The sequence below is a fragment of the Cydia strobilella genome, chromosome 15, assembly GCF_947568885.1.
Source record: "Cydia strobilella chromosome 15, ilCydStro3.1, whole genome shotgun sequence".
Classification (NCBI taxonomy): domain Eukaryota; kingdom Metazoa; phylum Arthropoda; class Insecta; order Lepidoptera; family Tortricidae; genus Cydia; species Cydia strobilella.
The window spans coordinates 16,141,820-16,285,998 of record NC_086055.1 but is presented as its reverse complement, the minus strand read 5'-3'; the positions used below and the strand labels follow the sequence as shown (position 1 = coordinate 16,285,998).

The following is a 144,179-nucleotide window of genomic DNA, read 5'->3' as shown; positions in this document are numbered from 1 at the left end:
CTAATAGAACTGTTCTAAAGTTTAGGATATTAAAAAAAAACATCAGTCATACAGAGGTAGACATGTTTTTGTAATATGGTCTTTTATTAGATATAAGATAAGATAATAAGCAAATAAAGTAAATTCCACACCGGATTATAATGGTTTTTTACTTAATTTTCGGCTATTACCGGTAATAGTTGGTTTTAAAATAATTTATTTCCTATATTTTTGTTGTTTTCCTTAAAATTAATTAACTATTCTTAATATACAAAAAATAAAATATGTCATTCATACTTCCTAGACAAAACAATCACAGAAAGCTCTCTTAAATTAATACAATCCTGCATTTTCTTCTACTAAAAAAAATAATATATGTATAATATAAATAGATTTCAAATGTGTTATACAAGACATTTAGTATTCTCATTTAATTATAAATCTGGTTAACAGTCTAAAAAGCAAACAAAATTACTTTTATCAAAATAAGTAAAACAAATTAATTTTTGCTACCGGCGTAAATTTTTTGACCGATATGCTAATATTATTAGTGTGTTGTCATAAAAACCCATGGAATTAGAATAATTTCAACAATCCTACCACTGTCAAATCAATAAGCCCGCTCCAGACTACGCGGCGCGATGCCGCGAACGCGAGTGTGGAGTCGATTTCGCTGATTAGCGAACTAGACTCCACGCGTTCGCGGCTTCGCGCATGAGTGTGGAGGGACCTTTAGGGTTTTTATAAAAACACACTAATTATACAAGCCTAAAATTAAATATTATACTAATACCGACCGAGACATGGGTCTTAGGAAAGGAGCGGAATGGCCATAGCAAAAATTCAAACGTCAAAAGGGAGAGACCAAATGAATTTATCGACAATCGCTGACACAGCACGACAATAAGTGAATAGTGTTTTTAAAATTTTCTTTAACTTTTAGTAAGTACTATATAGTTAGGCGCCTTAAATATTTTAGGGACAAGTATTACAAAATAAAAATATCCCATTGAAATAAATATCCTGCTACAGACAAAGTGCCTACAATTTCATTGTTGAGAATTTTAACGAAATATCATATAATAAATTATATGAAACCCCTTAAAGGGGAAAATCGAAATCGTACTGAGAACTAGACGAAAAACATCGATATCTGCAAAATGAACCATAAAATATTGTTTCGATCAAATAAAATAATCACTTCCATCTTGTAAGTACCTTAATATTTCTCCTACTTACGATATAAAACTATGAAAACGGATTATGTCGCGTATATTGAATTTATACTACATCCCCATCATCATCATCATGGGATAAATTCAATATAATATATGCGATATAATCCGTTTTCATAGTTTTATTTCATGAGTAACTCTCGCGGTAACCGAAGACAATTAATACTTGTTTAATTAACGTGCTACGTAAATTATCGATAGTCGATTGAATATATTGTTCTCTCCCTTTGACATTAGGATTTCTGCAATGAAAATTCCGTTCCTCCTGGGTTAGTTAACCATTTTACATTTTAAGGCACAATATGTACATTGGCTCGTCGTATCTGGCAGACTAAAGGCCAGTTGCACCAACCACAAATGACTTCATGATCAACGCTACTCAGCAGTTTTACGGTGACAGATGGTTTGGTGCAACCGACTGTAAGGCTGCCTGTCCACTGGAGCAGCCGTGAGCAAGATAAAAATCACTAAAACAAAGTCGCTTTCCGCTGTCTGTCTGTCCCTAATGCTTATATTTTTAAAACTACGCAACGGATTTTGATGCGGTTTTCACCTATCAATAGAGTAATTCTTGAGGAAGGTTTCAGTATAATTTGTAAAGGTTTTATATAACCCGTGCGAAGCCGAGGCGCTAGTCCACCAATAAAATCTCCTTTTATTTTCGCTCCTTGCTCAAGTTACCGCTGACTGGCTCCAGTGGACCGGCTGCCTATGTACAGGCCCTATTTGGCCAGTGTAATAAAATTGATCTAAATATTTGAATATCCTTACAAATGCAGTCGCTACCTCTCACTTTAATTCTTGTTTACATAAGTATATTGTGAGATATAAAACCTAAATACCCATGTGTTATACAGGAATAGCGCTTTCGTTCCAAATCTTCATTTGACGGTAGGTACTGTTGACTACCATCTTATAGTAGAAAGAATACACTGTAACAAAAAAAAGAATAAGGAATATTACGCGGAACTCTGAGTAGGGGGCACCACTACCACAATCTGAGAGGGTCTATCGCGAAACAAGAAAATCGAAATTTCGTTATCTAACTATCTAACATCTCTGTCACTTTTGCATATTCGAGCGATAAAGAGGCAGATAGCGAAATTTCGGATTCGCTTTTCCCGCTAGGTCCTCTGTAAACAAACCGCCTTTATGCATCAATGTCATATTTTATTATCTCTGAACACTTTATGAAATAGGAGGCAAACGAGCAGACGGATCACCTGATGGAAAGCGATTACCGCCGCCCATGGACACCCGCAACACCAGAGGGGTTGTAAGTGCGTTGCCGGCCTTTAAGATGGGAATACGCTCTTTTCTTGAAGGTTTGAAGGTCATATCGGTCCGGAAATACCGCAGGCGGCAGTTCATTCCACAGTTTAGCTGTGCGAGGCAGGAAGTTTCTAGAGAAACGCACAGTTGAGGATGTATGTAAGTTACTCTATGGTTTACTGAAAAGGCTAGTGCTGCACTCTGGTGGCAGAACATTGCAGTAATATCCCTAATCTATCAGTGCCTAACCTAACCGAATGAGAAGGTTGGCGGTAAGTACTTTGTTATCATAATAAGAAGGAATATAAGCACGGGCAGGCTTTTGTTGGCGAAAAAATCATTTGAGAAAATGCAAACTATAGTGTTAATTACTGGAAAATTTTCGGATGATGCCTGAGCAAAGGACCATGAACAACTTTGAACGGAGCCTGGTATTTGTTTACATTTATACTGGTATGTTTCTCTCTGTCACTCACCAACGCCAGCACATATGGCCAACACGATCAGCACTATATTCAATGGTTCCCTCAGGTAAGGTTCCGCCTTCGGGCTGAACAGACATAAGACCAGCGCCACTAGGAACAGGCAGAGAATAAAGACCGAGTTGAAGAGTATCGTCAGTTGCAGGAAGCCGGGACGTTTCTGGAATAGACAATAAAATATAGGTTAAAAGACATACATATGTACTTATACATAATATGATTCATGAAGGCTATTATAGCCCTAATCTTCTTGTACCTTATTGTAAGGGCAATCGGTACTTCGCGTTACGAACACCTATACTATGCACATTGAACAATCCGTCTCGCCTACATTTTTCAAATTTAACCCCGTTTTCTACTGACAGAGGGTATACGACCCTGATTTTTGCTAAAAAAATACTTTAATTATGTTTTAAAATATAAAAAATATAAAATTCGTAAAATACATTGACAGTACATACAGAACGGAGGTATAAGATAAGGTATGTATTGTTTTGAGCAATCGTTGAACTCTAATGTTTTTCTAAACAAAAGAAAAATAAGTATACAGGTAATAACAAAACTGTAAATTTTAATTTACGCGAATTAGGATTTAAATTTGAATGGAATCCATTATACACTTATCTTACTGCACTTGAAAAGGCGTTTGAATGACTTATTTAACGAGAAGAATAGTACCTAATTTATTTAATTGTTATTTTAAAGCGTGGACAAGCGTTGTTTGTTAAGAGTGAACAAAACAAATGGCTTTTTGTCCATTGTTTTCTAAGATAATGTGAATTCACAGCCGATGAGACACGGTTTCAGGTGGGTTTGTCTTTAGTATTATTGCTACATAGATAAAAGTTTGTAACTTATATACCTTTATTTGTATTGTATTATACAATATAAAAGTATATATGAAAAAGAATTTCTTGAAGTGGCTTTCCATGAGATGGGTTTTTATGCTTCACCTTTCAGCCTGACCTTTCAATCAGGACAGGCTTAAATAGCCTTTTATAAATGCTGTAACTTACAAGTTACAGCCCCACTATGATGACGACGTTGCTGATGAGACACAGCGTGGAGAACATGACCGCACTCATGGATGAAGTTGTGCATTCTCCTCTCGTAGTGCAGCAGGTTCTATCCACTGTTATGTCCACTACGAAGATTGTAAGTATAACTTACAAGTAACAGCACCAGTAAGATCACGATGTTGCCGATGAGAGACAGCATGGAGAACATGACCGCACTCATGGCGATGAAGTTGTCCTTTCTCCTCTCGTATAACAGCAGGTTCCATCCACTGTTATTTCTACCACGAAGATTGTAGGTAAGTATAACTTACAAGTAACAACATCAGTAAGATCACGACGTTGCCGATGAGAGACAGCATGGAGAACATGACCGCACTCACGGATGAAGTTGTGCATTCTCCTCTCGTAGTGCAGCAGGTTCTATCCACTGTTATATCTACCACGAAGATTGTAGGTAAGTATAACTTACAAGTAACAACATCAGTAAGATCACGACGTTGCCGATGAGAGACAGCATGGAGAACATGACCGCACTCATGGATGAAGTTGTGCATTCTCCTTTCGTAGTGCAGCAGGTTCTATCCACTGTTATATCTACCACGAAGATTGTAAGTATAACTTACAAGTAACAGCATCAGTAAGATCACGACGTTGCCGATGAGAGACAGCATGAAGAACATGACCGCACTCATGGCGATGAAGTTGTCCTTTCTCCTCTCGTAGCGCAGCAGGTTCCATCCACTGTTATTTCTACCACGAAGATTGTAGGTAAGTATAACTTACAAGTAACAGCATCAGTAAGATCACGACGTTGCCGATGAGAGACAGCATGAAGAACATGACCGCACTCATGGCGATGAAGTTGTCCTTTCTCGTCTCTTAGCGCAGCAAGTTCCATCCACTGTTATTTCTACCACGAAGATTGTAGATAAGTATAACTTATAAGTAACAGCATTAGTGAGATCACGACGTTGCTGATGAGAGATAGCGTGGAGAACATAATCGCACTCATAGCAATGAAGTTGTCATTTCGTCTCTCGTAGTGCTGTAGGCTCCATCCATTGTTATGTCTACTACGAAGATTGTAAGTGTAACTTACAAGTAACAGCACCAGTAAGATCACGACGTTGCCGATGAGAGACAGCATGGAGAACATGACCGCACTCACGGATGAAGTTGTGCATTCTCCTCTCGTAGCGCAGCAGGTTCTATCCACTGTTATATCTACCACGAAGATTGTAAGTATAACTTACAAGTAACAGCACCAGTAAGATCACGACGTTGCCGATGAGAGACAGCATGGAGAACATGACCGCACTCATGGCGATGAAGTTGTCCTTTCTCCTCTCGTAGCGCAGCAGGTTCCATCCACTGTTATTTCTACCACGAAGATTGTAGGTAAGTATAACTTACAAGTAACAGAGCATCAGTAAGATCACGACGTTGCTGATGAGAGACAGCATGGAGAACATGACCGCACTTATGGCGATGAAGTTGTCCTTTCTCCTCTCGTAGCGCAGCAAGTTCCATCCACTGTTATTTCTACCACGAAGATTGTAGGTAAGTATAACTTACAAGTAACAGCATCAGTAAGATCACGACGTTGCCGATGAGAGACAGCATGAAGAACATGACCGCACTCATGGCGATGAAGTTGTCCTTTCTCCTCTCGTAGCGCAGCAGGTTCCATCCACTGTTATTTCTACCACGAAGATTGTAGGTAAGTATAACTTACAAGTAACAGCATCAGTAAGATCACGACGTTGCCGATGAGAGACAGCATGAAGAACATGACCGCACTCATGGCGATGAAGTTGTCCTTTCTCGTCTCTTAGCGCAGCAAGTTCCATCCACTGTTATTTCTACCACGAAGATTGTAGATAAGTATAACTTATAAGTAACAGCATTAGTGAGATCACGACGTTGCTGATGAGAGATAGCGTGGAGAACATAATCGCACTCATAGCAATGAAGTTGTCATTTCGTCTCTCGTAGTGCTGTAGGCTCCATCCATTGTTATGTCTACTACGAAGATTGTAAGTGTAACTTACAAGTAACAGCCCCAGTAAGATGACGACGTTGCTGATGAGGGATAAAGTGGAGAACATGACCGCACTCATGGCGATGAAGTTGTCCTCTGGTCTGTCGTAGTTGGGGAGATTCCACGCGCCTGCGGTGATGGTCGCCACGCAGATTAGCTGGAATAGTGAAATTGGTACTTATTTAACTAATATGTGTCGGGACGTGGGCGGAGGTCGGAGGATCTTGAGGGAGTCGGAGACAAACAAGCGTATGCTTCGTGTAGAGTATATTGGGAAAGTAAAATAAGTACATCTAAATTACCTAGCCTAAATTAATTATTTTTACCACGCGCCACCTATGGACTGTCTATGGAACTATGTACCCTTATTGGATGCGTATCGATTATCGATAAGCCATCTAGAGTTCGATTAAGTATAAAAAGGGTCAGATAGATGGGGCTGATGATAGCGTACATTGACAGTATACTGTATGAAAAAGAGAAAATCTAGACTTCATATATTTTTTTATGTTTTTGAACGTAGGTTTATAGTTTGAGGAGTACAATCTAAGATGTTTAATCTGGTTTAATCATTTGCTCGTGTTACACACCCGGAGACACCCGGTATATTGACTAGGCTAGGTAACTGTTATAGTATGAATTTTCTCAAATGATTTTTAGGCCTCAGACCCTAATCCGTTAAACAAAAGCCTTTTATGGAGAGGCGCCTTAGTCGCGTGCCGAGCGCGTGCCAAAGTAACCATGTCGTTAAAAAGCAACTATCGTGATAGCATTAAGGTTCAAAATATAACAGTTCATTCTGAAATAACGAGTTTGGGTAATGAAGGACGATCGGTTGCTTGTGTGTGGCTTCAGAATACAGAGCTGCTACATAAATTTGAACCATATAAATAGGACGGTAAAATTTCTTTTAAACGGGTTTGTTCCCGTTCAGTTAGTAGCGGTAGCATTGGTAACCGTTGCACAAAAGAAACAAAGGCTTTTGTTTAACAGATTAGGGTGTGAGGCGTAAAAATCATTTGAGAAAATTCATACTATACAGAAGGGATGTGTTTTTCTATGGCTTGTATTTATATGATTTCGCTTAAAACATACCCATATTTACTTGAATTTCGAAAAAATTACACTTGATATTAATATTGCATTTTCCTGATGAAAAATTATATAATTTTTGGGGAACTCAGATGTCCTGTTATAAACGGATATTAACTGGGAATTCCCTCGTCATATATAATTATGTTTTTGTAATTTTACAGTATGTGATACTTACGGAAGATAAAATTGCCAGTAGAAAACATCCTGTCCGTAATGAAAGGCACCAGCAGCATTTTTTCAGCTTTGGCAACATGGTGTACCTGAAAATTAAAAGGTTAAATGTTACCAAATTGCCACTTGAAGTTGTTTTTAGAGTTTCTCCACTTTTTCCCATTTTTAGGGTTCCGTACCCAAAGGGTAAAAACGGGACCTTACTAAGACTGCACTGTCCCAGATGATGTATTTCTGTTGTCGCTATAACAACAAATACTAAAAAGTACGGGACCCTCGGTGGGCGAGTCCGATTCGCACTTGGCCGGTTTTTTTACTAGTTTTGAACTCCTTGCTTCTCCAAAGGGCCGAATGGGCTCCAGGATCATCTATTTTCGGGAACAGAAGAAGCAATTTAGTATATTATTCTCAAGTAGGTAGTATAGTTGGCATTTTAACTGAAAATTGACCGAATTTCAACCCAATGACGGTTATTTCAATCAAACTCGTTGTCATGTTTACAACAAAATATTTTTTTAAACCCAAACATAATATTGATATGGCGTGTCAGGCGTGTGTAAACTGGTCTGTATAAATATAAATTTATACACACAGATTTCAAAATTATTTCCGTACTACGAGTATATGCCCGTGTCTGTCCTGTCCTGTGATAGTTGATCGATAGCACATCGCTAAGTATGTACAGTCGCCATCATATATATCGGAGCGGCCAAGGTGCTCACAAATATCTGAACACGACTCTATTGTCAAGGCGTTAGAGTGCGTGTTCAGATATTTTTGAGCACCTGGGCCGCTCCGATATATCTGATGGCGACTGTACTTATATTGTACCATCATCCATACCTACTATTAACAAATTAACATTAACTGACAATAACATGCTGCTTCAAACCGTAGCAGGATTTAAATGCTCCATCTTCTTCTTCTTTGTCCTCGCCTTATCCCGTTACGCGGGGTCGGCTTTCCTAATTTTGAGGCGCCACTTTGTTCGCTGATATGCGTCGTCACTGGACAGGCCCAACTCCTTTATGTCTCTCCGGACATTCGTCAGCCAGGTAGTTACTGGCCTGCCCCTTCCTCCCTTTGCTGCAGCCATGGAAAGGCACTTTTTCACAATGTGGTTTTCGGGTCTACGCATCACATGTCCGAACCAGTCTTAGTCTTAGTCTTAATCTGGATTCCTTTATCTTCTCGGTAACTGGTGCCACCTTGAAGGTGCCCCGAATATATTCATTTCGGACTCAATCTTTAAGGGTAACTCCTCCTGCCCAACGAAGCATACGCATTTCAGTAGTGTGTAGTTTCCATCCATCTACTTAATAATAAAACCTATGAGATCAGTTCATAAATATGCGATCATGCGTACGAAGAATTAAGTATGTCAGCGAACTCCGAATGAAAATATCTGCATGCTGATATAAATATTTCCTCATGTCCCATACATTAGGAATATTAAAAATACCAGCAAACTGACCTAAAAACGGGTATGGACTAATTCTCATTCGCTCTTCATGCGTTATCATATAGGGTGACTGCTGTAATTATTGGCCACTACATAATAATTGGCCTTTTCTAACAATAAAACTATGAAAACGGATTATATCGCGTATATTGAATTTATAATACATCCCGACGTTTCGAACCCTTTACAGCGTTCGTGGTCAACGGGTGACTGAGGAAAAATTACAAAGTGCAAAAATACCCACATACTGAAATAATGAATAATCATAGACTACAAACTTTAAGGCTGGTTGTACATGCCAAATCGGTTCATAAGGCTAGTTATACACTACAATTAAGATATATATATACGCGATAAAAAAAAACAACAAACAAACAAATCAGAAATAAACAAGCTGAAACCTTGGTTAATTTTAAAAATATCGTTACCGCTAACCATACAATATCGTCCCTCTTCTTCGCGTACCACTAATTAACCGGTTTCGAATAAACGAAATAGTGTAACGATTTTGGAACTATATTAACAGGAATACCGGCTCGGAACCGTGCAATAATAATTTATTTATTATTTATTTATTTTAAACTTTATTGCACAAGAACAAGTACAAAAGGCGGACTTAATGCCTTGAGGCATTCTCTACCAGTCAACCACTGGGCCAAACAGAAATTGTTAAGGTGGGTGCAGTGCGATGCGAAAAAAAAAAACTCTAAATATAAATTCTAATACTAACGCCAATATACAAACTAGTAATATTTATATACTATAATACCTTTATAAACTACATAAGTAAACAATATAAATACACATACAAATTTATCATATAATATACATAAATATATATTTGCATGTGCGGGGAAGGGGCGAGGGGGGGGGGGGGGTCCCACTAGACAGTATCTAGCAGGTGCTTGTAGAGAATTCGTTTGAAAGTCAGCTTGTTTGGGGCTTGTCTAATCGTTAGAGGGAGCGAATTCCAAAGACGGATTGCTTTTCTAACAAATCAGAAATAAACAAGCTGAAACCTTAATTTTAAAAATATCGTTCCCGCTATCCATACAATATCGTCCCTCTTCTTCGCGTACCACTAATTAACCGGTTCAACGAAATAGTGTAACGATTTTGGAACTATATTAACAGGAATACCGGCTCGGAACCGTGCAATAATAATAAACTTTACTCATAGTTGTGTGCCATGCGTAAAGTAATTAATCTTAGCTTCTACCTACGCTTTAGGAAGCACGCGACAGGAATAAAATTAGAATAGATCATAATTCATAATATCATAATATTCGAATTTAAACTGTTGTGAGTTGTGAGACATACTAATATTAAATCATTTTACGGTTTAGACTCACTTGTACTTGTAGCGGCAGTACGCAACACACGGTCGTCGTGAACGCTGCTCGCACTATTAGTGCTTGAGAAAGGAGACCTAGGCTCTCCGAAACATGTCGCGCGAGTGACTAAAACAAGTGAGTCTAAACCGTAAAATGATTTAATATCATAATATTCATAACAATCAAATGATGACTCGCTAGAACGGTCCGAGTCCGGGCCAAGGCACCGGACACTTTGTTTTCTATTATAGAATAGTTATAATAACGAGTGATCAGCCCGCGCAGCATGGTTTCCCCTATCACTAAGTCCGTCACTTTCGCACTCACATACTTGTTAGAACGTGACAGGCATGGTGATAAGCGTACCGTGCTATGACTCCAGGGCATCACGTGATGCTTTCAATAGAAAACAAAGTGTCGGGCACAGACAGGGCGCCTCGGTCCGGACTCCGGACCCAAAGCCGTTAAGGATGACTCACGATAGACCGGGCCGTGTCCGGGCCGGAGCTTCCGGCACTTCGTTTCCTATGGAAAGCACCACGTGATCACCTGTAATGTCATAGAAAAGTAAGCGCCGGAAGCTCCGGCCCGGACACGGCCCGGTCTAACGTGAGTCATCCTTTACAGCGAGAGTTATCTTTAAACAAAGCTTGTGCTTGTACTATGGCGAAGATACGATATACACAATTAAATAGATATAATAAGTCATTAATAAAATAGAAAGACAAATGAATGCACCCGGGATTCGAACCCAGGGCCTTCAGCTTCGTATGCCGTTCAGATGTATCTTTATCTTCTCTAAATCGTTTACTGCTACGCTCCGGACTGCGCAGTGCGCACTAGGGCTTCAAAATACCGGACCTTTTGCAATACCGTTATTAATACCGGTATTGGCAACTTATTCAATACCGAGATCCCGGGATCCCGGTATTGGGAGCCCTAGTGCGCACTACGTTATTTATGGCCAATTTTCCAGGTAATAGGTATGCAGCGAAAAAACTTCGTTGAGGCATAACAACAACTTCGTAATAAAAACTCTTTATTTACATACAAGATATATATAGTGGTACTACGTATACGAAATTAATAACTAGCTTAAATCTAAATAGGCCCTTGAGGCATTGTACCAAGGATGCTGGCAGCATTTCCTCGCTCTATCGCAATGCTGATACGTTGTGCGAGGAAGCCGCCAGCTCTACGGTCACCAGTTACGTAATTAGCTTTGAATGGGTTAAACATCTTGGTGTTAGTAGGTTAAGTAGGTTTAGCCAGCAATTTTTGAAAAATCGTAGCGCTTTTTTAGATCTAAAGGTTGCCAAAACATGTGTAAATCTACCTAATACCATCAATGAGCTTTCTAACAATTCTAACAACAATATATCAAAAAGAAATCGTTTAGGTCACGGGCAAAAACTTCATCTCTCTCTATACCTTTGGAACAACAACGTCACATCACCATCCAATATCGTAGTAACATGCATCGTTATTCCCGAACGATGTTTCGGCGCCGCCGAGTCGCATCTCGGCGTCCAAATGACGCCCGCGCCAGGCCAGGGTTCAAGTTGAAGCTCGGGAAAAACAATTGCCAACATTGTGGTGTCCTTGACTTTTCACGTGGATTTTTGTTTTAAATTTTAGACAGATCACAATTTTCAGAGCGCTGGTGGCCTAGCGGTATGAGCGTGCGACTAGCAATCGCGTCGCGGGTTCAAACCTCGGCTCGTAGCTCGTACCAATGAGTTTTTCGGAACTTATATACGAAATATCATACCAGTCGCTTTTCGGCGAAGGAAAACATCGTGAGGAAACCGGATTAATCCCAACAAGGCCTATCCCCTCTGGGTTGGAAGGTCAGATGGCAGTCGCTTTCGTAAAAACTAATGCCTACGCCAATTCTTGGGATTAGTTGCCAAGCGGACCCCAGACAAGACAACGCGAGGAAGATAATGATGAAAGATATCATGTTTATGTTCGTTACGTTCACCGATCCCTCGATCGTTATCCTCCCGATATAATATGGTGTCGTGGTTGGAAACAGGGTCGGTAAGGGCCTGCGCAAACCGGTAGATCACCGAGGAGGATTTACTCCGCGCAGCGCCGACAAGGTAAAATCCCCCGCGATACTGCGAGCGCCCACCAGCCTGGCGCACCATGGAGCACTTGTGGATGCCGCGGCATGCCGCCGCGTGTACATCAAAAGGGATTAGTGACTAGTGTGCACGAGTTCTCCCCCGTCCCGGCGCTACCCCGGCGCACTCGGGAGGCCTCGGCGCATACCAGGGGATGCCGCGGCATGTCGCCGCCTACCGCCGCGTGTACTCTATCAAAAGGGATTAGTGACTGTGTGCACGAGTTCTCCCCCGTCCCGGCGCTACCCCGGCGCACTCGGGAGGCCTCGGCGCATACCAGGGGATGCCGTAGCATGCCAGCACCTACCGCCGCGGTCTAACATGCTCCTCGATGCCGCAGGGTAACAATCCTTCGTGATGCTCCGAGGTTAGTCTCAGAGCATTCAAATTTATGAATGTAATTGAAATAGGAGAGAATATACATTAATAAAGTTAAAGTGATCTGCGCTGAGCTCCGCCGGTTTGCGCAGGCCAAAAAGTCATCATGTTAAACCTCTGGAGTAGCAGGCGTAGCCTACTACGGTGACTGCTTACCATCAGGCGGGCCTGCTTAGATTTGCTTGTTTTCCACTGTTGTGGTATTTAAACAAAAAATGTTTTGGCGTCGCCGTGACGACTCTCCTCGTCTGAATGACGCCTAGTCAGGGTTAAGTAAATCAGAAATCAGGGTGAGGGTTTAAGTTGAAGCGAGGAAAAAACAATTGCCAACCATTTGTCCTTGAGTTTGACGTTTGATTTTATAAAAAAAATTAAATGCTCCTAAGTCTTATACAACAAATTGTGTCAAAACATTTTCAATAATTCATCCAGAGAGGAAAATGACCTTTAAGAGGCCGGTGTCGATTTTAGTCGCAAAAATGTAAAATTGATAGATTTAGTCGGTGAAATTGTACACCTTTTGTTACCTAATTGAAATAACAAGTACTGGTTTCTATTAGCACGTCTTCTTATCTTGCTTTTTGTCAGATAAATTTTTTGAAAACACTAAATTAGTAATGTTTGTTTTTCTGATGGACGTTTAGGTAAACGCGCGTAAAGCACTGATTTTGTCGCTCTTATTTGTAAATTTCGTAAAGTTTGGACGGCTAAACATGGTAATTTTGTACTACACATATCCTGTACTTGACGTTTATCAGACTACATTTTTATTATTACGACTTTGAAGTAGTGTAAATAAAAGTTAGACGAAGTCAATTTTCTCCAGAAATTACTTCAAAACAAGTGACAATTTCTCTGAAAATCGACCTAATTTCAACGTAATTTTGATACTTAAACAATCTACAACATTTGCTGAAACTATTCTTATACATCAATTTGTATAATTTACCACCATAAATTTTTGATGAATTTTTAAAAACTGCCCCTTCTCTTTATATATTACCGGTGACGCACGCTCGCGACCTCATTATTAAAAGGCAAGATGAGAAGACGTGCTAATAGAAACCTTATTTAGATATTAAGTAACAAAACGTGTATAATTTCAACGACTAAATCTATCAATTTAAAAATTTTGCTCCAAAATCGACTACGGCCTCTTAAATCGTATTGAAAGTTTTCTTGGCCGATTGATTTTTTAGTATTGACCGGTCAAGTGCGGGGGTAAGGCTGTAGCTTAGCCACAGATAGGTACTTAGCTTACACTATATTTAGACATAATTACAGTTTGTAACACCGATCGATTACGTACCTACTTTTAACTACGTACCTACTTGATAAGACACGACACTTTCTTTAACACTATATTAGAAGGCAAAATAGAAGCGAGAAGAGGCAGCGGAAAACCACGAGCAAGCTACACACAACAACTGAAAGCGAAAGCAAATGTCGTGTCTTACAGGGACCTAAAGAACCTGGACAAGGACCGAGAAAAATCTCTTAAATTATGTGATGATTAGTTTAACTAGTTTAACTTCTTCAAAATATCTGAAGTATAAAGTCGCCATCAGATATATCGGAGCGATCAAGCTGCTCACAAATATCTGAACACGCCTCTATTGTCAAGGCGTTAGAGTGCGTGTTCAGATTATTTGAGCACCTCTGCCACTCCGATATGGCGACTGTACTGTAACTGTACCAACCAACAAGAGGGGGCTAATGCAAAATTGTAGTTTAGAATAAGAATAATTTAATTTATTCATGGCAAAATACATTTCATACAAACGTATTACAAAAAAAGTATATTTAAAACATATAGTATATAAGTAGTTTACCACGAAATGGCATGAAATGTTGATGCGTTTTTTTTTAATGATAGTGTCGTAGTAATACTGAGGGGCGTAAGAAAATAATGTATGTACTTATTTTATACCTACCTATTGTATTAATAGACGTATTTACTTGAATTAATAACGAACTATCCCATAACCACAATCATGCGAACAGCTAATACCTACCGCGTCTTCAAGGTTCTTATATTGATTAATGACTCGCCTATGAAATCAGCTGTGTTCAGCACTTGTGCAAATATTATTTATCCCCTTATGCTTTAATGTAGGATTGTATGAATTACGACATACAACAATGAGCCAAGACACGTAGCGACTATCGAGCCTATCCGCTATCACACTCGCTCAGGATACAGTTGCTACCTGTCAAGCACTTACGGTCAGCCTGTCAATGTGTCAGTTGTTCGGAACTGTCAAATTTTTCTTCTAACTGATAGGCCGATATCGTCCGGCGGACTGATAGTAAGTGGGCCCCTTTATTGGGTGGGTTGGGCTTTTTTATTGTATAATTGGGTGTTGAATATCTTTATTGATTACAATTGAGTATTGAATATTTATTATTACTTTATTAGTATTTATACTAACATCCTACATAACATCACATCTCATCACTGGCACAGTAAAAAATGGCGTTTTTTTTTTTAATCCATTCTTGCACTTTACTCTTAAATGACCGGCGGTTTATGGAGTTTTAAATAAATATACATAATACAAACTGGTTGTTTATTTTTGTAAGATTACGTAAACTCTTGTGACAATCGTCAAGGATAAATATTGTTGTTTTACAACTTTATAGTTTTATCTCGTGTTTCTATAGCACGTGTAATGTTGGAACGGTAAAAAAATCATAGGTGAGAAAAAACTTAACAATATAAGTAGGTACTTACATTACTTATATTTTATAAATGCCGCACTAGAAAAAATCAACAAGTTTCAGTTCTTTTGGGTTTGTTTATAAAAATAGTTTTTAGTTTTTCTTAAAATCTAAGATCTAAAGTGGGGGACTTACCGCTTTTGTAGCATCTAGGGCATCTATACTTCACTAACACGTAAATATAACTATAAAAATCCTCGTAAGTCTTCCACACATCATTGTAATATTTGTAATCCCAAAATGCATTACACTAAGGCACTTTATTTAGTTCTATTCTCATATACCATTATTTTACTTTAAAATATTTCTTTTAAACGTTTATTTACACCACTGAATCAGACGACACGTCCGTCCTCCACTCTATTTACATACAGTTTAATTATAACAATTTGTAGGCGTCTATTTTTGTCACAGACGTTTTCCAGAACACGTTACAATTGTCATTTTAAAACCGACAAAACTTGCACATCACTAGAAAAAAGAAATTTAAAAAAATAACGCGTCGTATTTCCCGATTTGAATTTCGAACGTGCACAGATTAGGCAGAAGAAGCGTCGGTAACGGCGTATAGTGACGGACTAGTGAGAACTTCCTCGCGCGCGGCCATGGCCTTGCCCGGGCTTCATTCGTTGAATTAGATTTTTTTATTGCTTCCGATTGTTGATTATGCCATGTTATTAATTATTTTTGATTACGCCGACTATTAGGTGGATAATAACAATGTTGTTGACGAATGTGGGTTTATTTTTTGACAGGATTTAACCTTACTTGCCGCATCCGGCCGGAAGGCAGAAAAAATATTTCCCCCTATTCTTTAAAACATAAGTACAGTCAATAGCAATAGTATCGGATACAAAACGCTTCAAAAGTGCCTCTAATATAGAATTGTTATAGAAAAATATAGGTATGTATTGTTGTAGGTCCTATCATGGTCCTATATCAAAGTTCACAAGCGACTGGCTAGTGTTTAACACAATGAGAACTCTAATGAAAACTAGTGATAAGAAAACCTTACTGATTATTTATTACTCATACTTCGAAAGCATATTACGTTACGGTGTTGAAGTTTGGGGCAATGCCAGTAAAATTAATTCCATCCTCCTAAAGAACCACACAATAAGAAGACCCACCAAAATATCTTCATGTAAAATGTTGCGAAGACGACCATATATCTCGCACTGTCAAAAAGTTATCAGATCTAATGTAGAGCCAAGCTTCTAACTCTACACGACCTAACTCTACTAGCACTTCAAAAACTCTAATACACCTTAAATGTGGCTTGGGTAAACTCCGCCTCCCAGATTCCTTATCTTAATAATGGAAAGGGTAAAAACAGGTAATAAGACAAATAATAGGTAGTAAGGACAGTTTATTACTTGTTGTTGTTTAGGCTGACCTTCGCTTCCCCATAGATAACCAATTAGGATGCATTTTGGATTCTTTATCTTAGTTTGCAAATGCCGACCGTCACAAGACAATGGACTGCAATAAACTTTATCTGAGCTATCCTTTTTTTCAACACCCACATTTTTAAGAGCCCTGCTATTGGTCACCCATTTTATGATCACCTGACCGTCTGTAAGACGTTTAAACGATTTTTGCCCTTAAGGTGGTTCACTGCCAATGTCCTCGATTGTACGAAATCGGTACTGAAATTAAATTCTTTGACTGTACCAGAAACGTTAACATTTATTGTATTGTCCACAGAAGTGAGCCTTTATGTGTTTCACCCTAATATCGAGCGATCCCCAGCGCGTTATGCTGCGGTAGGTGCGCAGGCGCAGCCACGGCCCCTATCTTCTCCAGGTAATAGTTTCGATGTGCGAGCGGGACGTCGTTATATACGTTCATGGCGCTGTCTCGCATCAGGGTGATAACTTGCAGCTAAGCCTTTAATATAGAGCGATCTCCGGCGCGTTATACTGCGGTGGATGCGCAGGCGCAGCCACGGCCCCTGTCATCTCCAGGTAGTAGTTTAGATGTGCGAGCGGGACGTCGTTATATACGTGCATAGCGCTGTCTCGCATCAGCGTAATAACCTGCAGCTAAGTTAAAATCGAGCGATCCCCGGCGCGTTATACTGCGGTAGGTGCGCCACGGCGCCCGTCATCTCCAAGTAGTAACTCCGTATCACGATTTGAAAGTAGATGTCAGCCACTGAAAATATAATTAGTAGGGTCAAAGCGGGAACAGTGGCTCAGTCGCCCAAATATCGCTCTATACTGTAGCACCCTCGCGTGTTAAAAAACCGGCCAAGTGCGAGTTGGACTCGCGCACCGAGGGTTACGTACTTTTTAGTATTTGTTGTTTAGCGGCAACAGAAATACATCATCTGTGAAAATTTCAACTGTCTAGCTATCACGGTTCATGAGATACAGCCTGGTGACAGACGGACAGACGGACAGCGGAGTCTTAGTAATAGGGTCGCGTTTTTACCCTTTGGGTACGGAACCCTAAAAACCATTGGTCATACATTCGATTGGAATTTGTCCTGATTGCTGTATTAGAAGGGAAGCAAATAGCCTCTCGTGTTGAAATTAGTTTGAGTGAGCCACTGTTCCCGCCTTGACCAGTAAAGTAACGTATGTGCAAAAAAATAATTACGAAGTATTGTATGTATGTATGTTCCAATAATTAGCAATAATAGAATACGAAAAAAGTAAGCCGCTTGCATTTGGTAGAAAAACATTGAGAGAAAACCGGACAAATCCCAACAAAGCATAGGTTATATAAAATTTAAAACCTTCGCGCTTTGAACACAAATATTAACAAAATATTTACCAGTACGGTTTTTACTCACTATTATTTTTTTTTAGTCGCTTGCACACGACGTACAACCGCCGCGGACACTCGTGCCTGAGGATGGATTCCCAAAGAATCCGAAACATGTCGCCAAAAGCGACTAAAAATAATAGTGAGTAAAAACCGTACTGATAAATATTTTGAAATATGTCTCACGATAGTTTAAGTGACAAATATTAACCCTTAAATGCATATTGTTGCCAAATATATACAAAGCATTGGACAGCTCACAGATTCAACAGAAAAAAGCTAAAAACATTTAAGTTAAAACATTTTTTCCAATAAAAAATAAAAAATCATGCATTTAAGGGTCAAATCACATTTATAATCGGGTCTACCGCGAAACGACGGTAAATAAAGGTAACAAAATAAATTCACGATAGACCCGATTATAAATGTGATATGACAAAGCATAGGTTATAGTTTCCTATATTAACAAAATATTTATCAGTACGGTTTTTACTCACTATTATTTTTTTTTAGTCGCTTGCACACGACGTACAACCGCCGCGGACACTCGTGCCTGAGGATGGATTCCCAAAGAATCCAAAACATGTCGCCAAAAGCGACTAAAAATAATAGTGAGTAAAAACCGTACTGATAAATATTTTGAAATATGTCTCACGATAGTTTAAGTGACAAATATTAACCCTTAAATGCATATTGTTGCCAAATATATACAAAGCATTGGACAGCTCACAGATTCAACAGAAAAAAGCTAAAAACATTTAAGTTAAAACATTTTTTCCAATAAAAAATAAAAAATCATGCATTTAAGGGTCAAATCACATTTATAATCGGGTCTACCGCGAAACGACGGTAAATAAAGGTAACAAAATAAATTCACGATAGACCCGATTATAAATGTGATATGACAAAGCATAGGTTATAGTTTCCTATTTGGGTTTATAGGCTTCACTTTAGTAAAAAGTTAAAAAAATCGTAAAATATTAAACTTTAGCATGCAATCGGGAAAGCGGTGATATGAATGTTACCAGTAAATTATGTGTAGTCTGGCAAACCAAATTTGTCAGTAGATTAGAACAAAGAAAACTAGATCCCTTTCTTTTGGGTGCTAGGAGGTACTAGCATAATGATTATTTCTGTCTATGTTTGAATTGAGAAACTCATAAAGTAAATCATAGAGAAATAAATAAGCTTTAATGAGTGCTCACTTCTAAGACAGTTCTAAGCAAGTTTATATACAACTATATAATTATTCATTAAGCAAGGAAACTGATGTATTGAATGAGAATTAATAATTTATCTATGACTACAGTGGAATAAAACAATTGTCCAACAGCGGCGAAACTCGAACTCGCAAACTTTGGAACATCAATCGTTGTAACCAACTTTCCTCACTTTGATTTGATCGTTTTTTAGGGTTCCGTACCTCAAAAGGAAAAAACGGAACCCTTATAGGATCACTCGTGCGTCTGTCTGTCTGTCTATCTGTCTGTCTGTTTGTCACAGCCTATTTTCTCAGAAACTACTGGACCAATTAAGTTGAAATTTGGTATACATATGTAAGTTTGTGACCCAAAGACGAAACAAATAAATTTTAAACATGGTGGCCACTTTTGGAGGGTAAATGTGAAAATTAAAAAATAAAGTTTTTTAAACTATATCATGTTACATATCAAATGAAAAAGCTCATTGTGAGAATCTCAAATATATTTTTTTATAATTTTAGAATAAACAATTTAGAAGTTATTCAAGAAAATAGGCAAAAAATTACCATTCCTACGCTTTTATCTCCGAAACTACTGGGTCTGAAATTTTGAAAAAAATACACAAAATATATTACAGAAAAACCTATTAGAAATGTGCAGGCAAGCGTGAGTCGGGCTTAATTACTTAGTTTATGATCCGACCCCTACGGGGTTTTTAAAGACATTTCACTCACGTTTCACAAAAAAAATACATTGTTTAAATTGTGTAATGTACGGAACCCTTGGAACGCGAGTCCGACTCGCACTTGGCCGGTTTTTTTTTTTTTTTTACATCTCTTTAAATTTAAAATTATACTAACCAGCGTACCAGAAGACTATGATCCACCGTAGCACGCCCTGCGACTGTGTAAAAAGTCCTATCAGACTCAGCGCAATCCACACCCAGTTCGCCACCCAGTAGATCATCACGTAGTTCCGCCGTTTCTGTAAACATATTTCAAATACTTATGTAAACAATCATTTCACAGGACCCGGGTATGTCCTAAAACAACGTCTAAAAGAGAGGTATGGGCACTGTGAATAACATCTCGCTTTTGTGTGGTAGGGCACAGGACAGCGGATGTCATTCCAGATCTAGAGCAGAGCCCAACTGGGGAGGTACCTCCACCTTACAGAAAACCGCAGCCAAATAACACTAGACCCTACTAATAGTGTTGTGTTCCTGCCGGTGAGTAAGGTTGCCAGAGCTCGAGGGAGAGGAGTGTTAGGGTCGGCAACGCGCATGTAACTCCTCTGGAGTTGCAGGCGTACATAGGCTATGGAGACTGCTTAACATCAGGCGGGCCGTATGCTTGTTTGCCACCGACGTAGTATAAAAAAAAACAAACAATAATTGACAAACATTCAGTTTACAAACCTTTGACAAAACTATAATTCCTAAATACGTCTGGTCTCATCGGAAGTCGGAAGATCAGCGCTGGATGCCTGCAGCAACATGGTGAGATGAGACCATTTCGAGGCACTTTCTCTTTTTTAGGGTTCCGTACCCAAAGGGTAAAAACTGGACCCTATTACTAAGACTCCTCTGTCCGTCTGTCCGTCTATCGGTCTGTCGGTCTGTCCGTCTGTCTGTCGCCAGGCTGTATCTCATCAACCGTGACAGCTAGACAGTTGAAATTTTCATAGAAGATGTATTTCTGATGCCGCTATAACAACAAATACTAAAAAGTACGGATCCTTCGAAGGGCGAGTCCGACTAGCACTTGTCCGATTTTTTTTTTGTTTTTCTGTTTTTGTATAAGTAATTTTCTATTTTGTTTACGAATAAATTATTTATATTTCTATTCTTTAACAAACTTACTTAACAAACTCATTTCACAATACATCTTGGAGTGAAAACATTAGCATTCATCAGAAGCGCCAGCACCAGCGTAGGATTAGGAGTAAAAACGTAGCATAGACTGAAAATGTATACAAATACATACCTTAAACAATCCAGTGATCAGCCCAACAGCCAGGAACAGGAATCCTATACTCATCAGTAGCGCCAGAACCAGCTGGGCTGTAGGTTCCTGAGCCATTTAACGTAGGAATTGGAGTAAAAACGTAGCATAGACAGACTGAAAATGTATACATACCTTAAACAATCCAGCGATCAGCCCAACAGCCAGGAACAGGAATCCTATACTCATCAGTAGCGCCAGAACCAGCTGGGCTGTAGGTTCCTGAGCCATTTAACGTAGGATTTGGAGTATAAACGTAGCATAGACCGACTGAAAATGTATACATACCTTAAACAATCCAGTGATCAGCCCAAGAGCCAGGAACAGGAATCCTATACTCATCAGTAGTGCCAGCACCAGCTGGGCTGTAGGTTTCTGAGCAATTTAACGGAGGAATTGGAGTAAAAACGTAGCATACACATACTGAAAATGTATACAAATACATACCTTAAACAATCCAGTGATCAGCCCAACAGCCAGGAACAGGAATCCTATACTCATCAGTAGCACCAGCATCAACTGGGCTGTAGGTTCCTGAGCCATTTAACGTAGGAATTGGAGTAAAAACGTAGCATAGACAGACTGAAAATGTATACATACCTTAAACAATCCAGCGATCAGCCCAAGAGCCAGGAACAGGAATCCTATACTCATCAGTAGTGCCAGCACCAGCTGGGCTGTAGGTTTCTGAGCAATTTAACGGAGGAATTGGAGTAAAAACGTAGCATAGACATACTGAAAATGTATACAAATACATACCTTAAACAATCCAGTGATCAGCCCAACAGCCAGGAACAGGAATCCTATACTCATCAGTAGCGCCAGCACCAACTGGGCTGTAGGTTCCTGAGCCATTTAACGTAGGAATTGGAGTAAAAACGTAGCATAGACAGACTGAAAATGTATACATACCTTAAACAATCCAGCGATCAGCCCAAGAGCCAGGAACAGGAATCCTATACTCATCAGTAGTGCCAGCACCAGCTGGGCTGTAGGTTTCTGAACAATTTAACGGAGGAATTGGAGTAAAAACGTAGCATAGACAGACTGAAAATGTATACATACCTTAAACAATCCAGCGATCAGCCCAACAGCCAGGAACAGGAATCCTATACTCTAGGTAGAGCTAGGATCAGCTGGGCTGTAGGTTTCTGAGCTATCTCTCCGTTAGCTCCGCCCGTGTGTTGGCCGCTCATTATTGATATTAAGCCTATTATTGCTGCAAGGAACAGCAACTAAAAAGTAAAAATATATGAAACATCTACTGAAGATTAAGAGAAGCATTTGAACTTTAAAGATCCTTGACTTGAGTAGATAATGAATCGCAATTTATGTCACTGGTATGATGCGCGCGGGCACTTTTTAAATTGAAATGCGTTTTCTGTTTCCATGTTTTATTTGTATTTAATTTTAGTTAACTCTGATTAATAATAATGACAATGTTCTACATGACATTAAAGCTCTCCAAGGGGCCTCTACGTGTTGGATCTATATCCCCACGCAAGCTTATCAAAAGACCGGGATTTAAGTATAGGCCCGTGAAATCCGAGAAGAATGACAATGAATTCGGCAGCTAAGGCTGGATTTGAACCAGCGCCTTCAGCTTTCGCGGTTGACGCCAAAAGCACTAATACTCGTACACCCGGCCACGGGAGACATAATATCTAATATATCTACATATCTTAACTATTTTCTTCCTGATTTTCTTTTCTTTAATATTTTGTTAGTCATAAAATTACTTCTGTATCAAACTATAAACATTGTATTTCTACTTTTTAACAACACAAATCAAAATAATAAATTAAAATTTGATTTATTCATAATTAGACACGTTTAGCAAAATTTAATGAAAATAATTTGACATTGTTACGTACCACTTTGAAAAATCCTATCATTAAGCTGGCTGCCCTCAGGTTCCGGAGACCGCAGCAGCTCTGCACCGTCGTCGACGGACATTTTGTGCATAGCCGTCCTATCTTTAGTCTGAAAAAATCGAGTGTGAAGTAAGAATAAAAGTCTGACAGGTAGCCGATCAGCGCGAACTAGCGATAAGAAAGTTTATTTGGCGTTATACTGGCGAGTGTATTCTTTAGAACAAGTATTGTGAATTGAAAAGTTTTACTGAATGGCTAAATTTGACATTCCTACGACTCAGACGGCTCAAGTGGCAGTTAATGGTAGGAAATACACTTGAGATGGGTCGCTTATCTCTCGCTCGGTCGAAATTTGATCGCAATATTTTCGTGGTAGGAAACAGCGACACAGTTCCGTTTAGGTCCTAAAATGAATCGCGTTAAGTGGTCGTGCTAATACCTGGGGCCCTATTCGAGATGCACAACTGTCAGTTTCGGCTTCAACATCAGTTCAACAGTGGAATGAATCATTTGTTCACCAACTGTGGAAAGTATCATTTGGTACAACCAAAACTCATTCATTGAAAAAATTATGCAACAAAAATCAACTTTGTTTTCTTACTACTATACGGTTTAAAATGGCTCTGAACTCGGCGTGGTTCGGTTTGGTTTCGTTGTCACCTAACTGTGTATTGCTAATGTCAAATTTACCTATTCGACAACACACGATTTTTTCCATTCAACTGAAGTTCAACACGAAACGTCACTTAACGCATGTCAAATACCGCTCCTGTATTCGGTCAGGCGCCTGCAGCAGTTAGAATCATACATAATCTTAACATCAAACATATACTTTGCCCTTACTTATATATTCAATTAAGATAAGATACCCCTATTATTTTCTAAATTACATATATCTATTACCTACTTAAAAAACGTTAACTTTAACGTCACTACTTGCAGATTCACAACTTTAACTACCTATAATTAATTAATCGAGCGAGTAGCATTTTACTTATTAGATTATAGTCAATTATTTATTGATAATTACATCATAACTATATAGTTATTATTGTTTGAATAATATTATTGTACATTAACCTATCGGGAAATCCCTTTATTACCTGTCTATTTTTATACGTTGTGCAATATCAACAGAAAAACCAACTGGGACCTATTTCCGCCAATAATGTGCGCATTTTTCCCTGATATTCAATCAAGTAGGTTACATAAATGTACCAATGATGACTATCTTACTATACACAAATAAATACCCTTATTAGGATTCGAAACCAAGACCTCTCGCTTCCTAGGCAGGATCTCCACCGACTAGGCTGGGACACAGAATAACTAATAGTACTACCGGCTGGGATTCACTGCAAGGTCTGGTCTGCAAGTCGTGTCTAGGTCGTATCACATCAGTAACAAATCCAGTTGACATTTAATCATCTAAATAGTTGAATACCCACACATGTGCCGTACTTGCTACCGCATGTGGGGTCATCGATAAAAATAACGACGTTGCCGGTAAATAATAGCCCTCATTCATAAGAAAAACACGTGTTACATGTTAATATTTTGTACTGTCTGCGCACGAACTCTGAGGAAAGGAATGGGACAGAAGTCCCAGGAGTCCCACTCTTCCCCACCAAAACAGTATGTTACATTAGTAAACTAGGCACTGCATTAATAAACTATTAAATATATTAAACCGGGTCACTCACGTTTATAAAGTCGATGATTGCTCGACATGTTTCGCTCCATAACGAGTAGCATGATAATAAACTTTTTGAATCGCTCTCGCAATAATGAATAAGCACAGGCAAGTTATATTTAGATAAGTATTATAATACACAGCATACAAATTTATATCAAAAATAACTTTTTTTTATCTAATTGCCTCGCTGCTACCGATTCCAAGTCTTTACAGGACATGCTCATCCAGCTTACCAATGAAAGTGAAAAAGTTGGCTTAGTGATGAACATCTCTAAAACGAAGGCTATGACTAATAGTAATAATAAAGAAACAATAAAAAAAAAAAACAAGAAATAGAATATGTAAAAGACTATATATACTTAGGCCAACTAATATCTCCACACAAACAACAAACACAAGAAATCCAAAGAAGAATTACAAACAGCTGGGCTAGATACTGGTCTCTTAAAGAAATTATGAAGTCAAATTCAATGCCAATCTCTGGGAAAAGAAAAATTTACAACTCATGTATACTCCCAGTACTAACATATGGTTGTGAAACCTGGGCCTTAACCAAAGAAAATGAGCACAAAGTCAAAGTCACTCAACAAAGTATGGAGAGGAGTATGCTGGGAATAAAACTAAGAGACCGATGCAGACTCACAGATATTAGGAAAACAACCAAAATAGAAGATGTTTCCCAGAGAATCAGAACTCTCAAATGGAAATGGACAGGGCACATGATGCGCTCACAAAAAGACAAATGGACAAAAGATGTCACGGAATGGTACCCAAGAGGAAAGAAAAGACCCCATACAAATGGGAAGATGACTTTCCTGAAGACTGGAGAAGACTCTCAAAAAACCGCGATGAGTGGCGCCACCAGGAGGAGGCCTATGTCAAAGACAGCCTGACAAAGAAGCAGAAAAAAAAGAGCATAAATAAATAAAATATAGATACATATACTAATATTAAAAACTATATTGTAAAAACTAAACTGAGTCAGGAATAAAGGCTATTTCAATTTCAATTTCAATTGCCTCGCTATATGAACGTATATGCCCCAGCAGAAGTAAGTAAGTAATGTTCTTTATTGCACCACATATAAAACAAAAACAGATTTAATTACATAAGGTATACAAAACTGAATGAGATTTGTAATGTAACATACGGTTTTTATGCATAAGTTTTTGCTTATTTTGCACAACTTCCTGCGACCTTCTTAAAAAAATGTTTGAAGTTTAAACGTTAACTTGGCGCCACGCAGCTCAAACGTAAACAACCGGCGTGTTTAAGCGTTTTTTTCAAAACAACTCCAAAAACATACTTTATAAATACTAAATACTCACAAAATATAATATGTTGCGAATAAATAACCGTTGATAGGTTCTGTGAGATGAATGCACGTCCTTCAACAGTTTGAATGTGCTTGTTGTTTGTTGTATCTTAGGGTGGTAAAGGATGACTCACGTTAGACCGGGCCGTGTCCGGGCCGGAGCTTCCGGCGCTTCGTTTTCTATGGAAAGCATCACGTGATCATGTCATAGAAAAGTAAGCGCCGGAAGCTCCGGCCCGGACACGGCCCGGTCTAACGTGAGTTATCCTTAACGGTACATAATATTATTAGTTTACCTGTTTTTGTTTTTAATTTGTTTGTAGTTTTGCAGTGACTATATATTTCATACTGTTATGCTGTACAACTATTTTGAAATAATAAAATAAATAAAAAATAAAAATATCGGTTCAAGAGCAAGACACAGTAACGTCAATTTATGTATTGTATATAAATGTATTGTAAGCACATCATATCAATCAATTATTCATAATGTAAAAAAACCGACAATCACAATATAAATTCCTAAGAATTTACCATGTGTAACTTTAAGTGCAATTGTATATAGTGAGATAAATAAATCATATCATATTTCCACCACAATTAACTTACCAGTTATAATATATATGGCACGAATTATAAGTTTTATAAAGTAACAGTTCAAGAGTAAAGTCAACTCAATTTGAAATAACTTAATATAGTAAAGCACCCACAAGACATGTTTGTTTGGGTTTCCACACAACACTAAAGGGTCGGCCGAGCATCTTGCCGGCGTCCGATCTTCCTTTTATTTTTGCGAAGACAGCTGCGAAGGGTGAACGCTGGTTTCAAGTCGGGTTCCGTAGTAAAGAGCTTTGTGATATTGTAAAGTTGGTATTTCGTATACTATGCTGCCAATAAAGGTGTTATTTACCTTCTTAATGGGTAGGTACCTACGTATATTAAATTAGGAGTTGAAAAGATTGCGCCAAAGAAGCGTTGATAGCCTAGCTGCAAGGGCGTGCGACTACACGAGCCTAAGTCACCTCGTTTGACCTACATACCGAAACAGTGTCCCGCCTCGTCTCCACCTCGGTACGAAGTTCACAAATGGTGTTGTCTGCTACCTCTAACTTAAACTGCACCTCTGCCAGACTCGTCTTCAGGAATGTAGGTAATGTCCTTCAGGAGCCTGATGACCGGCGGTAACCGGTCCAGCCCCGCTTCGCAACGAAGGCAGGCACTTAGTCTAGATCGGTCTCCTTCAACACTAATTATTTATGTCCTGGAGACTCTTCACACCCCCATCCCTCCGACGGGTTGACATCTGGTCAATTTTGCCGAGCGTCTGGAAGAGAAGCGCCTTGCCACTGCAAATATCGTCTTCAGTGTAACTTCATTTGCAGATCTACCTGATGCTGACTTCATCCATGGTGTCTATAGCATTCTGTATGAGTTGTTGCGAACCCATTGCGAAAAATACAGGGCAGCGACCTATTTACGACGCATCATTTACATAATATTTACCAAATGCTTTTCGAAGAAAAACATCGCGAGAAAACCGGACTAATCCCAGTAAGGCCTGGGGGAACCTCTGGGGAGGTCAAATGACAGTCGCTTTCGTAAAAACTAGTGCCTACGCCCTAATTCTTGGGATTAGTTACTAAGCAAAGATTAGTTACTTGGGGTTCTTCAAAAAAGGAGTGTACAGGTTTTTAAAGGGTCGGCAACGCGCGTTTAATACCTCCGGTGTTGCAGGCGTCCATAGGCTACGGTAACTGCTTACCATCAGGCGGGCCGTATGCTTGATTGCCACCGACGTGGTATAAGAAGAAGTAAGAATGTAAGCATGTGTCATAGATCTATGTTTAGAAACAATAAATTTGGGGTACCACAAGGAAGTATCCTTGGGCCGCTTCTTTTCTTAGTATACATCAATGACCTTGTAGATATAATTAATTACAAGTGCGTCTTATTCGCTGATGACATATCCATTGTAGTTACCAATGATTTTTCGATGGGCATTAACCACCACGAGTCGCAGGTTAATGAGACAGTAAATATTGTAGTCGAGTGGCTTGAACGTAACAACTTAAAGACTAACTTAGATAAAACAAATTTTATTAATTTTAATAATAATAATCAGCATTTAGATATACTTTATAATGGACATAAATTAAAAGAAAACGACATTACAAAATTTTTAGGAATATTTGTTGACCGTAATTTAAATTGGTATGACCAGATAAATAATGTGTGTAATAAGATTAATAGATTTGTATATGTCCTTCGTAGATTAAGAAAAACGACAGATCACAAAACAGTTATGGCCGCCTACTATGGATATGTTGAATCTGTACTAAGATATGGCTTGATTATCTGGGGCAATGGTGGTGACATTCAGAGAGCGTTTGTTGCCCAAAAAAGATGTATTCGTGCTATCTGTGGAGTTAGTCCTTTGGAATCATGTAAACCCTTATTTTTTAGATTGGGTATATTACCTCTTGCATGTTTATATATTGAAGAAGTGTCTAAATTTGTAAGAAAGCACAGAACACTTTTTAAGACTGCTAGTGATTTATTTCCACGGAACACAAGGAACTGTAACCGACTTGTGGTGGGCAAACAACAAAAAACAAGCCGATTTAAGAAGAATTGTACGGTGATGTGTGTAAACATATATAATAAAATACCACAACAGCTTAAAGAAGTGCCCGATAACCAATTTAATAAAAAAATACGTGAGTGGCTTTTAGAACGCAGATTTTATAAATTGAATGATTTTTTGCTATATTAATGTATATTATAATGCAATAAGGTTAGAAATATTTATAAATGGGCTCATAATATTATTCATTTTTTAATTAAGTTTAAATTTAATTGTATTTGTACATATGTAAATAATTGTGAATATTTTGCATGCTATAGATTATGGCTAATTAAGGAGTGTACATAAAAATACTTATTGTAATAACACCTGTAAACCAACCCTTATTATAGCAAAATAAATTGATTGATTGATTGATTGATAAAAAAAAAGCAGACCCCAGGCTCCAATGAGCATAGGAAAGACGCCAGGAAGATGATGAACAGTTAAAAAGATAGAAAATGAGTAGGTAATGCTCATGAAATACTACCTACTTCACTCCCTCACTCCGTCGGATGACTGATAATTCGTCAATCTTATTGCAAAATAAGGCCCAATTCCATGGATGTGGTTACTTAAGAATGTGTTACTGTTTGTACAACCAAGTAGACCGTACAACGGAACCCTAAATTGTATCATACGTTTATTTATGCAACCGGTTTTGATAGGTATTGTCAGAGCGGACGTGTACAATGCGCACGGGCAGACTTTGTTTTAAATAAGTTTAAGGCCTATTATCGCTTGCACCGCTTTATCAAGTTACAATAATAGGTAGGTATATCAATGTTATTAATTCCGTAGTGAGATTTATTTATATCCCCTATTTGCATTTATGTATTATCTAAAATTGCAAGATCCGTATACGTAACGCGTAAGTATATTATACTTTGTTTTCTATGTGTTCCCGTTCCGTATCCCTTCAAGTAATACGTAAGTAAGGTCTTTTTGCAATTTTTAACCCTCTCCCCCCTTCTTTTTTTAGGAAAAGTAAGCAAAGCTCTATTACGTAAACATTGTTTGCGATTGCTTAATTAATTTATGAGCAGTAGTTTATCAAGTCTATTACAGATAAGACAAGTGAGTAGTGGGCAGTTATTTAACCCGTTCAATATTTTTTTTTAATTATAAACTGATCGGCGATTGGCCCTAGTCACACCTGATGGAAAGTGAAGACAGGAATGAACTGAAATAATAATAATAACATTTTCATAGAAAATAATTTAATTTGTTCTTAGAGTGAAGACAGGGCCTAAGATGGAGCTCACCGGTTCAGTAACAGCCTATTCACTCTTGTTTTAAAGAGACCGAGGTCATATTGATCAGGGAATACAGATGGCGGGAGCGCATTCCATTCCTTAGACGTCCGTACCAAAAAGGAGGAGGCAAAACGTTTCGTCCGAACGAATGGAATGTGGACCACGAACGGGTGCATTCGCTCCCCGCGCCTGGATGTCCGATGATGGAAAGGGGAAGGTGGGATCAGGTCGTGCAGTTCCTGTGCGCACTCCCCGAAATGTATCCGATAGAACACCGATAGGCAAGAGACTCGACGGCGATGCTCAAGGCTCTGTATCCTTGACTTGACAGATGGGTCATCGCCAAAGAGTCTATGAGCAGGGGGGTGTCACTGCGCAGTTTAGGTATATTTGGCCGGCGCACCGCCCGGGCAGGTGTATGGCAGTGGGCTGCCGCTCGCGCAAAATTGAAAACACGCAATGGCTTCGAAACCTAAATCGCGATCTAATCTGTATAAAAGATAATGTTATGTTTACGGATGTCTGAATAAACGGAAGAACAAGGAAGCAGAATTTTTTTTTTTAATTCCGGACTACATGGACCGACATATTTTCAAAGGAATAATTACTTCTGTGGCATACCTACTTCCGTGAGAATCAGACATACTATCTCCGGCTAAAAATTTTATGTTTACAGAATCAACGTTTGTAATTCCTACATATTTATCTTAAAAATAATAAATCAGTAGGTATAGGTACAAAAACTTGTCAAGCGACAACCCCGTGCCGACACTCGCAGCTCGGTCATAAAACTGCGGCGCGCAAAGAAGATTCACGGTTCGTGCGCGGTTATAAGTTTCAATTTTGCTTGCAGGCGGCGAGTATAGGTATAATTTTGTACCTAAATCTGGCTTTTGTGAAGGAGTGAATTTTCTGTACGGTAGGACTATTAGTTATTCTGTGCTATGAGCCCGGCGCTCTACTGAGTACAATATGCGAGTAAATGTATGTTATTTGGGGGAAATCCCGAAGATATGTTTCGCTTTAGAGCATAGACAAAGACAACCAGGGTTGCCAATGTTATACGGGTGCATGTTGTAACCTAAACTACAAAAAAGACCTATTGTAACACATGTATGCAATAAACGATATGATATGATATGATATGCTCTAATCAAAATGGACAAAATTTTAAGAGTTTTGAGTGATTCACGGTTAGTTTCACTAGACTTATATTGACCGAAATATAGATATAGACCGTGATTACCTAGAATGAATGTACCTATAGAATGAGGGCAGACCGAGCGCGGTTTACCCAACTTTGACACCCACCCGCTATCTTCAGTCACTCGTGAACAAGATGCATGTAATTGCGTCGAAATATCGGGAGACAAAATTTTGTAAAAAGTCCGAAAAAGTTAATATGCCTTATCCTCCGTGTCATCAAAAATAACCAAAGCAAAGATACTTCCTATCTCGCATGCGAGTCGCATACAATTTTGTCCAGAGAGAGAATTCATTTATTATGTTATCATAATCTTTTTATCGGCTTAGCCACAAATTATTGTAGACAAATAAGAGCCAAATTCGCTTATGTAAGATTAAAAAAAATGTTTAAGTATCATTTAAGTTTTTATCGCTTTAAAACAAGCTGTGCAGTACGCAGTTTTTTTTTTAATTTTTCCCCATGCATTTTACCTTAGTCAAATTCCATTTAAATGTTGAATGTAATTTAACTAAGGTAAAATGCACGGGGAAAAATTAAAAAAAAAACAGCGTTCTGTACGGCTTGCTTTAAAGCGATAAAACCTAAATGATACTTGAACATTTTCCTCGCGTTCCAGTTGCCTTTCCCGACGCATGGAAGCTCGCTATAGTTAAGCCGATACCTAAGAGTGGAAAAGTTGAGGAATTAAAAGATTTACGGCCAATAAGTCTTCTACCCGTTCTTTCTAAAGTCTTAGAGCGAGTCGTTGAGAAACAATTTGAGACGTATCTAGAAGAGAACAGCCGCCTTCCTACAATACAGTCGGGGTTTCGTGTTGGGCATGGAACTTCCACGGCTTTGGCACATGTTAGTGACGATATTTTAGCAGCATCCGATGAAGGAAGAAGCTCTATACTTGTTCTGTTAGACTTCTCAAGAGCTTTCGATTGCCTGAACTCCCAACTACTTCTTGCAAAGTTATCATATTATGGTTTGTCAGATAATGCTCTAGAATGGTTTAAATCATTTCTAACTAAAAGGAAACAGCAAGTAATATCTGAGGACCAAAACGGAAACCCCATAGTGTCACAAATAAGGGAGCTGAACCGAGGTGTACCACAGGGTTCAATACTCAGCCCTCTTCTGTTTGTAACGTTTACGGCGGACATAGTAAAGGTTCTAAAACACAGCAAAGTCCATCTTTATGCAGACGACACGCAAATTTATAGGTCATTTTACGCCAAGGACTCAGAACTTGCTATCATTGAACTAAATAACGACCTAGAAGCTATTAATGAGTGGTCACATAAAAACACCCTCGTCTTGAATGCGGCCAAAACAAAATATCTAGTAATGGGCACTAAACAGCAAGTAAGCAGTGTTATTAGTCAGAATTTAAATATAGTAATAAACGACAAGGTACTTGAGAGAGTTACTGAGGCTAGAAATTTGGGTCTAGTTATTGATGAGCAGCAAAGATATATTGACCATATAAATATCAAAATAAAGAATGCCTTTTTTAAACTAAAGGTGCTGTATAATATACGCAAACATCTCGAATATAAGATAAGAGTCATCCTTACTGATTAACTCGTATTATCTCCCTTTAACTATTGTGACACAGTGTACGGACCAAGGCTGCACAAATATACTAAGCGCGCCATCCAGAGGGTTCAAAATGCCTGCATCCGATTTTGTATAAATGTCCCAAAAAGGGCTCACATATCTCCAATCCTGGCTGAGAAAGGGATACTTAACATGGAGTCACGAAGGGAACTTCACATAGCATGCCTGACACATAGAGTAGTGTATACTAAAAAACCGATTTACCTGTTTGAAAAACTATCCTTCCACAAAGAAAATCGATACCCCACACGAGAGACAATAAAGCTAAATTTAATGATGTTTAAGCATAATTATGCAGGGTTTAAGGGTAGCTTTAGGTACGCTGCTTCAAAAATATGGAACAATATACCACCACCGATTAGATATAAACGTTGTTTGATTACATTTAAAAAACACTGCAAACGCTTAATATTTAATAAACAACTGGAAACGGCAAATCTGCGTACCTAGGTAAAAATAAAATAAATAAAAATAGATGAGTAGTCTTAGAGATTTTCAGCACTTTGTTATTTATATAAATTGAAGTTTGAGATTTGGTTAAGTGAGAATTGTATTTGTGTTGTGTAGTTAAATACGGAGCTAATTTAATTTATTTTAATTGGTATCTTGGTCTGGGCTGAAAAACAGCGCTGCAGTGTCACTCACGCTGAGCTGATGCTGGCAGCATTATGCTGACGCCCAAACCATTTGTCACAGCAAATGTTTAGTTATTAAGTTACAGATATAAGGTTAAGGTTATAGATATAATGTTTATAGGTTAAGTAACTTTTTGATATTGTGTTTTCTGTATTCGCTGTTGTGGCAATAAATACATATTCATTCATTCATTCATTCATTCATTCATTCATTCACTGCTTACCTAACTATTTAGAAGCTTTAAAATGGGTGGGAAGCAAACATAATGGTTCATTAATTTCATTATACTATGAGAAGATATGCGCATACTACATTCAAAAATGCCTTTTTTACTGACTGCTCGAGGGTTTCTCAGATTATATGTCCGATTTACTACACTGGCAACACCAGTCAAACTCAAAAGGCCGGACATCATTGGACAAGGAAATGTCAATCGCATTAATGTTGCTGGTCCAAATCTGTAAAATTGTAACTTGTAACCCGTACCACAGAATAAATAATAGTACTACCGTACAGAAAGGAAACTTCCTACAAAACCGAAGTTTGATGCTGTCCCTTTCTAATATAAGGCACTATCCCTTTCGGTTATTTAGGGTTGTCAAAATTCAAGTCATTGTCTTATTTGTGGATGCAGGCGGACGTCACGTCAAGTTGTGCCAACCCTAATGCTGAGCCGTATGGAGCCCAGTTTGCCCGAAGTAGGGGGGGTTCCGCACCCCTGCCCGTACTTAAAATTATAAAATGGGGCCCAAATCCTGTGCAGCTACACTAAATACATCTTTGTAAAGCACAGAAAAGAAAATACTTTTTTACTATCTTTTTTATTTTTGTTTTACGTGTTGTAAACCTTCTGAAACAGCCATTCTCAAAGTGTGCTCCGCGGAGCCCCAGGGCTCCCGCAAAGCCTTTGTAGGGGCTCCGCAAGAAAAAACCGGCCAAGTGCGAGTCGGACTCGCGTCCCAAGGGACCGTACATTACACAATTTAAACAATGTATTTTTTATGTGAAACGTGAGTCTTAAAAAATACTTTAAAAAACCCGTAGGGGTCGGATCAAAAACTAAGTAATTAAGTCAGACTCACGCTTGACTGCACATTTCTAATAGGTTTTCCTGTAATCTATAGGTTAAGATCTATTTTGTGTATTTTTTTTCAACATTTTAGACCCAGTAGTTTCGGAGATAAAGAGCGGGGAATGGTCATTTTTTGCCTATTTTCTTGAATAACTTTTAAATTGTTTATCCTTAAATTATAAAAAAATATATATTTGAGAATCAAACAATGAGCTCTTTCATTTGATATGTAACATTATATAGTTTAAAAACTTTATTTTTTAATTTTCTCATTTACTCCCTAAAAGTGGCCCCCATGTTTAAAATTGATTTGTTTACGTTACATGTCCGTCTTTGGGTCACAAACTTACATATGTATACCAAATTTCAACTTAATTGGTTCAGTAGTTTCGGAGAAAATAGGCTGTGACAGACGGACAGACAGACAGACGCACGAGTAATTCTATAAGGGTTCCGTTTTTTTCCTTTTGAGGTACGGAACCCTAAAAACGAAAAACAATCAAAATCCAGCTCTTCTGTATATGGCTAATGGTGACGAACGATTTTTTTTTTATTTGGGGTTTCGTCAAATATTTCGCTTTTCAAAAGGGTTCCATCACCAAAAAAAGTTTGAGAACCGCTGTTCTAAACAGTAAGGTTTACGTTTCCTATTTACCTACAGTTTTTGCAATTTACATAGAGCCTAAGTATAGTAAGTATAGTAATTTATGACATAAGTTTAAAAGAAAACAAATGTTTGAATTCTATAAAAATAAATATATTAAGTCTCCTATTGTATAATACTTTACTAATCTCTCTAGTCTCTACTCTCTATACATATAATTGAAAATCTTAGTCAAAAAGTAAAATTATTTCCTGTAATGATAGTATTTTGACAACCCCTTGTGCTCATGGGCAATCGAAAAACATAACCTTTTGCTTAAAATTTCTTTTTCTAAATTAAGTATTAGCTAAAGCCCGCTCCAGACCACGCGGCGAGAAGCCGCGAACGCGAGTGTGGAGACGATTTCGCTGATTAGCAAACTAAACTCCTCACTCGCGTTCGCGCCTTCGCGGGTGGAGTGTGGAGGGCCCTTAACAAATTAAATGTATAACGCCTGCGACCAGTAACACACTGAGCGCGAGCGCGGCGGCTGTAGCCGCGGCGGCCGCGTGGGCCCCGATCTGCGCGGCGCGACACAGCGCGTGGAACACGTAGTGCTGCTCGTGCACGCTGTGAAACAGGTGCGCTTTTGGCCCTAAAAATGAGAAGGTTGTTAGCCAATGGATGAAATGTCTGCTTAAAAAAATCGGCTTGGGCCTCTGCCACAAGGCTTAGGCTCTAGCCCACCCACAAGGCTAGGAGGCCGCCAAAAACCCCTCAAAAAAGCCCCCTACAATCCACTCACGCTCCTTTACTGCAAAGACAAGAATCGCCCTAACTGCCTTACTCGTATACCAGGCAACATCAAACAAGAAGGAAACTATAACTCTAGCGTATATCGTCGTATCCCCACCCCCATGGCTGTTCTCATCCAGAATGATGCCAGCTATCTGCTTATTCATAAAATCGTCATTGTTCTCCGGTTCCCTTCGGACGACGTGTTGGCCTTTCGTCTTCCTCTTCAAAAGGAAAGGGGATCTAGTGAAGCCTACAGTTCATACTCACTTCGCTAAAATCGGAAACTTAAACTTGACATTGACACTTCGCGCCTATAAGCCGGTTCCAATAACAATACCCCCTTGATTTTATGCACGCAGCCTACTGACACCCCGACGAGACACCCGGACTTCAAAAGATTGGACAACATTAAACAAAAAGGAACCAAACCGTACCTCTAGCATATATCGTGGTATCGCCACCCCCATGGTTGTTCTCATCCAGAATGATGCCAGCTATCTGCTCATACATGAAGTCATCACTGTTGCCCGGTTCCCTCCGGACTACGTGTTGGTCTTCCACTTCGTAATGCAAGGCGCCCGGCCCGCCGGTGCCGTAGGAGAGTGTCGTGTAAGGTTTGCGGTCGTAGGGGGATACTTCGGAGTGGCCTGAAATCATAGACAGTATGGTCACCGTTGTCAGCAGTGACACTCTTAACTGACATACTTAAATGTCCTTGCAATAAACCTTACTAATCAGTTAACTCTCTTCTTAGATTCTTTTGGATACCTATTGATAGACAGAGTATGTTTGTCGTCAGCAGTGTGTCACCAGTAGAATATCAGTTTCATCTGTCTTATCAATCGCAACATTGTCGCATCGCATCCTTTACCTTTGGCAGTCTTGCCAAAGATTATTGAACATCATAAACATGATCGATCGGTTGATCCGTGCAAGTTTACTTAATGTTATGTACTTATGTTATGTTCTTATGTCGTCATATTGTATCTCTTTTTGTATTAGTCTGTGTAAACTATGTGTAATTTATTTTTCGCCATATTTTATGTCTCTTTTGCTTTCTTTTTGTCTGTTACCTTCCGTGATTCTCACCTGATGGTCTCATCGAAAGATCAGCGCTGGAAGTCGCCAGCAGCATGCTGAGATGGGGCCATTTCGTGACACTTTATTTTCACTATGTTCTTTTAATGTATGTCTATTGTCTGTGTGTTTGCGAATAAAACTATTCTATTCTATTCTATAAATGGCTACGGGCAGCATGTTGGCTTCGTACGGTACTACTTACCAAAGATATTGGATCCTCGAAGCGGATATCCGTTGATAGACAGGGTATGTGTATGATCCGCAGTAACCACAAGGAGCGTATCAGCTTCATCTGTCATAGAGGCGGCGACTCGGACGGCATCTTCCATGGCCGCTGCTTCGTCGATGGCGGTCTTTGCGCGCCCGCGGTGGTGCGCCATGTCTATGTTGCCGCCTTCTACCTGTGGAAGAATGATTGAGAGTTAATTAATGCAATGGAGAGAGAATGGAATAGGATCGTGTCGTGACGAGAGCGTACTTGGGACAAACAAATGAGAAATGCCCGGCTGGACGTCCAAGGTACCCCTAGAAAGACGTGACTGGCGAGAGCTATCGCAAAACCGAGAGGCGTGATCTGGTGTCGGAGGCCAAGACTCCCTTTGGGTCGTTGTGTCACCGTTGTAAGTACGAAACAGATAATAGTCTGTATCAGTAATTTCGTCGAAAATGACTCACTATAAGAGCATTTTCTCAGGCCTCTTGCGTCGCCAGTAATAATTTGTAAGATGACTCACCATAAGGAAGTACCCATTAGGGTTCCTCCGCAGCACCTTGATGGCAGCCTCCACCATCTCACTGATCGACGGCATGCCTTCGGGACCATGGATCCGCTCGAATTCATACGCCATATGTCCGTTGGCGAATATCCCTGTAAATGGGAGACAAAAATTGAATAGATAAGTGTGGATTTTGATGACATGTATTTTGTATTTGACAGAATCAAGCATTCATCTCTTCTAAAACAACCGTACCACTTTCCTCGGAGGAATCACTGAATCCTGAGTCACAGGCTTTGTCCTAGTTCAGGAAACAGAGGCTCAATCCAAATGAAACTGTTACAAACCTAATATAAGTTTTATTTTGTAATTTAGTCTAAGGCTTACATAATGTATTAGGTTTCAAGTAAATAAAGATTTATTTTTTCTATCTACCGTGTATTCATTATGTCAATCATCGAATCCTACGAGTACCTACGGCCGTTTATCGCGACGAATACCCATACCTACCCTGTATGAACAGAACTACCTATCTACGTTGAATTTGGGAATGCTATAATGTAAAATCAGTATTTACTGGCAATTTATTCAGCTTCAGATCCTTTTTATAGCGATGCATCGCCTGGTCAGATAATACTAGACATTAATATAGGTATAGGGATCATACAACAATATTAGGGTTGTCTCACTGTAATAATAACAACACCCCAATTTGACTCTAGCCCTCGTTGCCATAAGGTTCACATAGGGTCAGCCGGTCAGTTAATTATGTTCCCAATCACAGAATAAACAACAGTATCTCTTACAAAATAACTTTTTTTATATAGCCCTTTGTTCTGAAAATGTTGGTTTTTTGGTTGTAGTTTTGAGTGTTTATATGAAGTCTCTTAATTCAGTGTGCCTGTCGGCAAAGGCCTCCTCCAACTCCTTCCAGTATTTCCTCTCTCTTGCACCCTTGTCCAGAGTGGTCCCACTGGACGTATAATTTCGTCTTCCCATCGTGTTAATTGAGGGCCTTGCGCTCTTGACCCATCTCTAGGGTGCCACATTAGAATTCTTTGGCTCCACTTCTCAGTCTTGCATCTTATAGTGTGACCTGCCCATCTCCATTTTTGTATGTCTATGTGGGTGAGGATATCTGCTATTTTTGTTCTGGTTCTTATGTCAGAGCTGTCTCTATATGATAAAGATAAACAACAGTATCTCTTACAAAATCACTTACCCATCAAATAATCCGTATCGTCAAAGTTAACCCCGCTCAGCTCACTATTGTTCTGCACCACGCTGTACTTCAGGTCCCTCTGTTCCTTGTCCATTTTCCAGTCCCGGATGAGGTCTCGTCCGTCCGTACTGTAACAGCCCCATAAGTTGATGGGATCACCTTCAAGAGCCGAGGAGTTGGAGACCAGCATTTGACGGCCTCCACCCATTATTACCTGGAAAGATATATCAGCATGTATAAGCAATTAAGCACGAGTAAGATCATCAAAATATTGTGGGAAAGATTTGAAATATGAATTTAGCACCTCCTTATGTTTTCCTGTGCCCCTGACAAAGGTTCCTTTGGGTTCCCCGGGCCAGTTCCCCTCCTCAACCACCTGTCTGGCTATATCCTTGCAGACTTGCGACTCCTCAGGAATAGTGCCTTGGTATTCCCAATACCAATTGTGTGGGCGTAAATCACCCCTATCACTTTACAATTAAAGTTAAAACTTACATGTATAGATCTTTCCCCGGCCAATCCTCAATCAGTTGCCTGGCGATATTCTTGCAAGCCCGCGACTCCTGGGGGATAACCGCTTCGCATTCCTAGTGCCGATCAGCAGTTTGGACGTTTAGCGGAGCGGAGGTGTGGTGTATTACATTTTAAAACTCTCTTAGACTTGTCAACTGGGCTTGTATGTTCCTTAGGCTTTTAGTAAAACAAAAACTTACATGTAGATCCCTTCCCGGCCAGTCCTCAACCAGCTGCCTGGCGATATCCTTGCAGGCCCGCGACTCTTGGGGGATGACCGATTCGCACTCCCAGTGGCGATTAGAAGTGTGGGCGTAAAGAGGAGCGGGGGTCGCGTGGGTTACTCGCATAGTGGTCACGAAACCTAGATGGTCAAAATTATTATTGTCCGTGTATGATGTATGGTATCATATACTGATATTGAAAAAAAACGAGCAGCAAATTTGAGCAGCTTTATCTCAAGTCCTATGAGGTCTATGTACACCAAAAACTCATTTTGATGAAAATTTAGACTCATGTCAACATGTCGAGCGTTTTTCGGCTTTAAATACGTGTGACCCGTTCTTAATATATTTGATATGTCTGTGTCTCGCGGAAGTTTTATTATTAAAAGAGTGCCTAAAACTGTCCTTGGTGACTTTTGCCGTAACATTAGTATTTAGTAGGGAAAATCAGTACAGCAATGGAGTTTTCCAGCCACCATTTGTCCCAAGTTGGTTATTATCATCCATAAGAGGAGCTTCTTGCTTGTATTCTTTGCTTACAGACCAATTTGATTGTACCATTTCCTAAAGTTCCTTACCGTCGTATCTCCTTGAATCAGAGTAAAAATATCAGCATCGGTAGCTTTTCAGACACCACAGGTTGGGCCTACGGTCCAAGTTGTTTATTCAGTAAACCAATAATGAATCGTGCCTTTGATTTCTTTCCTAAAGTTTTTTACCTGCACTTTTCCCTGCTTCTAAAGCCACAGCAGCCAATGACTTCAGCTGCGCCTCAGGATCCAAAGACTTGGGGCAGTCATCAACTGTCACCGTGGCGTCCACGCCGACGGTGCGCTGGTTGACCTTCGTGCCGGTGAACATGGCGGTGGCCGATGACGCGGAGTCTGGGACCATCTTGTTGGCGGAGTATGTCTGGAAGGATAGAATTGAAATAGTTAATTCTTCATACACATTCAACTTTATGGATAGAATAGAATAGCAATAGCAATAGCATTATTGGCACACCTCAAAAAAAGATACTAAAAAGAAGAAAAAAATCAGTTGATTAAACGTAGAGGCAGACAACAGGCGGTCTTATCGCTAAAGACCGATCTCTTCCAGACAAACTTTGGGTAGTGGAAACAGATACTTATTCTAAACAAATGTATGATACCAAAATGGATGCTATGAATGATAATGATGTGTAGCAATGGCGCTGGTTTTCAGGTCATAATACGACAAGAATTATCATCCTTCTAGCGTTGTCCCGATATTTTGCCACGGCTTATTTGAGGAGCCTGTGGGTCCCCTTGCTAACCTTATCCATATAATGGGCACAGGCACTAGTATAGTCTCTACCCGTCACATGTTTTGGAAAGCCTAGATCTCAATTTTCATATACTGGCAGGTACTCAGACACATTGCCGTTTGTTGCTACACGGTCACCATCGCTCATCAGATATATCGGAACGGCTGAGGTACTCAATAATATCTAAGTACACTTTAATGTCTTGATAATATACGCTTTGTTCAGATATTTTTGAACACTTTGGCCATTAAATATAAATTAGAACGATATTTCAGAGTCAAAAGTAATTGCACAGAAAAATCATCATTATGATGTAATTCAACGATAATGTTACACTTTCTTTATCAGCTTTATCTTGTTAACACCTAGATAATTAATAATGTATATTTATCGTGATTTTAAGGTTATCTGTCTGGGTACCATATTCTAATATAAACAAACTATAAGCTGCCTACACGGCCTACACCCAAAGCAAATATATTATGTATATTTAAATCTTCTTGAGGCTGAGGTGTAGGATTAAAGCCGGCGTAGTTTTATTTGACGTTCATAGCACATTGTAATTATGCCTACTTGGAGAATAAACCATCTTTATCTTTCATAGTCTTAAATCTGTGCAGGTGCTTAATAGAATATAAACTTCTATTTAATGGCGTTATAATAATAATTATAATACTTATTTAAGATGATTCATTTTAGATGAAGTTTGCGATTTTGTAAGCTATTTTGAGACATAACTACATAAGTATTTAAGAAATTAGCGGACAGAAGTAAATTAATCAAAATAATACTCTTCATTAAGAGGGGTCGTAAAGCCAGGAAATTATAAGGAAATATGGCCATCGCCCAGGTTTTTACAAGCTTTTATTTGGTTAACCTGTCCAGTTGTCTGAATTTCTGTAATCGAATCTTGCAAGTTAAATTTGACCCACTTCCCGGTTTCCGAAGAAGTCGGGTGACGTGACAATGCAATATTATGGTACCATCGAGCTGATCTGATGATGGAGATAGGAAGGAGGAGGTGGCAATAGGAACTCTGTGTTAAAACAATCTGTGTTTGGGGTTTTTACAATTGTCTCAATGGGTATTAGTTGCCTGTGGTACCTAAGAAAAGTACAGTACAGTCAGCGATAAAAGCTACTCCAAAAATGTAATTTTAGCGAATTTTTTTTACCTTTTATCTCAATTACGCTAAAAATTCTCAGGTTATTCTTACCTTAAGCAGACCAACATGTGGGAACTCCTCAAAAGCCATTCTGTAGCCCTCCCCACCCTTGTATATCCTGGTGGCGGTGATGGTGTTAGGCCCCATGCCGTCCCCTATGAATAATATTACATTCTTGGCTCTGTTCTCATTTCTCTTCACTTTCAGCGCCTCTTCGAGCTCGGCATGTGCGAGGTCCTGCCAATACTTTTTATCTGAAATGTAATTTTCATTATTAACCAATTGACTCTTTAACATGATTGCAGCTCTAAGCAAAGCAAAAATTATTTGATTGTATAAGACATGGTATAATAATAACAAGGTACTCTCTTCCGAGACTCGCTAACCACGTGATTGACACGAGCCTACGTCATCATGCTGTTAACAGGTTCACGATGACGTAGGCTTGTGTCAGTCACGTGGTTCGCGAGTCTCGGAAGAGAGTACCAGGCGGAGTATATTATTATACCGTGGTATAAGATGTGTAGTTTAGGAATAAATCGACTGTCTTGTCTTGTCTTGTGATGAGTTTTACATCTAAAAGAGATGTCGCTGTGCTCGCTGTACGGTAGCTCAGCCTGTCTGTCTGTCTGTTATCCCTTCACGCTTAAACCGCAGAACCGATTTAGATGAAATTTTGTATGGAGATAGTTTGAGAAACCGAGGAAGGATATAGGATAGTTTTTATCAATCATCATTATCATCATCCCACGCAGAAGAAGCTGATTGTATAATTGTTTTACGACATTGCGTAAGTATAATTACACCCATATTAACCATTACAATTAATCCATTGAGGCAATAATCCAACGTATCTTTACAAACAAGGTTGCATTCGGATGGCGACTCGACTTCAGCAGATGTCAGCAGCGTTGCTGTCAGTGTTAAGGATGACTCACGTTAGACCGGGCTGTGACCGGGCCGGAGCTTCCGGCGCTTACTTTTCTATGACATGACAGGTGATCACGTGATGCTCTCCATAGAAAACGAAGCGCCGGAAACTCCGACCCGGTCACGACCCGGTCTAACGTGAGTCATCCTTTAGGCAGGGATCGGATACAGGTGATTTTTGTATGGGAACGAAACCGGTAATTTTTCGTTTTTTGTTAATTATATCATTTCTAATTGGGCAATCTAATAATACGAAGTAACGACCTAAAAACACATTTGGAGTATAAAATAACTCGAAATATATGGTTATTTTGATGTATTTGCAAAAAAACCGGTTTCGATCCGTGGCTGTTAGGAACTGCTGCAGCGTTGACGGGGAGATATCAGTTCCTTGCTTGTTGTCGATGCCGCAGTGGCGTAACTAAGGAAGGGGCAGAGGGGGCAAGTGCCACGGGCACCATCCAAGGGGGGGCGCCAAAATGGGAAACTTTTGTCCGTCGTCAGGGGGCGCAAATTTGGTGACTGACGCGGGCGCCATATCCTCTAGCTACGCCCCTGATTCCGCATTACTATCACAATTATTTAGGACGTTCAATCCGTCACCCATTTTATGAGAGATATAAAATTCGGATTCGCGCAATGCTGCTGCGGTCACCATCCGAATGTAACCTTTTGGCATAAGTACTACCAGCGACTCATGTAACTGTCTATTGTAGACCTTATTTGGTCGCAATAAAGTCTCCGAATGGTCCATTAAACGCGTCGATCAAGTATCAATTTTAATCCAATATTATCGGATATTTAATGAATTAATCACATTACCTTCTTTAGAAATTTCATTTCATAGTCGTTAATGTTTTTTAGGGTTCCGTACTCCTATTACTAAGACTCCGCTGTCCGTCTGTCCGTATGTCTGTCTGTCTGTCACCAGGCTGTATCTCATGAACCGTGATAGACAGCTGAATTTTTCACAGATGATGTGTTTCTGTTGCCGCTATAACAACAAATACTAAAAAGTACGGAACCCTCGGTGCGCGAGTCCGACTCGCACTTGGCCGGTTTTTTTGTTATTCACAAAATTGCTTCATGATAAATTTAGCAACAATAGGGTCATTCAGAGGGTTGATGCTTCCAAAACGAAGGCATGCAAGGCTTATGAACTGTTTCTGTATTTCCTTGAGAAAGGCGAAACACGTATGTACATATTAACCTTTTCCTTTTAGGTAAGTGATTCGTTATAATATTTATTGTTTTTTTTCTGCATCCTTTCATCAACATCAGATGAACACCCAACCCTGAACCTACTTAAATATTAAATCCAATCCAATTGAGGGGAGATTTAAATCCTCTCGAGGCAGAGGTGTAAGCCGGCGTAGCTTTATTTGTGTCGTTTTCAAGAAAAAGGTACCACTGTGTCGCTTGCCATAAGGACGCCCAGACAGGGTATTCGTATAAAGATACAAGCAAATTACGTCTTAATGTTAAGCGACAAAATGGTACTATTTGCTTGAAAACGTCACATTTGACGTTCATAAGGGCATTGTAATAGATATGCCTACTTAAATAATAAACTATCTTTATTCTTATCTTATCTAAATATGGCTAAAAATATATGCCTACAGCTTATGTAATTTAGAACACAAAGACTAAAATTCACCAGTCCTTGAACACATCGGTGTAATTTACAATTTCCGTCAGGCAAATAGTTAAAATAGATAAAGGAATGTTATGTTTAAACCAAACGCTAAAACCCAACTTTAAGACACTGATCCAAAATACTGATTTAAACTTTCACGATTTTTACTCATTATTATTCACAACGACAGGACTTAATCGCGTAAAATAAGTTTTAAATTTATCTCCGACGTTTCGAGGACGGCGTTGTCCCCGTGGTCTCGGAGAAGACTGGTTCAAGTTGACATCAACATCTTCGAACTACCCGCACTTGGTCTTGTTTATTAACTTAAACGTTTTGCGTTTTGCTGATCCAAAATTTCGCGAACTTCAGTAAAAAGGCCCATCCAGTACGTTCTGAATCTTTGTTTTTACCACAACTTATCAAAAATATATCCAGTGTAAATTATATACCTACTCGTACTTACGATAAATAAACAAATCCAAAAATAAATAAATAAATAAATATGATCGTATCGTATCGTAAAAGATACTAGTTTTTATGCCGATTACAAAACCCAACAGGAACTAATTTTATCAACTATATGCCCCGCGCATATTGAATTAGCTTAAATATATGTATCTTATTAGAAAGCTTATTACAACGTCACAGCGCTTAAATAAGCGGACACCTACTAATTAGGAAATGTAGGTGAAATAGCACGGGTACTTAGTATCTAACCTTTGTGTTGTACAGATTTCTAAGCATTTCTTTTTTACTACCCCACTTTCCTATCAAAACAAATTCAATGGCGTTGGCCGGTCGAAGTATTTAGCAGATTGCGCCAGTATAGCTTGCCCTTTTCTTTTCTTGATGGACTTGAGGGCGGTGTTGCCCGTAGCCAATGTCACGTAAAAGGGTAGGAACAAAATAAATGCTCTTAGAGCACGACGCTGTTCGGTGGTTGTTGTAGTTGTCTCGTAAAACCGATAGCTGGATTTTACAAGAAGCACGTGGACTACCGGCCGTTGACTCCAAAATGGTGGTTAAACACGCTTTGAGATTAATTCTCCATTCACTGCACACTACCACATTAGATTATTGTATAATAAAGCTATCGATATTACACTTTAAACAATATTAATGAGCAAAAAACAAAGGAATTAATCACGAGGCTGCTATCAAGATGGCGTTCGAACCGGAAGTCATAGCTTGCCCTGTCAATTCCTAGAATTGTGTCAAATTTTTGTTTTTTTGATGGAATTGTATGCCCTGGATGCCAGCCCTTTAAGCCAAATCTCATAGAAAAAGGGGCAACCTATGATGGCGCCATCCATGCAAACCTTTGATAGTTGCCAACCCCATTCCGTATTGCCTAAAAAAGATACAAATGACAGTAGGTACAACTCGCTTAAGTACCTATGTTTAGAAAACGGAGTTTTTAAAAAGTCGTAGCGCTTTTTTGTATCACATTACGGTTGGCATAAATTTAATTAGCAATCTTGAAGCCTTTCTCGACGGACGTACTCGACTCGACTGTTTCCTCCGGGGTTTTTGAAGCTTGAGCAATGATATTTTCAACACAGATTATTAATATTAATATCTGTGTCGGACTGTTCTGCTTTTTTGATATATTTATTTTGTAAGGAGCTAGAGCACTTTAAATATTCTCAAAAACGGCCTAATTTACTAGGCCGCAATGCGAATCATGGTATTCAAAACTAACATCAATTAGCTTAAAAAGCAAAACAGTCCAACACAGATAATTTCATTACCATTTAGATCTCAAAATTTCGTTACATTTGGTTAAGTTTTGGAGGAGGAAACAGTCAAGTACGAAACCTCGTTTGTTGAGATTTTTACGCAAGATTTTTCGCCTAACCTAACCTGGCGTTGTCCTAACGCACTAAAATAAAAACTCACTGGTGGTTAAACTCATTTCCTCAAAGGTTAACTGGAAGAGATCCCATACAGGGATAAGTTCGCCTTGTTGTGGTTCATTTTTTTCTGTGACTGTGTTTTTCGTTTTGTTATTTTTTATGTACTTACAATAAAGTATATACATACATACATACATACACTACTTTTAGTTTTAGGAGCCGCTTCCAAAAGCAAATCTTATCAGTAAATAAGAACAAAAAACACTATAAGTACTCATCATTTTCTTTTGGGTGCCACAGTACTAGTGTAAGACAAAGATAGTATGATTATCTCTGTCTATGATTGAAATGAGACCTGCCTTTGACAAACTATTCCTAAAATATTTAGATCACTGTTCCCGTATCCTCTTAATCGATTTGAATCCTGAGTTTTTGACTTTCGCCCGATAGAAAAAAATCACAAACAAATGTCTAAAATGCATTTTATAAATTTATTTTGCACAAAAGCTAACAACACGAAAATTGCTTCCAAAAAAAAGGTAATATCATGTTTGAAGGAACTTATTGATTACTTTTTTGTTTATTTAAACGTACACAAAAATAAAATTTAAATTTTAACATGATATACGCGCTCCCGGGCACGCACATCCATCTTGCTCGCGCTTTCGCTCAGTGAGAGTGAGAGAAAAACACGAACTTAAAGTTACGTTCGGATTGAGACTGCGCCAAAGAAAAAAAAACCTGTGTCGCTCTATTTTATTTGGCGGTGGGTGGCTAGAAATTTTGTAACATGTAATATGTACGTATACTTGGTCTAATTTCTTTGCGTTACAATTTCTAGCATAAAAAACTAGTACCAGACATAGATATGTTACTTGAATGTTTATGCCAAATTTCATTTTTTTTATTTTTATTTATTCAGGTAAATACACATAATATACAACTTAATTACAAAAGTACCATTAAACCAGTAAGGTTTGTCTCGGTACACCATCCGCAGTAGATTTGATACAATAATAAAATATAACAACAACATAAGAAAGTTCATAACATGCTCAATTTAAGTATTATTTCAGTATATCGTTTTAAAATGAGAGGGTAACTTCAATTTTATTGTAGGGCGGCGGATAGGTTCGTGTGACTCTTAAGAAGATTCTGAAGGAAAAGAAGGAACCATGGCGAAAACGCGCATCCTCAGCGGCAAAGCAATATACCTATTAACCATGAAAAAGGTTTGAAAAACATAAAAAAAAAACCGACTTCAAAAATGATAAAATATAACTAAGAAAAAAAACCGACTTCAATGGGGGATGCCGCTGAAAGGTTACTTATTGTTAATGGTGCACTCCAGAGAATGATAATACACAAGTTGAAAATAGACTTCCTTGTATATTACAGACGTTTAAAAATAGTTCCTCTATTGAAATAAAACGGGTACGGGTGTCACCCGTTGACCACGAACGCTGTAAAGGGTTCGAAACGTCGGGATGTATTATAAATTCAATATACGCGATATAATCCGTTTTCATAGTTTTATTTCATGAGTAACTATCGCGGTAACCGAAGACAATATTAGTTCCTCTATTGTAAAATTTACATATAAAAGCAGTATTTACACGGCTACACGATAGTTTACAATAATTATTAAACATTTAGTTAAACTTCATTCACTCTCACATGCAACATCTCCACAATAACAGGTGTTTGAAAATAGTATAGGTATTATTGTTATTGAGATGAGGAATATAGGCATTATTGGCTTGAATATTAATATTAAGGGGATCCCATGCCCCAATGACCTTCGATTTGAATCCCTTAGTTTTCTTGTTTTTTGTATCTTATCATATTAACAGCAACGGATTTTAGCAATATAGTATCCCATATTTACTTCTAAGTTCATTGTTTTCGAAATATTTGGCATCAAAGTTAAACAATTTTAGGCCAAAAAACTGGTTTTCTGGCCATAACTTTTGTGTTGATTAGTTTAAAATTAAAACCTTAGACAAATTTTTAGAGACGTCTAAGACGAACCCAAATATGTAGATTTCGTATAAGTAAGATCTTTCACAGCAATCGAGATACGAAAAAAGTGTTTTTTTAGACAATGTTTAAAACAATCATAAATAAATAAGTATTCATTTTTTTCACAATCCGGTAGACAAAAATGGAGATAAAAGATTGAAGAACTGATAGCCGCTTGTCTTATAATTCTATATGTAGTGCAAAAGTAGGAGATACGATTCAAAACTTGTCAAAAATCGATGAAAACCTCAGGTAGCCCCTTAAAAGGCCGACCTGGGGTCCGATTTTTGAATCTCGATCACTCGATTTCGTGTTCTCCCTTTAATAATATTTCCACTACAAGTATAGGTTCCGAATTTCTATCGCTCGTATTCAAGAAAAGCATTTCTTTTTACTGGTTTTACACAGATTTTCGAGTGACATAATCGAGCGCTCGAAATTAAACCCCCCCCCAAAATTAGACATTAACAATTTATCGTAAATTACAGGTCCAACGAGTTAATTCTCACTGCGAACCGTCGTTACTTACCGACCCAGAAATGTAGAAGAACATGTTAGTTTTAGGTGTCAATTGTCAAGTTAGCGAAATAGGCGCCTGCTGGGAGTTGCGCCTCCTAATTTTTAGCCCGTAAACTTAAACTTGACGGTAATTAAAAAAAATTGAAGAATAAGTGTAAAAACGTCATTGAAGGCATTGAGCCGCGCAAATGAGTAACTAATTCATAAAAAGTGTAAGATTTATACCATAACGGCTCATTAATATTCGCTCGCGAACATTACTTTACTATGTATATAGGTATCTAGAATCTAGATGTACCTGATCACCAGTTTCTTTGCCTCGAGGTGCCTCGAGTTTAATGACCTGTCATGAGACATTTATATTTTCTTTTTTATTTAGACGCTCGTTAACAATTTTAGCCATTTGTTACACAATGTTCTATTGCTTAACCAAACCGTCTTTCAATTATTTTGAAAGTAATATTTGTGGGCTCTTCATTATTTAAAGTAATGTTTACTATAGCCCCTTAAGCCCACATCTATAGAAAAAAGCCATTTCAAACAAAGTTTCGCACGGAACACTAAAAATAAGTTCTACCTTCAATACAACAAACATTGAAAACGCTTTTCAAACAACAATCGCACCAGAAACCGCAGGGTATAAACACTAATTGCTGTAAACGAGAGAAAACAGAAAATAAAAATCGACTCCAAAAAGCAAGGAATCCGAATTCAAAAAACTACACTATTTAAAAAGTTCCAATTCTCACCGGTCCGAAGTGAACGCGCGCCGAACACTAATAAAAACAAAATTAGAACGCGCATGTCTAGCCTTGGCCGCTGAATGAATGGTACTGATAAATTCAGTCAGCCGGTCCGTATTGTACGATGGCCATGTGACAATGGAATTCAATTTTGCAGCGCTGTATAATGTAGTACTGAGAGCGCTTGATAGCAAAATTACCGACGTTATGCTGCATTATGTATTTAAAGAAATTAAAAAAAATGCTATGATGATGATTTTTAGCACCTTAAACATGGTAACCTTATTACGTTCTGTGTGTAGTGAAATCGTCGAGTTACTATGGTATCCGAAGCTACATAAACTAATTTTAGACCTAGATATATCTAATCTGGGGCGTCGCTTGCGGGAGAGGGGTCTTGACCCGACCCCCGCTCCGGGTCGTTCCTGGCGCAGAGGCTGTCCATCGCGATAGCGGTTCAACGCGGAAACGCGGCAAGCGTGATGGGCACCTTTGCGTCGGGATCGATGGGGGGGGGGGGGGGGGGGGTTGTTCGACTAGTTTTTATGGGTTAGTTTAGATTTAGTTTTTTTTTATTGTAATCTTTATGTGTTGTAGGTATTGTATTGTAAATTAATAAATAGTATATCATTAAGTGCCAGTTGCACCATCCACACTTGACAGACTGATCAACGTCACCCGGCGCGCCGCGGCGGTTTACTATGAAACTTTCCATTCAATCAAATTTAGCGAACTCTTTAACGATGACAAACAGTTGGTGCAACCGACCCTTAGAGTAGTATTGCAATGTAATTATGATGACGTGTACATTTGTAATTTTGACCTAATAAATAATTAATCGATTTAAAACCCGTATACTATTGTAAGTACTAAGTTTCAGAGCAATCTAGATAGACGTTTTAAAATGAGAGCTTACTGAGCTTGCCAGGGACTTAAAGGCCCATAGATACAGACATACAAACTAAGACACATAAAATAAATATAATCTTAAAAACTAATAATCATTTTGGCGACACAACAGTCTTTTGCAGCGTCACCTGTTTTGGTTCCCACGTATTCGCCGAAATACCACACTCTCCGTCTGTCCGTCTGTCTGTCTGTCACCAGGCGGTATCTCATAAACCGTGTTAGCTAGACAGTTGAAAGTTTCACAAATAATGTATTTCTGTTGCCGCTATAACAACAAATACTAAAAAGTACGGACCTTCGGTGGGAGAGTCCGACTCGCACTTTTCCGGTTTGTTTAAGTAACTTAAGACGATAGGGTATTTATCTGTATTTAAAATAAATTATTTCACACCATGCAAGAAATAAAGCACCAGAAGATTAATATAAAAACGTAGACAGCAGTTATTTTAAGACACAATTTATATTTTAAAACCCGTATAAAACTATAAAGAATAGGTAATTTGATTGAGACCTGACACTCTTTGATAGAGAAAGATAGTCTTATTGCGATTCCTATAAGAGGAAAAAGAAAATAGTGACATGCTTTGTCCTTATCACCGACCGGGTGGCATCATAGGTAGGAGGCAATGGCGAAATATCGAAATTTATAAGACTGAAAGAGAAAAAATCCTATGCTGCCCAAATTTTCTACGAATATTCTTTCTCTTACCCCCGGTCGCTCGGTGGCGCGTCTATAACTACTTGTATATAATATGTCTATGTCAAATACCCTATTTATACCCTTGACTATCCCACCAACGCTTCTTAGAATTTGAGCTTTCTCATACTTTACTAAGCAATGACATTACCAGAGCTTGCGACTGCAATCGGAATAATGGTCGCGTGAGTATCGATTTGTGACAGCGGATGTGCGCAGAACACAGCCTCCCCGTTAAGGGGCCGCACCACCAAGAGAAATGTATTTATTATTATTATTAATTCTTTATTTCAGATAATTATTTTATCCATAGAATTGTTAGTTTGGCTTATGACTACGTTAGTTACTTACTACTACTAAATTATTTAATTATTTACACACAGTTCAATCCAGAATTTCAGGAAGGTACATGTATAATCCACCCTGTCTGCTGTGACCTTGAGTATACTGTTGTGACTGCTCCGAACCCGACACAACAGAGACGCTATTCGCTTACGCCTGACGGCATAGAAGTCGAATTCGGATTCGGCATAGGAGTCGGATTTAAGCTTAGACTCAAACATCAAACATTTATTCAGCAAATAGGCCACAGGGGCACTTTTATATGTCAATTTTTACAAACAATAAAATTAACCCAAAATTACAAAAAACAATTACATAAATATAAATGTCAAATTACACAAAAAAAGCTAACAAAAAATAAACAAACAACAGAAGTACTAAAATTGTTTAGAGATGTAAAAGTCTCTAGGTGTCAGAGATAAAATGTATATAATAATAAAAAAGATCATCAAATTATCCAGAGACTAAATTTAAAAGTGGAAAATTAATGCCTTGGGTGAGACTTGAACACCGCATCTGGATGACGTTTCTGCTTGTTAAAAATTAAATAAAAAATGTACTTACCGTAAAATGTAGCCACTGCTCCAAAATTTGCAAAACATACAAAATAAGAACTATTACGACGAACTTAGCCCACTAAAGAGATCTCTTGTACCGTAAAATGTGCCTACTCTGCTCCAAAATACGAAATTTAAAATTATTATATTATGGTACTTAAACTATCGTGAGACATATTTCCCAAAGAATCCGAAACATGTCGCCAAAAGCGACTAAAAATAAAAGTGAGTGAAACCGTACTGATCCAAATATTTTATTATATTGTGGTAGGTATGTTGATAATTGATATAATATGGCCATTTAAAGTAGGCCATCACTACTAAGTATTATGTTCAAACAGCACATAGACTGGTTAAGGGTCGCCATGTACGGATGGATGTTTTTAATAAATAAAATAGAATATTGATTACATTGTGTTTATTGGTCAAACACATCTTACAGACTGCCTCGATACATGATTGATACATAGCTTATATTATAAGTGCATAAGTAGGTAACTCTACACTTTGCAAACCGGTTTGCATTCCCTACTCTAAGCTAAAATCGGTCCCAACGTGACGTGAAAATATCTACAAAAATACAGTAAAACCCGCTTAAGAAAATTCTGAAGGGAACACGAAAAAAACGCATTCATATTGTGCGTAAGCGTTAAAACTTCGCGATTAAACAGATCTCGAAGCGAAGCGAAGCTAATTAAATTAGGTACAGTACCATACTTTTATTGAAAATAAAAAAAACACAACATACCTACACCTACTCCTTAAACCCATTTCCCTTATTTAACGACGCCCCCTTAACAGTTTCAGCAACAGTCAACCTCGCAGCGCGGACCCTGACAGCCGAGATGCTGCCGAGCTGGTGACCACCGGAGTCTGTCAGTGTTCAGTCAGTCAGTAGTCAGTCAGTTTAGCATGGCGAAGTGACTTATACGTGGAGTGGGCATACCATGGTATGAAAGTGGTTTTGATGTTTTAAGTATTTTTTTGTGGATTGTGATTGTGTCCCAGGTAGCAAAATGACGTCATTATGACGTCAGCGACGTCATAATGACGTAATAATGCCGTCATTATGACGTCGCTGACGTCATTTTACGTCATTTTGCTACCTACATTTTGCTACATTTTGTCATTTAACTGTCTTTAAAACGACAGGGCTTAGAGTAAATCTGATTGTGTACAAATTTAGTTTCAAACTCAAACTCAATTTTTTTTTTTCAAGTAGGCTTAAAAATAAGCGCTTTTGACAAGTCATACAGTCATACTCAAGAGAAAATAAAATATAACAAACATTCACTGAATTAAATAAAAATTTAAACAAATACAATTGGTAACAATTAATTGTTGTAGTTGTGTATTAGGCTAAGCCTATCTGCTCTACAGGAAAAAAAAAAAAAAATTTTTTTTTTAATTTAAACAGATTTTTTGATTTTTCTACCGTTGCTGCCATTATTTTACATCACTTCAGTTTTTGTGAGTTTTCAAAAACTAACGTTTCTGACAAAACACCTTTTAGATTTTTAGGGTTCCGCTTCCGTTCCCCAGCATAATATTTGAGAATGCAATGATTTCTTTTTATTTTTTTTTATAGCAGACTACTGCTACCTACTAAGGTATCTGTTAATTTTACAAAAAATATTAGGACAACCGGTCTGGCCTAGTGGGGAGACGGGAGTGACCCTGTCTATGAAGCCAATGGTCCTGGATTCGAATCCCGGTAAGGGCATTTATTTGTGTGATGAACACAGGTATTTGTTCCTGAGCCATGGATGTTTTCTATGTATTTAAGTATTTGTATATTATATATATCGTTGTCTGAGTACCCACAACACAAACCTTCTTAAGCTTACCGTGGGATTTAGTCAATTTGTGTAAGTAGGCCCCTAACTATTTCTTCAAATGTGTGTGTAGTTTATTTGTGTTACTGTTTTGAAAAATAAAAAATAACTAAAATTCGCCATGTTCGTTTTTGGTCAAAACGGAACACAATTCATTACAGAATTATATTTACGGAATAATGAATTAAGCTTATTAAGAGTACGTGGCCAAAAAAGCTCTGAACCTGCCGGAGAAAGAGAGAGGCCAGGGACGCCCGCCGTCAACATGGTGGACCAGCATGACCCAATTACTTAAGAGGAACAATTTACCCGATCCGACAACCCTCGACAGAATCTCGTGGCGCAAAATAATTAGGAGAGCCGACCCCACCTCAAGTGGGATGGAGCAAGGAAGAAGAAGAAGAGTTTTGAAAAATTAAAAATAACTAAAATTCGCCAGGATCGTTTTTGGTCAAAACGGAACACAATTCATTACAGAATTAAATTTACGGAATAATGAATTAAGCTTATTGTACGTCATAAAAAAATCTAACGTAATGTAACTCCCCAGGTAGCAAAATGACGTCAGCGACGTCATAATGACGGCATTATTACGTCATAATGACGTCGCTGACGTCATTATGACGTATAAATGCTACTGGCGTCGTAGGTATACCAAGGTATACCTACTTAAATTCCTTTTAAGTTTAATTTAGTTGTGGCCTGACGAAGCCTGCGTTTCGGATATATGGTCGCTAAACAAAAACTTTCGTATGTAAAATACCACCAACCAAATACAAATCATACCAAAGGCACCATATATGATAAATAAAGTCGACACATAATAATATATCTTCCATAACCGACGACCGACCGGGATGGCCTAGCGGGTAGTGACCCTGCCTGTGAAGCCGATGGTCCTGGGTTCAAATCCCGGTAAGGGCATTTATTTGTGTGATGAGCACAGATATTTGTTCCTGAGTCATGGATGTTTTCTATGTATTTAAGTATTTATATAATATATTATATATATCGTTGTCTGAGTACCCATAACACAAGCCTCCTTGGGCTTACAGTGGGACTTAGTCAATCTGTGTAAGAATGTCCTAAAAATTAATTTATTTAATTATTTTACAACCTTTAAGTACATTTGCATGTTACTCTTACCAAAGATAGATATAACTCCGTAATAGATGGATACAGTCTAAGGAAAAAACGTGCCTCGAAAATCACGAAAATTTGATTCTCGATCAGAGGGCGCCACTAGTTTTGGCCTAGTCTCGTATAGAGGGCGTTGACGGTTTTGTTTGTTATTTATAATTTTAACGCATATCAATGGAAGAACATGGGTCAAAATCATATAAAAATAATTAATGCAAATAAAAAAGTCATTTATCCATATTTAAATACATTTTAACGTATTTTTATAAATCTTCATTTTTAGTTTTAAAGTATGTCGATAGATGGCAGTGAATTTACAGCGGTTACAAAATTTACTATGACAGTACCGCTCTATCTAATTATATCCTCATTGCTCTTACGAAGTTACGAGTATATAAAGAATAAGAATAAACAGTCTCGTTTCTTTGTGGCTTTTCTAGTTCCCGAAACTATGTCGAAGGAACTTATTTTGATCCTGGATAGAAATGGGTTCTTCAAAAAAGGAGTGTACAGGTTTTTAAAGGGTCGGCAACGCGCGTGTAATATCTCTGGTGGTGCAGGCGTCCATAGGCTACGGTAACGGCTCACCATCAGGCGGGTCGTATGCTTGATTGCCACCGACGTGGTATAAAAAATAAATAATAATAATGGGATTGTAAATGTATGGCATAAAAAAATAACAAAATAGACGATATTGTAGCTGATTGTACATTTTTTCCAAAATCTGTACCTACCTATAATTGTTCATTAATAAGTTAGGGCCAGTCTTCTAGGACCATTTTCGCGTAGCAGCACGGGATCTGATAGCTGGTACCCATTTATAAAGTTAGGGCAGGTCTTCTAAGACCATTTTCGCGTAGCAGCACGTCACGGGATCTGGAAGCTGGTACCCATTTATAAAGTTAGGGCAGATCTTCTAAGACCATTTTCGCTGTTGTCTGACTCTGAGGGGTGATAATTATGGGTCGTACGGAACAACTCTTATTATGGCGCCGACTGGAAAGCGCAAAAACTAAAATTTGCTATCTCATAATTTTTGGCTAATCATATAATATTATCATGGAACAAGCAATTTTTTCTCGATTTCGGGGTTGATACCATTTACCCCTCAAAGTATACAACACAAACACCAAAACGACGATAAAGCCCATTTTAGACGCGTGTATGTAGTTTATCGCCGCGAATAACATCCGGATATGTTCCCTCGCGCACATTTATGTCGGAAAATGGCGTTGGCGGCAGTTTAACCGTAGCGATAAACATCTTAAATGCTGCCATCTTACACATCAGCAATCAGTATCTTTGGGGCTTATTCCAAATATTTCTGCAGCATTGTAGCAATAGCCTCCTGAGACCCGGAAGCAGTTTTTTGTTTTAGGATTTGGAACTCTTTAGTTACTCTATAAAAGATCAAAATTGATTGTGGTATTCCACTACAAAAAAATGTACGTGAGGTCTGGCAATGTCACGTGATGTAACTGTGATATTTCCTTGATAAAAGCTTTAAAATCGCGACAGCAATGTGACCACTGCAGCTAACTTATCATAAAAATTGACAGTAGCAGACGAGATATTTGTCGCTGTATCAGTAATTTAATGCAGTTGCCATCCAAATGTCACCTTAAGGGTTATACTATCAATATGAAATCTTAAACACGAACTAAGAACTATGAAGAGAAACCTAAGCCCCTTAAAGATTTTTCTTTGACTTCATCTTGATCTGCGTTAACCTTGATACAGGCAAGGATGGAGCTGCCGGTGCTGGACAAGTTCTGCTTCATCTTCCACCTGAGGACAGGATGCATCACCATGGGCATCATGAACTCTGTAAGTTTGCTTTCACACAGATTTCATTGACTCTTTGATATAAAATATGTAGTTTGTAACCTGAAAAAGGACAGGATACTTTCATTATCATCCCACTGCTGAGCATAATTTATGCCTCTCTTAGTACCCCACTTGTCCCGGGCCTGAGCTAATCTCATCCAGAAGTGACCAGCAATCTTCCGGATAAGATACTTTACAAAATTACAAGATTTGAAGCAAACAAATATACACAGTGAAACTAATTTGAAGCATTTGAACCACTTGCCGGTGTCTGTTTTTGTAATTTGGAGTACTTACTTCCGTAATTCCGATGACAATGCAATAATGTGAATAATCTACTAACAAAGAGTTGATTTGACGATGCAGTCGGAAGGTAAACAAAGGAACTCCTCAATGGAAAAACACATCAAGTTTAGACTCATTAGAAAGGTACATATTAGGAAATACTTGATAGACATGCAAATGAGAAAAAGTATATTCAGCAATTCAAGTCACAATTATTTTTGACAGTAACTAGTTTTCATTGTAAACCATTACCTTCCAGATCATAACCTTCGTGCTAGCCGTAATCCTGATCACCTTCGCGGTGGACATCAAGGCAGCATCAGAGTCCAAATCGGAAGATGCCGTATCTTCCGTGGTGTACACCATAGTTGTGCTCATGGTGGTGCTGCTGCTGGTCAAGTTCGTGCTGGATATGGTCTTCGTGTATGCTGTTTATAAGGTAAAGTAAACTTACTTTTAATTCACAATATCACCAGTGGCTGTTCTACCAATTGGACTTATCTACAATAAAACATTATTTTCACCGCAATGCCCAATTTAGCTTTTTATTTGTGATCCGGTAGAAACAAAATAAAAAGTAGACCAAAGTACCGAAGTTGGGACACTCAAGAATTCTCTTAAAATATTCTAGCTTGCCCAATGAGTAAAGTTACTATACTCGCTGCCACTATAATCATCTACCTACTCAGTAGAGTCGTTAGATGTAGTGTACCTAGTTACTTAATTAAGGAAAATGGGCAAAGGTCGACGAAGATAGGGGATGATCTCATCTAAGGGTCATTTTATGGGGCACGCTAATTTCATCCTCGCTCAACGACGCAACAAAAGTTACGGACGATACTGTAGCTTTTATACGAGATGGCCGATACAGATTTATCAACTTGTTACGGTTTTGTTCACATTTTGATGCGACCTTGAAGATCTGCTCCGCTGATTGGTGGTTGCGAAAGTCGTGCGTGAGATGTGCGCCAATCATCAAGACGGTTGGCAAGGTCGTATCAAAACCTGTTCAAGGCCATAACAAATAATTACATTAGAATCGACCTCCATGTTATATCACAGTCGTAAACGTGAAAGGATTGCTGTACAGCATTGCAGCAGGAAGCAGGGAATATAATTTGCAATTTTCATGATAAAATGAATGACGGGAGTTGTTGAAAGTTCCCTAAGACCATCTCGTTTGGTCTTGGTTTCGTCATTACGTAGTCACTCTTATGTTTTAAATACTACGTCCGGCCCTGCGCCACAGGCTTGGCTTCGGGTTAGAGCGATTTAAAATTCATAGAGGATATCACCAAACGGAGTAGCCATTAACAGGCGTTCCCCTCTGTCGAAAATAGTCGGCCAATGGTCATATACAATATATGGACTGACGTTTATCTGACATGGCTATTTTTACGTTATCATTTGACGTTCCCCTCCCCCGCAAAAATCGGCAGACTTTTTTGTACAGAAGATTATAGACAAGGAGCCTCCGTTTGGTTATATCCTCTAAGTTAAAATTCGAATTTTGTTAACATTTTGATATGTTGATACGATCTTGACACGATTCCCTGTATAGGTACCTGTCAATAATCTGTATCTGTTGGCAATAATCACGACAGTAATGCGGCGGCTAACGTCACTCATTTTAGGAAGAAAATTGTCAGATACAGCGGTGGCAAAAGCTGCAGTTGAAATTCGAACGTCACCTTTACGATCCATCGTATCATTATTATTCACAACGGCGGGACTTAATCGCGTAAAATAAGTTTTAAATTTACCTCCGACGTTTCGAGGACGGCGTTGTCCCCGTGGTCTTGGAGAAGACTGGCTTAAGATCATATCATATCATATGATATCAATAAGTATCAAACGACAACATTAGAGTTTTGAATGATTCACGGTTAGTTTCACTAGACTTATATTGACCGGGATAGTCAAAGTCAAAGTCAAAGTGTTTATTTGTAAAACATATTAGGTAAAACTGTTACAGTGGTGTATACAATTATAAAATTGGTCTCACTATGTTTTGTCTTTTGGCGTACAAAAACATGTTCTTAAAATAACTTAACTAACAAGATAAATCTTAAAAATTAAAACATTAAAACTATATAGACCGTAACAAAAGGTTATCACGGTCTTTATCCCGGTCAATATAAGTCTAGTGAAACGACAACATATTTCAAACTCTGAATACCGTTCTTCCTACATAAATTAGTTGGTGATCTAGTATCTTTTGGTTACAGGAAAAGAGCAATTTATTGAAGAAGTACTGCATCTTCTGGGTGGTGTTCCTGGTGTTGTTCATCATCGGCTTCCTCAAGAGTTTGTTTCACATGGGCGCAGGGCACGTCATCGCGCAGATCCTCTTCTTAGGTGAGATATTACTTTGTTATCACTTATCAGCCAGCAGGGTGGACGTTTAAACATGAAGAGGAGCTGTCTGATGAAGTACTGCATATGCTGGGTGGTGTTCCTGGTGCTAGGTGAGATATTACTTTGTTACCAGCCAGCAGGGTGGACGTTTAAACATGAAGAGGAGCGGTCTGATGAAGTACTGCATATTCTGGATGGTGTTCCTGGTGCTAGGTGAGATATTACTTTGTTACCAGCCAGCAGGGTGGACGTTTAAACATGAAGAGGAGCGGTCTGATGAAGTACTGCATATGCTAGGTGGTGTTCCTGGTGCTAGGTGAGATATTACTTTGTTACCAGCCAGCAGCGTGGACGTTAAAACATGAAGAGGAACGGTCTGATGAAGTACTGCATATGCTGGGTGGTGTTCCTGGTGCTAGGTGAGATATTACTTTGTTATCAGCCAGTAGGGTGGACGGTTAAACATGAAGAGGAGCGGTTTGATGAAGTACTGCATATGCTGGGTTGTGTTCCTGGTGCTAGGTGAGATATTACTTTGTTACCAGCCAGCAGGGTGGACGTTTAAACATGAAGAGGAGCGGTCTGATGTGGCTCTGATGAAGTACTGCATATTCTGGGTGGTGTTCCTGGTGCTAGGTGAGATATTACTTTGTTACCTGTGTATCAATGCGTGCGTTAACTATCGTGTAATTATCATCACGCGCTGATAATATTCTGCTGACCAGGGGTCGTAGCACGGTACGCTTATCACCATGCCTGTCACCTTCTAACAAGTATGTGAGTGCGAAAGTGACGGACTTACTGATAGGGCAATCATGCTGCGCGGGCAGCATATCGTTAATTGTCCGATCTACTTTTTCATACCAGCCAGCAGCGTGGACGTTTAAACATAAGGAGGAGTCATGATGAAGTACTGCATCCTTCTGGGTGGTGTTCCTAGTGCTGTTCATCATATGGGGCATTGTCTCGGCGTCTCGCGGCATTGTATTTAAATCGTATAAAAATGGCGTAAGCGCCATCGACAATAAGATCCCTTTTTATAGAAAATATCACATATTTTTTCCTATACTTAGGCAAACAAATTACTCGTATAGCATGAATTTTCTCAAATGATTTTTACGCCAAGACCCTAATCTGTTAAACAAAAGCCATTGTTTTTTGTGCGAGCGGTCAGCTTCCGTTTTGAGCGCGTGTCAAAGCAACAATGTCGTTTAAAAAACTGCTATATCGTATTGGTTTTAAGGTTCAAATCTATGTAATAATATGAGCGCTAGCCTTCATTGAGGTTGTCGCTCGTCCTACATTACCAAAACATAGGTGTACATAGACTTGAACCTTAAAACCACCACGATACAGTTGCTTTTTAAAGGACATTGTTGTTTGACGCGTGGCTTACACGGGAGCTAACCGCTCGCACAAAAGGAACAATGGCTTTTGTTCAACAGATTAGTCTTAGGCGTAAAAATCATTTGAGAAAATTCATACTACACTTACCTAAATAGTTAAAAATATAATATATAACGATGCGGTCTTTATTTTTTCAGCCGAAAATTTCTACTACATCGTCGTGATTCGTAGCTATCTCATTTCGATCCACGAAGACGGCATGCTGTAAGTATAGCCATCTCGTTCACACTTACCTCACAAAGATGTTGAAGTCGCGAGATGGCACGACCATGGACCAGGAGCCTGTTGAAACTGCGAGTGAAATAATGTAACTAATTGAAGCCTTTTCATTTGTCATGTGTTAGCTCTGTCTCTCTCGGACCATAGTAAATAGAATGAGACAGATGATATTTGTCGCGTGACAATTGAAGGCTTAAGTATGCTAAAGACAAGTTTATAATAAAGACATATGTAGAGGTAAGAGTAGTAAGTTGTATTTAAAGTAGTATCAATTCATTAAAGTTTAGCGGTCTTCCGGTACGGAACTCTCAAAATTGTGGAAAAAACGCAGTCTTTACTAAATGCTTGTCTTTAATTATTGGTAAATGAAGGAATGATCGTCATTTATATCAGTTTTACTATATATATTAAGTGTATTTTTTATTAGTTTACACCTTCTGAAAAGCCATTGTATTTATATTAAAAAATTTATTTCGTGAACTTACTAATTTTTAACCTGAAATAAATGTCATATACGAAGGAAAAAATGAACAAAGCCTCCAGTGTCCAGAGCTGGAATCGAACCAGCGTACCCCGTTTACCGGACAGGTGCCTGAACCGCTCGGCTATCCGGTCACGGTGGCATGGGTCGAAATTTCCAAGTATATGACAATTCCCGAAGGCTTGTGGCGCCCCCTGGCCATCTCTAAGGTAGAACAGTATGGTTTTGTTTTGTAACAAATTTTATCGAACAATAACACCTATCTTATACATTTTACAAACTATTACAGATTTTTCTAAAGTTATATTCTATAAAATGAAGGAATCCGAAACATTTTTCTGAAAATATAAATTATAGAAAATATATAAAATGTATGTAGTTTTGTAACTAGTTGAGTGTATACATTGGTGTTGATATAAATATAAATATCATAGATGTAATTAAATAACTGATGTCATATAGAAAGTGTTATATATAATGTAGATACGATTAATACTTTGTTAATAGGTATAGATTGGCCTTTTTAGGGTTTTATGGTACTTAAATATTTTTTAATAATATTAAACAATAATTTAAACTTTTTAATCGGCATCAGCTCCTAAGACCCAAGTTATATTGGGCTGAGAAAATATTTACAGAAAATGAGTTCTACTCCTGTTCGCATAACAAAACTGGAAGCACCATTGCTTACAGACAAATATCAAACATCAAAAATGTATTTAGCAAATAGGCCACAGGGGCACTTTTACATGTAAATTTTTACAAGCAATACAAAACCAAAATTTACAAAAAACAATTACAAATATGGAATCAATAACAAACAAAACCCTGTTTTACAAAGAATGTGAAGTTTCTGGAACTAAACTGTAGGCTGTATAATAATGTTCTGATTTCATTATGATTTTTAATAGAGCAAAAACGAGGAGCTAAGTGAAACGCGTGTTCATTTCAAAATTGCATTTGTTACTTTTCTACTGACGATATCAAATAATTTAAATTATCAAAAAAAAACTGGTTGTGAAACTCGAAGCTTAAACATATCAGTTGAATCGAAACTAATACAATAAATGTGTTGAATTTACTCTATTGTAAAACAGTTGTAATATAACGATGTTAATTTTAGTTTTAAGTATTGTCTTCCATTTGTTAGATGTAAGGATAATTTTTTGATGTAGGCAAAAACTGTTTCATGCGTTATTTTACTTGAAACATTTTTATTTTGTACTAAACCTGTCGTGTACCAAACTGTAAATAAAGCACTCCTCTATCTACCCGGCCGGAGATCTCCGTCCAGTATTTTGTGCCCCGTTTTTGTTACGGACGGAGATCTCCGGCCATTTTAACCCCAGTTGAAAAGCAGTTTTGTTTGTTACAAAAATAAAGCTGCTTTTCACCTGCGCATTTTCTCGGGTGCAAAAAAATCGGTCGTAATAAATCCGGGGTGGCCCACGCGGATGGGGAGCGGGAGACAAGGGCAGCAAACAATTGGCCGGAGATATCCGTTCTGGGTAGACGACAGGTTAACACAAGTTTTCATGTTTTGCTATTCTCAACAAACCTTTTTAAACCTCTGCCTCCTGAGAATCTTAGACATATAAACAAATAGTCTGTTAGCATTTAAACTGTCCATCAACCAAAAAGTAAAAATATTTTCATTAGCTTTTTCACTGAAAGTTGAAACCTAGTTTCCATTTTGTACATATGGATACGGACAATTTTATAAAAATAATCACTTCATTCCCCGTGAGTGTATAAAGCAATCGAACTGTCACTGTCACTAAATCTTTCTAAGAGTAATTTTCCATATTTCTCTCATCTCTTTTATGTGATTAGCCCCTCATCACTGCACCCACCTTGACATTTCTCTGTTGGCCCCTATACTTGACTGGTAGAGAATGCCATGAGGCATTAAGTCGGCCATTTGTACCTTTTTTGATGTGTGATTTGAAAGTTAATAAATAAATAATATTCAGACATCATCCCAAACATATAGATAACTAGCTTTTGCCCGCGACTTCATCTGCGTGAACTAAGTAACCGCAGCTAGAGTAAGAATAGCGCCTGGAAAATATCTCATAGCAATCTAAATTTGAGCATATTATGCACACAAATTAGCAGGCACTTCGTTGATTATCTCAATTCCACCCCGCTTTTTACTTTCTTAAGGGATGATTTTCGGGATAAAAACTATCCTATGTCCTTCTCCGGGACTCAACCTATCTCTATGCCAAATTTCATCTAAATCGGTTCAGCGGTTTAAGCGTGAAGAGGGAACACACAGACAGAAAGACAGACAGACAGACAGACTTTCGCATTTATAATATTAGTATGGATTTGTATGTTTTTAACTATTTTGATACCACACAGTTGGCTTGCGACCTTAACATGCTGAGCCCTATTCATCTCTCATATAATGTGTCCGTCCTTTATTACATCCCGTACACACGAAAGAGACGCATTTGTCAATTAATAATCTCGTTTCAATTTAATTTTATAAAATAGTACTGATGTAGCAATATGTAACTAAAAGTGTAGATGCACGGCAGTGTCAGCCAAGTTCAATAACAAATAAAAATGCATTTGACATTTCGAGTTAGACTTATATTGACCGAGATACTCGTATGTCCCGGTCAATATAAGTCTAGTGAAACTAACCGTGAATCATTCAAAACTTTGAGTTATATTGTTTAAGACACGTTGAGGTACCAAATAAATGAAGACAATAATACGTCCTTCGCTTTAATTAGTTTAGATTAATGTCCATATTATTCTATCGGAGAAGAAAACAGACTGTCTTTTATTTCTGACCTAAAACAAAACTAATAACTTAAAAATTTTATGTTTTTTAAACTATTTTAACAACTTTAGTATTCTAAAATGCATCTGGAAGATTTGTGACCACTGGTATATAATTTAAGTTTTTCCGACTACCGTAAAATCAGGTAACTATAGTCCTTGAGTACAACTATGGTCCAGTTTAACGTTGATTCTTAATGAACCTTTATTATTTGTACTCGTTACCTACATATATTTTGGAGCTTAGATACACTAATGCTCTTTCTATATTATATACTCAAAATAATTTCAAATATACTTATAAATCAGAAATCAGAAATCAGAAACATTTATTGTTCAAACTGTGTAGGTACAAGAAGTATAGCTAGGTACATTTTTTTATGGGTATCAACAGTTTTACCCTTTTCGGGCATACAATTTATTTTATCTTAAACTAAGTAATCTTAAACTAAATTTTAATATACATTTAGGTTTACAGAGTTACAATTGAATTACAATTGAATACAATGAATTGTTGTTGTTATTGAATTGTTATACAATTGAATTTGGACCATATAGTTGTAAGTTGTGGACTAAAGTTACCTGATTTTACGGTAATAATTTGTAACCTAAATATCGTTAAATCAATTTAATAAACAGTCTTCTTCTCATGAAAAATATAAAAACTTTCATATCTTTAGGATTATATGTCATGTCCTAGAAGTATAGCCTATATATTTAACATATCGTATGTATTTACTACAGACGCACATATTGTACTTATAGATACTTACTATTCTCTGAACTCTTCTTATTGATGTATGTACAGTCAGCAGCAGAAGTTGCTAAGCGGCGAGGTGTTCAAAATGATCTTGACGCGACTTTATTATTAAGAGAATAAGAGCGTGTCAAGGTAATTTTGAACACCTCGCCCGCTTAGCAACTTCTACTGCTGACTATATTATATCTAGAAATGTACGATATACTTGATCTCATATTTAGAAATGTTATATGTGTGTTAAAGAATTAGAGGCGTATTCACACAAACTTCTTTCGAGTCCTTATAAAAGTGTCTTTATGATAAAATAAATATTTTAAAACTTTATAAGATGTTAATAAATTTTTCCTTTTTTTTTATTGTGGGACGTACCATGCAACGCATGTCCTCAGAGGTGGTCAAGGTTGTGAACCTTAATATGCAGATGTCGCTAGTGACGTCGTCACAGTTGCAATGATTAAATTCGCGTTGATTGACGGATGGTCAGCTGGCGCAATTGGTAACGCATTGGACCGGCAATCCAAGGATGTGGGTTCGAGTCCCACGTTGACCAGAGTTGATCATCGTTGATTTTTTCATTGTGATTGTGTTTCATCTGTATATACAATTTACTTTATAAGATGTTGAAAACTGACTTTTTTGTATTGGATAATTATCTATAAACAATTTTGTAATTTGTGAAATACAAATAAATTACAAAGAACGTATGTCCAGTTGGTATAAACAAAAAGTATTAGGTACTTACATCCTTAATTATTTTCGAAACTAAAATAAATCATATTTTTTTCCTGAAATATAATATTTGTTTTTTATAAAGGTAATCATTTTCCATATTGCTTTTACAAGGGTAGTGAAATTTGTAAAATTTATACCTACTTTAATGTTCGATGAACCATTTTTTTTTTAAATCTCGGATTGTTTCCGTAATTTCTACTCAGAATAATGAGTTCTTCTGATCCTAATAGAAGGAAAAAATGTCTTAAAATTTCCATACATATTTCGAACCTTCCATTTCGTTTCCGTCGTAGAAAGTATTAAAAAGGGTAACGGAATGTAAATAAAAATATTGAAACATTTTTTTCTCCTATTAGGACCAAACTAAAAAAATATATACTGTACAACTTTAAAAAAAAACGGCACCTGTATTGTTGCGACCAATATATTTGTCTACTAAACTATTTATATTCTATATCTATCTATGTGTGAGTACTCCTTTACGTAAATGTGTCACTATCGATCAATTATGAACGCTTTAAATGTTGTACAATTATTATGACGTGGAATTTATTTTATAGGATTTTTGATGTTCGTGAACGTTGTACAATGCTTTGTTAATTAATCGGGTATTAAATAAAATCGTTTAAATAAATATTTCCTTCTTTTATTGAATTTCAATAGCTTATTTTAATTTTACCAAACAAGGATTTTTTTGTGTTGATTGTATATAATCAGTTAATGTTCGGTTAAATAATTAAATAGCTAAAACTATATTTCAAAAAGAGACCCGGAAGTTCTACCGTCCAAGTTACTTTATAAGGTTTTTTGGGGATAATTGTTGTTATAATTTTAAGTTTGAGACGTATTGTACTTGTCAATATTGACATAAAAAAGATAGATTGATGTAAAATCAGGGGCCCTATTCGAGATGCACAACTGTCAGTTTCGGCTTCAACATCAGTTCAACAGTGGAATGAATCATTTGTTCATCAACTGTGGAAAGTATCATTTGGTTGTACACCAAAACTCATTCATTGAAAAAATTATGCAACAAAAATCAACTTTGTTTTCTTACTACTATACGGTTTAAAATGGCTCTGAACTCTGCGTGGTTCGGTTTGGTTTCGTTGTCACCTAACTGTGGATTGCTAATGTCAAATTTACCTATTTGACAACACACGATTTCTTCCATTCAACTGAAGTTCAACACGAAACGTCACTTAACGCATGTCGAATACCGCTCCTGTATTACAACATAAATAAGAAGCAGTTTATAGTAATACTTATTATTTATTTTATACAAGATATATACAGTGGTACTACGTAAACGAAATTAATAACTAGATAAAATCTAAAATAGGCCCTTGAGGCATTGTACCAAGGATGCTGGCGGCATTTCCCCGCTGTATCGCAATGCTGATAGTTAAGTATATCACAGTGAACAACGTGGATAAATAAATAAAAAACGATATTCTAATCTATGATGTAAATATATTAGCTAATATAACACATACCACGAAAAGTATAGTGCATTGTCAGTTTTTCTACATGTATTTATTTCACTTCATTTATACCAGAAGCAAAAAAACACATGTATTAAACGAGTTATCTTCAGTCTTTTTTAAACATTCATATCACCGTATTATGCTGTTTTCTTTTTCTTATTTCTTCTCCAGTAAATCAGCTAGTTAACCGTCAGTCGGTTCTCCAGTCGGATTCATAGTAATCATTGACCAATTTCCTACGGTCGCCTGAAGGCCAGGATGTCATTAAAACCCAGGACCGGCAGATCATAGTTAGCAATAACACGTACACAACTGAAATAAAAAGAAAAATGGATTAAAATAACATTTATTATTTAAAATAGGTATGTTGAATGTTGGTAATGTGGTGGAAGTATTAGGGCAAATGATATTACCACAAGAACACAATCAAACTGGACTTAACTGTGGTTAACTGGAAGAAATCCCTTAAAGGGATATGTTCGCCTTTTTTGTACTGCCTATCCTGTGGCATATTTGTGTTTTGTACAATAAAGAGTTTATACATACATACACAATAATGTCATTCAAATAAACATGAAAATTGGACTGAGTACAGACAAACTACTTATGTATCTACAGCGAATTACAGTGTTTTTTAAGTTGAACAGAATGATGAAATGCAAAACGATTGAAGATAGAGGAGACATATCTTTGGAACTATTGACATAGTCAAATTTATGCAGTGTGAGTTGTACCTAAAATGTTTTTTTTTTATTCCTATCGATTCAGTTTCATGCAAAGAATCATTTTATTGTATTGGCAGAAAATGTAAGAAGTTAGTCAAGAATTAAGTTAGAAAGATACTTCTTGATACGCGAGGTGTTCATGATTTATCATGTCGATAGGTACTTTTTTACCACGTCGGTGGCAAACAAGCATACGGCCCGCCTGATGACTTACCGCAAATCCCAACAGTAGCATAGACAACGGGCTCATAATATTCACAGAAAACTTCTCTTAATTTCTTCTCCATGCCCAAATACTTCTGTTGATGGATGACCACTAGTCCGCAAACTAATGAAATTACTACGATGACTCCGAAGATGCAATAGGCTAGTATGAAGCACGGCTTTTTCTAGAATAGAATTAGGTTTATTTCAATTATGCGTATGGCCACACAATAGATTTGAGTCACTTAAAATATTAGTATGAAGCTAAGGAACAACGATGGTTAAGATTTTAAATATTTTTCAGAAAGATTTTTGGAGTGACACTAAGTATAGGAGGACACTTAATTGGGGCATTTTCTATGAAAAGGGACCTTATTGTCGATGGCGCTTACGCCGCACAGCGCCGCGCGGCATTGTTTTTATATCGGAGCATCGTTAATAATGGCGTAAGCGCCATCGACAATAAGGTCCCTTTTTATAGAAAATACCACAATTATCTGTGCTGTAACTATATAATTAATTAATTTTGTATCAAGCAGAAACGACTGCGAACAATGCTATTAATGCAATTGCTTAGAAATAAATTAAAAGTCCATCCACTATACTATGTACCTACTAGTGATCCAGTGGTCGTGGGTCCCACCCAAGACAGTGAATTTTTCCACTTTTAATTTAATTTATTTATATAATTAATTACTAGACTTATATTGACCGGGATATAGACCGTGATTACCTTTTGAATTATTTATGAGCTCTCGATATTTCGACGCAGAAATTGTATTGAATTTGAGATTTTCAGTCACCCGTGAACAAGATGCATGTAACTGCGTCGAAATATCGGGAGTTCATAAACAATTCAAAAGGTAATCACGGTCTATATCCCGGTCATTATAAGTCTAGTGAAACTAATCGTGAATCATTCGAAACTCTTATATAATTTATACCAAAAAAATACTTTTTACCCGGTTAATGCCAAGGTAAAGCAGCACAGCAAACACCAAAGATACAATGGCGAGGAAGTTAGTGCCGATACACGCGGCCCACATGAATGTGTCGATCTTGTCGGTGTTTGTAATCGCCTCATACACGTACATAGTCAGCACGTTCAGGAATATTAGGACTCCGATGCTGGCTGAAATCTGGAAGAGACAACGGTAAGTAGTGGAAAAAAATGACGCTTTGATTCGACGTCTTGGTGATTAGCGCGCATATCAGCGTAAGTATTCTTCAAGGTCATATGAATATAATGATCAAAACTCAAAACCGTAACTCCTAGTTAGTGATATTTTTGTTATCTGGGACAGAGTGATTTCAGTGGTCATTACTCTACCAAATATGGAGGTAATAACTTTAATTTAAGAAATAAGGTTAGAAAATATTACCAAATTTGTGGCTTAACAAAGTTCATAAAAAAAAATTATGCACAAAGAAAGCGTAATGCCGCGGCAAGTTGGATTTTAAGGGGATCTAGTGATTTCTTTAATATGTTTATGATAAACACATATTGATAAACAATTATTGATATTTGATAGTTTATGTGGATAACAGAAAAATAACAATAGTTCACAAAGTCAATTGATTTATGGTTTTAACCATAGAGTAACTTATACTAGAGCGGTACTGTCATAGTAAATTTTGTAACCACAGTAATTTCACTGCCATTTATAGACACACTTTAAAACTAAAAATGAAGATTTATAAAAATACGATAAAATGTATTTAAATATGGATAAATGTTTTTTTTATTTGCATTAATTATTTTTATGATTTTGACCCATGTTCTTTCACTGATATGCGTAAAAATGGTAAAATAACAAACGAAACCGTCAACGCCATCTATACGACAGTAGGCCAAAGCTAGTAGCGCCCTCTGATCGAGAGTCAAATTTTCTTGATTTTCGAGGCACGTTTTTTCCTTGGACTGTATCCATCTATTACGGAGTTATATCTATCTTTGTTTTAACTAAATGAAGAAACGGAAACAATCATTGTAAACTAAAGGCCACAGCAGGATTTCCCCAAGAAATCTCAAAACCGGGTTTTAAGACCCAATGCCGCACACAAATAATTTAAATGCACCTTTTTCCTCAAACACAACGCGTCACCCATTCAACGAACCGCAACTTCGTAGTAACATAGAAATGAGTAAAGTCTAATGAGATGCAGTGACCACTATTAGAATCCAATTAGAAGCTTTCACAAACAAATAATGAATCATTTGTTTTGTTTTAAAGTTTTCTCAAACAAACGAAATGTATCCTCATACGCAAGGATCACGTTCGAATTACTTTTATTATTATAAAAATATTGTATGGTGGACGTTATGAAGTTAAATTAAATGTAGCTTATATCACTACATAGTGTAAAACAAAGTCGCTTTCTGCTGTCTGGATGGATGTCTGTCCCTATGTATGCTTAGATCTTTAAAACTACGCAACGGATTTTGATGCGATTTTTTTTAATAGATAGTGATTCAAGAGGAATTCATTTATAATACATCAGCATTGCACCTGTGCGAAGCCGGGGCGGGTCGCGTCGCTACTGTCTAGTTTCGTTAAAATACCCAGCTAGTGGTATACTATCCAGCCTGTAGTATAGAGGTTTTACACCATGGTGCTTGACATCTAATTTAGTATAGGTATTTTTTTTAATATCTAACTTAATTTATATAATAACTTGTAAGTAAAATAACTTACAACGTTCAGGAATGCGAAGATTGTTGTACCTGTCTCCATCCAAGAGTGTCTGGAAATACGATATTTAACATAAAACTAATTTTACTTCATTTTTGTCACATATATATACGCTGTCCGTCAGTTGAGGAACATTTTTTTTGTAACAGGTTTAGTGACATTTTTACACAAAAGAAAAATCTACGTAGATAACAAAACTGTAAACAAAAAAACACGACGCTTGAAACTTGGCTTATGAATTATGACACTTCCAAGTACCTTGCAGGTAGGTGATTTAGAATCAAGGCAATTAAAAAGGAATTAAGTAGGCAATTTCTTTTTATAAGTGGTACAGAATACTTATACAAATACTTTTATTAACAATTTCATACTAATTTAAATATTGAACGTAGATACAATCATGTAACAAAGGTGTATGGAACCAAGGTTACGATTTTTTACTCGTATTTTTTTACAGTTATACCTACTAAAACAATAAAATATATTAGTTTATATACTTACTTTTCTCTCATTTCCACGGATTTCTTCAAACTAATATGCATTATCACAGATAATCACGCAAATAAATAAATAAACAATACACACAACCTCAGCACAACAACACTAGTCACAAACTAAAAAATAAACCAACGTTACACGAGCAAAGGCCATTGTATAATTTACACTGACAGGCGTATTCGAATTTTAACTATTCGATCTGTTTCTGATATGATACTGTGTTAAAAAAAATTTCAACCAAAAACGTCACTTGACAGACAGATCAGTATCATATCTGAAACAGATAGAATAACTAAAACTCGAATTGGCCTATCAGTTGAGAACTGTTACTGTATGTACATTGATAGCGATAGCGAGAAGTTACGTCGCCAGGTTTACATGACCTTGCGAGCCGTCATAACCAAGCTTGATTGGAGATCAATTCATTTTGGTTGTAAATTGTCTTAGACTTACGTTACGTATGTGATTAGAATAGCAACAATGATGATCTCAATTACGAAAACTGATGTAATTCTTATTATAATCCGTCACGCTCTGTTTCTCTGAATTTATATTAGTTTTCTTTTTTTTTCTTGAAGCAATTAATAAATTAAATATAAAGGTACATCTTGTACTGTACAGGAACTGGACCATGCATGGGTACGATACGGTATATGGCCAAAAAATATTCAGTAACCTTTATTTATTATTAAAAAGAAAGGTGGGTTAGCTTTTGCAAAATTCGTGATATTTATATTTCATAATTTCCACGATTTTGTATTCAAATAATTAATAAAGATTTACTTGATGACCATCCTTTTTAGGGTTCCGTACCCAAAGGGTAAAAACGAGACCCTATTACTAAGACTCCGCTGTCCGTCTGTCTGTCACCAGGCTATATTTCATGAACCGTGATAGTCAGTTGAAATTTTCACAGATGATTTATTTCTGTTGCCCCTACAACAACAAATACTAAAAAGTACGGAACCCTCGGTGGGCGAGTCCGACTCGCACTTGTCCGGTTTTTTTATATATTTTATATAATGTGCTTTAGTATAATAATTAAGTTTTAAATATTTTATTGTGTTTGTATGCGATTTATTGAACGGGTGTATCTACACGTTATAAAATCCCTCGATTGCCTCGCATTTCTAATTTTTGCTAATTATATTGCTTCGGTAAAGTAATAAGTAATTACATAAATATATTTTTTCATGAAATCGTGCAATTGATTTGGAAAACTAATGTTCAAGCGACATGATACTTTTTTATTTATTTTACTTGTTAATAAAACTTTGATCCGCTGACACGAAACTGTGACATGTGATATAGGGCCTGTGACTTACATTCGCCTAAGCCTACATGTTATTAAATAAATATATTAAATTTTAAGCTTTTACCGTTATACATACACAGTGATTTTTTTGTTAATGGTATACCTGACACCTGACCGTATATTGTTTATTGTGATCGTTACGGATAAGCATAATAAAAGCATTGGTACGGGGCTACGGGCACTTTGTTTTCATCTATCTTTTTTTTTTGGCGGTGCCCGAATATTGTTGTTAATTTTAGGTAAGTAATAAGTAATAAAGTTATTTGTAGTTAGGGGATCACTTTAGCCATTATCCGTGTTGCAAACCGTTATGGGTCCTGCATCGCTATTTCATTCCCACCAAGCCTACCTGCAAAGTCCGACCATCGGATTGTGGGAGTAGGGACAGGGATTAGTTCTTACTTAGACGTCAACTCGACAAATTATCTTATACTGTACCCATTTTCACAGGTTGAGCTCGATTTCATATCGGCTACGTGTTTATAATTGTGTGCACGTTATAACTACGTGGAATATTTATTTTATAAGCGCGTGTAAACTTTCATTCCCATCCCAACACTTTTATAGTACCTGGTCTATACCAAACTGGTGATCACAACGTAATCTCTATTTGTCTCTATAAAATGGCATCGGCAGTATTTGGTTGGTATTGGTACCTGTAACGTACTGTATTTACCACGGTAAATCATACGATGTAATGTATTTCCAACGGCTCATCTACGCAGACACCACGTGATACAACCTGCCCTGCCCGCGGTCTGTCATCGACTGACCCTAACTGTCAGTGACTGACGTCACTATGACGTAAGCGCTCGAGACGCTATACTATACACTACAGTACCTATGTGTTGTGGACATAAATTCTAGTGTTTTAGTGAACATAACGTGTCAAGTGACTTTAGTGGTGTACTTCTAAAAATGGCTAGCAAAAATGCGCATATGCTTCATTTTCCCGCATTCATTCCCTGTGATCCTGCCTTGTGGTTCTCATTAATAGAGCCAATATTCAGCAATGCCGGCGTCGTCGATGACAATTTAAAATACCTCCATGTGATATGTTCGTTGCCACAACAAGAAGCCATAGAAGTACGAGATATACTGCTCAATCCGCCAGAAGATAAGTTTGTCGCGCTTAAAACTGCGATCGTTAAGAAGTTAGTGTCACAAGAGGCGAAGAAATACATGGGTGATCGCAAACCCTCTAAATGTTTGTTGTATCTCAAAATTCTTGCTGGTTCTGCGCTGCCAGATGCAGAGCTTCGTGCGCTGTGGATGGAACAGTTGCCGCGACCCATGCAGACGATCCTGGCTGTGGCTACACAATCAGAGCAGACCCTGGACAAGGTTGCTCACATCGCGGATGTAATAGCCGACAACATGGCTCCGACGCCTGCCGTCGCAACAACGGAAGATCTAGTTAAAGTTATACAACTTCAAATTGCCAACTTAGAGCAACATTTCAAAGATTTGTCCATCGACATACGTGCGCGAGGCAGGGGCAAGTCACGACCTCGCTCCAGGGGAAACTCGGCAAATGCACGTATGTGTTGGTACCATCATAATTATAGAAGTAAGGCTCATAAATGCGTACCACCCTGCACATATTAATCGGCTGACAACTAGGGAAACGCGAGCGGGGGTGGAGAGAGGGAAACGAATGGTAGCCCAACAACAACGTCAGAAGGAATATATTAATCGTAGACAGAAACTCAGGGACCAGATTTTTAATTGACACGAGCGTAATTAAGTGTCTCTTCTCACTGGAACGACTTAAGCCAGCATATCTATGTACTTACCTACTTCTTGTACCTACTAGCAGATAACATAGAACCATCGCAAGAGATCAAAGATGACTTAGCACAGTTCATTGTTTAAGCGAATAATTCGCACTACATACAATTAATAGTACGAGTACCTACAGACCCTACAGTCTATTAATGATAACGTCACCAGAATTTAGATCATGCAGATGAGTCCGTTTTCCGGATTACTACCAGGGGCCCGTTTCTCAAAAGCTTGTAACTTGTAATACAAGAGGATGTCACATTTTATATCGCTCTCTACGTGTTTATGTAATTGTGTGTTAATTTAGTTCTTTTAATATATAGTTTAACCGCATATAAACTTTTATTTCCAAAATCCCAACACATTCATAGAACCTATACCAAACTGCCAAATTATATTTTTGTTTTGGAAAAGGTACAATTATTCAAAGTATTACACATTAAGCGTCAGAGAGATGAGTGCAATTATCGAATTTCCTCCCGCGTACGCTTCGGCTGTGGAATGAGCTCCCTGCCGAGGTTTTCCCGAGGGGCTACAGTATGGGGTTCTTCAAAAAAGGAGTGTACAGGTTTTTAAGAACCCATCAACGTGCTCACCCAGGTAGCAAAATGACGTAAAATGACGTCAGCGACGTCATAATGACGGCATTATTACGTCATTATGACGTCGCTGACGTCATTTGACGTCATTTTGCTACCTGTGCACTTTTTACGGTATAACTTTTTTTAAATTATATTATATATTTGTGAGTGACTCGTGCAATGGTTTTTCCACAGTTCACACAGGTTTTTTTAAATGTATTGTCAACTTCAATTATTTCCTAGAGGTTTTTTAGTAATATGCTGAGTATCCTATTGTAATATTTGTAATTCACAGTATTTCATTGCAGTATTCATCATATATTTGTATAAAATGAGTAGTAAAATATGCAATCTACCAACTAAGCTAATAGGTTAGTATACGAGTATCGATTACAAAAACACTCAAAGGTGATATATTATTGGCCGGTACTGTATCTACGTAACTACGTATTTGTCTTTGGTAGTCGATTGAGAACATTGAGATAGACGCTTAACTGAAACCGTGCTACCAAAGATATAACTCCGTAATAGATGGATACAGTCTAAAGAAAAAACGTGCCTCGAAAATCAAGAAAATTTGATTCTCGTTCAGAGGGCGCTACTAGTTTTGGCCTACAGTCGTATAGCTGGCGTTGACGGTTTCGTTTGTTATTTAACAATTTTAACGCATATCAGTGAAAGAACATGGGTCAAAATCATAAAAATAATTAATTCAAATAAAAATCATTTATCTATATTTAAATACATTCTATCGTATTTTTATAAATCTTCATTTTTAGTTTTAAAGTGTGTCGACAGATGGCAGTGAATTTACTGGGGTTACAAAATTTACTATGACAGTACCGCTCTAGTATAAGTAATGTGCTACTAACCTAACTTAAACCTTTTAACATATCAATCATGTTCTAGGAATACCTACTGAGCAGTAGGGATAACCTCAGTGAACTCATTCTACAGACAGTTACAAAGAAGTGATTCCCAAGTGCAGCGTTGTAAGGTCCAAGGTCCGAGAAACAACAGACGAATAACACATTAGAGCCATTCTAAATCTCATTCAATTGTGCACCGTAATCCCGAGCAACAAGTTCCAAAATCAAACAGCTTTACCTATGGATGTTACGACAATGCAACACAATGTACTTCTGTACAAGTATCTCCCCTGAACCAGACAGGCTTGATGATGTCATTTGGCGCCAGCCGGCGAAATCGAGTGAAAGAGAAACACAACAATAATAGCGCTGTCTCTTACGCGCCATAAGGTAGGGTCGCCTAAGACAGGATGAGACATAAGATCGGATGCATGGAATTTACCGCGCAAACGGAGCGATATTTTTCACTGAAGGCAACATAATTTGCTCCGCCATTTTGTTCTGCCCCTCCCGTCATTCCGCGATCGGCGCTGCGATCGATCAGCATGTGTGCACCGGACCTTTAAAAAAAGTTGCCGTTTTTTCGAATTTCATGATGATCCGGACTTCCCTCCTCTAGTTTGTTTCGGCGGTGTGGTAAGTATTTATTATTTTATTGCTTCTTAAGTTAATTATGGCGTGGTTTTAACAAATTCTCTATAGATTTGTTTACGCTTAGGACGTCTGTGGGCAGAACTCCGGACTTTCCTCCCATTGCCGAAGATCGGACTTATCACTGAGGCACTTAAAAAACTCAGCGGTTCTCAAAAGTTCGGATCGTAATAATATATATAGAATAAACGTGACAAGACGTGACGTTATATCTACGTGAATGCAGACTTTTTTTTGCAAATAACATATGTATTTATTCACCATCTTAGAACGCTCCCCGGCTGAGTCATTAAAGTTTGAGAATCTCAGTTTAGCTCCAATTTGTCTGAGGTAAGATCGGACTAAAAAAACGCAAAAAAAAAAGAATTTGTTGTTCTAGTCACACCAACTTAAAATCAGATATTTCCTCCTGTGCACTCTAATGGCGTAGCAACAGAGTAGAAATTATCCAGTAGTCCGAACTTCAACATCACTAGAGATTTTTGCAACGTATCCGGAAAAAAAAATCCCTCACTTTGAAGGCGTGTCTCACACAAACACTTTTATCGAAATAAATAAAATATAACCAAATACATTACTTTCAATAACATGACATTTAGAAAATAGTCGTAAGATATAAAAAAAACACTGCAACCCTGTCAAAAGTTGAAACAAGCGTCCGATCTTAGGCGACCCTACCCTAATACTCGACCAAATAATGTTTGCGAATATTTTAGTAGCAACAAGGTCAGATGTGTCAGTTGAGCGGTTTTACTTGTTGCTTTTAGACGTATAGTTTTTTAACTGTTTTTTACTACTTAAGTACCTATTTACTAACAGTAAAATCAATATTTAAAGTGTATTCGCCCAAGGATGGAATCAAAGTAAGTGTTGACATAGTTAATAGATTTCGATTTAGATTTATTTATTTCAGGATAAAAATTGCACTATAAATTTGCATCAATGTCAAAATTATGCTTATCTTCTTATCATGATCATACAAAATAAATTAAAATAATTTTCTCTCCCAATAAGGATCGTCATATAAGTATGTATAAACAAAAACATGTCAAAAATAGATGTCAATCTTAGCAATTTAGAATCATCACTAAATGTCAAACAAAATAAAATATCACAAAAGAAGTAAATGTCATTTTTAAAATACAATAAATCATTTGAATCATAAATAAAATTACATATATCATTACAAATTCAATTCCAAAAAAGTAATATTTGTTAATTAAGTAATATTTGTTATGTTTGTTTGGTAATTAAGTAATATTTGATGTTTTTTTTTTAAATTTTAAAGTGAACTGATTGTTTTCGAGCGAATTGTGCAAGGCTACTTATTTTTAAATTCGCGCAAGTTCATGAGAAAGTTCAACAAAAACATGGCCTCACAGAGGTTTGCGATAACAGGAACAAAGTTTATACCTAAATGTTTCTTTATAAGATCGATTGTATTTGCCGAAACGTAATTTTTATAAATTAGACGGCACCAATCATGACATTTGGAGTATTTTTGACATTTCACTGATACATGTATATTTTCTGGTCCTATTTCATATTTTCGACCTGTTTATTTAATGTTTATATTGGTTTTGTTTTAACATGATTAACAAATTAAAACTATGTTTTTTTTTATTTGAAAAGAAAAGAAAACATTGAAACGTCAAACTTAAGCAGCTCTATGACTCTTGTTTATGGTAAATCGGTGCCAGTATGCAAAAACTGATGTTAAATCATTGGCACATCTCTATTTGGATTTTTTGTTAGTACATTTCCTCTGGAACACTTTCCAGTGTAGTGAAGTGAAACTCCTAATAAAAACAAAAAAAATAACTGCTGTTTTATCGGTTTTTTTAAGGTTTTACTTTCCAATGAATTCACTTGTTAGTTTATTTTGCATCGTCAGAAATGCAAAACGAATATTTTGGGCATAGATGAGTGATAGATGATTAATAGATGACCGGCCAATAATATATCACCTCCATGTTTTTACGGTAGGTATAACTTTTTTTTTTATATTTGTGAGTGACTTCCACCTCACTGCTTTAGGTAGTCTAGTAGTATTCCTTTGTACGGGCGATGAGAAAAATTGGTCTCATGTAATGGTTTTTTCATAGAGGTTTTTTTTAATGTACCTATTGTTTACTTCATTTTTTTACTAGAGGGTTTTTTAGTAATATGCTGAGTATCCTATTGTAATTCACAGTATTTTATTGCAATATTCATCATATATTTGTATAAAATGACTAGTAAAACATGCAATCTACAAACTAGCCTAATATATTGTTTACTCTATACAAGCTCATACAAAAATACTCAAAGGTGATATATTATTGGCCGGTACTGTATATGTTGTTGTTTAATTAGGGCACGGCCAATCTGCCATGTGTTGCTGGCATATACATGACTAACCACAAAGTCCACAAACACGTTTTATACATCATCATCAAGAGCTGCGTTCTTCTCATACATTTCTTTCCTTAGGGTCGATACAGTCGGACTGCAACCCGACTGCAATTTGTATGGGAACTGCACGACGCCGTTGCAGTCGGGTTGCAGTCCGACTGCACCGGCCCTTAGCCTTTTTCGGCGTTCACTTTCTCTTTCACTTGATCCATTTATGCCCTTCTTGGTGTCTCTTTCTTCCTGTTTCCTTCGACTTTCCCTTCTATGATGGTCTTGATGAAATCATTGTGGCATAACAGGTATCCCAACATGTTCCTTCTTGTACGTTCCATGATTCTTAATTGGCACCGCTTTTAAAACATTTTATTAGCCTTAATGAGCTTACTGGTGTGTTGTAAGCTGATCATCTACGATCTGAGGTTGTAAGCTCAGATCATCTATAATCTGAGGTTGTTAGCTCAGATCATCTATGATCCGAGGTTGTTAGCTCAGATCATCTATAATCTGAGGTTGTAAGCTCAGATCATCTATAATTTGAGGTTGTAAGCTCAGATCATCTATGATCCGAGGTTGTAAGATGGTCCTACATAGGATAATCTTACACAAGTCGAACTAGTTCAACAGAGAGCTCATATTGTTTATTTATTACATTTATAAGCATAACAGTTGAACCAAATCGCTTACAAACTAGCTATTACAAACTACAGTTAGCATTTACAAAACAAATACACACATTGAAACACAATTAATTATTTACAGAAATATTACATACATATATTATATATTGATTTATTTATTTAAAAACTCCTCGTTAGTTACTTCTCCGCCCAGCTTATTTGTTCCATACGGCGCTAGCAACACATTACGTTATATACGGAATGTTTTTAAACTCTTAGCTTAGCCAAACATTTAGATCAATTTATGAATCCCAACAAATAAGTTGACTGTAGCTGTGTCATAAAATTTAAATTGGCTCATAATGTCGATGATTGCTGCAGGATAGAGATTTATTTCGCGATTTTAGGGTTTTTTGCTGGTTTTTTGGCATATAATGGCGTTATTCTAAACGCTTGTCAAATCTAACAAGCCCTTGATTATGGATGGTATAGAAAGGATGCCAATCTCTTATGGCAGAATTGTTGCAAAAGTGACCGCTTACAGCTTTAAACAATAGTTCCTAATCTCTCCGGTGGCGCTAGTTAGGCTCTGGGACACGAGTATAACATGAACCAACAAATAACCCGACCAAATTACGTAGGTTGTTTTTGGTAGTATTTCGGTGTATGGTGGCGCCGCCTAATTACTGTTTTTTGATGGACACTTTCCATACATAGAGATTTGGCACCTTTATATAGTCTCCATGCCCTTGATAATCGTTTGTCGATCCATATCCATCAGTTGACACTTGTGTTTGTTAGAAAGAGACAAAATTTAACAGAGGTTTGCAAGAGGTTGCTAAGTTTTATTAATAAGGAGGTATGTAAATATATAAAATGTATGCTTTCAGGCGGTCTTGTTCATCAACCGTGTGCTGCGGAGCGCCGGTGGAAAAAGGATGCTTCGTATTCGCCATCATAAATACCGTAAGTGAAATTACCCACTAAGTACTGCATCAGGCAAACCGCCGAAACAGACATTTGGACCCGGGTATGTCCATAAACTACGTCCGGACCCGGGTATGTCCTTAAACTATGTCCAAAAGAGAGGTATGGGCACTGCGAATGACATCTCGCTTTGTGTGGTAGGGCACAGGACAGCGGATGTCATTCCAGATCTAGAGCAGAGCCCAACTGGGGAGGTACCTCCACCTTACAGAAAACCGCAGCCAAGTAACACTAGACCCTACTAATAGTGTTGTGTTCCTGCCGGTGAGTAAGGTTGCCAGAGCTCGAGGGAGAGGAGTGTTAGGGTCGGCAACGCGCATGTAACTCCTCTGGAGTTGCAGGCGTACATAGGCTACGGAGACTGCTTAACATCAGGCGGGCCGTATGCTTGTTTGCCACCGACGTAGTATATAAAAAAAGACATTGAATAACTATTAAAATATATTTTTTCATAAAATAGCGTAGGGCTGTGGGTTCTTATCTATGTGATCGTTAAATCAAACGCGAACTCCACGTATAAAACTATAATCTTAATTTCTACAAAGCGCTATGAATTTATAGGATAGCGAACAAGCGATAGGTTGCGATAGCGTAAGCGCGAGCGGCGGGGCAGAGCGGCACAGGTTCAGCGTCGAAGGCGATCGGATGCGCTCTGTGGCTCCGCGTCGCGATCTGGGAGCCGGTCCGCGGTGGTTCCCTCCGCGCGTCTTCTTCGCCCCGCTGTCGCCTGGACGGGTTCACGAGTAGTGGTGTGCGCATGCAGTCTGAGTGATGCGCCACAGGGCTATTCATTTTATGACAAAAATGACTAACGTCATTTTGGAAAAGAGCTCTTCAAACTTCTGTATCGATTTCTATGAAACATAGCTAAGAACTGCTGGAATACTCGCTTTCACTTAAAAACGCATCGAAATCGGCCCATCCATCGAAGAGCTACAGTGCCACAGACGTTACACAGACACACAGATACACAGATAGACAGACAGACAGACATTGGCGTGAAACATAACACCCCTCTGCGTGGGGGATTAAAGACTAGTTTGAATTTCGAATTTATTGTGCGAGAAAACGGTAAATAATAGGGAATAAGTATTACGATACCATCCATACGCAAAACTCTGCTTGGGCGTCACTATAGCACAATCACAGGGCCTACCGCGAAACACGAAAATCGAAAGTTCGGTTTCTGCCTCTCTATCACTCTTGCTTATTCGATCGATAGAGAGGCAGATAACGAAATTTCGATTTATGCGTTACGCGGTAGGCCACCTGTAAACAAACCGCCTTGATGCATCAATGTTATAATGAAATTTGTCAAAAAATTGTTTAGGGCTAGTATGTACAAAGATAGATATAACTCCGTAATAGATGGATACAGTCTAAGGAAAAACGTGCCTCGAAAATCACGAAAATTTGATTCTCGATCAGATGGCGCCACTATTACCTTTGGCCTACTCTCGTATAGAGGGCGTTGACGGTTTCGTTTGATATTTAACAATTTTAACGCATATCAGTGAAAGGACATGGATCAAAATCATAAAAATAATTAATGCAAATAAAAAAAATCATTTATCCATATTCAAATACATTTGATCGTATTTTTATAAATCTTCATTTTTAGTTTTAAAGTGTGTCGATAGACGGCAGTGAATTTACTGTCGTTACAAAACTTACTATGGCAGTACCGCCCTCTTTGGTATGTATAAGTTACTCTATGGTTTAGTATGTGCACTAGTGCTGCACTCTGGCGGCAGAGAACATTGCAGTAATACTTCCTATTGAATCAGCTTTCCAATCGATGTTTTTCCTGTTATACATTGTGCGGCAGACTTAATGTCATTGGCCTAATACTATTATAGTGTACAACTTTAAATAAAATGACCCATTCACGCCTCAAAGTATGGCCAAAAATAAGAAAACCGTCAAATTAACTTTCTTCTTGTTGTTTCCAGGTATTGTGCCTCGCAGCGTCCCTTGGCAGTTTGGCCTTCCTAATCTTCATCCTATACGAGTGGTTCTCAGATTCCCGAGGCTCCAACGACATGGTGCTAGTGTACCTGTTCACGGGAATGGCTGCGGGTTGCTGTGTGGGCAGTTCCTTAGCGCTCACGTTCGCTGTAGTGCTAGTTGTAGGAATTCGCAGAGTAAGTTGATCTATCTTGGCGCCTTCCCGATTGCAATATTTTGCATTCACCCTTAAAAAACCGACTTCAAAAAGAATAAGATAAAATATTTATTACCCCTTTTATATGTTAGCAACTGACATGTTTTAAGTAAGCCAAAGCTTAAAAGCGTAAACACACTGTCAAACCGAACGCCGATCCTGGTGAGAAAGGAAGTAAGCTGTCCATTAGTTGTTTGGGGGTATTATTGGCCGCTATTGTACCTAACTATTTTGCTTGGCACCGACAGGTGAGTTACCTATCGGTGCCAAGCAAAATACACCCTAACAACCTAAGAGTTAGCCACTTTTTCTTCTTATGGTGCCGTCTTCTGCCGGAGGTTGGTTATCATTAGGGCTATTTTAACTTTTAAACTAGAAACAGCGATCTGGTGCTCATCTTGAACCAGCACCTGAGGTTTTTGAGCCGCGAGGTACGTCTTCTTCCACGTTTTCATTTGCCTTGGATTTTCCTCTGTATTATCAGCTGGAGGAGTCGGTATTTGTCATTTCGCAAACAGCCACAATATGTTTGGATAAATACTTAATAAGACATTTTTTTAAACGCTACGTTTTAGGTAGCAGAATGACTTCGTAAGTGTAATACAAAACCCAAAGGTTTTTTGTAATTTAACATAGCACGGTGTAAAAACTGTTGGTTGCCAAAATCATCTGGGAAGTTGGTTAGCAAGTGAAATTCGGAAAATAAACTTCGGCGGAAAAGCCAGAACACCCACAATTTGATGATGGGATCCTGAAGATATCGCCGGAACTCTTCAATGATAAGGCATCTCTATAAAATTACATTTTGTGAAAGGTGAATGCCGCTCGCAACCACCGAATTCCCGCGACCTTCACCAGGTCGTCGCTCCACCTCGTTGGAGGCCTACCGGCAGTTCGTCTTCCGGTACGCGGACGCCACTCCAGAACCTTCCGGCCCCACCGGCCATCAGTTCTGCGAGCAATGGTAAAGGTGAAGGTCGCGAGAATGGGTGGTTGCGAGCGGCACAGGATCGGTCGGAGTGGCGAGCCTTGGGGGAGGCCTATGTCTAGCAGTGGACGTCTATATACCATACCATAAAATTATCGCATGTTAGGCGGCTTTGTAATGTTGGTGGTTTTTGTTTCAGGGCAACAAGGACTACGTGATGGCGTACCTGAGATACGGCATTGCCGTGGTGGTCCTGAGCGTGTTGGGGTGCCTCGCGTTCATCGGGCTGGAGTGGGGGGAAACCGATCTCATGATGTACGCTTTGATTTCTCTCGGGGTTTGCGGTAAGTCTATTACATTACAATACATGTATAAAACAGTATACAACAGTTCAGTTACTTTGATACTTGACAGACAAGGCAGAGAAAGAAAGAAAGAAAGAAAGAAAATAAATTTATTCAGGACGCTTACAGTATCCGGGCTTGTAGTCCTTCGGGAAATAGGCGTGATTATATGTATGTATGTATGTATGTATGTATGTATGCTTACAGTATTGCTTAAATGTAATACACTTTTATTAATATAAAACATAAACGTCACTGAAAAGGTCTCCCCTCAGCTTGATGTCAAGTTACCTTTCAGGTATTTTGACGCTGGTCTTCCGTGGAGACCTGTCCAAGCGATCGCGTCAGCACGTAAACTTAACTAACATTGGTTAATTAACAGAGCATATGGGGAGTCGATTCAGCTTGGCTATCGGTTTTTTTGCGAACCCATTGAGGGATGACAAACGCTTGAGCTGCCAAGTAACTGTTTGGCAGTAGGGTTTGTTATATGTACTTAGGAGTTAGGATTGTTGCGAATAAAAGTTTAGACGCGGTAAAAATAATTTATCTCAACAACCTAAAAAACTAAACTAAAATTACAATATTTAACAAGGGAGCGATACGGTACCTGTGATACAAGATACAAGACAACTTGTCGAGTTGACGTTTAACTCAGAACTGATGCTATCCTGATGGCCGTTACTTCCCAGCTATTAATCAGACACATCGGGATAACGGTATACCGAACCCATAACGATTTTGCACGGTCGCTGGTGGAGGGGGTTAAAACTGGAAATTGCTGAAACTTGAATTTGTAAGATCGAAACATGCCGGTAGGTTGCAGCACAATCATGAACCGGAACCGCTCGTCACTGACAAACTGCATCGCTCTCTCTAATATTAAATAGGCTTCAAATAAGAAGACAGAAGCTTAATAATTATTAAATATACTTGTTTGTTTATTTTCAGTTATGTACTCTTTGATGCTGATCCCCGTGTACCAGACCTACGTGGTATTCTCAAAAAGCACGCCCACCACACACGCGAGACTGATCAACAGCTATGATTTCTGAAGACCATCTAAAGTCTGACCTGAAGGATGCAAAAACTCTACGCTTGCATCTGACTCCCTACCACGAAAAACGAAAATTCAAATTTCGTTATCTGCCTCTCTATCGCTCTTGCATATTTGATCGAAGGTGTAACAATGTGGGACATCAATCTGAACCTATCTGTCGAAGACAGATATAGCCCCGTAATTAGATGGATACGGTCTAAGGAAAAAACGTGCCTCGAAAATCAAGAAAATTTGATTCTCGATCAGATGACGCCGCTACCTTTGGCCTTCGGATAGATGGCGTTGACGGTTTCGTTTATTTAAAAATGTTAACGCATTCAGTGAAAGAACATGGGTCAAAATCATATAAAAATAATTAATGCAAATAAAAAAAATCATTTATCCATATAATATAAGTACATTTTATCGTATTTTTATACATCTTCATTATTAGTTTAAAAAAAAAAATTATATTGTTTATATTGTTTAAATTTCATTCGGTTTAAAATTCATTCGATAACGAGACGTGACGCGCGTTTGCGTTAAGTCTCATATATGTATGGGATTTTGAGTTTCCAAAACGTCCCGCTTGGTGCGCTGTTCAAGATCCCATACAAGACGTACTTCCTTCACGCTGATAATACAAGTAAAGACAACTTTTTTAAACGCATTCTGCATTTTTGTTTATTAATGTATAAATTTAATATAATTATTAATAAGTTATCTAGTCTTAACTATAGTTTTAACTGTGGACCTATAAAAAAAAATAAAAATAAAAAAGCTTTTTATTTCTTGCAAGTTGTTACAATGTGAGCATAAATTTGAAAGGAATATATATAATTATGATAGTTAAAAATTATTCGTTGTCATTTTTTATACAAAAATTAAATTAATATTGAATTAAAATCGAATTTAAATACTACTTATCATATTCCTACGAAGCAAGAACCCCTTCTCGGGTAAAGGCCTCCTCCAGAGAGTGCCAGTTCGATCTGTCTTGTGCTGTTAAAGTCCACTTTGGGCCAGCAATGTTTAGGGTTCCGTACCCAAAGGTTAAAAACTACCCTATTACTAAGACTTCGCTGTCCGTCTGTCCGTCTAACCGTCTGTCTGTCTGTCCGTCTGTCTGTCACCAGGCTGTATCTCACGAACCGTGATAGCTAGACAGTTGAAATTTTCACAGATGATGTATTTCTGTTGCCGCTATAACAACAAATACTAAAAAGTACGGCACCCTCGGTGCGCGAGTCCGACTCGCACTTGGCCGGTTTTTTATTGCAATGTCATCCGACCATCGCATATAAGGTCTTCCATCTTTGCGTTTGCCTATTGGTCTGGGCCACATAGTTATATCACTGTGGACCTATAAATACTTATAATTTAGAACATTTATTTTACAATACGTTTTATAATATATTTTTTCAACTAAAAAAATTACTGTCCCATAGAAAACGTTGACATCTGATGTGAAGATTGGAGTTGTTCAATAGATAACTGACCTAATTAGGTATGATGATGATGATAGGGACATAGGGCTCGCAGAAGAATTTGCCATTTGTCGCGATCCTTAGCGCCTACTTCCAGCTCCTTCCAGCCGAGTCCAGTTGAACCAGCCTCCTTAACTGATCGCCTCCATGTGGTACGAGGCCGCCCCGACCGTCTACTGCCAGTCGATTGCCAGCGGAGACCCTGCTTGGACAGGTGGTTGTCCGGTCCGCCATGGTGGAGTGTACTCGATTCCATGGCGCTCTCGCAAACGGCAGAGAGGGTGAAACGCCGGAGTGGGTTTGGTAGGGCCAAGTTCTCCCTCCCCTCTCCCCAGTTGAGAGGGGACAGGAGCGTTTCCGAGGGTTTCCGTATTTTTTAGTATTTGTTGTTATAGCGGCAACAGAAATACATCATCTGTGAAAATTTCAACTGTCTAGCTATCACGGTTCATGAGATACAGCCTGGTGACAGACAGACAGACGGACAGCGGAGTCTTAGTAATAGGGTCCCGTTTTTACCCTTTGGGTACGGAACCCTAAAAACACAAATTAAAATATTTTCATAGAAATAATTTAATTTGTTCTAAGAGTTCATTCCGTTACTCATTTTATCGAGCAAATCACAGATACAGCGACGGCAAACACGACGCCGCAACAGACACACCGTCACCTTAAAGGTGACATTCTATTTCGTACTGCAGCTGCACTAGTGTTGCGACGTTAGTCGTTACCCGTGCAGCATTGCTGCAGAAGCGTGCTGCAGCGGCGACACTGCGGCTTTACGGGCACCACATTTTAAATTTACTAGCAACGTGCTCCTTTTGCATTCTATATTTCCGACCACTATTTTTATTTATAGACATAGTGATGTCATAATTTGGCGCACATTGCTAAAACATTGGAGTCAGAGTGACACAATAATACTGCCCCACTACGTATAACTCCGTATCACACATTTGAAAATTCGTTTAATTGTTTTATTCTTAAGCAACAAATTCCAAATTGAAACTTACGAATGTTACGGCTGTTATGTTTGATGTGGCAGAATTATTAGGTCGCAGTTGAATTAAAGTAAAGTTTTATACATATTCATATCAGTGAACGTGGTGGATTTCGATTTTATAGAGATGCAGTCAAAGTAAGTTAATATTGTTATTTATAATAATTATTTTCTTAGTTTCAGTCTCGGTTTTACTGAAAAACCGCGGAAACTGTGAGAGATCATAGATACGAACGCAAGTGAGTGATGAGATAATAACGAGCGACAGAGTATGGAAGAAAAAGACATTTTGCGCCGACCCCAAGTGAATGGGATAAGGGCAAGGGAATAATGATAAATTACTACTTGAACCCAACGGTAGATTGATTAAATAAAGCATAATTAAGGTTGTCCTTAAACAATCGCGTTACGCGTAATTTGCATTGTCCAATTAGTCTAAGAGTAAGAAAAAAACGATAAATATGTACGTATTTAAATTTTTTTTATTAAAACACAACTGAATATTGTCTTCGGTTACCGCGATAGTTAATCATGAAATAAAACTTTAAAAACGGATTATATCGCATATTAATTTACAATACATCCCGACGTTTCGAACCCTTCAATATACGCGATATAATCCGTTTTCATAGTTTTATTTCAAAACACAATTGATTCAATGATTTAGTATAGTTTAATTTCGATTTTAATTTTGATGTTATTTCCAGACGGCCTTGTCATTGCTGCGCGTCCACGATGTGCTGCGGGATGCCGATTGAAAAAGGATGCTTTATATTTTCGATTGTTAATATTGTACGTATAAAATCTTTAAAAAAACGAATGCACTAACGTGGTCTTCATCAGCAGTTCTACTTCACCAGCTGTAACTTCATAAAAGCCTCAGTTGTTTTTAATATTCTCAATGTTTAGGTAGAAAATATTATTTTGGTCTCTGCCTACCCCTCCGGGATATAGACGTGATTATATGTATAAAGAAAGTGTTAAAAGATGTTTAAGGACCATGTCAATCATAACCTGTTCAGCGTAAATTAAAGGCTAAACTTTAAGGGTTTAATCTTTAATTACAATCAAGATAGGGACAGGACAGAGTCCATCACCACTGCCATTGTACTCACCACTCAAATGTACTTAATTGTTATAATTACAAATTAATAAAAAAATACTAATATTTTTAATATTCCATAGTTTTCATGACTTGAAACTACATTAAAAATATTTTAATTTTCTAATTTAGTTACTTTATTGCATTAATTGCTTATACATAGTTGAATTGTAAGTATTTACTTCCATATTGAAATATAATATATACATTAATAGTACATTACTACAGAGGCCGGGAAGGAAGGGGTTGCCGGCCGAATAGAATATATAGTTATGAGGCCGACAACCCGTTTTCACGCCGATGTATGTATAGTGCTTTTCTCAAACGATTAATATAGGGTCCTGGATTTTCCCTAGGCTACCATCCCCCCACACAGTCCTACCGCTCTAATGGCCCTAGTGCCATAGAGCCCGTCAGGTTAAAAAAAATGTTTTTTTTTAGTCGTATTGGCAGAATGTCATAAACGAACCAAAAAGCAAATATTGCTTATAGTTTTTTTTATGGCTGAATGCCATGATACTGTGCCACAATTATATGTGAAATAGAAATTTAAAAAAAAGCCACTCCCGGCCTAGGCCTGCAACTTTGTATGAAATTTCATTACAGACCTCTCGTCTAGCCGCGCCTGAAACGTGATACTTCCCAGCCTAATATAAAGAACGTAATATCAATATTACATAGCATGTTTGAGAAAATGTATTATCTTCTTTGGGTATTAAATACTTAAATAAAAATACAGTCGATGTGTTTTTATACATTTACTACGTTCTAACTACGATTTTATTCTGATTATTTCAGATTATATGTAGTTTGGGTTCACTCGCCAGCCTGGGTTCCCTGATCTTGATCCTGTTCCTGTGGTGTAACCTCATGGTCCTGAGCGATGTGGTGGTAGACTGGACGTATATAGGCATAAGTGTGGCTGGCTGCTTTGGCTCTGCGATTGCACTTACTTTCGCCGTTGCACTCTGCAATGGTTTACGTAAGGTGAGAGATAATACGTTTGAGTAAAAGGGGGTATCTATTACTTATTCCTTTTATGTAACAAGTCCCACAATTTAGTCCCTCTTCCGGCCAGTAGGTTTATTAGGGTTCCGTACCCAAAGGGTAAAAACGGGACCCCATTACTAAGACTCCGCTGCCCGTCTGTCTGTCTGTCACCAGGCTGTATCTCATGAACCGTGATAGCTAGACAGTTGAAATTTTCACAGATGATGTATTTCTGTTGCTGCTCTAACAACAAATTCTAAAAAGTATTGTTATTTCAGAATAACAAACGCTACATAATGGCGTACCTGATTTACGGAATGGTCTCAGTCACCCTAGGCGCCATAGGAACTGTGGTTTTCATCTGGCTGGTGTGGGGCCAACTGTACATTGTATTATACGCAATGATCCCCCTTGGTGTTTGCGGTGAGTATTACGTGATATTCTAGATGATACCGATTAATCTGAAAAATCATGGAAAAATCTGACTTTTGTAAATGGTAATTTATGACATTACATTGAGTTGAGACTTGACGATTAATATAGAACGGCTCTATTCCATATCCTTTTTTGTCCACATTTTCGTTAGTCATAATTTGGTTTTCTCAGAAACGCGTAACTTTTCAGGATTGCCATAAAACAAACCTAACCTTATAGGATAACCTGAGGAAAATCCTGAAAAGTTAACGGTTTCAGAATTATGACTAATGATAATATGACAATCGTTACATTATGACGTTCAACAATTATTAGACTTATAACAACAACAACAACGACGACAACAACAACAACACCGACGACGACAACAACAACAACAACAACAACAACAACAACACCAATTACAACAATTATGTCAAACAAAGGGACCCCATCAAAATCACTGTATGTATCGCGTGGTATCGCTCTATAACGTGGAGCTCCCATCAAAAGAAATTCCCGTTGTCTCAATATATTCACATGTCTTGAGTGTCACAGAAATTTAGTGACTGACATATGTTTTTTCTTTACAGTTATATATTCGGTGATGCTGCTGCTAGTGTACCGGACATACGTGGTGCTTTCCGAACGCGCCCCCGTCACGGGACACTCGAGATTGCTCAATACGGATGAATTTTGAAAACACTGCGCCATATTGTAAACGCCTAATGGCGATATTCATGATATTATAATTGATTTCATCCATTTATATTTCCGAAATGTACATATGTAAATCGCGCTACAAGCCTCAATTAGCCTCCTAAGCAGGGCTCGGAACCGGTATTTTTTTTAAACCCCGAAATAGCCCAATATTTAGAATTTTTTTATGCTCATTACGTAGGACTGAATCATGTATTTAGACAATTTTGCATTATTAAAACGTCCCATTAAAAATGAAATTATAAACAAAAGAACGAAAAAGAACGTTATAATACCGGTATTTTTGTATGGAGCAAATACCGGTTTCCGACCCCTGCTCCTAAGACCCCGCGTACAAATTTTTAATATTCCAAAATCTATTTTAAACTTTTGTTGAGTAACTAAGGGTTCCAAATTCAAAAACAAAACAAATGCTTCTGGGTCTCAGGTTAGAGTTAGACCAAGATAAGTCTGCAACGATTTTGATAGCACACGTTTTTTTTTCTATGACATTATGACGTATAAATAACACTGCTGAGTGTGCTATCAAAATCGTTGCAGCCTTTACTTGGTCTAGCTATTAATCATTTGTCTGATTAAATTTATCATTTTGATTATGTATTTGTAATAGAAAGCCAAAAAAAAGGCCGAAGAAAGGCCAGGTCAAGAGCACCCTAAACCGGCGAGCGTGTATGAGGAATGTTATGAAAGTGAAGCAAGCGAAAGAGTTGTCAGGATCGTAGCAAATGGAAATCCGTGGTCTGCCTACCCCTCCGGGAAATAGGCGTGATTATATGTATGTATGTATGTATGTATGTATTTGTAATAGAGGGATAAAGCATACATTAACTAATTGAGAAGTGTAAAGTTATATGAATAAGGGGGTAAAAATACTAATGAGAAGCCTGGCCAAATATAACATCTCTGTATACATAAAGATTATAAATTTAAAAAAATTGGGTAGAGTTAAACCAAGAAAGTCTGCAGAGATTTTGACAGCACATGCAGTGCAGGTATTATTTTAAACGTTAACTTCTATAAAATTATGACGTATAAACAACACTGGCACTGCGTGTATTGTCAAAATCTCTGCAGACTTTTCTTCTTGGTCTAACTCTAAATCTTCCACGTTTAGAATTGTGGAATATCCGAATTTTCTCTATGCCTACGAGATGCATATGTACTTCTTAAATAACAATTAAATATAACGATAACGAATATAAAATTTTCCTATTTTTAGAATAGATTTATTTATTTATTATTATATTACGAAATAAAAAAGGAAACAATGAAAATTGTATTATTTTTTTACTACTCGGAACTGTTACCTACTCAATAATAAAAAATAGTGAAGCTTTATGTATGTATTTATGAATTCCCCTTTAATGAACTTGCTACAGTTGCTACCAAACATTAGTGTTTTATTACACACACACACACATACCCACACTAGCGTCGGAGGGTCATACGATAACAGACCAGCATTGCAAATGGCATAGAGTAACTTATACTAGAGCGGTACTGTCATAGTAAATTTTGTAACCACAGTAAACTCACTGCCATCTGTCGACACACTTTAAAACTAAAAATGAAGATTTATAAAAATACGATAAAATGTATTTAAATATGGATAAATATTTTTTTTATTTGCGTTAATTATTTTTATATAATTTTGACCCATGTTCTTTAACGAATATGCGTTAGTATTATAAATAACAAACGAAACCGTCAAGGCCATCTAAACGACAGTAGGCCAAAGCTAGTAGCGCCCTCTGAACGAGAATCAAATTTTCTTGATTTTCGAGGCACGTTTTTTTCCTTAGACTGTATCCATCTTTTACGGAGTTATATCTATCTTTGCAAATGGTCATGTTTACTAAACAATTTAATCAAGTATTACAAAGTTACCTCAAAAATTTCGAGTGTGTACTTGTGTAGTGAAAAAAATATGAGTCAATATGTGTTTATTACATTCATTGTATATTGTTATAAATATACTCTAACCTTTTCGGGTTTCTGCTAGGGATAGCTGTAATATGATTAGGAGTTAGGTATATGGGTTTCAACTTAGGCTAGCAGTAATGCGATGTCTCAGAATTCAAGTTATAATATAAAGTGTTATTGAGCGGCAGAGATGGACGTAGGGTAAGTTTATTAATTTTATTATATTAATTTTGTATTAATGGGTTATACATAGATTTTAAAATAAAAGATCTCTCATGTTTGCATTATATATAAGTAGGTAATGATTTTAACACACAAGTTAGAAAATTACCCTTAATAACCTTTTTCACCACACCCACACCAACGCGAAGAAAATTCTAAAACGTATTTCAGTTTATTTTTTTGCTAACACAATACCAAATTTTTATTATTTTGTCGTGTAAGAAATTTCAAATTAAGTATATTTTGTCATGTAACATTTTTCTCTAGGATCAATAATTATGGAGATAGGCGAGGTTGTAACTGACAATAGTAGGTACAATACCTTGGCAGAAATGAGTGTCTTTCATCCCTTGGTTAACAATCTACTATTAATATTTAATCGTGCATTTTCAGGAATCGCTCCCGTCGTGAGAAATGCTGCTGTATGCAAGTAGAGAAGACATGTTATATTTTTGCCATAATTAATGTGGTACGTATATCTTTACTTAAAATATTGCGTTAAGATGACATTCGGATGGTGACCACGTGACTGAGGGCCTATCGCGAACCACGTTCGACGTGTTGCCTCTGTCGCACTTGTAAATTCGTACGTAAGGGTGACAGGGAGGTAACACGCACGTGGTTCGTGGTAGGCCCTCTGGTGATGAGTTATTAGTGGGTTACTAATTGTCTTAGTTTGTGACATTTCTTTGTGGATAAAAATTGTCCAAAACGGCCAATTATTTGCCCAACTGCCAACTGCCGGTAGATCGACCTCTAGGGTGACACAACAAAGTAGAGAAACTACCTAGATTAGGTAGAATTTGACACTTTAATGACAACTTTAAAAAACACTGTCAAACTTTAAAAAAATGCACAGGAAGACCGCTCTAGCCAGACTACGCGTTGGAGTCAATTTCGCTGATCAGCGAACTACTCCACACTCGCGTTCGCGGCTTCGCGCCGCGATTCGCGCACGAGTGTGGAGGGCCCTTAAGACGATTCTCGCTGATTTGGCCTTGAGCGTCTCAGCGTCTCTGTACCCGCACCCCGCTCACTGCGATCGTACGTGAATTTCGTCTCGGTGCGGCGACTGAGGCGGAACGAGGTTCAAAGAATAACCTACAGCTATACTAGCCCAGAGGCGCGCGGCATTTGGCGTTTGTGTATCTTTTGCAGATATTTTGTTGTTTGAGTATGAGTAGATCATGCGTGTAAATTATAATAAAAATATATTCCCTTATGCATTATACTTTACAAGCCTCAATTAGTTAATTTGTGTTTTATCTGTTTCTTACAAATAAATACCTAAGTCAAATCGACGGATTAAGATTTATAGCTAAAGCTTGGTATGTACTAAATTGAGGCGTACAGTGCGTTTATTTTATACAGTTTTTTTTATCCGTAATAAATAAATATAAATAATGCCATTAATAGTTAACTTATAAAATTAAAGTACCTACTAGCTTCATATACTACTACAAATGTGTTATTTTTCGAAGTTCGAAGTTTTCTCAATCATTACGTGGGAATATCATCATTATTAGGGTTCCGTACCTCAAAAGGAAAAAACGAAACCCTTATAGGATCACTCGTGCGTCTGTCTGTCTGTCCGTCTGTCACAGCCTATTTTCTCGGAAACGACTGAACCAATTAAGTTGAAATTTGGTGTATATATGTAAGTTTGTGACCCAAAGACGAACATGTAACGTAAACAAATTAATTTTAAACACGGGGGCCACTTTTGGGGGGTAAAAGAGAAAATTAAAAAAAAAGTTTTTCAAACTATATCGTGTTACATATCAAATGAAAGAGCTCATTGTGAGAATCTAAAATGTATATTTTTTATAATTTTAGGATAAACAGTTAATTCAATTCAATTCGATTCAATTCAATTCAATATATTCTTTATTCAAATAGGCCTAGCAACAAGCACTTTTAAATTGTTTAGAAGTTATTCACGAAAATAGGCAAAAAATTAGCATTCACCCCCTTTATCTCCGAAACTACTGGGTATAAAATTTTGAAAAAAATACACAAAATAGATCTTTACCTATTATAGATCACAGGAAATCTTATTAGAAATGAGCAGTCAAGCGTGAGTCGGACTTAATTATTTAGTTTTTGATCCAACCCCTACGGGTTTATTAAAGACATTTCACGCACGTTTCACATAAAAAATAAATTGTTTAATTCGAGTAATGTACGGAACCCTTGGAACGCGACTCCGACTCACACTTGGCCGGTTTTTATTACAAGCGCGCCACAACCAAATCAGCGCTTTGCAGTCATTTATTTTTTTAGTGGTTAACGGCTATGTATGATGAACCCCTGTGGACGTCAGCTGCCGCGTCGTTGATGGGTTGAGAAATGGCAGCCACCGAAACACGCAAAAAAAATGTTATCGCCTCCCGCTTGGTACTGTGTCAGATGATAGTTTAGATGCTATTGTGAATTAAAAAAATGGTCAGCCGGTTGTATCTCGGTGGACCGTCAGCTGGTCACATGAACATATAAAAAAATCTTTTCAGTCATCGCATCCCATTTCATACTTTGTCAGATGGTAGTTTAGATGATATTGTTAATAAAACAAATCGTCGGCCGGTTGTATCGCGGTGGAAAGACCGTCAGCTATTAAAACATTATTGTTAGTTTAAAAATAATTTTAATTGATTTAGCCGTTTAATAAAAATAACCAAAGTTAGCCGCAAAATGGCCTGTGTTATTATTTTTATTACGGTAAAACTATAAATATCAGGAAATAAGTTTAATTTTATAATTGTTGAACAATAAATGAAGATTCATATATATTTTTTTCATAATTTTTTGTTTACCCATTTAGAAGACATAATACACCAAGTTGACCCCAATGAAATAATTACTGAAATCCAGAAGGAGATACAAATAATAATAAAATAATTAAACGTTTATTAACAGGCAAGAATCACCCATGAAAAATTTACAGACATAACTACAATTACACTATTTAACACTAATTACTACTTAACTAAACCTACAATAAACTTAATAGTAAGTTTTTCCGTAAATAAAAATACGATAGGCCGTTTTGCTAGTTCTTAATCGATTAAAATTATTTTTAAACTACAAAAACAATGTGTTTTAACAGGTACTATTCATACATACAACGTAATAGGTAATAGGTAGCTTATGTTAAATCAATTATTTATTGTTTCGAGATGGAATGGAACATTATTCAAAACGTAAAACTTTAATGACATTATAATATGTCGGTTAGAAAACATTTATTTATTTATTTCAAATGAAGTTTTCTCACACATACGTATATTATAGTATAATATATACGGATATTATCATTACATTCATTGTAATAGACCGCAAAATACCATGTTGCGCTCGCTAATGCGCGTCGCAACCAAATCAGCGCTCTGCAGTTATTTATTCTTTGGCCACAATAACTCCGATATTATAGCACTTTGCTTGTGCATAAGCGAACATAGTGCAAGGAAGGCACGGAGCGACGAGCGACACAGCCTCCTCGTCTCAAAGCTGGCACACGACTGCCGGCCACGCCATTTTCAGGCTGCATACGCATGAAATGTGGAAAAACGTTCGATTTCTTAAGAAAATATTTTTTGATTAAGAAAAGCTATGTTGTATTTGTAGAACCTGTTAAAACATTTTTGTTAGTTTAAAAATAATTTTAATCGATTAAGCCGTTTAGAAGTTATAAGCAAAGTTAGCCGCAAAACGGCCTGTCGTGTTATTTTTTTTTCGGTGAAACTACAAATTTCAGGAAAAAAGTCAAATGTTGCGATTGTTGTCCATAGAGTGAAGATGCATATATATTTTTTTCATAATTTTTGGTTGACTCATTTAGAAGTTATAAGCTCTAAAATGTAACAGTTTTTGGCCAAAAACTGCGCGAAGCGCCTTAAGATAAACTAATCGCATGGTGTTAGCGTGCAAGAAAATAGGTACTTAAAATAAATCAATAACTTCCTTTATTATAACACTTATGCATAACGATTTATCAAACCGCTCACGCCCCTTGACCGTGTGGTGATAAATATTGCGTATCGAATCGAATGTTGAAGGGATTCCCAGTATAATCTACACATACATTCAATTTAATAAAGTGACAGAAAGTAAACATGGGTAGCCATAGGTAGACAGTGTTATGGCTGAAGTGCCAAATTTTATGGCTGAAGTGCCAAATTTTGCAATTAGGCCAATCGTCTTAAAGGGGCCCACTGACTATCAGTCCGCCGGACGATATCGGCCTGTCAGTTGTTCGGAACTGTCAATTTTTTTTTCTACAGGCCGATAGCGTCCGGCGGACTGATAGTCAGTGGGCCCCTTTAAGTTTACATAAAACAGCAGGTAAAATTCTAATTTAACAATAATGTTGTTATACATATTTTAGTTGTCCTTTGTTGCCTGATAATCTCAGAGCATAGAATAGGTACTATATTCATATATTAAGAGTCGACCCCCCTCCGGCAAGCTCGGTTCTCTATACAAACGTAGTTAAAACGACTAGCTTGATTGCTCTGAAACTTTGTACTTACAATAGGATAAGGTATATCTCTGTAATTAGTTTATGTAGCTTCAGATATAATAGTAAAAAAAATACAGCGAATTAGTTTTTTATACAAAACTTGCTTTTGCTCTATTTCGTTTGTTTTATATACTACAGCTATATAAAGTAATTACAGACCTAGATACACCTCATGTCATTGTATGTGTAAAGTTTCATTACAATCCAACACGTAGTTTTGAGAACGAAACTCCGTTTGTATGGGAAGGTGAAATTCGACCGAGCTTGCCGGGGACTTAAAAAATTAATCTCATTTCATTTGTTAATTTTTAAATTTTCAGGCAAAGATAGATATAACTCCGTAATAGATGGATACAGTCTAAGGAAAAAACGTGCCTCGAAAATCAAGAAAATTTGACTCTCGATCAGAGGGCGCTACTAGCTTTGGCCTACTGTCGTATAGATGGCGTTGACGGTTTCGTTTGTTATTTAACAATTTTTACGCATATCAGTGAAAGAACATGGGTCAAAATCATAAAAATAATTAATGCAAATAAAAAAAATCATTTATCCATATTTAAATACATTTTATCGTATTTTTATAAATCTTCATTTTTAGTTTTAAAGTGTGTCGATAGATGGCAGTGAATTTACTGTGGTTACAAAATTTACTATGACAGTACCGCTCTAGTATAAGTTACTCTATGTTTTCAGGTAATCGTCAGCCTCTCTGCCTTGGCCTGCCTCTCCACAGAGGCGTTGATCGTGACCAGAGTAGCCATCAGCTTCATTCAGTACAACTTCTCTCAGTTCTTGCCCACGTGGATCGTTATATTTCCCATTTACGCCGTTGCCTGTTTTCTGACGGTTACTTCTGGAGTATTCGCAGTGTTATTGCTCCAAGGAATTCGTTTGGTAAATATTAATAAATACTAAAGCTCGCATATCATCACTTCACTACATAGTATAAAACAAGTCGTTTTCCGCTCTGTACCAGCACTGCAGTGGCAGCATGGTTGCATTTTTATTGCCTGGCACTATGCCTGCCGCTTTCGCACTAACATACTTGTTAGAACGTGACAGGCATGGTGATATGCGATTAAAAATGCGACCGTGCTTAGCCCGCTGTTCGCGTTGCTCGTGCACCAGCCGGGCTAGCACATGATTGGCGTGAGAGTATCTCGCCGCGACATAGACTACTCGTCCCCCTTTAATTCATACAGTTAGTAAAAGACGGGTAGTCTATCTCGCGGCGAGATACTGTCGCGTCAATCATGTGCTCGGCCTACTGCGCCAGCTATACTTGCCGCAAAACTAAGTGGCGAGTCAGGTTATAATGCCATTTCTTTCACTCTTGGTTGGTCTTAACAAGGGTAAATCTGATAGCATTATGATCTCAGTCGCCAGTTAGTTGCTGAGGATTACATAATACTTAATTATGTACAAATGCAAATAATTGTTTCAGAAAATGCCTAAACTGGTGTTGGCGTATCTGTTCTTCGGCTTGATAGTGGAAACAGTAATGATATCTGCCACTATTATCGCCATAGCTTTTATCACGGTTGCAAGAATCCCTGGAGAAAATTATGACCTTGTAAATGGCGGTATAGCCCTGGCTTTTGTTATATGTGGTAAGTTTTTAGGTTAATATAAATATTAACTTTACCTAGTAAAAAAGAGCTGAATTCAAAAAACAGTAACTATTACGAGTTTTGAATGATTCACGGTTAGTTTCACTAGACTTATATTGACCGGGATATAGACCGTGATTCGACAATATCTATTCGCAATTCGAATATTTGACCGACTCACAACTTTGACACCCAGGCCCCAGCGGATCTTCAGCCACCCGTGAACCTGTACCTATATATTATTATTTATTTTAGAATAATTATTATACAATCTATTAATATAAAAATGACATGTAATATTATGAATTGGCAATTCAACGGGGCAACGCTGCCAGTGTCATGGGGACGTCTGGGCCGGCTACAGTCCGGGGTGGCACCATAGCCTAAATAGCAGTGTTGGCCGAACGTTAATTACAATTAACCATTTACCAGTACAAATTGAACCGCAAACCGTAACGGACGGTTACAGTTTACGGTTCAATTTGTACTGGTTAATGGTTAATTGCATTAACGTTTCGGCCAACACTGCTAAATAGTATGGATGGTATAGAAAGGATGCCAATCTCTTATGGCAGAATTGTTGTAAAAGTGACCGCTTTCAGCTTTAAATAATAGTTCCTAATCTCTCCGGTGGCGCTAGTTAGGCTCTGGGACATGAGTATAACCATGAACCATATAAGGCAACAAATAACCCGACCAAATTACGTAGGTTGTTTTTGGTAGTATTTCGGTGTATGGTGGCGCCGCCTAATTACTGTTTTTTGATGGACACTTTTCATACATAGAGATTTGGCTCCTTTATATAGTCTCCATGCTAAATAGTTTAATTTAGTGGTTAAGATTGACAAAGCCTGTTGCGGATTACATCATTTGTAAGTAGATGACGAAGCCTGTTGCTGATTTGCTTTTGTGCCCACTTGACGAAACCTGCTTTACATACATTATAATGTATGTAAATGATTGTAGATATATGTGTTGTTTTTCAATAAAAAGATATTATAAATATTGTGAAAAAAAATATGAATATGATTATGAACAAGATGCATGTAACTATGCTATGCTAGTTCTGCCCACAACTTCGTCTACGTGCAATGATGATGATGATTGATATAAACTCATATTTCATATTATATGATATATATAATATATCATATTCCCTTTTCCTTTCCCTGGCCTCAATCTATCTCCAAAGCAAATTTCATATATATCGGTTCAGCGATTTCTGCATGAAGAGGTAACACTTTACACTGGTAATGGAGCATTGCATGAAATTGTCCACCGTTGTCCCGTCGAACGCGAATTTTCTAAAGATTTGCAGGTATAAGAGTTTCCTTTTCGCTAATCGCTTGATTTAAATGCCGAAAAAAAGTCGCAACAGGAAATAAAATGCGTCTGTACGGGACAGCCCGTGGAATGAATAACATATACTAATCTATGGTGGAATGCTCCTAATCAGGTAATCATGGAGACTATATAAAGGAGCCAAATCTCTATGTATGAAAAGTGTCCATCAAAAAACAGTAATTAGGCGGCGCCACCATACACCGAAATACTACCAAAAACAACCTACGTAATTTGGTCGGGTTATTTGTTGCGTGTTCATGTTATACTCATGTCTAGCCTAACTAGCGCCACCGGAGAGATTAGGAACTATTATTTAAAGCTGAAAGCGGTCATTTTTGCAACAATTCTGCCATAAGAGATTGGCGTCCTTTCTATACCACCCATACAGGTAATACACAGACACACAGGCCGAGTTCGCACTTATTACTTACTTTCCTTACTATCCATACTAATATTATAAATGCGAAAGTCTGTCTGTCTGTCTGTGTGTTCCCTCTTCACGCTTAAACCGCTGAATCGATTTAGATGAAATTTGGCATAGAGATAGGTTGAGTCCCTGAGAAGGACATAGGATAGTTTTTATCCCGAAAATCATCCCTTAAGAAAGTAAAAAGCGGGGTGGAATTGAGATAATTAATGAAGTGTCTGCTAATTTGAGTGCATAATATGCTCAAATTGAATAATTGCTATAAGAATTTCTCCAGGCGCTATTCTTACTCTAGCTGGGGTTACTAAGTCCACGCAGACGAAGTCGCGGGCAAAAGCTAGTTACTTATATTAAGTACGAGTAGGATAGATGATTGTAATTTTTTTCTTTTTTTCAGCGGTATATGGATATATCCTGTGGCTGGTGCGGAAGACTTATATTATACTTTTATCAAGAAATCAGAATGGCATATTGAATGACCAGACTATGCTGTATATCTGTAAAGATATCTATCTTAAAAAATAGGACATTTTCTATGAAAAGGGACCTTATTGTCAATGGCGCTTACGCCGCACAGCGTCGCGCGGCATTGTATTTATATCGGAGCATCGTTTATAATGGCGTAAGCTCCATCGACTATAAGGTCCCTTTTTATAGAAAATATCACAAATGTTATTTTATGTACGTTTGCAAAGTGGATTGCATTTGTACTATAAGTACCTATGAGTAGGGCATCTATAATAATAATCATAATAAACTGAAATAAATATCATATACGAAGGAAAAAATAGTAGTGTGTCTACTTGAAAAACCACAAATTAAAATATTTTCATAGAAAATAATTTAATTTGTTCTTAGAGTAATAATCATAATCTTTATTGTCTATTATTTGTAAAGTATTCTTGCCATGATATAAGTTATAATAAAATATTTACTTAGGTAAGTAAAAACTGTTTTTTAATCCTTTTCAAATTATTATTGATTAATTATTCACAACGACGGGATTCGCGCTAAATTAAGTTTCAAATTTACCTCCGACGTTTCGAGGACGGCGTTGTCCCCGTGGTCTCGGAGAAGACTTGCTAAAGTTGACATCAACATCAGGCGTGCGAGTTTTTCGAACTACCCACACTTAAAGCCTTCGTTGTGAATAAAAATGAGTAAAAATCGTGAAAGCTTATCCTCTCATTTCGAATTAGTCTCAACAGAAATGTTTCTATATTTTAAACTGCTTTGTAAAGTTAGTTCTTTTTTGTGCAATTATTAGTTCAAAATATCTATAGGAAGAAAGTGAGCTATAATGTAGGTAGACAAACGATGCAATTGATTATATACAATAGGAATAATTTGATAGCATAAAACAATACCTGTTTATTAAATAATGAAGTAATTTATTACTAAACCAGCACGTCATCTTTCTTCAAAACAACATTCACACGCTGATACATATTAGTTAGTTCATTCACATCATTATTGTGGTACGTTACGTTAACACTTCCAACACTTTTTTTACCTTATTTTTGATTTATTACTTTATTTTAGAATAGTAGAGTAAACGTGTATTCGTGCTGAAAAATTTCTATGAAATTATATTTTAGGTAAGTACCTGAAGTATTCAACTTTTTAAACTACATGGTACCACGTAAGTTTAATAATTTTAGGGCCTGTTTCACAATGTCCAAGTAAAGTATTAGATAGCTAATTAACAAATAAATTAACTGGCATCTGGCATTAATTTTATCTAAAATTTCCTACAAAAAAAGCACTTTATCCAGCAGATAAAGCTTATTTGGAGATTGTGAAACGCCAAGGATGACTTTATTCGTCAGATAAGTGGCAAGTAGCTTATTCAGGACTTTACTTGGACATTGTGAAACAGGCCCTAAATCAAATAAAATACTCAGCAGTTTCTAAGTCTAACAACAAGCGAACTAGGTAATTTATACATTAAAAAAACTTTATTGCATAATTTAACACAAAATAGTACAAAGGGTGGACTTAACGCCTTACACTTTCTCTATCAATCAACCATTGGGCTAAACAGAGATATTGTAGTTAGCTTTGTAGAAAGTGGACATGAGATGTGGATGTAAATGAATTCAACATAATTAAAAAACTTTTATAAAACTGTTGTAATTTAATGATGATACCTATAATGACTACGAGTATAATGGATTAAATACTTAGAATAGAAACAATAAATAAAGCCTTACAGAAAAAATTAAACTACAATTAAATAAACTAAAACTACTATAAAACTAAAAATCTAAATCTAAAATGGGCCCACGTGGCATGGTGCCGAGGATGCTGGCAGCATTTCCTCGCTGGATCGCTATGCTCAAGCGTTGGGCGAGGAAGCTGCCAGCAGAGCTCTCTTATCTCCGGTCCCATCCACCAACCGTTTCGCCAATTGCCGGTATAGGCCCTGTGCTGCGGGGCCCACGGACCAAGAGTCTCGACTCCAAATGCAACAAAGTTTGTCAAGTTTTCAATTAAAAAACTGAAATGGACATCATACGCTAAAGAAAAAGTGACCAAGTCCACCGGCGGCCGAGGCAGGATTTTTTTTCTTTAGTGTATGATATCTATGTATTTCAGTTTAGTAATTTATATAATAGTAGTGTGACTACTTAAAAAACGCAAATTAAAATATTTCATAAAATAATTTGATTTGTTACCTAGTTTAAAGAAATTATATTAATAATAAATATTTACGTTAAATATGGCACCTCAGTCTTATCAGAACAACCTAAGAAACGCATGAATACGATCAGCGTATTCCAAATTAACCTCCAAAATTAAGCCTGTGTGTCAGAGGGCCTATTTGACTCGAGAAAGTTAAAAGGTAATATGAATACTTTGTATTAGTGAGAAAAGTCATGATGTTTATACTGGTCCTGTCACTTTCTGTCAGTCAAATAGGAGTAGGACGTAGGACTCATTGTGAAATATATGGGGCATTTTCTTATTGTCGATGATGCTAACGAGACACAGCGCCGCGCGGCATTGTATTTATATCATTTATAATGGCGTAAGCGTCATCGACAATAAGGTCCTTTTTTATAGAAAATACCACAAATTCGGTATTTTGTTATTTACAGCCACACGCCATATCAACCAAAACCCATGGGTTGCATTCCAATAGAGGCGGTTTGTTTTTTCCATGGATTCGTCAACTGTGTAAGTATTACCAAAGATTGATATAACTCCGTAATAGATGGATACAGTCTAAGGAAAAAACGTGCCTCGAAAATCACGAAAATTTGATTCTCGATCAGATGGCGCCACTAGTTTTGGCCTACACTCGTACAGAGGGCGTTGACTGTTTCGTTTGTTATTTATAATTTTAACGCATACCAGTGAAATAACATGGGTCAAAATCATATAAAAATAATTAATGCAAATAAAAAAATCATTTATCCATATTTAAATACATTTTATCGTATTTTTATAAATATTTATTTTTAGTTTTAAAGTGTGTCGACAGATGGCAGTGAATTTACTGGGGTTACAAAATTTACTATGACAGTACCGCTCTAGTATAAGTTACTCTATGGTATTACACATTTAAGGTCTTGAAATAGTAAAACACACTAACTAAAAAACCAATGATTTATTATAACTCAAGATATGTTATAGCCTAGGCCGACTAGGCTATAACATATCTTGAGTTATAATAAACTAGGCGTTCCAAAATAGAAGCGCTTACCTTGTGACAAATTGTACAAGTTTCATTTAGTCGCACCTGAGCTAGCGAGAAATGTGCACGTGCTAACGGTAACGAGCTCCCATTCACTGAAAGATTAGATTAGATTACATGATTTATTTCATGAAAGACAATTACATAATAAGTTTGCATTAATGTCAAAAATATAAGAATTTCTATCATGATCGTCAAAATGAAAATGAAAATAATAACAATACTAATGAAAATAAAATTACAGCTCCAATAAGGATTGTCAACACAATTACAATAAGAGTAAGTATATAAATACTTACAAATCCAAAATATAAGTAAATTTACAATGTCAAAACTTACACTAAACAATAAAAACACAACACACAAGAACAATAAAAATAGAAACAATAAATGAAGAGAGAAAGAAACATGATTATGTTTAACAACGAGAATGACAAAGATTAATGGAATGCGAACATTAATCAAAAATAACAGATTTCTTCGTAGGTATAGAAATAAATATGGAATTTGTATTTTGTGCTCCTTATGTATGAGTATAACCTATGTATAATTATATAATATCATTGCGTAAAAACTAGCTAACACCTCTTCAAAATAAAGATAAACAAGTAACTTCTCTTCATAAAGTATCTCGTGAATTTTTTCTAAGATATATAATTTAGGTAATAAATCCATCTGCGAGCAATGTGCCCCGCCCACTGCCACTTAAGAGGCCGTAGTCGATTTTGGAGCAAAAATTTTAAATTGATAGATTTAGTCGTTGAAATTATACACGTTTTGTTACGTAATATCTACTTAAATAACAAGTATTGGTTTCTATTAGCACGTCTTCTCATCTTGCCTTTTAATAATGAGGTCGCAAGCGTGCGTCACCGGTAATATATGAAAAGAAGGGGCAGTTTTTAAAAATTCATCAAAAATTTATGGTGGTAAATTAAACAAATTGATGTATAAGAATAGTTTCAACAAATGTTGTAGATTGTTTAAGTATCAAAATTACGTAGAAATTAAGTCGATTTTGAGAGAAATTGTCACTTGTTTTGAAGTATTTAGGGTTCTCAAGGGTCGGCAATGCTTAAGTGGCTCCTGTGATGTTGCTTACGTCCATGGGCGAAGATGACTGCTTCCCATCAGGCGGCTCGTCTGCTCGTTTGCTGAATATCACATAATTTCTGGAGAAAATTGATTTCGTCTAACATTCATTTTTTTTTTCTCTTATCTGGCTTTTACTCCGCGCAATTTTGCACAGGGTGAATTTTCCAATGTCGGTTTTTTGACTTTCACGCGTGAGGAGAATTACTATCATTTACACGCGGTATTACTTTCATTTACACTACTTCAAAGTCATAATAATAAAAATGTAGTCTGATAAACGTCAAGTACAGGATATGTGTAATACAAAATTACCATGTTTAGCCGTCCAAACTTTACGAAATTTACAAATAAGAGCGACAAAATCAGTGCTTTACGCGCGTTTACCTAAACGTCCATCAGAAAAGCAAACATTACTAATTTAGTGAGTCTGTTTTCAACAAATTGATCTGATAAAAGGTAAGATAAGAACATGCGCTAATAGAAACCAGTACTTGTTATTTCAATTACGTAACAAAAGGTGTACAATTTCACCGACTAAATCTATCAATTTTACATTTTTGCGACTAAAATCGACACCGGCCTCTTAAGATTCGCAATTATGCGAGATATGTCGGTGACCCTAGTTCTACTGCGGATATCATCATTTCTGATTCTATCACGAAGAGAAACCCCGAGCATAGCTCTCTCCATAGCTCGCAGAACTGATGGCCGGTGGGGCCGGAAGGTTCTGGGGTGGCGTCCGCGTACCGGAAGACGAACTGCCGGTAGGCCTTCAACGAGATGGAGCGACGGCCTGGTGAAGGTCGCGGGAATTCGGTGTATGCGAGCGGCACAAGATCGGTCGGAGTGGCGAACCTTGGGGGAGGCCTATGTCCAGCAGTGGACGTCTATCGGCTGACATGATGATGATGATGATGAAATCCATGAGCGGTGAAACAGTACCTATTAATGTACTAATAATATTAGTCTAAATTCTGATTGCAATATCGTTTGTAAATTTTGTTTTTTGTAAATTTTGGTTTTGTATTGCTTGTAAAAATTGACATGTAAAAGTGCCCCTATGGCCTATTTGCTGAATAAATGTTTGATGTTTGATGTTCTGGAATTGGACCCCAGAAACTTTTTTTCTAAGTCGCCAGCAGTCAGATCAGAGGTCAATCCTAAACCTTTGTCAAAAGGTCATCGTTATTTGTAGGTGCTGTCAATATTCGGCATAGTGACCCTCACGCTTGCGCGCATATTGTTGGAGCCCAGGGACATAATCGAGGGTCCGCAACTATCTGACTCCATGTTCCGGGAAGGTAATTTGGGGCATTTCTATGAAAAGGGACCTTATTGTCGATGGCGCTTACGCCGCACAGCGTCGCGCGGCATTGTATTCATATCAGAGCATCGTTTATAATGGCGTAAGCGCCATCGACAATATAAGGTCCCTTTTTATAGAAAATACCACATTTAAATTCTGTAGCAAGTAGTGACGGCAAAAGTCATAGGCGATTTAAATTGTAAATATCCACAATAAAATAAAAATTTATAAAATACAACTTAACAAAACTACATAAAATTTTAAAAAAAACGGACAAGTGCGAGTCGGACTCGCCTGCCGAGGGTTCCGTACTTTTTAATATGTTGTTATAGTGGCAAGAGAAATTACATCACCTGTGAAAATTTCAACTGTCTAGCTATCACTGTTCATGAGAAACAGCCTGGTGACAGACAGACGGACTGACGGACAGTGGAGTCTTAGAGGGTCCTGTTATTCCCCTTTGGGTACGGAGCCCTAAAACGGGAAAAGATTAAAACTAAAGGTACAATAAACTGATAAATAAAAAATTGGGTCCAACTCGGTGCCTTATGGCAAGGTGTCTAGAAGGCTGGCGGCATTGCCGTCCATCGCGCAATGGTAAGAGGCAGCCCTCTTGTCATCTGTCTACATGAGTAGGTATGTAATTCGTCGCCTTGTATTCATAGCACAAGTTTTGCTTAATTTGAGGCTAGTTTGATCTATGTAAAATTGTCCTACAATATTTATTTTATATTTAGGATTTGAGGGCCTTTCTCCGGACATTGCCTACGCCTCCCATGACTACGACGCCCTGCCTCTGACCCGCTACGGGCTTATTCTTTATGCCTTCTGCGTCGGCTCGTTCGTCTTCTCGCTACTTCTGTGCTATGGGATACACAAGGTTAGTTGGTTAAATATTTTATTAAATTTGTGACGTGACAATTTCTGAAGTGACATTCAGATGACGACTTCAGCCAGTGTCGTTGCTAGGCATGAGTGAATGGGCCCTCGCCCATGGTTTGCACTTAGAGGGGCCTCGCAAAGCCAACCTTTTTATTACCTCGCGAATATACATTGAAAAGGGCCTTGCAGATGTGGTTTCGCCCACGCCTAGATTAGTTCACAGTACGCCACTGACTTCAGCAGTATACAGTATAAAGATGATGCAGCGTTGATGCGAACGACATCATTGTCAATTTTCTTTGATAAATTGAATTACTCTTTTTTTTTAAGCCTGCTACAACAATAAGGGCTGCTAGAACGGTCTGGGTCCGGGCCGAGGCTTCCGGTACTTCGTTTTCTATTAAGGGTGATTGGTGATCACTTGATGCATTCCAAAACAGAAGTGTCAGACGCCTCGTCCCGGACCCGGACTTAGCAGTCCGGGGTCCGGGGTCGCTAATACGTGAGTCATCCTTATTCCGCTGCTGGAGTCATCTCGCAAATGTATTTAATTTTATTTACTGTATGACGTGTGTGAGTTTGTGTTTATATTAAGAGGCCGGTGTCGATTTTAGTCGCAAACATGTAAAATTGATAGATTTAGTCGGTGAAATTGTACACCTTTTGTTACCTAATTGAAATAACAAGTACTGGTTTCTATTAGCGCATCTTCTTATCTTACCTTTTATCAGATCAATTTGTTGAAAACAGACTCACTAAATTAGTAATGTTTGCTTTTCTGATGGACGTTTTGGTAAACGCGCGTAAAACACTGATTTTGTCGCTCTTATTTGTAAATTTCGTAAGGTTGGGACGGCTAAACATGGTAATTTTGTATTACACATATCCTGTACTTGACGTTTATCAGACTACATTTTTATTATTATGACTTTGAAGTAGTGTAAATGAAAGTTAGACGAAATCAATTTTCTCCAGAAATTACTTCAAAACAAGTGACAATTTCTCTGAAAATCGACTTAATTTCAACGTAATTTTGATACTTAAACAATCTACAACATTTGTTGAAACTATTCTTATACATCAATTTGTATAATTTACAACCATAAATTTTTGATGAATTTTTATAAACTGCCCCTTCATTTATCCTATGTATTACGGGTGACGCACGCTCGCGACCTCATTATCTAAAATTATTAATTGCGTAAGTCTAGGCAAGATGAGAAGACGTGCTAATAGAAACCAATACTTGTTATTTAGATATAACGTAACAAAACGTGTATAATTTCAACGACTAAATCTATCAATTTAAAATTTTTGCTCCAAAATCGACTACGGCCTCTTAACTTTTTGGAGGCCAATGACCGATACATACACACCGTAGGTTCGACGCCAAAGACCGATCAATCGGTCATAGACCACAGTGCAACATAGACCTACATGCATATGCATAAAGTTCAATTTCAGTTTTGTCACTTCGGTGACTTGGCGTCTGGAGCTTTTGTGTTTTACACGGCGTCGAAAAGGTTAAAGGTATATAAAAATATAGACGCGCCACCGAGCGACCGGGGGTAAGAGAAAAAATATTCATATAAAATTTGGCAGCTTAAGATTTTTTCTCTTTCACTTATAAATTTCGGTATTTCGCCATCGTCTCCTACCTATGATGCCACCCGGTCGGTGATAATAAGGACAAAGCATGGCACTATATTTTCTTTCTTTCATAGGGATCGCAATTAGACTATCTTTCTCTATCAAAGAGTGTCAAGCCCTTGGGTTAAACAAATATTCAATGCTTGCAGCGAAGTCCAGCCTACCTGAAGGCGTACCTGGCGTACGGCGTTGTGACAACCACCCTCATGATGATGACCGTCTTCTACCTTTACGCCTGGCTTACTGACCACATTACTCACGGCATCACGGTCATGGGCATCGTGTTTAGTAAGTTTTAGGCTTCTTTCCTTAAACTCCATTTCGGGGTTAGTGCCATAGTAAAATTGACTAGGTGTGTATTCACCGCAAAAAAATTGATTAAAGGATTTGCCACACTGGATGCGTTCTGCGGTCAGCGGTCAGGTCAAACCCGCATGTATGAAAAACATTGACAGCAACCTTTGAAGTTGAAGTTTGACCTGACCGCTGCCCGCAGAACGCATCCAGTGTGGCAAATTCTTTATTGTTGAAAAAACATCCCTCATGGCTAAATAGCCCTGGGGCCTATTTCTCGAACGGTATGAGCCGTATGAGTAATATTATTAGTGGGTGTGTTGCCATGGTAACCCATACGACTTGACAGTTCGTGGACTAATAATATTAGTCTAATACCGTTCGAGAAATGGGCCCCTGTTGATATATATGACATAAACTATATCAAAGATAGATATAACTCCGTAATAGATGGATACAGTCTAAGGAAAAAACGTGCCTCGAAAATCACGAAAATTTGACTCTCGATCAGATGGCGCCACTAGTTTTGGCCTACACTCGTATAGAGGGCGTTGACTGTATAGTTTGTTATTTATAATTTTAACGCATACCAGTGAAAGAACATGGGTCAAAATCGTATAAAAATAATTAATGCAAATAAAACAATAATTTATTCATATTTAAATACATTTTAACGTATTATTTTAAATCTTCATTTTTAGTTTTAAAGTATGTCGATAGATGGCAGTGAATTTACAGTGGTTACAAAATTTACTATGACAGTACCGCTCTATCTTATTATATCCTCATTGACTATATGTAGTAAGCGCCCTCCACACCCGTGCGCGAATCGCAGCGAAAAGCCGCGAGTGCGAGTGTGGAGTCGATTTCGCAGATCTGCGAGCTCGACTCCACACAAGTGTGGAGGGTGCTGTAGAATCATTGAACTGTTATTACTAACGCCAACACGGCACAGAGAACCAATATTTTGCACCATGAGTTGCTGCCGTTTTGGCATAAAACCATAGAAGCGGAGCGTGAATCTCGCGCGACCTAAACGCGTAAGCGCCATTAATTTTTACGGCGCTTACGACGTTTTGGTCGCGTGGTACAGATTGTGATTGTGACAATTTCATTGTTTGGTATGTCATCTCTATAGTATAATAACTCAATGAGTAGAATAGGCTCACAGAAAAGCGACTAGTAAATATTAAATGATACTTCCTGCATTAAGGGGCCCACTGACTATCAGTCCGCCGGACGATATCGGCCTGTCAGTGGTTCGAAACTGTCAAATTTTTGTTCTAACTGACAGGCCAATATCGTCCGGCGGACTGATAGTCAGTGGGCCCCTTTAGTTCTGAAAAACGGATATAATAAGCATAACTTACTTACTTACAAGTTGATTTCATTTCATTTCACCCCCCTACTTCCGATTTCAAGGCCATACTGCACGCCTTAACGTAGCGATGCCAATTCTTGTTAATAATTAAATGCCAATAATACTTAAACTATTGGCCCAGGACTGTATCATATCTTATTTCAAACATAGACAGAGAATTCCACTGTCTTTGTCTTACCCAAAAGAAAGGGATGAGTATAATTTTCCTGGTTCTTACTGATTGACTACTTGTGTTTGCCAGACTATAAAACAATTGTATATTTCAGGCATGTACTTGCTAGTACTCCGCATGGTTCAGCAGACGCACCAGCTATTCTGTGCCGAGCAGCGCCATCTTTTGCCTCATCTTGAAGATTTCATGAAACATTCGTAATCGTAACCAAGGACGGTCATCTGATAGCTGACAGCTCAAATAGTATGAAAATGTCCCGCGAATTTTATTTTCCCAAGACGTTGTCGTCTTTTGAGTCACTATGTATAATATTGTCCCCTGTAACCACAGTAACCAATGGAACAGAAGTTGTTAATTTCTATTTAGGCTACAAGATGGCGGATATTCCTTCGAGCAAGGGACCATACGCACTTTAGGGGGCAGCACAGGGGCCCCTCTTATTGGTATTATCATCATCATCATATCAGCCTTTTATTGCCCAATGCTGAGCATATATATAGGGCGTTAGTTTTCATCCAATTATAGGAGTTGCAAAGTTCGAAATGCGAAAAAAGTTCTTAAAGTACTTAAATGTGTTGTAGAGGAGGGTGGGGTTATTTCGGACACGTAAGGGAAAAGTGGAAAACTCAAATAAAAGCCAAATCGTAAGTCGTAATCAGTCTCGTTTTATTTATAACTAAACTTTGGACATTTCTCTAAATAGTCAACGTTTTAATAACAAAACTTCCGTGAGACGCAGACATATATATTAAATAGGTATATTAATAACGGGTCACTCACGTATTTTAAATCGAAAAACGCTCGACATTTTTCACTCCGTACCGACCTGATGACACTCCTCGGTACGGAGTGAAACATGTCGAGCGTTTTTCGACTTAAAATACGTGAGTGACCCGTTATTAATATATTTAATAAAGTCAACGTTAAATGTCATGTAATGTATGTGTGTTGCATGTGTCGTTCCGAAACATGTCGCGCGAGTGACTAAAATACATGAGTGAAACCGCTAAGTTAGTTAAGTTAAAGTCAACGTTATTAATTATCTGTTACTAATCAACAAAATATTAGATATGTGCAAATTAACAGTGCCTTGCGTCCGTGAAAAATACGGACATTAAATGGGATAATTAAGGACACTTTGGGATAAATGTAGACACCCTATTTATCATTTTTATTTTTTTATTTCTCAGAATAAACGGTAGGTACGTACATTTGTCAAATATTAAATTAATTTAAATATACGACGAGGTTACATACTACACTTATGGCTGACAGATATTTAGGAAGGTCCAGAGGAAGAGGAAGACCTAATATGAGATGGGCAGATACCATAGCAAAAGACATGAGTGCCTGCGGGCCCGCGAACCACGTTCGACGTGTCGCCTTTCTGTCGCACTTGTAAATTCGTAGGTAAGTGTGACTGCGATGTTTCATTAGAAAACACTTCCGACCGAGCGAAGCAGAAAAGATAAGAAAAGCAGACCCACAATCAGATTGAAATAATAATGCTAAGGAAAGAGAGAGAGAAACCACTTAGTAAAAATTAAATAATATATATATGATCTCTGACGTATTACAAATGTAAAATATGAATAGCTGAATCTCTACTATAGTTGGTCAAGCAAATCTTGTCAGTAGAAAAAGGCTGCAAATTTAAAAAACCGAACAAGTGCAAGTCGGACTCGCCCACCAGGGGTTCCGTACTTTTTAGTATTTGTTGTCATAGCGGCAACAGAAATATTTATATCATCTGTGAAAATTTCAACTGTCTAGCTATCACGGTTGATGAGATACAGCCTGGTGACAGACAGACGGACAGAGGAGTCTTAGTAATAGGGTCTCGTCTTTACCCTTTGGGTACGGAACCCTAAAAATGTAGGCGCGAGGGTATCGTCTCATAGAAAATTTGAATTTCGCGCCTTTTTCTACTGACAAGATTTGCTTGACCAAACTATACATACAACAGAGACAGCATGCTGCATTGCCTAGCTCTTTTTACCCATAAACAATTTAACGCTGTTAATGTAAACAACATGCTCTAACAAATGATAATAGACCTTATTTTGTTGTAGTAAGGTTCAAATTCCATTAAAACAGCCCCAGTAATTCCCAGGCTTGGCTATATTGATTGAGTCCGAACCGAACAAGGCCGAAGTAAACTCGAATATATTCGGCAAACTTCGGTCTATGCAATCACAAAATATCTTTTCGCGTCGTCCATATTACGAGACAGACCTGTCAAATTGCGGAAAAATAAAGAACTAAGTTAAGACGAAGGAATAGAGTTTATTTTGGAATAATAATTTTAGTGGCGCCCTCATCAGGCGGTGTTAGGTTTGGTGGCTATTACGGACATTCGTTACCATTCTCCAGCCGTACGCTGTATGTGCAGACGCGAAACACAACATTGATTGTAAAATCTGCATTTCAGGTTTACGTGTAGTGCTATTAATAAAACGAAAATGTTGGATAGAAGGTAAGTGACTTAAAGATTTGGTGACTGTACATATTGGACTATACTTACCCATTTGATTATTTTAAAACATCTGGAGCGATTTAAAATTAATAAAAATCAACGCAGCGTATTTGAATCTAGAATCGCCATAGTTAGGCGCAGTCTCAAATTGAAAATACATCGTATTTAGGGCCTGGCCACATGTACGCGGTGCGACGTCGCCGACGCATCGCGGCGCGTTTTGCGGTGCCGCCGCCGCAACGCAGAAATCTGCGGCGCCGCTCGCCGCAACGCAAAATCTGGCGGTGCGTCGTGCGACGCCGCGCGCGGTACCGCAAAACGGTGCGCGGTTCCGCCCGCCGCAACGCAAAATCTTGCGGTGCGTCGTGCGTCGCCGCGCGCGGTGTCGCAAAGCGTTGCGCGTCGCCGCGCGCGGTGTCGCCCGCCGCAACGCAAAAATTAGGCGGTGCGACTTGCGGTGCCGCGTCCGTCGTCGCGGCACCGCATGCGGCGCCGCGCTGCATAAGTAGTAAAGAATTCGACTACCAGTGTTTGGCTGTTATTAAGAAGGCGCAGAAATAAGAAGCAATTGAAAAGAAAATTTTGGGTAAACCCATGTCTTCATGTCATGAATGATGATGGATATCATTTCAAAAGAAAATACGAGGCATTGAAGATGACTGAAAATAAATTTCATAACAATTTTCGAATGTATGTGTCGTGTTTTGAAGAACTTTTAAGCAAAATATCGCCTCTAATAAAGAAGAAACACATATTTAGAAGACCCGTTGGGCCTCTGGAGATGTTGGGAATAACAATAAGGTAAGAAATCATAACTAATTTTGTATGTAAATTATTTTTATTCTTTAGACCATAATTATTAGGTAATTATAAATAGGTAAATATAAAAAAAAACATGTAGGTATATGTCTTTTTGCAAAATCAACATGATATAAGATTGCCTTTGTTAGGTATATAAAATATGTTTATACTTGTGGCTAACTAAATCGACAACTTTTATTTTTAAATCATCATTTTTTATATACCTGCTAACATAACTATAATTAACTTTTTTTTTATACATTTTTTTGTATAATTGTTTTACGAAAATCAAAAACTTCCATGAAATTACAGTGGAACCTCGATAAGGCGAATTCCTCGTTAACGCGAAATAAAATGCCAATGCCATTCCCTTTCCTTCATAGTCCAAAACCTCCATAACTCGAAATATTTAACCTCACAAGACGAAGTAACCAACTATTCCCTTCACGACTATAACTCGAAAAAGATATAAAGATTGTACTTTCTCCGTTTCTACAATTACGCCTCTTTAACACTAATAATTTTTCGTGCGTTTTACCTCTGTAACTCGAAACCTCTTTAAAACGAACAAAAACCCACAAGAACCTCTCTAAGTCGGTGTCCTCTACAAGAGGAATCCTCTTCGTTAGCACGTATTTTTTGGCATTTCCCATGAGATTCGTGCTATCGAGGTTCAACTATATAATTATAACTGTAATCGTTAGGTACAGAAAATCACAACTATGTAGTTTATAATTCTAAAAATAATACCACCACCATTTTACAAAAGCTTAAGTATAATTAAATAATTATACAAATTTGTAATCTCAATTAAGTCAACGTTCCATAAATAATAGTATACTATAGATAGGTATATATTTTTAAAAATCAACAATCGTTTATCTATAAATAAGGTTCTAATTATTACTCACTAATTCACCAACTGTCATACAGGCTTAATATATCTTAGAAAAAATCAACAACAATCACAAACAGCTTTACTTACAAGTCAACATTCCAAAAATAATTTACACGCCTTTAGAGATAATGACAATCAGGTCGTGTTCTAAAAATTTCTAAAATTAATACCGCCACCATTTTACAAAATATATATATTTTTTTAAATACTTAATACGAAAGTGGAGGACCCGCGCGTAATCGCCGTTTCATACAAACGTGTAGTCCTGATTTTCCTCTCTGGTTATTAACATTGTTGAAAATATTTTGACACAATTTGTTGTATAGCTATGCCCCTATGGTTAATATATATACATCAAATTATGAAAAAATATTTTCCATAATGTTAATATCTAGAGAGGAAAATGGGGAGTACGTTTGTATGGATTAGCGGCCGACCCCTTTGCTCTTGAGTATATTTTAATAATTTTGCAAATCTGTAATTACAATTTGAATATATGTATATTATATAAATCAACTATCGCTTATATAAATATGGCTATAATGAATACTTGCTAAATCACCAACTTTCATACAGGCTTAATATAGGTATCTTAGAAAAAAATCAACAGTTTTCAATGTTTTCATATAGGTACAGTCTAGTTCACAAACATTTTTACAAGTAAACATTCGAAAAATAATAATATTATATAGGTATATATCTTATAAAAATCAACAATCGTTTATATAAATGTGGCTATAATAATTACTTACTAATTCACCAACTTTCATATTAGAAAAAAATTACAGTTTTCATATAGGTACAGTCGAGTCCACAAACATCTTTACAAGTCAACATCCAAAAATAATTTACACGCCTCTAAGACAATGACAATCAGGTTGTGGGGGTGGTTATATTATATTATTTTACTACTACAAAAAAATCACCATTTTTATATAACTTGTTGCCAGTAATGCCAGTTGTTAATACGACACTACGCAGGAGGGCCTACCGCAAACACCGAAATTCGCAAAATTCGGGAATCTTTCTCTTTTACTCCAATTGAGGCGTTATTAGAGTGTTCGCGGTTATAGCCCTGCCATCAAGATATATATGTATTATAAGGTAGTGAAATAGTCTTTGAAAACTGACAGTGTTGCAACGTGGTATTGTTTGCCTGTATGCATCACATTTATTTATGCATACGGATAAGAAATATTAATAAATTATTTAAAACATATTACTACCTATTTCTTATATAGTTGTTGTCAAGTAGCATGCATCTTACAAATATGTTTATGTGTTAAAAGGATAATACAATACAAGTATACTAAGCTAATAGTTTCGTACATGCGAACGGAAATAAAACCTATACTAATATTAAATTATATTTTACTTAATTGCCAAGTAAGGGCTCCCACATCACTAGAAAAGTATTTACAGAATTCATTTCTTATGTTAACTGGGTTTGTCGAGGATATATAATTTGTTGAATTATGTAAATCTGAAAAACCGTCATGAATCAGTAGTTCTTCAGATGGTTTAATTCCATCTCTACTAATAACACAATTGTGAATAACACCACATGCCTTTATGATATCTGTTACAAAGTTATATTGGACATTCAATGGTCGGTGAAAAATGCGCCACTTATTAGCTAAAATACCGAAAGTACATTCAACGTATCTTCTTGTGCGACTCAAGCGATAATTAAAAACTCTTTGTTGTATAGTCAAGTGTTTTCCTGGATATGGACGCATTATGTTATTCGTTAAAGGTAAGCCTTCGTCTGCTACAAATACATGGGGAATTGACGTCTGAGAACCAGGTAACGGCTTTGGTGCTGGTACGGGAAGCTGGCCTTGTTGTAATAATTCATTCAGTTTTGTATTGTGAAAAACCGTTGAATCACATTCCTTGCCGTAAGCTCCTATGTCCACATAATTATACAAAACTGTAATTGGAATCAACAAGCGCCAGCAAGACTATAGAGTTGTAGCCTTTATAGTTGAAAAAAAGAGAGCCACTGTGATCGGGACTACAAATTCGAATGTGTTTACCATCCAGGGCCCCAATACAATTGGGGAAGTTAGTGTTTTTAAAAAACTCGTCCGCGATTTGTTCTAGTAGATTTTTTGTTATACTAGGTATACCTTTACCTAGAAGGCTTTTCCATATAGCTTGACAGACTTCTCTTACTATTTTTCCAATTGTACTTCTTCCACGATATTCTGTAAATTCCATATCTCTGAATGTGTTCCCAGTCGCCAAAAACCTGAAAATAAATATTTCATATTCATATTCATATTCATATTTTTTATTTGTATTAATCATACATTGTCATGGATGCGTAATTTACATTATATTATATTTTATATTTATTTATATATTATATTATATTTTATTAAATTATAGGTTATATATATATGTATGCATATTATTGCATATACAAGTTAATAGTTACGCAGCCATACAAAGTGACAACAACCATGCAGTAAATTTATATATGTATATTATTTTATTGTAAGTTTGTTATTAATTATATGATTGGTTTTAATAGATACCCAAATGTGTATTAAAGTTTAAATGACATAAGTAGGAAACAAATAGTCGGACAATTAATATAAAACTTTATCAGACAATCTCGCGGTCACGTATTAATGTAAATATTAAAATGCCATTTGAGTGACAGATACCGTTGAGATGGTTTGAGTCACTCAAGAAACAAAAACAAAGTTAATGAACGTTGTATGCAACAATTTCCAGTTTGACTAATAAAATTTCCTATTACATATTATAAGTAGAGTTAGATCAAGAAAAGTCTGCAACGATTTTGATAGCATACCTACGCAGTGCAAGTGTTATTTATACGACATATTTTCATAGAAGTTTGACGTTTAAAATAACACTCGCACTGCGTGTGCTATCAAAATCGTTGCAGACTTTTCTTGGTCTATCTCTACATGTGTAATTTAATGCAAAGGTCGAAAATTTGCAAACAGTCACTAATAATCTGAATAAGAGATGTTTTTTTTTTACAATGTAAAATGTTTTAAATGAACTTTATTTTTTAGGAAACGAGGTGATAAAAAAGTGGAAAAACCTCAAAGATAATTTTACAAGATACTCAAAAAGGCTTGAAAGCTTAAATAAATCGGGCGCTGGTGTGACGAGAGTAAAAAAATACCATTTCTACAAGCAACTAATGTTTTTTTTTTTAAATGCTGCAAATTTAACTGACTCGAGCATAGTCGAGGACCAAGAAAGTGACGAAGATGGCCAGACAAATGAAACTACAAGCAGATCTCGGTACCAGCCTTGTTCTCGGAAAAGGAAAACGACCGACCAATTTGAGTCCGATATACTTCAGGCCTTAAAAGAGACAGAAAATAGACCTTAGATTTCTTACCTTATTGTTATTCCCAACATCTCCAGAGGCCCAACGGGTCTTCTAAATATGTGTTTCTTCTTTATTAGAGGCGATATTTTGCTTAAAAGTTCTTCAAAACACGACACAGACATTCGAAAATTGTTATGAAATTTATTTTCAGTCATCTTCAATGCCTCGTATTTTCTTTTGAAATGATATCCATCATCATTCATGACATGAAGACATGGGTTTACCCAAAATTTTCTCTTCAATTGCTTCTTATTTCTGCGCCTTCTTAATAACAGCCAAACACTGGTATTCGAATTCTTTACTACTTATGCAGCGCGGCGCCGCATGCGGTGCCGCGACGACGGACGCGGCACCGCAAGTCGCACCGCCAAATTTTTGCGTTGCGGCGGGCGACACCGCGCGCGGCGACGCGCAACGCTTTGCGACACCGCGCGCGGCGACGCACGACGCACCGCAAAATTTTGCGTTGCGGCGGGCGGCGCCGCGCACCGTTTTGCGGTACCGCGCGCGGCGTCGCACGACGCACCGCCAGATTTTGCGTTGCGGCGAGCAGCGCCGCAGATTTCTGCGTTGCGGCGGCGGCACCGCAAAACGCGCCGCGTTGCGTCGGCGACGTCGCACCGCGTACATGTGGCCAGGCCCTTAGGTGCCTAATACCAACGCGAAGATATTTGAATTTCGAAGGACATTTACGCAGTTGTAACTTCAATAAGCTGTTACAGTCATTACTTACACAAAATTAAGAGTTCAAATTTAGTGTTCCTGTGTGAATGATACAATAAACTAACATTGAAAATGCTTACACAATATCGGAACAGCGCAATACCGAAAAATTTAGTTTCTATAGAAAACAGTAGTTAGAAAATTTCTTGGAAAAATCTTGAAAGCGTTTGTGTGAATATTTTGCTGCGAAGTGCGAATAGGATAGGTAGGTAAACATTATCTGTTTTTTAGCCTTTATTTATAAATCGTTATTGGCTTAAAATGCAAACCACATAATAAACTTTTTAATTGAAATAAGTAAAATATTGGTAGGTACAATATAACCAGGGGTGCGAAACTCCTCCTTTCGGGTATTCTCGGCTCCGTTCGGCTCAGCATTGCTCCGAGGAATTATTAGTTGACACAACTTGACGTCCCTTTGCGTGCCCGACCACATATAAGATAATGACTTGAATCTTGACAACCCTAAATAGCCGAAGGGGATAGTGCCATATTATAGAAAGGGACAATATGGTTCGTCCCTGAACCGCTGTCAAACTTCGGTTTTATAGGAAGTTTCCTTTTTGTACGGTAGTACTATTATTTATTCTGTGATATAACTAAATATCCTCTAGTCTCTAAGAACAAATTAAATTATTTTCTATGAAAATATTTTTAATTTGTGGTTTTTCAAGTAGACACACTACTATTTACTATTTATTTTATTTTATTTTTATTTATTTTATTTTATTTCAGTTTATCCTCTAGTCTACCGGCCCACTATACAAGAATAATTGGCAGTTAAATTTGAGTTAATAGTACTAGAAAATTTTAAAATTAAACGAAACAAAACAAATAAAAAGCAACTGTGCTGTTTCATTTCAATAATGATTTAAATGAATTATAAATGACCGCGGGACGCTAGAGCTTAAAGAAATAAAATAAGACTAAAAGCAAAATTCTAATCAAAATAATTTTAATAACAAAATTCCGTGAGACACAGACATATTAAATATATTAATAACGGGTCACTCACGTATTTTAAGTCGAAAAACGCTCGACACGTTTCACTCCGTACCGAGTAGTGTCATCAGGAGCTTGCGTTGACGGTGACGGACGGACGGTTTTTCGACTTAAAATACGTGAGTGACCCGTTATTAATATATTTAATATGAATTAAAATTAATTTAAAACGCCTCCCCCTACGCATCTACGGTAATAGGTATTAGCTTTTTTTTTATGAAATAGGAGGCAAACGAGCAGACGGATCACCTGATGGTAAGCGATTACCGCCGCCCATGGACACCCGCAACACCAGAGGGGTTGTAAGTGCGTTGCCGGCCTTTAAGATGAGAATACGCTCTTTTCTTGAAGGTTTGAAGGTCATATCGGTCCTGAAATACCGTAGGCGACAGTTCATTCCACAGTTTAGCTGTGCGTTTATTTTTGATAATTATTTTTCAGCGCCATGATGAGACACGCGAGGTGCGGTTGTATCCCCGTAGAAACGGCAACCTTCATTTTTGGAATATTTAGCTCTGTAAGTACATTTTTACCTTTTACAATACAATACCGAAGACAGACAGACAGCGGATTCTTAGTAATAGGGTCCCGTTTTTACCCTTTGGGTACGGATCCTTAAAACCGGCCGAGTGCGAGTCGGACTCGCATTCCAAGGGTTCCGTACATTACAAAATTTACAAAATTTTGACCTGTAATACCTTATTACCAATAAATTATGTCTATGTCTATGTCTACACAATTTAAACAGTGTATTTTTTATGTGAAACGTGAGTGAAATGTCTTTAAAAACCCCGTAGGGGTCGGATTAAAAACTAAGTAATTAAGTCCGACTCACGCTTGACTGCACATTTCTAATAGGTTTTCCTGTGATCTATAGGTAAACATCTATTTTGTGTATTTTTTTAAAGTTTAGACCCAGTAGTTTCGGTGATAAAGGTCATTTTTTGCCTATTTTCTTGAATAACTTCTAAACTGTTTATCCTAAAAATATTAAAAAAAAATATTTTCGATTCTCACAATGAGCTCTTTCATTTGATATGTAACAAGATATAGTTTAAAAACTTTATTTTAGTAGTTTCGAAGAAAATAGGTAGGCTGTGACAGACGGACAGACAGACAGACAGACAGACAGCGCACGAGTGATCCTATAAGGGTTGCGTTTTTTCCTTTTGAGGATCCCTAAAAATGGTAAAATTTGTACGGAACCCTCGGTGGTCGAGTCCGACTCGCACCTGGCCGGTTTTTTTAATGTTTAGCTACTTCATTCCTATACGTGTTCGTCGAAATATACGCATGCTTTGCACCCTCTTTTCTGTTATTAATGATCTCCAATCTACCGAATATCTCAAATCTTTATTCAACTACTATGGTGTTTCTCGTGTCCGTCAACTCCGCTCTACTGGCAACCTTTCTTTGTCCATACCATCCCACCGAATGACCGAACAGGTTTCATGTCCTATTCTTTCTTTATTCAGGCAGCTCGCCTTTGGAATAGTCTCCCTGTTAAAATTAGACAGTGTCCGAATAGATTTGCATTTAAAAAATCGTTACGTGAGTACTTTGCTGGCAGAACGATGAATTCTAAGTGTTTCTGTTTTGAAAGTTTATCTGATATCTTATGTATTTGTATGTATGTATATTGTATGTATTTATATGAATATTATATATACAGATATATGTATGTATGTCTATGCCTATGTGTTATTTAACTATACTTGTATAATCACTATATTGCACCGCCTACAAATTCTCTGCTTTGCCCGAAGGTTGACTGGTAGAGAATGCCTCATAGCATTAAGTCCGCCTTTTGTACAATTGTATTTTCTTTTATGCAATAAAGATTAAATTAAATAAAAATAACTTCGTCAATTCTCTACCGATTTTGAAAATTCTTTTTTTGAGTGAAAGTACCTGTCATTTGGGACGGAAGGGGGGGAGTCAGTTGATATCGCCAATAGCTTAGGGGAAGGGAATCGTTACAATATCTAACGATCTGTTCGGCTCACCCCTGCTCCCGTTGGCGACGCCCTTTTTAGTCTAGTTTCTAATAACCCTTCAACGATTTCCAGGTTATATCCGGCTTCGGGACTTTGGTCGTCGCCACCGGCAAAGCCTGGTACGAGCCCGTCACAGGGGACGAGACTTTCAACCAGTTCTGGGACCCCGACCCCGAGACCCTCCGCATGACTGTGGGAGACCGGGTGTATAACCAAAGGTGACAAACACTTTGATATATTAGATTATTTTTAACCGGGTCACTCACGTATTATTAAGTCGAATAGCTCGACATGTTTCGGTCCAATTTACGAGGTCCGTCTTCACGGAGACGCGACACGTCTTCACTGGTCGAGGGCGCGGCGTGTACTGCGGGCCAAAGCCCGACTCGCCCGGCCGCTCACGACAGACGACGGCGGCGGTGCGGTGGTAAATTGGACCGAAACATGTCGAGCTATTCGACTTAATAATACGTGAGTGACCCGGTTTTAAATAATCTAATATGTTTGAGTCTCACGGGAGTTTCATAGTTAAAACACCTTGATAATCTTTTCTGCCCTCCACTCCATTACATCTAAAGGTGGGTTCCCACGGCCCGTGTTATTACAGGTCAGGCACGCCTATGGATGCCTGTACGGCTATCCGTCGGGTGTGGGTAACGACAGGCGACCACAGGCCCCACAGGCCTCATTGGATGCGACCGTTCCCACGATCTGAGTCGCGGTCAGATCAGTGAAACAACGGGCCGTGGGAACCAACCTTAAGTGAGGCCTGAGTGGACGCTCAAAGCGGAGCGTTCGGCGGGGCGTGCAGCGTGACCTCGGGCTCACAAGTGATGTGAGCAGCGTGCACGTGCACTAAGGCCGCTCCTATACGTTTGCATTTGTTTAACATGCACGCCGCACGCCCCGCCCCGCTGCACGCTCAACTCGAGCGTCCACTCAGGCCTAGGCATACACTAAGGGCGTCACACTAGTGTCTTTTGTGTCGGCGTCTAGTCGCTGCGTAGTCGTGCCAACGTTGCGTCGAGCAGCAGCCATACGCTGACGCTCGGCAGACGCTAGTGTGGGGTGGCTCTAAATTGAATGTATAATTTTCTATATATAGGTGAATAATGATCTAAGGGAGGTAGAAACGGGAGTTGGAAGGGCCAGACTTCGGCGGACTTTCTCTGATCAGATCGGGTAAATCCTGAAGAAAGACCAGGTCAAGAGCACCCTAAACCGGCGAGCGTATGAGGAATGTTATGAAAGTAAAGGAAGCGAAAGAGGTATGACAGGATCGTAGCAAGTGGAAATCTGTGGTCTCTGCCTACCCCTCCGGGAAATAGGCGTGATTATATGTATGTATGTATGATTTGTGGTAGAAACTTATACATCTCTTCGTAGTAGTATATATTTATTTTAAGTTTATTTTATTAATGCGGGTCCATGCTGTTACAATTAAAATGATTATAACACCTAAATATACCATGGATTGCAGTAAATAAATGATGATGATGATGATAATTTAAAAAATGTAGGCGAGAAGGTATATCGTCCCATAGAAAATTTGAATTTTGCGCCTTTTTTTACTGACAAGATTTGCTTGACCAGCTATATTCAAGTATTAGCTGTTGTAATTATAAATGTTGCTCTATGTACATGTATACATGTCAATATATATCACTATAGTATATTACATACTGGGGCAGTAAAGTAATAATAATACTACTTTTCTGTTTGACGGAGTCGGACAGCGGCAACTTCATTTAGCGCAGCGGGCCGAAAGTTGACGCTTTCCTGCCGGAGGGCAGAAAAATGTTTTATTAACTTGTAAAAGAGCGTACTTGCCGAGTTTTATACATTTTTTAATTTTGAACGTTGAAAGGCTGGTGGACTACTCAGCGGCGATGGCGGCCTTGATATTATGCTTCGTTTGCTGTGTGATGTCCTTTGTCTTCTCTGTGTTCCTGTGCTATGGGACTAACAAGGTAACCTTTTTTTTAAATATTTGAGGATTATAACTTATATAACCCGTGGTTTTAACTGTTCGCCGGGTATCGTCCGATGATTATTACCGCAATAGAAACATAAGTTGCAACAAATTAAATAAATAAATAAATAACAAAACTTCTGTGAGACACAGACATATTAAACATATTAATAACGGGTCACTCACGTATTTTAAGTCGAAAACCGTCGTCATCGTCGTCGTCGTCGTATATGTTTAATAAATAAATAAATAAAAATAAATTAATATTAGGGGACGTCTTACACAGATCAAACTAGCCCCAAACTAAGCAAAGCTTGTACTTTGGGTGCTAAACGACAATATATATACTTTAATAGGTACATACATATATGCATAGAAAAACACCCATGACTCAGGAACAAATATTTGTGTTCATCACACAAATAAATGCCCTTACCGGGATTCTAACCCAAGACCATCGGCTTCTCAAGCAGGGTCACTACCCAGACCCATTAGGCCAGACTTAAACATAAAAAAAATACTCTTTTAAAATGTTAAAACACTGCCTGTCATGTGGTCACATATTAAATCACATTTAAAATCGGGTCTATCGCGAATTTATTTTGTTACCTTTATTTACCGACGTTTCGACACAGGTTTCACTGGTCGTGGTCGCGGCTCTGATGTCCCAGCAAAATGTCAAAACAGAGATTTGTGTGACTGGGTACCCGACGAAAAGTGTATTTAAAATGTGTGTTTTTAATACGTGTTCAAAACGCGAAAGTTCCAAATGTTACTCTGTGGTCAATTTTAACAATCCAAATATCACTTTACAGAGGCAACCAGGTTTCGTGAAGGCTTACCTAGTGTACGGTGTGGTGGTGACCGTCCTCATGATGGCCGGAGCTGTCCTGTACTCCTGGCTCATGGAAGAAATTATTGTGGGTTCCATCATCCTCATTTCTTGCGGTAAGTACTCTGGTGTCTTTACACTTAGGACTATTAGTCCTACCTGATGTACGGTGTGGTGGTGACCATCCTCATGATGGCCGGAGCTAAAAACCAACATAATACACTTTAGCCTACGGTGCCCAAGTGATCAATCACTAAATAAATTAAACGTCATGTGCAATGGCCAACCTGTACCTCAAGTCGACCAGGTTAAATATTTGGGACTAACCATCGATGCCGGCTTAAAATGGTCACCTCATATAGACGCGCTGTGCCTACGGTTATCTTCAGCTTGCTTCGCCCTAAGCAGATTATGCCCATGTATGGATTTGGCTAACGTAAAGAAAGCCTACTACGGCTACTTTAACTCCATATTAACTTACGGTATTGACCTTTGGGGCTGGGCTGCGGAACGTGAGCGAGTATTCAAACTCCAAAAAAGAGCATTGCGCATCATCGCTGTTGTTAGTTGGGATCATCCTGCAAAGGACTTGCTCATAAAACACAACATACTAACCGTATCTAGTCTTTACATCTTGGAAATGGCTAAGTATGTTAGAAATAATATTAACCACTTCCATACCAACGCTGATGCGCACGGCTCCATCACGCGACGGCGACATGACCTGAGCTTGCCACACACACGACTGGCTAAAACTAAAAAATGCCTTAACTTCATTGGTCCAAAGATTTATAATAAGATCCCTCCGGCAATAAAGCAGGCCCCGAGTTACGCTTCATTTGTACGTCAAATGAAAACAAAATTAGTCAAAGATGCATTGTACACCATTGACGAATTCTTTTTGTAAATAAGTATTTAGATTGTAATAGTATTAGTCCCAGTTTTCGTTCTACTATATTAACAATAACTTCGTTATATGTACAGTAGAATCTGCTTATAATGACATCGAAGGGAAGTGACAATCACGTCATACTAAACGGATGTCATGTAAAGCATACCTAGTTGATTAACTTCTTATTTTTGTTAATTTTACCAAATATATCTCAAATTCCTTTGTGAGAGATGAGTTTTACTGACCTTGTACCAATTATCAACTTTCATCGAGACTCAAAACTAAAACAACTTAAACGCCACGCACGCACCTAACGTCCTCGCAGGGAATGACGTGGGTACGGTCACGAAAACCAGCCAATGTGTCAGTGTAACCGGACATATTCTTATAAAAATAGGATTTATATTATAGGTCATAGTAAGCGATTTGTCACTATAAGCGAAGCAATCTTATCCGACATTGTCACACAAATATTTTTATATGAAAACCAAACTTCGTGCAGTAATTGCGTCATAATAAGCGGTTGGTCAGTATAAGCGAAGTCATAATAAACGGATTTCACTAGGTAAACTAGCATTATTTGGTGACACGCCTAATTCGGTGATACAAGTTTTGAAGCATGACACTCAGGAAAGCTAGTGAATTAGGGCCTTTTAAATGGGACCTCACGGCTTCACGGCTTCGGCGGCTTTGCCGTGAGGCCCTAATTCACTAGCTTTCCTAGGTGTCATTATGATGTCATGCTTCAAAACTTGTATCACCGAATTAGGCGTGTCACCAAATCATGCAAGTTTACCCTTATATAGCATATTCACGTGGCTAGTAATCTTTCTCGTCTTCCAGGTGTGTACTCCATGGTCCTCCTGATGGTCCAGCGCACATACGAACTCCTCCGAGTCGAGCAGACCCGCAACTCTGCCCAACTGCTGTGCCCCGAGCCTGGCATGAAATCTTAAACACATTACACCGGATAAAACATATATGATTCATTCTCAATGTAATTCAATGTTAATGTAATTCAATATTCATGTAATACAATGTTAATGTAATTCAATATTAATGTAATAGACTCGTAAAATCATGAAATTGAAAAGTGAAGAGGCTTTAAAATTTGGATGGAGAAATGGATAAACTAATTAATTAATAAGATTGGTCACTAAAATATGTATAACATCTTTCCAAAATTAAACTTACTACTACTACTAGTACTCCTCTGGCGCAGCTACCGTAAACTGGGGTTACTTAGATCATCAATTTTGAAGCACAAGCAGTTGATTTTTGTTGAGTTTAAGAATTTTATGATGTAGTTGGCAACCTTAATAGAAATACATGATAAAGGTGTTCAGAAACCAACTCCTTACAGTTTATAAATCAATGATCAAGGTTACCCCACGAATCAAAGGAACCCCAGTTTACGGTACCCAAAGTGTGTTTTGGCCTTCAACACGACTGCTCGCCACCTAAATATTATTAAATAAAACTTACAAAATTAAATTGAATTTATAAACTGAAATGATTGACTGAAACATTTATATAGTAGTGTGACTACTTAAAAAACACAATTCAAAATATTTAATAAAATCATTTGATTTGTTCCCAAAGTTGTGTTTAAATTGAATAATGAATTTCTTTGGTAAATTATTAAAGGGTGACAAATACATAAACTTTGGTGACAAGAAATAAAATTACCATTTATATAAGCATCCAAATTATCACTGAAAATGTATGACGATTCAACTTGAAAATTCCTTTCCGCTTCAGTTGTTTTGGGAGAAAAATTTACTGTATATTTTGTAAGAAAAATATTTTTATATTAATTAAAGAAACTAATCATGCTTTGGCACAATCGTGTGATAAAAAAATAAATTGAAACAGTTGCACAAATTTGAGATGTTATACTATATTTTAAGCATATCTGTTTGCTATTAGTATGTGTTAATTAATGATATTAAATATTTAATTGACATACATAAAATTATAAAAAAAAAATATGAATTAACCTATTAAACATATTAGTAACGGGTCACTCACGTATTTTAAGTCGAAAACGCTCGACATGTTTCACTCCGTACCGAGGAGCGTTATCAGGAGCTTGCGTCGACGTCGACTCGACGGTGACGGACCGGCAGTCACCGTCGACGCAAGCTCCTGATGACGCTCCTCGGTACGGAGTGAAACATGTCGAGCGTTTTCGACTTAAAATACGTGAGTGACCCGTTACTAATATGTTTAATATGTCTGTGTCTCACGGAAGTTTTGTTATTAAAAATGAATTAACCTACCTTGTTATTAAAAGTAAATGTTAGAAAAATGTAGCTGTGTACATACGTGTAGATGTTTTAGTAATGAATATTCATAATTATAAGCTATCAATCAATCAATATATTATAAGATATCAATGAATGGTAGAAAACATGTATTTTTTATTTTATACTACGTCGGTGGCAAACAAGCATATGGCCCGCCTGATGTTAAGCAGTCTCCGTAGCCTATGTACGCCTGCAACTCCAGAGGAGTTACATGCGCGTTGCCGAACACTCCGCACCCTCGTATTTTAACGCTAGGTTTTATAAGAAAAAATACTTATGTTAAAGTAATTAAATGGAAACTAAATTATATCTGATTAGCAATGATTACTTAAAACATATTGTAATTGAGAACAAAAAAAAACTATAGAAAAAGACTTGTTTTTTACAAGCTTTTATTTAACTTGAAATGTATGTCTGTAAAAGTGTACAATTTACTTTTTTTCGAAAATCTATCAACTTTTGGGTTATTTCTACTCAGAATCACGACTAACAATTTCAAAAAAAAAGTCCCAAAAAAAAATGACAGTTTTGTAACGCATTTTCACACATTTTGTATGGACCGTTACAAACCTGACACCCAAAACTTGTATGAAAAACTACTTTTTTTCTTTGTCTCATTAAATAGTACTCGTGATTCTGAGTCTAAATAACCCAAAAGTTGATGGTTTTTCGAAAAAAAGTAAAAGCTACACTTTTAAGTGAAAATGCCCAAACTTTGTTTGTACGGGTCAAATCTTGCAAATTAAATTTGAGCTATTTCCCGGTTTCTGATGAAGCTGAAAATTTGCATACATATGTAAATTGGATGATCTGATGATGGAGACAGGAGGTGGCCATAGGATCTGTGATAAAATAACGCAACCTAATTGTGTTTGAGGTAATTAGAATTGTCTCGATGAGTGTTAGTTGTCAGTTGAAAAATATGTACAGTTAGGGATAATAGCTTGTATCAAAAACTAAATTTTTGACAAAATCTTTTCGTATGCAGTTTGATCCATTGGTCTCTAGCATGGCTTACAAAAGGTACAATAATAAGCTTAATTGATAACAGACTTGAAAAAAGAAGTAGGCAATCTGTACCTTTTTTTTTAAATGCAGTTTGGTTATAGGAGAAAAGAAATACATTTTAATAACTGTGGAAGAAATTAAAGCGCTGGTGGCCTAGCGGTAAGAGCGTGCGACTTTCAAACCCCGGCTCGTACCAAGGAGTTTTTCGGAACTTATGTACGAAATATCATTTGATATTTACCAGTCGCTTTTCGGTGAAGGAAAACATCGTGAGGAAACCGGACTAATCCCAATAAGGTCTAGTTTACCCTCTGGGTTGAAAGGTCAGATGGCAGTCGCTTTCGTAAAAACCAGTGCCTACGCAAATTGTCGGGATTAGTTGCAAAGCGGACCCCAGGCTCCCATGAGCCGTGGCAAAATGCCGGGATAACGCGAGGAAGATGAACTGTTGAAATTAAACGTATTGTTAATTAAACGTATATATACTGTGAATGTTTGGCTGTGATAACTCGAAAGTCGAAAACAACTTATAGAAGTAATAACTGGGTCTATCCATACTAATATTATAAATGCGAAAGTCTGTCTGTCTGTCTGTGTGTTACCTCTTCACGCTTAAACCGCTGAACCGATTTAGTTGAAATTTGGAATACAGATAGTTTGAGTCCCGGGGAAGGACATAGGATACTTTTTATCCCAGAACTCACCCCTCAAGGGGGTGAAAATGGGGGTGGAAATTTGTATGGGGAATCAATAACCGCTGAACCGATTTAGATGAAACTTGGTATGGGGATAGATTGAGCTGTGGGAAAATCATCTCTTAAGGGTGTAAAAAATGGGGTGGAAATATATATTGTGGCCCAATTTGGGTGTGAAAAAAGGGTGGATTAAAAAGCAGATTTGTTTAAGAATTAAGGTACCCAAATTACTAATTCCACGCAGACGAAAGCGGGCAAAAGCTAGTATCACTATAAGTGTAAAAAACTGGAACCTTTCGAATTAAAATTATACCTCCTTTTATTTCTTAGGGTTATGTTTATTTTGAGGTTGATACATAAGTTATAATAAGTATACCGTTTGGTTTTAAGACAGCAGGCAGCAGTCTTTGTTTTACTGACGTATTGTAATTTGTAGTAAATTTAATATGTAATAAAATAAATTGAGCTTATCGATGTTTCGTGATTAAATAAATTATATACTTAAAGAAAAAGCGCACTGTTTTTTTTCTTTTATACTCCGACACGCTTGACTGCTGTGCACATTTCTAATAGGTCTTTCTGTCATCTATAGGTAAAGAACTATTTAGTGTATTTTTTTTTTTTTTTAATTTTAGACCCAGTAGTTTCCAAGATAAAGGGGGAGGAATAATAATTTTTTGCTTATTTTCTTAATTAACTTCTTAACTATTAATCCTAAAATTATAAAAAAATATATATATATTTGAGATTCTCAAAATGAGCTCTTTCGTTTGATATGTATCACGATATAGTTTGAAATACTTTATTTTTTAATTTTCTCATTTACCCCCCCCAAAAGAGGCCATGTTTAAAATTCATTTGTTTAATTTACATGTCCGTCTTTGGGTCACAAACTTACATATCTAAATTAACTTAATTGGTCCAGTAGTAAGTTAATAACGGAGAAAATAGGCTGTGACAGACGGACAGACAGACAGACGCACGAGTGAACCTTTAAAAAAACCTTTATTTAAATATATTTCTGAAATTCCGACAGAAATTTTGATAGATAATCTATCTCTATAGTCCAATGGACAGAAATATTGCACACAAAGCATTGATGAAAAGCCACATTTATCTGTATGGGTGAAACCGGCCGTTATATACACATTCATGTTTGTTCATTCACACTTCACAGCCAGTCTTCCACCGCGTGCAGTCCGACGCACATCATATTATCTTTGTTTGTGATACACGTGTGCTGTTCTTAACAGGAAAATGATGGACAAAAGGTAAGTTTCGTTTGTTATTTTTATCAAACTAATGTATCACACCAGTTAAGGCTATAAATTAAATGTTGACGAATAAGTAACTGTCGTTTTTGCTGCAATTTAGCACATTTTTATGTGGGTACATTGTAGTCATTGTATATCTAAATTGCTTAAGTATGTGGTGGTGGTTGGTGGTGGGTGTGGTTATAGTTATACTATGTGGTGTTTAAATAGAACGTGTGCGTGATAAAATTCAATACAATACAATATACAAATACTCTTTATTGCACACCTCAATAAAAGAAAACAATACAAAAGAAAACAGAAACACATTGAGAGGTAAGTAGGTAATTGGTAAACAACAGGCGGTCAGGTGGTCAGGCGGACATTTAAACCTTTGGTTAAATATTAAACTAAATATTCAAAGTTATGAGTTATTTATAGTTATGCGTAAATACATTATTATAAAACTCAAGCAGAAAATTTGGCATGTCCCTTTGTCATTTCCGATTTTCGACAGAAAACATTCAAAATATAATTACATTAGGCGTAAACAAACAAAATCTGAATAGAAAACAAAGGGTAAATCAATCCTTTGATATACCTATAGAAGTGTCCTACTTGGGCGATCTCGTTGCGAACGCGAACGCCGCCGTGGGCCCGCCGCGCCGTGCCGCGCCGCTTCGCTTCGCGTTCACGAGTTGTTTGCTTACGTAAGACGCAGGGTTATATAGCTTAGACGTTGCGCGAACTCGTAATGAAAATCGAATATCTACGTATGCGAGTTTCATTTTACATTGCGGTAAGTATTTGTGACGTTTTCAACCTGTAGCAAACAATAATTCCAAATATGTATAATATGTATTCGTTACAAGTTTGCAGTGTACAAATATGTCACTTTTGAGAAAGCGTATCACAAAGAATAAAGGTATAATGTCACAACAGCTACATAATTGTAGGATTGTTCATTTTTGTGAATATACAAGCGAAAAAATGTAATGTTACGACTACAAATATGTAACAATTTATTTAGCTCCTTGTGTTGCTGATGTTGAAGGTAGTTTCACTTTATACGCAAGAATTACATTTTCCCCTCACTAGCTCGGAAAGTTGTCTTTTATCCTTCAATACAAGCGGGGAAAAACGCGTTTTATCCACTAGTGGGGAAAGTAATTTGACCTTGGATGGAGCGTGTTTAAGTAGCTTGACAGATAACAAAACGTAAATCGTTTATGATAATGATTCGTTCGATATTATTTAAATGGTTTGAGAATCTAATGAAAAATATCAAATTTAGCTTTATTTAATGATTTTAAGTTATAAAATTCCATAAAAAACGTTTATTTTTTTATAATGATGTTAAATATAATTCTGAACGCACATGTTGAGTCGATGCAATTTCAAAACGCATCGTTGACATTTCATACGTCAGAAATGTCAACATTGTCAACAAATTTTTTACTAAATAAAAAACTTTTCTCACCAACTCGCGTAAAAATACACAACTTCCAGAGTTTTCTGTTATAATATCGTAAAAAAATGAGTGATTCCAGTGATGAAGATGATCTAACGCCAGGGGGGTGTCACTGCGCAGTTTAGGTATATTTGGCCGGCGCACCGCCCGGGCAGGTGTATGACAGTGGGCTGCCGCTCGGCTCGCACGATAGTCGTGTCACGTGGCGCTTGCGCAAAATTGCTTCGAAACCTAAATCGCGATATAATCTGTATAAAAGATAATGTTCTGTTTACGGATGTCTGAATAAACGGAAGAACAAGGAAGCAGAAAAACATTTGTTTTAAATTCCGGACTATATTGACCGACATATTTTCAAAGGAATAAGTACTTCTGTGGCATACCTACTTCCGTGAGAATCAGACATACTATCTCCGGCTAAAAATTTTATGTTTACAGAATCAACGTTTGTAATTCCTACATATTTATCTTAAAAATAATAAATCAGTAGGTATAGGTACAAAAACTTGTCAAGTGACAACCCCGTGTCGACACTCGCAGCTCGGTCATAAAACTGCGGCGCGCAAAGAAGATTCACGGTTCGTGCGCGATTATAAGTTTCAATTTTGCTTGCAGGCGGCGAGTGTAGGTATAATTTTATACCTAAATCTGGCTTTTGTGAAGGAGTGAATTTTCTGTACGGTAGTACTATTAGTTATTCTGTGCTAACGCCTGTGGATGTTGCATTTTCCTCGCTATAGTGAGGTGAAAAGTTTTGTGTTATACACGGGCGCAAATGTATTTTACTTCTCGTGTGTTGAAACACTCGCTACGCTCAGGATTCTATTTTAGAACCACTCGCTTCGCTCGTGGTTCACCTATATAATCCTTTCGCTTGCTCGTGTTTCAATTCTACACTCGCGGGTAAAATACAACTTTGCACCCTTGTATAACAAATAACTATTGTTATAATTATATAGTGATCTAGCTACGAGCATTAATTACCTAATTACCTACGTACCTACATACCAACTGGCATTACAATGGACTTGCAAGCTAAACTGACCATTTTAGACCTCGAAAACGAAAACAAAAACATTATTTTTGGTAAATTTAGTGATAAATTGACGCACACTGTGAAAATAAACAAATGGAAGGAGATAACGTAAAATTGAGATTATTTGGAAATAATGGAGAGAGATTGGAAATACTTAACGGATACTATGTGGCAAAATTGGAAAATTGGAGTGGAATTACAATTAATTCTTCTTCACTATCACTGCTACTTGAACTAAACATTTCGTGGTACAAAGGGTTGGAATCGCTAAATATGATAAAATATACTGCAATTACTAGTATTCGTATACTTAGCAAGAGGGTGGGACACACGTTTAGAGAATTGTTAACTTGTAGGTACAATTCTACATATATGTATACTTATTACTACAATATAGTGTAGCACAAAACAATTGTCAGCTACAAATTTGTACATTTTTCGGAAAATATATGTTTTGTATGTAAAATTTTGTGATACAATAAATTGTAGACTTGGCGATACAATTTACATATATGTATCTTTATTTACTTAATTACAAACTTGTAACTTGACATTTGTAAAATTGTAATTGTAAGTTTTGTGGGATAGGCCACTGGTCTTTCGTGGATTTCAAATTGAAGCTTTATGGAAATAGCGCCTTATTGACAATCGACAAGTACCCTTTTGATTGAAAATGGCACGTTTAATCGGGTCGGTTGAATTGGATGTCACCTTTTAGTCCGCAATGTAAAAAATCGCATGCAAATTCATGCGTACGCGCCGTCTTCAAAGGGCCTACCGCGTAGCACGAAGTTTTGCCTATCTACCGCACTTGTAAATTCATACGTAAGTGAGACAGGGAGGCAAAACTTCAAAACCGTGAAAATCGAAGTTCGCACATTGCGGGCATCTTTCTCTGTTACTCTAATTACGCCTTCATTGGAGTAAAAGAGAAAGATCCCCACAATTTACGAATTTCGGTTTTTGCCGTAGGCCCCCAGAGCCGTCAGTTCCGTGGTGCGTGTTAACTGTACAGCTGTCTCAATAGAAGCATTTGGGTTTCCCAAAAGGCAAATAATAAATTATTTCTTTCTGGGAATTCCACCAGCTGTTAGCATTACTTGATACATAATCACTTAGACGTAAAAGACTGATAATATGGGGCATTTTCTATGAAAAGGGACATTATTGTCGATGGCACTTACGCCGCACAGCGTCGTCACGGCATTGTCTTTATATCGGAGCAGCATCGTTTATAATGGCGTAAGCGCCATCGACAATAAGGTCCCTTTTTATAGAAAATACCACATATAATATGGTAGTAGTAACTAGTAACCAGTTAAATCACCTACCTACTCTTTATGAAACGTTTAAAACGATTTGTTAATAAATCAATATGAGAATCGTACGTCATCTTTCTCATTTTAATGAGTTTTGGTTGATTTTAAAATAATTGAAAGGGCAACTCATGTTTTATCTTGTTTTTAATAAATAAAAAACCCGGCAAGTGCGAGTCGGAATCGCGCAGGACGGGTTCCGTACAATGGTACGTAAAAACGGCAAAAAAACACGTTTGTTGTATGGGAGCCCCACTTCAATGTTTATCTACACCTCACCCCACCGAGGGTTCCGTACTTTTTAGTATTTGTTGTTATAGCAGCAACAGAAATACATCATCTGTGAAAATTTCAACTGTCTAGCTATCACGGTTCATGAGATACAGCCTACAGATAGACAGACAGACGGACGGACAGCGGAGTCTTAGTAATAGGGTACCATTTTTACCCTTTGGGTACGAAACCCTAAAAAACGCCTCTTCTCAGGAAATCTCTTTATTATTTAGTATCGAGACATGAGACTTTATGAATGACTTTTGTTCATGGCACCTACATACAGGGACCGGCCCGCTATCCCTTATCGGGGTTTTATAAGGGTATTGCATAAGGCTTAACTCACCATACTCTTTGCCAGACGAAACCCTTTGTTTTGGTTTTAAAAACCCTTATATAAAGCTACCACATTTGAGTAATCGGTAGCCCAAATACCCTTACAATACCCTTATCATCCGCTCACCAACACCTTGCATATTGCTTATAAGGGTTAGCCTTATAAAGGGCTTCCCTTTTAGCATATAAGCGTGCTAATTTAAGTCGTCTACCTTGTTCATAAAGCTCACATTACTTCGAATCCGAGCGATCGTCGGCGGCGACGGCGGCGTTCTTTGACTAGGCACGTATTTTCTTTCCTTTTCATACACTACCGTAGATATATACTAATCCTGTCTCTTTCACGCAAAGGGAAACCTTTATAAAAAGCGCTTAAAGATAAGGGTAACCCTTATTAAGCCTAGCCTTATTTTTGGTTAGCTTTTCGGTAAGGGTTAGTCAAAGGTAAGGGTATGAATGGGCTTGCAGTTCAAAAGGGAAAGTCTTTTAATGTGTTAGCTGTGTTTAAGTGTCGCCCATTGAAAGGGTTTTATCGCGGAAAGGGTTGTCCGGTCCCTGCCTACATACATATAATTTATTCATAATATGACATACTTAAGTTTCTAATTTTAATTTTGTTTTTTTCAGCGCAATGATGAGAAAAATGAGATGCTGTTGTATTTCCGTGGATGTAGCAACCTTAATTTTTGGAATTTTTAGCGCTGTAAGTATTTATTCATTTTTAGGGTTCCGTACCCAAAGGGTAAAAACGGGACCCTTTTACTAGGACTCCGCTGTCCGTCTGTCTGTCATTAGGCTGTATCTCATGAACCGTGATAGTTAGGCAGTTGAAATTTCCACAGATGATGTATTTCTGTTGCCGGTATAACAACAAATAAGTAATATTGTCTTCGGTTACCGCGATAGTTACTCATGAAATAAAACTATGAAAACGGATTATATCGCGTATATTGAATTTATAATACATCCCGACGTTTCGAACTCTTTACAGCGTTCGTGGTCAACGGGTGACTGAGGAAAAAATTACAAAATGCAAAAATACCCACATACAAATAAGTACTAAAAAGTACGGAACCCTTGGTGGGCGAGTCTTGACTCGCACGCCGGTTTGTTTTATTAATAAGTTACTAACTTCTACAATATGACATATTTGCAGTCGCTCTGGTAGGGCCGATACAGATGGACTGCAATCCGACTGCAATTTGTATGTGAACTGCAAGCAGACTGCGCGCCAACTGCAACGTCGCCGAGCAGTTCCCATACAAGTTGCAGTCGGATTGCAGTCCGTCTGTACCGGCCCGTATTGGTGGTCCCTCACTTGCTGTTATATAACATCGCGTGACAGGGACAACATGATACTATTGATTCAATAGTGTTTTATTATGTTGTCCCCGTCACATAATTATATAACTCTCTAGGCATCTCAAGGGGCGGATTATCGAAATCGTTTAGAAAAACCGGCCAAGTGCGAGTTGGACTCGTGCACCGAGGGTTCCGTACTTTTTAGTATTTGTTGTTATAGCGGCAACAGAAATACATAATCTGTGAAAATTTCAACTGTCTAGCTATCACAGTTCATGACATACAGCCTGGTGACAGACAGACAGACGGACAGACGGACAGCGGAGTCTTAATAATAGGGTCCCGTTTTTACCCATTGGGTACGGAACCCTGAAAATGTTTGTCCTTGAAGGAACGACATCCACTGAGGACAATGGAAAATTGGCCGCAGACCAACCTTCGAGATTGACCTTAGAGTTCCGAATTTAAAATCGCATTAGCAAATCGGTATTTACCGGTGTCTAGAGAATGCAGTAAACTAATTTGGAAGTGTGCAGATAATGAGGAATTAATCTTGAAACGCATTTAACTATTCTGGAGTCACTAAACACCAAACAACAACAAAAACACAACACAACACACAAACAACAAACACACACAACAACACCACTTGTCACTTGTTGGGTAACAAAAGCTGTCAAAAAGTGACATCCGCTTGTATTACAAGCTACAAGGTTTTGAGAAACGGGCCCCAGGTAGCCCACGTGGCTACTTGTAAAGTCCAGCTATCGCTTTACAAGAGCTGTATACACTATCTTTTACTAACTGTATAATAATCATCGTATGATTTAACTCTCAATACATTGACCCCTGACGATTGACGAGGCCAAGACGCTCAAGATAGAAAGGCGTGGAGGGATCTTGTTGATGCCCGATGCACCTCCGGGGTGCCTTAGGACAACAAACAACAACAACAACAACAACCCTGGCAAAATTGTCGCACTGGACAGAAGCCATTTCATTTTAAAAAACAACGCGAAGCAATTTGTGCGTGACATAGGCCGTCGACTTAGGCAAAAGGGAGAGGACCCCCGCTCCGAATCGTTTCTGGTGCAGGGTGTCCATAGCCATCCAGCGGGGTAATGCCGTGAGCATTATGGGCACTTTTGCACCGGAAGCGATAACGAACGGGTTTGACTAAATTACCTCGTATAATTATATAATTATTTGTAAGAAATCTAATATTTTATTGTATTGTTCAATAAATGTTATTTTTCCATTGTCCTGACAATATTCAAATGATTTTAAAAAAGTAAACTGAGATCATAATTAAATTTCAGGTGATATCAGCCATCGGTATCCTAGCCTTCTCGACCTTCCACCTCTGGTTCGGAGCCATCTCCGAAGAAAAGGACTTCAAAAATTGGCTCCGTGACCCTGACTCCATGCCGACTCACGGAGATGCCAAATATGAGAAGAGCCGGATGATCTATATTTGGATCATGATCTTTGTGTTTCTCTGGTTTTTAAACTGTATTGTTTCGTTCATCTTTTCTGTGTTCCTTTGTTATGGAACCCACAAGGTAAGCAACCTACAACTTCACTATTAAACGCGCTACAAGCCCCAGTATAGTATATAGTTGTAGTACTTGTAGTAGTAGTAGTATTAGTAAAACACTTTATTGCACAAAACAATACATAACACAGAGATAATACAATAAATGTGTACAAAGGCAAACTAATTAGCTACTATTAAACATATTAATAACGGGTCACTCACGTATTTTAAGTCGAAAGCGCTCGACATGATGTGGAGGGTTGCGGCCCGCAGTCTGCGCCGGTCCGTCACCGTCGACGCAAGCTCCTGATGACGCTCATCGGTACGGAGTGAAACATGTCGAGCGTTTTCGACTTAAAATACGTAAGTGACCCGTTATTAATATGTTTAATGTCTGTCTCACGGAAGTTTTGTTAATTAGCTACTTATAAACGTTTGTCTTTATCTGTCATTTTGACTTATGTATCATTTTGACCTAATGATGGGAATGAAAAAAAAAATGAAAAAATGTTTATTGGTTCCTTACAATTAGTTTACAGCATGGGATGGGATCTTCTTTTAAGCATTAGATATGCTTGTGACAGAAAACCCCGCTCTTCCGAAATCGCTAGGGTATAAACCATTATGTTTGTGTCTATACCCTAGGGAATGATAGGATCCTGGAGATTTCGAGGGAAGTCTTCAACTATTACGGTCACATCTATAGTACCGAATTTCAGTATTATAGTATCTTGTGTATTTTATTTAGGAAAGCGTCATTTAGTCTAACTACTTGATGAAGATCATAAAATTACGGCTTATTAGACTGTCATGTGAAGCCTGCTTTATCTTAAAGATTATTAACAATATTAACGATGATTTCCAGAGGCGGCCGGCCTTCGTGAAGGCCTACTTAGTATACGGTGTTGTGATGACCACACTGATGATGACGGTGGCTTGCTACTATATCTGGAGGGGAGACGTCGTCAATACGCTCATACAGCTGATTTATTGTGGTAAGTAAATACCTTCAGAAAAACGGCCTTGGACAGGGTAGCATAGCGGTCTTTGGTGTCGGAGGCCAAGATCCACTTCGGGTCGACGCGCCACAGCAGTAAGAGTAAGTAAGTGAATACCTTGGATAACATAATTTTACAAAGGCAGACCCGGGTCCAACCAAAAGAGAGGTCAAGGGCGTAGCCAAAGGGAGCGGCAGAGACCCCCTAGAGAATAACATTTGTAACTAAATGTATGCCCCTCCCCTCCCCTTTTGTCATCAGCCATATCAACTGCGCCACTGCAATCCGAACGTAATCTCTAGCCTGTGATTCTGTGATTTAGAGCTTTTATTTTAGTTCTATCGATTATTGATAATAACAGTTATATTTTTACCTTCCAGGTGTATACTCGTTGATTCTCTTGATGGTCAAGCGCACATACGAAATCATCCGAGCTGAGCACACCTGCGACTCCACACAAATTCTAACCTCCAAACCATAGCATATAAATTTAAATTCTAGAACGTTCCTGGGTCATTCTACAAAAATCTCATTCCCCTGGCTATTCGCAAATTCCCAGTAGATGCCGGTTTATTAGGATCTCATGTTTGGCGACTGTAACCCGTGTCAAGTTCCATCTACAACCATAATAACGTTCTAACATAAAATTCTAACCTCCAAACCATAGCATAAAAACTTAAATTCTAGAACGTTCCTGGGTCATTCTACAAAAATCTCATTCCGCTGGCTATTCACAAATTCCCAAGAAACGCCGCTTTAGTGCCAATTAGTGCCAAGTTCCATCTAAAACCATCTAAAACCATAATAACGGCTGAGAAAAACGGAAAATTTGTTGCGTAATCTAAAATAAAATCATAAGACACAATTGAAAAGTATTGCGCAATTCTCGCCAAAGGCAGGTTGAGCAATACTTTTTGATTATATCCTCTTTGCTATTTGTCACTGTTATTTTTTCATATTCAATTATTTAAAAAAAACTGACAATCGCCATATAAATTCCTAAGAATTTACCATGTTTAATTTTAAGTGCAATTGTATATTTATTTAGTTAATTTTTATTGAACAAAAGAAAATACAAACGTACAAAAGGCAAAGGTACAAAGGTATTGTCAGATAAATAAATGAGTTAAATCATATCATATCATATCCTATTGGCATTTGGCATTAAAATAAATTTAATGTTTAGATAGAAATAGTGAAAAACGTTTGAAATATATTGTTATTTATATTTAAAAAGTATTCATATGGTTTTATTTGATGAATCCCCTATCGTTTTCAGTCTTGGAACGGAAAATGCAAATAATGAATTCTTAATTATACAACGTGTATTTTTAGGGTTCCGTACCCAAAGTGTAAAAACGGGACCCTATTACTAAGACTCCGCTGTCCGCCCGTATGTCCGTCTGTCCGTCTGTCCGTCTGTCACCAGGTTGTATCTCATGAACCGTGATAGTTAGACAGTTGAAATTTTCGCAGATGATGTATTTCTGTTGCCGCTGTAACAACAAATACTAAAAACAGGATAAAATAAATATTTAAGTGGGCCTCCCATACAACAAACGTGATTTTTTGAGGATGATGATACGATATTAACTTACAAAAATGAACTTTTTGTGTATTAGATTCACGAAGTTATTCTGCTACCTAAAACGTAACGTTTAAAAACCTTTAGGTGGGCCAGGACAGATTCGTATTAAGGCAGTTGGGTTTTAGGCCAGAATCTAAGTAAGTACGACTCTGTTGAGGTCTGATTTGCTATAGGTATGTTTCTGAATAAAGCAGTTTCGACATACGACTTATGATATGGAAGTCACTTTCTCTTTAAACCAATTTCTGAGTAGGACAGATTCGAATAAAGGGGTCCCGTGACATGACAGTCGTCAGATTGGTAACGAGTTGGATTAGGACTAATGCAGTTTCTTATCTCATCTGATTAGCAACGATTCGATTAAGAAATTGAACAGAATCTTTTAATGATGAATAACGTCACACTAAATCAATAGGTAGGTAGGTTAGGTTCGTTAGGTTGCTTTAGATGCCCGAAGGGCAAACCGCCGAGAAATAGGAGCCCCGCACAGCGGGGCTCCGTCGACTCAGGGTAAGAAGGAAATGTTGAATGGACAAGTATCTATTTTGGCATAATGGTACATATTTTGTGGATAATTTTTAATTTTTTTTTATAACAGAATCCAATCAACATCGAATCGGTCGTTCTCGGAATTACACATACTAAGATTCTAATATGTAATTTTCTGTCCTACTCAGAATTCAGCATAATGAGAATCTGAAGTGCTAGGAATTAGAGATTTTAATAACCTAACATTTTAGGAACTTGGATAACTTAGAAAATGCCCTATTCATAATGAAACCTATTTAGAATCCGAATTAAATAGAAACTGGCAACCTTAGAGTCGTACTTACTCAGATTAAGGCCTAAACCTCAACTGATTTAATACGAATCTGTCCTGGCCCGCCTAAAGGTTTAAAAAGTGTGTTTTAAGTTGTTGTCCAAACATACAGTTGTTAACATTAACAGTTAATCCTAACATACAGTTGTTAACATTAACAGTTAACAGTAAATCCATGTTGCTGGCGACTTCCAGCACTGATCTTCCGGTGAGACCATCCGGTGAAACAATCACGACAGGTAACAAGAAAAACAACAAAATTAATGTATAACATACAAAAGACAAAGACAGAAATAAGTAAAAAATACGTATTACAATAAATTGTAGTATTACGTACAACTGTTATATCGGGCCAAACTCAACTTGGCCGTACATTACGCCTGAGATTATAACTAGCGCCATGCGGCAGATAATCGGAAAATCAATCATGATTCAATCGAATATACCTTGAGTTAGTTTAAAAAAAACCGGACAAGTGCGAGTCGGACTCGCGCACCGAGGGTTCCGTACTTTTTTAGTATTTGTTGTTATAGCGGCAACAGAAATACATCATCTGTGAAAATTTCAACTGTCTAGCTATCACGGTTCATGAGATACAGCCTGGTGACAGACGGACAGACGGACAGCGGAGTCTTAGTAATAGGGTCCCGTTTTTACTCTTTGGGGACAGAACCCTAAAAGTGCCACTAAATGGTCTCACCTCAGCATGTTGCTGGCGACTTCCAGCACTGATCTTCCGGTGAAACAATCACGACAGATAACAAGAAAAACAACAAAATTAATATACATATAACATACAAAAGACAAAGACAGAAATAAGTTAAAAATACATTTTACAATAAACGTACAGTTGTTATATCGGGCCAAACTCAACTTGGCCGTACATTACGCCCGAGATTATAACTAGCGCCATGCGGCAGATAATCGGAAAATCAATCATGATTCAATCGAATATACACTTGAGTTAGTTTAAAAAGGCTGTCATAGATCTGGTAATGATCGCTGGCACGGGCCCAGCGCCGGCGAGCCGGCGCCGCGTTTATTTCATTGCCCTGCGTAAACAACATCGATCCTTTTGTTGGCTAACGCTTTTGCGGAGACGATGCGATATGCGATTGTATTGGACACTTCGTACTTAAGATAATCGTGGCTAGCGATGTGCAAATTGCAGAACATTCTCAAAAATGCCGGAACATTCTCGGAAGCTCCTGGAAACTTACACGAGAATTCAAAGCAAGTTTCCGTCCAGTAAGATTCTTGCGGGAATTTTCAAAAAAGGATTAGTAATATAATAATCATAAATAAATAAATATTATAGGACATTGTTACACGGACTGACTAAGTCCCACAGTAAGCTCAAGAAGGCTTGTGTTGATGGTACTCAGATAACGATATATGTAATATACAAATACATAAATACATAGAAAACACCCAAGACTCAGGAACAAATATCTGTGCTCATCGCACAAATAAATGCCCTTACCGGGATTCGAACCCAGGACCATTGGCTTCACAGGCTATTTG

At 37.7% G+C, this 144,179-nt stretch overlaps 14 protein-coding genes and 1 non-coding gene across 17 annotated transcripts in view; 10 read left to right on the top strand and 5 right to left on the bottom strand.

The window, feature by feature from the left end:
* The window catches only part of LOC134747655 (uncharacterized), a 7,505-nt gene extending 7,370 nt beyond the window's left edge, over positions 1-135 (top strand). The window contains exon 5 of the mRNA XM_063682262.1: positions 1-135. This exon is cut by the window's left edge and continues 1,292 nt beyond it. The gene's annotated coding sequence lies outside the window, so the exon portion shown is untranslated.
* A 1,214-nt stretch (positions 136-1,349) lies between these two features.
* LOC134747658 (uncharacterized) lies at positions 1,350-16,055 on the bottom strand. Its single transcript, XM_063682266.1, has 5 exons — positions 15,454-16,055; positions 7,299-7,383; positions 6,039-6,185; positions 2,963-3,128; positions 1,350-2,146 (listed from the first exon to the last, which is right to left on the bottom strand). The coding sequence occupies exons 1-5, from the start codon at positions 15,465-15,467 to the stop codon at positions 2,064-2,066; spliced, it is 495 nt and encodes a 164-aa protein (XP_063538336.1). The 5' UTR covers positions 15,468-16,055; the 3' UTR covers positions 1,350-2,063.
* A 658-nt stretch (positions 16,056-16,713) lies between these two features.
* LOC134747825 (uncharacterized) lies at positions 16,714-26,903 on the bottom strand. Of its 3 annotated transcripts, XR_010128364.1 has the most exons (5): positions 26,790-26,903; positions 23,170-23,278; positions 22,361-22,530; positions 20,153-20,276; positions 16,720-17,475 (listed from the first exon to the last, which is right to left on the bottom strand). XR_010128364.1 is itself a non-coding variant. In XM_063682464.1 (3 exons), the coding sequence occupies exons 1-3, from the start codon at positions 21,524-21,526 to the stop codon at positions 17,369-17,371; spliced, it is 327 nt and encodes a 108-aa protein (XP_063538534.1). In that variant the 5' UTR covers positions 21,527-21,557; the 3' UTR covers positions 16,714-17,368. The 3 variants fall into 3 exon arrangements, 2 of the variants coding, with proteins under 2 accessions (XP_063538534.1, XP_063538535.1); XM_063682464.1 differs by lacking the exons at positions 22,361-22,530; positions 23,170-23,278; positions 26,790-26,903 and adding an exon at positions 21,431-21,557 and having other exon boundaries at positions 16,714-17,475; XM_063682465.1 differs by lacking the exons at positions 22,361-22,530; positions 23,170-23,278; positions 26,790-26,903 and adding an exon at positions 21,278-21,384 and having other exon boundaries at positions 16,714-17,475.
* Positions 26,904-35,314: 8,411 nt separating this feature from the next.
* LOC134747616 (alkaline phosphatase) lies at positions 35,315-50,008 on the bottom strand. The gene is made up of 9 exons (XM_063682211.1): positions 49,884-50,008; positions 42,220-42,422; positions 40,435-40,627; positions 39,692-39,855; positions 38,979-39,192; positions 37,775-37,908; positions 37,243-37,441; positions 36,395-36,607; positions 35,315-35,817 (listed from the first exon to the last, which is right to left on the bottom strand). Exons 1-9 carry the CDS (start codon positions 49,936-49,938, stop codon positions 35,654-35,656), a joined length of 1,539 nt encoding a protein of 512 aa, XP_063538281.1. The 5' UTR covers positions 49,939-50,008; the 3' UTR covers positions 35,315-35,653.
* Positions 50,009-51,660: 1,652 nt separating this feature from the next.
* On the top strand, positions 51,661-62,173 carry LOC134747962 (uncharacterized). The gene is made up of 6 exons (XM_063682639.1): positions 51,661-51,668; positions 53,184-53,268; positions 57,098-57,184; positions 57,729-57,908; positions 59,698-59,827; positions 61,372-62,173. The coding sequence occupies exons 1-6, from the start codon at positions 51,661-51,663 to the stop codon at positions 61,440-61,442; spliced, it is 561 nt and encodes a 186-aa protein (XP_063538709.1). The 3' UTR covers positions 61,443-62,173.
* A 3,795-nt stretch (positions 62,174-65,968) lies between these two features.
* Trnaa-ggc (transfer RNA alanine (anticodon GGC)) lies at positions 65,969-66,040 on the top strand. Its single transcript has one exon. It is a non-coding gene; the product is annotated as a tRNA-Ala (tRNA).
* A 1,498-nt stretch (positions 66,041-67,538) lies between these two features.
* LOC134747824 (uncharacterized) lies at positions 67,539-71,970 on the bottom strand. The gene is made up of 5 exons (XM_063682463.1): positions 71,833-71,970; positions 71,335-71,383; positions 69,601-69,777; positions 68,649-68,823; positions 67,539-68,021 (listed from the first exon to the last, which is right to left on the bottom strand). Exons 1-5 carry the CDS (start codon positions 71,871-71,873, stop codon positions 67,900-67,902), a joined length of 564 nt encoding a protein of 187 aa, XP_063538533.1. The 5' UTR covers positions 71,874-71,970; the 3' UTR covers positions 67,539-67,899.
* Positions 71,971-74,062: 2,092 nt separating this feature from the next.
* LOC134747961 (uncharacterized) lies at positions 74,063-74,752 on the top strand. The gene has a single exon (XM_063682638.1). It carries the CDS (start codon positions 74,063-74,065, stop codon positions 74,750-74,752), a length of 690 nt encoding a protein of 229 aa, XP_063538708.1.
* A 3,115-nt stretch (positions 74,753-77,867) lies between these two features.
* Positions 77,868-86,136, top strand: LOC134747656 (uncharacterized). The gene is made up of 5 exons (XM_063682263.1): positions 77,868-77,893; positions 80,932-81,007; positions 82,981-83,172; positions 84,320-84,464; positions 85,416-86,136. The coding sequence occupies exons 1-5, from the start codon at positions 77,883-77,885 to the stop codon at positions 85,517-85,519; spliced, it is 528 nt and encodes a 175-aa protein (XP_063538333.1). The 5' UTR covers positions 77,868-77,882; the 3' UTR covers positions 85,520-86,136.
* Positions 86,137-88,015: 1,879 nt separating this feature from the next.
* Positions 88,016-92,139, top strand: LOC134747654 (uncharacterized). The gene is made up of 5 exons (XM_063682261.1): positions 88,016-88,128; positions 88,698-88,782; positions 89,891-90,079; positions 90,361-90,505; positions 91,090-92,139. Exons 1-5 carry the CDS (start codon positions 88,118-88,120, stop codon positions 91,194-91,196), a joined length of 537 nt encoding a protein of 178 aa, XP_063538331.1. The 5' UTR covers positions 88,016-88,117; the 3' UTR covers positions 91,197-92,139.
* A 1,064-nt stretch (positions 92,140-93,203) lies between these two features.
* Positions 93,204-102,176, top strand: LOC134747651 (uncharacterized). The gene is made up of 5 exons (XM_063682259.1): positions 93,204-93,340; positions 93,755-93,830; positions 98,574-98,774; positions 99,325-99,490; positions 101,659-102,176. The coding sequence occupies exons 1-5, from the start codon at positions 93,330-93,332 to the stop codon at positions 101,784-101,786; spliced, it is 582 nt and encodes a 193-aa protein (XP_063538329.1). The 5' UTR covers positions 93,204-93,329; the 3' UTR covers positions 101,787-102,176.
* Positions 102,177-104,366: 2,190 nt separating this feature from the next.
* LOC134748031 (uncharacterized) lies at positions 104,367-112,116 on the top strand. The gene is made up of 5 exons (XM_063682753.1): positions 104,367-104,441; positions 107,252-107,357; positions 108,100-108,242; positions 110,044-110,182; positions 111,836-112,116. Exons 1-5 carry the CDS (start codon positions 104,388-104,390, stop codon positions 111,940-111,942), a joined length of 549 nt encoding a protein of 182 aa, XP_063538823.1. The 5' UTR covers positions 104,367-104,387; the 3' UTR covers positions 111,943-112,116.
* A 1,983-nt stretch (positions 112,117-114,099) lies between these two features.
* LOC134747823 (uncharacterized) lies at positions 114,100-128,728 on the top strand. The gene is made up of 6 exons (XM_063682462.1): positions 114,100-114,217; positions 121,462-121,537; positions 123,090-123,235; positions 124,885-124,987; positions 125,805-125,937; positions 127,557-128,728. The coding sequence occupies exons 1-6, from the start codon at positions 114,204-114,206 to the stop codon at positions 127,667-127,669; spliced, it is 585 nt and encodes a 194-aa protein (XP_063538532.1). The 5' UTR covers positions 114,100-114,203; the 3' UTR covers positions 127,670-128,728.
* Positions 117,281-119,324, bottom strand: LOC134747916 (uncharacterized). Its single transcript, XM_063682593.1, has 3 exons — positions 119,305-119,324; positions 117,956-118,170; positions 117,281-117,687 (listed from the first exon to the last, which is right to left on the bottom strand). Exons 1-3 carry the CDS (start codon positions 119,322-119,324, stop codon positions 117,281-117,283), a joined length of 642 nt encoding a protein of 213 aa, XP_063538663.1.
* Positions 128,729-131,888: 3,160 nt separating the features above from the next.
* LOC134747652 (uncharacterized) lies at positions 131,889-141,486 on the top strand. The gene is made up of 5 exons (XM_063682260.1): positions 131,889-131,996; positions 137,038-137,113; positions 139,032-139,274; positions 140,115-140,244; positions 140,628-141,486. The coding sequence occupies exons 1-5, from the start codon at positions 131,983-131,985 to the stop codon at positions 140,726-140,728; spliced, it is 564 nt and encodes a 187-aa protein (XP_063538330.1). The 5' UTR covers positions 131,889-131,982; the 3' UTR covers positions 140,729-141,486.
* Positions 141,487-144,179: the final 2,693 nt, after the last annotated feature.

Coding starts and splice junctions, on each gene's coding strand:
- LOC134747658 (XM_063682266.1), bottom strand. Junction 6,186..7,298: donor TACTGGCAATTTTATCTTCC/GTAAGTATCACA, acceptor TCACTATTCCAG/CTAATCTGCGTGGCGACCAT. Junction 2,147..2,962: donor GGCCATATGTGCTGGCGTTG/GTGAGTGACAGA, acceptor TTTTTGTTACAG/TGTATTCTTTCTACTATAAG.
- LOC134747825 (XM_063682464.1), bottom strand. CDS start 21,526: ATGGCTCAGGAACCTACAGCCCAGCTGGTTCTGGCGCTACTGATGAGT. Junction 20,277..21,430: donor TGATCGCTGGATTGTTTAAG/GTATGTATACAT, acceptor ATATGTTTACAG/AAACGGCGGAACTACGTGAT. Junction 17,476..20,152: donor CATAGTCTTCTGGTACGCTG/GTTAGTATAATT, acceptor TTATATTTTCAG/TGGCTGACATCTACTTTCAA.
- LOC134747616 (XM_063682211.1), bottom strand. CDS start 49,938: ATGCGCGTTCTAATTTTGTTTTTATTAGTGTTCGGCGCGCGTTCACTT. Junction 39,193..39,691: donor GGCCGGGAAGGGATCTACAT/GTAAGTTTTTGT, acceptor ATATCTTTCCAG/GTAATAATGGGTGGAGGCCG. Junction 37,442..37,774: donor CTAATGGGTACTTCCTTATG/GTGAGTCATCTT, acceptor ATTCTTCCACAG/GTAGAAGGCGGCAACATAGA.
- LOC134747962 (XM_063682639.1), top strand. Junction 53,269..57,097: donor CCGGAGTCTGTCAGTGTTCA/GTCAGTCAGTAG, acceptor ACCTTGATACAG/GCAAGGATGGAGCTGCCGGT. Junction 57,185..57,728: donor CCATGGGCATCATGAACTCT/GTAAGTTTGCTT, acceptor ATTACCTTCCAG/ATCATAACCTTCGTGCTAGC.
- LOC134747824 (XM_063682463.1), bottom strand. CDS start 71,873: ATGCATATTAGTTTGAAGAAATCCGTGGAAATGAGAGAAAA. Junction 69,778..71,334: donor TCTTCGCATTCCTGAACGTT/GTAAGTTATTTT, acceptor TGTCTCTTCCAG/ATTTCAGCCAGCATCGGAGT. Junction 68,022..68,648: donor TGCTACTGTTGGGATTTGCG/GTAAGTCATCAG, acceptor TTTTTATTTCAG/TTGTGTACGTGTTATTGCTA.
- LOC134747961 (XM_063682638.1), top strand. CDS start 74,063: ATGGCTAGCAAAAATGCGCATATGCTTCATTTTCCCGCATTCATTCCC.
- LOC134747656 (XM_063682263.1), top strand. Junction 81,008..82,980: donor TATTCGCCATCATAAATACC/GTAAGTGAAATT, acceptor TGTTGTTTCCAG/GTATTGTGCCTCGCAGCGTC. Junction 83,173..84,319: donor TAGTTGTAGGAATTCGCAGA/GTAAGTTGATCT, acceptor TTTTTGTTTCAG/GGCAACAAGGACTACGTGAT.
- LOC134747654 (XM_063682261.1), top strand. Junction 88,783..89,890: donor TATTTTCGATTGTTAATATT/GTACGTATAAAA, acceptor TGATTATTTCAG/ATTATATGTAGTTTGGGTTC. Junction 90,506..91,089: donor GATCCCCCTTGGTGTTTGCG/GTGAGTATTACG, acceptor TTTTCTTTACAG/TTATATATTCGGTGATGCTG.
- LOC134747651 (XM_063682259.1), top strand. Junction 93,831..98,573: donor TTTTTGCCATAATTAATGTG/GTACGTATATCT, acceptor CTATGTTTTCAG/GTAATCGTCAGCCTCTCTGC. Junction 99,491..101,658: donor CCTGGCTTTTGTTATATGTG/GTAAGTTTTTAG, acceptor TCTTTTTTTCAG/CGGTATATGGATATATCCTG.
- LOC134748031 (XM_063682753.1), top strand. CDS start 104,388: ATGGGTTGCATTCCAATAGAGGCGGTTTGTTTTTTCCATGGATTCGTC. Junction 107,358..108,099: donor TGACTCCATGTTCCGGGAAG/GTAATTTGGGGC, acceptor TTTTATATTTAG/GATTTGAGGGCCTTTCTCCG. Junction 108,243..110,043: donor TGTGCTATGGGATACACAAG/GTTAGTTGGTTA, acceptor CAATGCTTGCAG/CGAAGTCCAGCCTACCTGAA.
- LOC134747823 (XM_063682462.1), top strand. Junction 124,988..125,804: donor TGTGCTATGGGACTAACAAG/GTAACCTTTTTT, acceptor ATCACTTTACAG/AGGCAACCAGGTTTCGTGAA. Junction 125,938..127,556: donor CATCATCCTCATTTCTTGCG/GTAAGTACTCTG, acceptor CTCGTCTTCCAG/GTGTGTACTCCATGGTCCTC.
- LOC134747916 (XM_063682593.1), bottom strand. CDS start 119,324: ATGTTGGGAATAACAATAAG. Junction 118,171..119,304: donor ATGTTGGGAATAACAATAAG/GTAAGAAATCTA, acceptor ATTTATTTTCAG/GTTTTTGGCGACTGGGAACA. Junction 117,688..117,955: donor TTGTATTGGGGCCCTGGATG/GTAAACACATTC, acceptor ATGTATTTGTAG/CAGACGAAGGCTTACCTTTA.
- LOC134747652 (XM_063682260.1), top strand. Junction 139,275..140,114: donor TTTGTTATGGAACCCACAAG/GTAAGCAACCTA, acceptor GATGATTTCCAG/AGGCGGCCGGCCTTCGTGAA. Junction 140,245..140,627: donor CATACAGCTGATTTATTGTG/GTAAGTAAATAC, acceptor TTTACCTTCCAG/GTGTATACTCGTTGATTCTC.